Raw genomic sequence first — 144,179 nt, forward strand, 5'->3', positions numbered from 1 at the left:
AGTTACTTCTAGGTATTTTGTAATTATTACGATTTCCAATGCTTTTTCACCAATAATATTACCATTAATGGATCTGATCACCTACTTACACAACACTTTTCAGTTATCAACATCCAGGGTCAACTCCCAGACCCTACATTCATTGTCAACCCTCTACATGTCTTCTTGCAGTTCACAAAACTTCTGGCACTGCAACATTGACACTGACAATAACATCACCCATAAAAAGCCTCATGAAGCTTCCATTGTTAACCACTATGCCATTTACATAAATTATAAATGATAATGACCCTACAACCCTCCTTAGGGTACCCCAGAAATTACAACATATTTTTATATTGTCCCGTTGAGAACATGCTGAGTTCTATCTACAAACATGTCCTGAATTCAATCCCAAACAACCTGTTACAATAATCAGTAAACTCATATTTTGTTCACTAAACAAAGGTGTCAAACTGCATCAATGTCTTCTGGAAATCAAGGAACTCAGCATCAACTTTGAATTTGTTAGCTTCACAAAACCTATGTCTGTAGAATGCACATTGATTTTTATAGAGAAGAACTTAATTATCCAAAACAATCGAAGTGTAAGCGTAAAACGTGTTCTGTGACTCTAAAAATCACTGACATCAGCAATATAAGTCTATAATTATGAGCAGTCTTGATGATCTTTCTCGAAAATCGGAATGACATTAACTTTTTTTCAACTGCTTTATTGCCCCAGTAACTTTAAAAAAGATTGTCGTCAGAAAGGGAGGAAGCTCTGTTACATAATCTTTCTAGAATCTCACAAGTATCTCATCTGGTCCAGAGGTCTTTTTATTATTGGAGAATTTAGTCAATTTTTTATTCCACAATAATTATCTCAATATCTGCCATTTCAACAGACCAAATTTATTGTATCACCCTTCTTTCTATCATCATCTTCAATTTCGGTGCCAGTATTGTCACTGAGCAACTGAACAGATGATTTCGATCTACTTACTGCCTTTACATAATACCAATGTTCATAGGATTCTTGGTCAGACGAGTTAGGAAAATTTTAATTTCAAATTCACTACACTTGTTTTAGATTTGACCAGCTTGATTCTGTTAGTAAGGGTTTTATTTTGTTTTAATGTGTAATGAACCCCTCTTTGCTTTTGTAGCAACTTTCTAACATAGCTACTGAATTGCAATTGGTTTTTCCCATCCCTTGCAATCCCAACTGCAGTTACATAATTTTCTGAGTGCATATTAAAGTCCCTGTCTGAATTTCTGAGTTTGCAGAATTCATTACTGAGATAATACTGACCAAATTGTAAATCTTACATCTGTAAAGCATAGGAAAATATAAATTGGATATGTTGAAAACATAATTACTATATTTGATGCAAACTGAGACACAAAATTTAAATACAGTCATTCACAAATAAATGTAACATTCAGTGCAACTTTAGAGTAATAAAATACAGTTATTGAACAATAATGAACTGAGCTGTGACAACAGTTGTATTACATGTTAAAAACTATTGTGATGGGTGCTATAAATGGTTTTTATTTCCACTTTTCTTGGCTATTTCATAATGTCAGATAATTGTAGTAAATTATTTGCATTCTATAACATTTAAACTGGACATTGTAAAGATAACAAGCGGATAAGATATGTTAAAAACATAATAGTTATAGATGCTCCACAGCTGTCATGACAAAAGACAATACGTGTCAAAGTAAAACAACTATTGTCCAGATATCTCTGTTGTGAAATGAAATCAACATTTCATTTATCATCTCTAATGAAGAACTGACCTGATCTCTTGTTTCTCCTACATTTGTCTAGTACTTAATGATATTCTCTTTTGGTCATTTGCTGATATAACAGAGGAAGGGCCCACATATTACTTAAAATATACACGAGTAAAATAAATCAGTAACAATATTCAAATAATATTGTTTAAAAAACTTTAAAAAAGTCTAAACCATTACTTGCAGCATTGGAGCTACCAACATATTACTCAATGAAACATAGACTTCTCTGCAAGAACACAACAAAAAATGGCCAACAAGTAGTAGTTTTTTTCTGGGTCAGCTATAAACGTACCAGTTGGTAAATGAATAATATATATATATGACGTCCACAAAAAATGCCTCAATATGCGAGTCCTATGATATGGACATACATGAACTGAAACCATATATGAATTCCATGAGAAATATGTGAATATGTGAGTACTAGAACATGGATGTAAATGAATTCCTGAATACATGGCAAAGCAAAAACTGATAAATAAAGACAGATAATTAGGAGTATGGTAGCTTTGCACAAATAACAGAAATTTGCAATACTCAAAAAAAAAGTATATCAACTGTAATTATCTGCTTAGGAGGAATAAGTAAACTCTCAAATTAAATCAGTTACCATAATCCTTTCCACCTATGTACCACAGAAAACATTGAAATTGTTGTGTTGCCATACTTCATAATTCATATCAAATATTATGATCTACTTACGCAGTAATTTGTTCATCATTCTTAAGGATTCTTTCCGATCAATGACCAATACAAACTTCCTGAAATCCCAATGCCTTAAGGGCCAGATGACAGGCTGGTAAGAACTGTTCAGTTTCATCTAGCTTTACCTGAAATATATACTAACTATGCTTTTGATATGTTAAACTCATTATCACCACATTTGCTATTCCAGTGACTAAAATTTCAGAATACAAAGACAACAGTGGTAACAAGTGACTAGATTTTACATTTAAAAGGAGAGACTTCAGTAACTTTAAAAACAAGCTACACAATCACCTACAAATATTTCTTAAACTAAAATCTAACTGAAATAAGATGAACAGTTGGAAATGTCATTGCCTGAGGGTATGACAGTTAACTACATCTTCCATAGATGTTCACAATGACAATTTTGATACAGCCAAGTAATCTACAAATTGCACACAAGCTATGAGAATAATCCACTTTGTGTGATGCACAATTACTTCATAGGTTGATTGGAGACATGACCTCCATCCATGGGCCATTTTTTTTTTTTATTCCCATGGCTACTCTTACGACTTGTGGAGCTGCCAAAAAGCATCAGACTACATAATTCAGTTTCAAACAATGAACTGGCTTTTTGCAGATTTAAATTCACATTTCTACACAGTTAGAAAACTGATGTTATCTACCACCTAATCCCTCCAATGTCACTGCTTTATTAAAATTCATACAAATTAGAAATTCCATTTAGAAAAGTTCTGACTAAATGCATATTATTCAGAAGAGCTCACAAAACTTGAAAATTAATCAGTATAAATTATAGTACGGATGTTGTGCTATCATATGTGATAAAGTTTGTACCATGAATTATTTTGGATACAGAACAATTTGCTTGCCAATAAAAACTTGTGCTACAACTTTTGGTACATACAGCATTGACCATTCAGCAAAAATTGTGATCTAAATCAGAAGAGTTGCAATAAGATCTCCAATAGTTTCATTATTCAAAGCTGTTGTCTTTTGTACTATTACACATTATTTGCATTTCCTGAAACATACACTGACACAGTGGAGGAGAAATTAACTTTCTCTTACAGTAATGGGACTCAAATATGGTGTTACATAAATGAAAATTAAAAATTACTAAATGACTTGACTGATATCATGTAATTCACTTAATGTCTGCAAGAAAATCAGAGACCAATTGGATAGCTGAGACTGACTTGTAGCTGTAAGCATTTTTTGAAGCATTAACATATTTTATGACAGTATTCACCAGAATATGTTGACTACTGTTGGCAACATTTATGAGAAAAGCCATGAGAGCAGAAGACACTAATATTCAATGATGCAAACAAAGTGCATAAAACATAAAAGCAATATAAATTTACATTTGAAATGTGAATAGCCTCATTTATCAAATAATTTGCACTGTTATTCAAACTGTATAATTTTTGTCATTTACTCATTCTAGTCACCCGTTACAGCATTCATTCGTAGAAGCCCCCTGATTACATTTCTCAAGTCCTGGCAATAATATTCCAGACGCAATAAAAATACTGACCGAAAAACTGATTAGAATACTTTTGTTTTCTTACAAAAATCAGACTAACATTCCCAAATGTGACATTTGGCAATTTATTAATCACGTTATAACTGTGATCTTGATAAACTGAGAAGTCACATGCAGCCAATTTCTTGACCCCCCCCCCCCCCCAACTCTCTCTCTCTCTGTCTGTCAGTGTGTGTGTGTGTGTGTGTGTGAGAGAGAGAGAGAGAGAGAGAGAGAGAGAGAGAGAGATTTTATACTTTCCACTAATGGTTTTCAGGTAATCTAAACAGTTAGTGTTTATAAATCTGGTCCCAAATATGACTCTGCAGATAGTATCAAGCTTCCAACTTTCTATAGAGGGTAAAGATCCTATCCACTGTTCTGACTGTCTACGTCAGAATGAATGCAAATATCGGGTACAGTGTTCTCGTAACATGTTAAAACATAATAAGCTGTGAGCCAAAATTTCAACAGTAATTGTTTTATAACAGTGCTTTACAAATAGCTTCAGTGTATCCTCACTCAGGGTCATTTGCAGACAATGAAGGCTAGAATAAAGTTTTCTTTTAGAACACTGACATTGTTTACAAATTGCCACAGCTGTCAATAAATATCCAATTGCAATGTAGAACAAACAAGAAGAATATCTGTCCAACAGTTATCATGATAGGATTCATGAAATAATTTGTTTTATAGTTGACTCAAAAGCAGTCTCAAACATATTTTTGGCACAACATACTCTTCCATGTTACTGCCTATGGAATGAATCACTAATTACCCACTCCTTCTTCTAATAAACATTAGAGAGAGAGTAAAGGCAAATTCACCTGAATATTATCATCGGCATATTAATATTTTAAAGCTGCAAACTGATGACCTGACCATTCCCATTAATCTGAACATGACAATATCACTTATTTACACAAACATTAATTCATTTTTACTCTTCTGTTATTTGTTTTAATAATATCTCAAATGAAAATATTATGGAACAGCTTATGAACAAGAATCCAGTTACAATACCCTCACCATTTACTTTCTGTTTGGCCATTATATTTGGAAGCACTTTCTTCTGAAATATGCGGTATATGAAAGATTTTGAAAATATTATACATTATCTTTGGTTCTATTCTAATGCAAGCATAAACTCTTTTAGCTCATTAACATCTGTCCTTTCCGTAGCAGCATTGTTCAGAATTCATAAATATGGCACATTATGTCACAACAACCACAAGTCACTAGGGTGCCCTGCCTATGAGTCATGTAAAGAGCATACACAGTCTCATAGCCCAGCACGCTTCTCCGTAACCCAGCAAACTTCTCTCTATGATCAAAGGCAGTTTATTAAAATCTGGATTTTAAAATCTTAATACAAATGGCAGTAACAGTAACCAGTTCTTCTTGCCGTAACACTCTCTTTATTTCTTTACAACATGAATTTCATTGATCTGGACATGATATAATGTGAGGGAAACCAACCAGAGAAATCCATCGTGACAAAGGTCATCACAGGATGAGAAAAGTACCCTCTTCAGTGTGGTTACAAGTTCTAGTTACATTTCAACAGCATTACTGTTTCATGAAGGTGGTTCTCATTGTGATTTTGATTGCATACTACATTAAATGTCGTGCATCACTATGAAAATAATTTAACAAAGTAATGCTAATTGCTGAAATTACAATTTCTAAAACTGTGCAAACCACACTGTTGTACAGTCTGTCTTCAGCCCGTCCACTGTTCCAGTCTTATGAAGAGATAACTTATGAACACCTGAAGCCAAGTGTGTGATCACCAGCCAAAAACATTCCCCCATGTGTGGGCGACACACCTGTAAAATTTAATACAGGCATGATATACATTCAGGACACAGATCAAGAACTTTCATTTTTACTCCTTCAACAATTTTTACAATAAAAATATAGCAGTTGGCCGCTTTATAAGGAAGATAATTATTACTCTAAGAAGACTCCAAGACCACATTACACTAAATGTTGTTCAGACAAAGTAAATTGATTTATCAAACTTTCAGACTAATAACTGCCCCCCCCCCCCCCCCTGTTTTTAGAGGAACAACATTTCCAACAAAATCAGTTTTTGACAGACTTTTGTAAATGGCAAGTGCAAAGTTAAGGGGCATAAAACCTACAAAAATGCAAATACATTCTACATCATAACAACATAATGAAACCACTTTAAATGATGTAATTCTTCAAAAAGAAACTTCTCACAGCTATGTCTGTTAGCAAAACACTCTCAGAATGAGGCAGGGCAGCAACTCAATAATATTTTTCTAATTCACATGTCAAATCAAAGACAGCCAATGGCCGGTAGGCTCCATCAAAATACTGGGAACCAATATGGGAATGACAAATGTGATAAGCACATATTTGAAGGCAAAGAAATGATGTCACAGTATTATATATAATAGTAATAATAATAGTATTATTATTATTAGTAGCAGTAGTAGTATTATCATCATTATTATTATTATTAGTAGTAGTAGTAGTAGTAACAACAACACAAGTAATAACAGATTAAAATTACGGGTTGAGATCCAAATGATATATGCAAAATACAAGTATAAGGGTGGAACATTAAAGGTACTACAACATACTTTTTCAAAATTTTAAACTAATTATAAACTGCAGTTACAAGTTCAACATTCATTGTCTCATGCTTCAGTTACACTGTACTTTCTGCACAAGATTGTTATTTTGAAAAGCACAAGCACACAATGCCATGCAAACCTTATTGACCATATTATCAGCTGTGCAATATATACAATGCATTTTTTGAAATGACAAAAGAGCCCATGAAACCACAATTAGAAACAATGACTACAGAAACCACGTAGATGAAAAACATTTGGACACAATGATTTTGAAATTAACATCAATTATAAGACATTGATAGTCAAAGGACAAATAGAACCATGCTACATTATTTCAATAACATATACAACAGATATAAAAAGTAAGATTCTAAATTACAAATCAGAGTTAGACTTCTATAATAACAAGCTTCTTACAAATAAAGCAAAGCACAAGAAATGAAACTATGACAACAACGTGAATAATTCAATATAGTCACAGTAACTATATTTCTGTTAAAATATTTGTAGCAATGATTACGTTAGTAGAAAAATGTTACATATTATGCATACAATGGTATTCACCGTAACATTTACACCCATTTAAATGTAGGTAAAATTTTCATAGCAATAATGATTTCCTCGCTTCACCTACATAGTGTGGCATCAATCTGCGAAATCCAGGGAAGCATTAATTTAAGTTTTCTCCTGTAGTTGACGTCTTTCGACACAGGATTGCGTTCTAAATAAACGGTGACCAATCGTCTGTTGCGCGTCAACACTTCAACGTTAGACCAATCATCAACTAGATTGTCATTCATCTACAAAAGAAAATCACACATATAAACAATGAATCATAGAAAAGAGAAATATCATTGTAACAATGGAAAATCATGAGTCAGAAAGCACATGCGGACAAAGGGGAGGGGGAAAAAATCTCAGATCTCCCAGTTAAAAATGCACTTTTTCCCTCATCAAAATACATTTCTTCCAAGGTGAAAATACACTTTTTCCGTGATAAGAGACAGTGTACTTTCCCTCAGAACTGTAAAAAATCAATTCTTATACACCACTGTAGAACTTCCCAGCACTTCAGTAAATGAAACACGGTAAGGGAGGAAAAAACAAAAAAAGAAGAAAGAAACATGTTTTGGAAAGATCTTTGATGTGCAGCGACACGTACGGTGCATATTTTCGTATTAGGAAATTATAAATTCAAATTCCACCGAACACAGCACTTGAGTTTCCGAAGCATTGAAACAGAGATTGCAATGCACTTTTGTAAGCCAATCATAGCTCATGTCACGTGATCTCACCAGCCGATGACAGCAGACATTCAGAGCATAGCACACATGATGTAGTCAGCCATTAGCAACATCACTGTTATGTTGAGTGAATACATATAGAGGAAAAATTAATGGTTTAAATTAATGTACATAGTGTAACTACATGAAAAGCTAAGGTTTCACATACAATATTGGTCTTTTTAGCGTGTGTTACACTTTGAGATACATCACACAAATGTGCCATTAAAATTTTAAACAATGACATTAATGTCTCTTATTTATGCATTCTTCTGTCGCTTCTTGATAGAACAATTCCATATTGAGGGTTGAATAACACTTAGGCGGTTTGTTGTTCTACTGATTTTTATTTGTATGAACTAGTTTTCGGCTTATTAGGCCATCTTCAGATAACTACTGGCTATTGTTTACAAGGAGCTTGTGTTCTTACGAACCAAACATTCTGGACTAAGATACAATGCACTTACATACAATCTTTAGTTGTGGTATTGTCTTTGGAATTGTCAAATGGGTCTTTTGACTTTTTGTTCTGTAAAACTGTTCTTTAACTTAATAAATCACATTTTATGTTTTGTCAGCACCATGTATGACAACGATTAGAATTATTTAGAATACACATTATTACAAAATTACAATTTTTTGGCATTTGTTGTGAACAGTTGCACTGGACACTAATTGTTGGGTGTACAACAGCGATGTTTTCTTTGGGGGTTACATTTTGTTATTAGAAAAATTGTGCATTAATATATACCAAAATATTACATTGTTACACTTGAGTTACAGTTAGGAATGTAAACAAATAAGGGATATTACATTAAATTGGGGTGTGAATTTGTTTGCTATTGGGACACTTTGTGGTTAGTAGCAGGTTTACTTTATTGTGTAAAGTTTAAGAGTGGTGATGTGCTCAGTTGCAATTGGTCATTTAGAACCAGCTGGGGATTTAGGGCTAAGTGTTTGTTAATTTCAAGTGCTTCTAGTCGGCTGAGTTTTCTGCCTTTGTTGTCTATATGTAGCACTTCTGTGTGTGTTAGATATTTGTGTCCTTCTTTGAGCACATGTTCAACAAAGGTGGAGCCTGATTTACGAGGTGCATTCAAGTTCTAAGGCCTCTGATTTTTTTTCTCCGGACTGGAAAGAGATAGAAACATGCGCATTGTTTTAAAATGAGCCGCGTTCATTGTCAATACGTCCCAGAGATGGCAGCACCATACGGCAGATGGAATTTTACCGCCAGCGGCGAGAATGAGAACTGTTTTAAATACTTAAAATGGCGACGTTTTCCTTACTTGAACAGCGTGCAATCATTCGTTTTCTGAATTTGCGTGGTGTGAAACCAATTGAAATTCATCGACAGTTGAAGGAGACATGTGGTGATGGAGTTATGGATGTGTCGAAAGTGCATTCGTGGGTGGGACAGTTTAATCAAGGCAGAACATCGTGTGACAACAAACCGAAACAACCTCGGGCTCGCACAAGCCGGTCTGACGACATGATCGAGAAAGTGGAGAAAACTGTTTTGGGGGATCGCCGAATGACTGTTGAACAGATCGCCTCCAGAGTTGGCATTTCTGTGGGTTCTGTGCACACAATCCTGCATGACGGCCTGAAAATGCGAAAAGTGTCATCCAGGTGGGTGCCATGAATGCTGACGGACGACCACACGGCTGCCCGTGTGGCATGTTGCCAAGCAATGTTGACGCGCAACGGCAGCATGAATGGGACTTTCTTTTCTTCGGTTGTGACAATGGATGAGACGTGGATGCCATTTTTCAATCCAGAAACAAAGCGCCAGTCAGCTCAATGGCAGCACACAGATTCACCGCCACCAAAAAAATTTCGGGTAACCGCCAGTGCTGAAAAAATGATGGTGTCCGTGTTCTGGGACAGCGAGGGCGTAATCCTTACCCATTGCGTTCCAAAGGGCACTACGGTATCAGGTGCATCCTACGAAAATGTTTTGAAGAACAAATTCCTTCCTGCACTGCAACAAAAACATCCGGGAAGGGCTGCGCGTCTGCTGTTTCACCAAGACAACGCACCCGCACATCGAGCTAACGTTACGCAACAGTTTCTTCGTGATAACAACTTTGAAGTGATTCCTCATGCTCCCTAATCACCTGACCTGGCTCCTAGTGACTTTTGGCTTTTTCCAACAATGAATGACACTCTCCGTGGCCACACATTCACCAGCCGTGCTGCTATTGCCTCAGTGATTTTCCAGTGGTCAAAACAGACTCCTAAAGAAGCCTTCGCCGCTGCCATGGAATCATGGTGTCAGCGTTGTGAAAAATGTGTACGTCTGCAGGGCGATTACGTCGAGAAGTAACGCCAGTTTCATCGATTTCGGGTGAGTAGTTAATTACAAAAAAAATTGGAGGCCTTAGAACTTGAATGCACCTCGTATTTAATCTCCAGCTGTGTTCATGTTGTCAGCCTTGTTGATATGGCCCGGCTCGTCAAAAGACCCATTTGACAATTCCAAAGACAATACCACAACTAAAGATCGTATGTAAGTGCATTGTATCTTAGTCCAGAATGTTTGGTTCATAAGAACACAAGCTCCTTGTAAACAATAGCCAGTAGTTATCTGAAGATGGCCTAATAAGCCGAAAACTAGTTCATACAAATAAAAATAAGTAGAACAACAAACCGCCTAAGTGTTATTCAACCTTCAACATTAATGTCTTGTCTTCTGGGCTTGAAAGTATTCTAAGTGGCTGGTACTCGAAGTGTTAAGTTTGAAGTGAGAGTCAAACTCTCTGATTTAAGAAATTTATTGCACATTCTCATACATGACGTAAGTCATCTTGTGTGAAATGAAATTTCCTTTGAAAATAATGCTTTTTGAAGAACCATTCGCAATATTTTCCTGTGACCCATATGTTCGTAACACATGTAGCATTAGGAGATCTTACACAAAGTCATAAAAGAAATAGGATATGACAGGATACTCCACGAGCATAGGAATTTTGTATACCATACTAAACTGCATAATTCAGCTTAAAGGGCACATTCAAATGTCCAGATTCACAGTGATGAAGGTCGAACCTGATATTAAGCTTTTAGTGTGCTTTTTGAGATGCAAAATTTTTTGGAGTATCAGTACTGTATTGTCTCACGTTTGGTTCTTAATATGGCATAATGCCACACGTGCCAGAAGATAAAAATGTGCACTTGAAATTCAGTTAAGAGTTGAAACTAGCCAATAGTGTGGAATGAAACACTTACGTTTCTCATAAACTGACTGCATCTGTGGAAAAGATTAATAAAAGCCACATTTATTTAGCAAACCGACACAAATAACTTCACTGTTGTGCAAGGCAATTAATGCTTGACTGCCAAAAATGTGGAAATAAAATAAAATCAGATAACTGAAACTAATAACATATTTTAGCCTTCCGTAATTACGGGAATGTATTTTAATTCACTTGATAGCTCCTGGCCACAGAAATCCGTTTTATTTTCATTTGGTGTGTGAACTGTAAACAAAGGGGAAGCAGCAAAATCACTAAAAGTAGACATGGGACACTACCCCTCTCCCCACTACAACCCAGACTGCTCTGTGCAGGCACCAATCTGGCAGCTTGGGCATGTCAGATAAATTTTTCTGGGTAGCATAACTGCATCTTGCTACCGAGAAGCAGGAGAAGGTACTGCTCACATGAAACTCAACTGCGCATGTGTATAAGCCCGCTGGCAACTGCTCAAAATGAACTTAATGTAAATAGTTGTGACATCACGCTCATCGGAAGCAGTTTGCTGTTAGGAAGTATTCAACTGTCTCCGCCCTAAACCCTTTGATATATTTTGCTTTTGGCAGGTGCGTGTGTGTGTGCACTGTGTTTTGTTGTTGTAAATGGCGCAATTCCTTTGCAACTTAAGTTTTATTTTGGTTTTATTCCCCCATTTATGTTTTATAGCTGAAGTATTATTCTGCAGTAGCGGGATACAGTAAAATTCTTTATTAGACTATCAGTTCTTACCAGCTAAAACTACAAAAATTTTACTGAAGACTAAAACAATGAAAAATTTCCGCAATTCCCAGTATTTTCCCAGATAAAAAATTACTGGGTTTTCCTGGATTTCCCGGTTGTCCTGGAGTGTATACACCCTGTCAGTGTAATCTACTGTATAATAAATAGTAAGACTAATAACAGGCTTCCCTTTAACAAACACTAAAATAATCACAAATGAAAGAAAGAATAGGTAGTAGTAGTAGGAGTAGTGGTAGTGCTAAGAGGAGGAGGAGGAGGAGGAGGAGGAGGAGGAGGGGGAGGGGGAGGGGGAGGGGGAGGAGGGGGAGGAGCCTCAAGAAATATGAGAAATGGAAGCAAAGTAACTTTTCATGGGAAGTGAGGTATTTTGTACACTAGGTTACTGAGCTTTCATCTCTCTGGAAATCATTCAACATAACAGAGATATAGAAATATGTTTCTATACCATTAAACAGTTTATCATTACAGCACAAAGGAAGGAACCAAAAAATAATGGGGAAAATGCTATACAGGAAAGATCAAACATAATCTGTTTCTGTCAAGTATTTAATCTAGATCTCTGGTTTCCACTTGAAAGTTGCAACATTGTTCACAGCTTAATATCACATGGGAATATCCTTCAAAACTTTTGTTCCTCATTATTACTTATTCAGTTATTAAAATATGTATAACAGCGTATCCTGATCAACAAACGGCAGAATTCAGTCCTCAAGATCCAAAAGAAATTGAATATATATCCAAGAACAGAGTTCTTACTAGTACAACCAAATGTGGGTCAAAGCATACAGTGCTTGCTTTGCTGCATTCTAATTTTCACACACCGACTATTTTATACTTTTACAAGCCTTTGTATACACAGTACGTTATTTGGGAAAGGTGCAGAAGGTGACAGATCCTGAGTAATATTACAGAACCAGTTTGGAGCTTACCATAAATTAACTCATCCATTTTATTCTTAATATATTATAATCGATCTCACAACAGAGGTCTTGCCATTCCTGGTCCCAGTCCCTGGCCTCCCCTGTGGGAGACAGAGGCTGGTGCCAACAGGCCAACAGAAGAGAGCATCCCCCTTTCTGGGACACCCATGCTATCATACACCAGAATGTTTTTATCAGATGCTAATGTGAAATGACAATATGCAGTTTGCTAAGGGAAATAATACTTGCTGTGAATGTCTTTTTGGCACTTGCATGTGCTTTCCTGCAGAAGGAAATGTGCGAAAGATCACACTGAAGTGGAAGGAAATTTTAGCACAGGCGGAGGTGACAAATGTACAGAACATAGGGTATCTATCCTTAATTGGTGACATGGAGTTCGCCAGTGAAGGAATTCCATCTACAATTATGTCTGCATATGGTTGTCCAGCCATGGGAACTGTGGGTGACACAGAACATGTGATAAGGATGCTGAACAATAATTTGATTGGCCGGAGAACAATTTGAGCGACCCATCTAGTGTATGGATACGCCCAGAGACATAGCTCTGGAGCACGCAAAGAGACTGCCTCAGAAGAACAGTTGCTGATGATATGGAAAGAAGACATTTCACATACACGCTGCTGGGACATATGGCCAACCAATCCCAGTACTCCTGCCTTCACGCTGCCAAGAGATGATGTCAGGCGACCTGCAGCATGTCTTCCACTGCGACACTAGCAGCCTGATCACCAACTGATAAAATGAATACAGTTCTCATCTATAAATCCACCTGCCAATTCCGTTTGTCTCATAGCAACCACAATTTTAACACCCTGGTACTGACCCTGATAATGTTGTAATTGCTAATAGGCAAATTATTATTTCCTCTTTCATGAGTAAGAATAATTTGTAAATTGTATTTGAGTAACTGTGGTCAAAAGGCATATTGTTATTAAAAATACATGTTTATGAACAAGTTGTTAACATTCTTGTGGCCAGCACTCTTAATCCTATAACATAATTTGCAAATACCACACTCAAATGCAGTTTAACACATTGTGATTCCTTTGATTTCATATGCAAATGCAGCACTCAAGTGAAATTTAATAATACAAAATTTTATGACTACAATATACATTAAAAAATGCACGAATTCAGGAAAAAAGACAGTAACAGAACATTTTGACAATGGATTTTCTTATAAAAATGTTTCCTAAAAAACAAAAACAAAATTAAAAATAAAGAGCCATAAGAAGTTGCTTTAGACCCGAAATACATACACAGAACTTAAACCATCAAATGGCACTCATTTGAAACCCTAGTCATGAGTGTTTAACCAATATAAGTTTTATTCTCCTGCAACGAGTGCCAAAGCAATGAAGTAGGGTCATTCTTTCTGAAGCATCCCGCATTAGCCTATGTTCACATACAAACAGTACACACACATAGCCAAATACTGCATATTCCAAACCAAATCCTAACGAGATGAAAGATAACAGGTAACAGATCAGTTTTGCATGCTTGATGTAAACAAGCACTGTTGGGTGCACACTTTCATAGAGAGCAGGCCTTTGTGAGGTGCACACTTTCCCTGATTTGTGACTGTTGTTTCTACCACTGAGAAAGGTGCCACATTTGTTGTATATAGCAAGGGAGACTCAGATTTAACATAATATTTTTAAGAAGAATTTGTGATGATGTATTTTAACCAAATCTATCCCTTCCCTCATCATGTACTGTCACATTAACAGCTATGCCCTCTTAGCGCTGATGTAATTTATACAAATTGAAGGATTATTAGGGTTTGACATAATGTCGCTAGTGAAGTCCCTAGTGATGGAGCAAGAGTTCAGTTAGAGCCAGTATGGAGACAAACACTGACAAAGATCTTTTCAAAAGAATCATCCCAGCATTCATCTTAATTGATTTAGAACAAACATCTACTGAACTTCACGGACTATGAGAGACACCTTAATTTTTAAGCATTTTTTTTTTTAAATAACATTTTCACCCACTTTCATTATTAGATTGCAAAGCCAGACTAATAAAATCTTCATTTATAAAACCAAACTCACCTTTAAAATTCCTGAAATCTTCACTTGAACTTCCTTCTTCTTTTTATTCCTCTTTGTCGTCATTGTTGTCCTCTTCCTGCTTAAGATGGTCTTCACTGCCATCGGGAGCATTACTTATGCAACCCCTCTTGCAAGATTTAACAACAATGTCTTCTCTCACTCTAGACCATAATTGTTATATCCACTGACACACTTGTTTGACTGTGGGTCATTTTAAATCTCCCTTCGGTGTGAATGTTGGGTTTCATTCATCATCCATTTGTTCCATTCCTCTCTCATATACACTGTATATGGTTTATCTATCAAGATATCAATCAATTGCAATTGTTAAATAAGTGTTCCAGAATAACAGCAGTCTCTGTACTTTCCTGTCCCAATTTCTCTTTCACAGAATATTGCAAATGATTACTAAACTGATAGGCACAAAAAGAGAACTCTTCTTCAATAAAGCACCTTTCCTTCTCTCCTACACTCAGTTAATCCATAATTTAATACCAGCCTTGTCCATCCAAACCTTGTCATGAACAACAACAACAACAACAACTGGCAGTATTTCAGAAGGTACTGGCATTGTTTTGTACTTGAAAATGATTACTGGATTAAGTTGGTTGGTTGGTTGATTCTGGGGGGAGAGGACCAAACAACGAGGTCATCAGTCCCATCGGATTAGGGAAGGATGGGGAAGGAAGTCGGCTGTGTCCTTTCAAAGGTATCTTCTCGGCATTTGCCTGAAGTGATTTAGGGAAATCATGGAAAATCTAAATCAGGATGGCCGGACAAATGTTTGAACAGTTGTACTCCTGAATGTGAGATCAGTGTGCTAACCACTGTGCCACCTCACTTGGTCTGGATTAAGTCTGGTACCATCAGCACAACATACAGGGACAACAGCTTAGTGTATTTTTTCATGTCCATTTGTTTTCATAGGTACAGTTGTAGCATCTTTCATGGTAAAAGTTCTGTTACTCAGTACATCATATGTCAGAGGAGTTTTGTCCATATTCGCTATTTGGCTTAGTTATACACTGGTTTTCTTTCGAAGATGAATAATAAAGCAATGGAAACATAATATTTTCTCTTCATACTTTCATTGCATTTTAGGAGGTATTTTTGTTTTGGTTCACATGCTAAGTCCATGATGCTTCATAGCCCTGTAGCACCAATCAACTCCCCCTTGGCGTCTGTTAATCTCCACTGTACAGCTAGCTTATGAGTATGTATTTGAATCATTTTAATACTAATTCCAATGCCATTTTGACAGTGTCCTTGTATCTCTTTCAATAGATCATCTTCCAGTTTTGGCTATTTTGCATTCAGTCCTCTATTTGCACATTTATTCTTCTACAATTTTTTCTGTTCTTCTTTACTAGGCCACCAAATGCAAATGATTTTTTTCTGTTGCTGGAGGGCTGAAATGCTGCTCTGTTTCCTTATTCTTCTGCATATGCTATATTACTTTCAATTTATAACCTGCACCACACGAATACCTTTTATTTTTTCCATTACAAAACTAATTACTAACAAAAATATTGTACTGTTACTGATAACAAAAATCACTTTCCATTCAAGTTCACTGGCACCAAAGACTGCAATGACTCATCATAGGCTAGGCAGTGTTCTGGGTTTTATGATGGAAGGGCAGGAGGGTGACAGTGTTAGCAGGTTTGTGAATCCCCACAACTCATGTTCATCATATTGGTACGCTGCTGCAGCCAGTTGAAATCAAAGTTGCAGACAGAGATAGGTTTACCACAGAATCGAATATATGACCATTTTTAGGACTGGCAGGAATTTTAAATCAAACACTGGACATTTTTATATTAATTTCAAGTACAAGATGCACCTGAATTTTGGAGCCAATGTTTTGAAGAAAAAAGTGCACCTTATAGTCCGTTAAATGTGGTGAAACCTAGTACGGATGGCTACATGATGATCTGAACTCTAATTTTTGTAAATGTGAATCCTGAGTGCTAACCACTGCACCACTTAGCTCTGTGTAATGTAATTTATAGGTGGTCCTATTGCAGATAATGCTGATTTCAAGAATACAATTTTATTGATACAATTTCCAGTGAAATTAACCTTATGATTTATTCTGTTGTAATAATGGTTACGGAATTTATGAAAACTTAACTTTAGAATTGTATCAATAATTAGTATCAATTTTTTGTCAGTACTTGTTTTCATAATATTTTGTTCTCTTGTAGTTGTCAGAAACATATTTTACAGTTAGTGAAACAATTTTCAGTAAAATTGTGTAAGGTTGTTATCATGCCTATGTATTTTCTAAAAATTCACCTTTCAATGCAAAATTGTATTTTGTATAACAAGTTCCCACCACTATCCAATTTTCCATATTATTGAGCAACAAAAGCCAGATACCTATCTGAGAACTTTTAAAAATGCAAGTACTTCTGATATGAACAAATCTTGACTTCTCCTCCTCCTCCTCCCAGCTATAATAAAATAACAGTTTTTGATCCACAATCTGAGGTCCAACACAAGTAATTTATATACACAGTCCCAGGAGGAATGGTGGGTATTCAGGATTACAACAAGAACAATCATTTGCATGAAAAAAGTCTAGTCGGCTCTGCAATGCGTCCTCTATGAGTAGTTCCTTCATCTCTGATACTGCGAAACAAATCCCTTCTATTGAACACGTCCTCATAGCTCATAAAGTATTGCATATTACAGCCCACATTTTCTAGACAATTTTTTCTAGTTTTGGTCCACATTACCTCCTCCCAAAATATGACACCAAAGAGCTTGCAGTAGAAGAGATTTATTTCACAGTATCAAAGCTGAAGAAGCGCTCGTAGTTCTTGAGGTATGCATTTTAGTGCCCATGTTTACTGGACTACTTAGCTTTGAATGACTGTTTCTGTTCTATTCCTAAAAATTGACAATTCCTCTTGGGGCACGCTGTATCTTATGTAAGACAAAAACTAAACTTGTAACTAAATCTCCCTGTAAGGAAAGAGAACCAACTTACCCAAAACTCTTCGAGCCTTTCCAAGTGCTCTGTATTGCTGATGCGTTGTATTTTGTTACTTCCTACATCTAAGGTTGAAAGTTGCTTGTTGTGCTCAAGACCCTCCATCACAGAGATACCATTCTCTGACAAATACAACTGATCCAAAGCTGTAAGTTCTTCCAAATTCTCAATTTTAGTAATACGATTACTCTAGAACATATATAAAAAGAAGAACACAAAGATCAGATTCCTGAAGAAGAAATAGTGTGACAATATTATTGACTCAATAAAATCTTTCACTTACAATATCTTTTGACACTTTGATTGAATTGTCTCATTTTGAGAAGACAGAAGGAGCAATATGTTTTACTTGCTAATAACTTTCTAAATCCAAGATCACAAAAGTACAGGGTGTACATAAAGTCCGGAAACACTTTCAATTATTTATTACACAAGAACTAAACATTGTACAGATGTCATACATATTGCATTTTGAAGAGAAACTCTGAAAGTTTTTTTTTTTTTTTTTTTTTTTTTTTTTTTACAAACATTTGATATGCGAACCATGAGTGACCCAGCAGACGTCAATACTGTAATCGAATTCTTGCGATACCCGTCCTAGCATGGCATCGTCGACTGCGGCAGTCGCTTCCCGTATTCTCTCCCGGAGCTCTGCTACATCATGAGGTAGAGGTGGTACATACACCAGATCTTTAATGTGTCCCCACAGAAAAAAATGTCACACGGAGTGAGATCTGGTGATCGGGGAGGCCATTTCGTGAAACAGCTCGCTCCACACGCGAACTCGCCATGTTTGCGACTAGTGCTGACTATCAGCAAATTACCAAACTAAGCGGTGTCGGTATACACGAAAAAACTTTAAGGGTCTCTCTTCAAAATGACACGTGTATGATATCAGTATAATGTTTGGTTCTTGTGCAACAAATAACTGAAAGTGTTCCTGGACTTTATGTACACCCTGTATTTCTTTATTTAAAACAACTGGTTCTGACAGACTTTGTTGTCATCTTCAGATCTGTAACAAAGTGCACATACAAGGAATATGTCTCATAACATGAGTTAAGATGTAGTGTTTGAGATAAAAGTTTTAGTTTGGTATGCAAATGGCCATGTCCATATATATACTACTCACAAGTGATTGTTACGTCACAAAAACATTACAACTTTTATCTTAAATATTACATCTTATCTCATTTTATGAGACATATTCCATGTAAATGCACTTTGTTACAGACTTGAAGATGATGGCAAAGTCTGTCGGTTGTTTTAAATAAATAAATATTTGTGCTATCTTCGCTTTAGAAAGTTTTTAATCTTTTGGCACATTAATGATATTTATGATGTACATTCACAAAGACAATTAATTGCAAGATAGATAAAATTTTGAGCAACATGTTTTTACAACTTTTTCAACTAAGATAAAGACATCAACAATGTTATTTTTTGGTTGGTGAGACAAAGTGAACAATATCAAAACAGAGGTGGACAAAAAACAATCGGGGCCCTGGGAAAGACAGCATAATCCCAGAATTAATAAAAGCTGGTGGAGAGGCTGTAATAAAGGAACCGCACACATTAATATCATGTATATGGGAAACGGAAACTATGTCAGATAATTGGAAAAATGAAATAATAATCCCCAGTTATAAGAAAGGGAATAAAACAGCATGTGAAAACTATAGCGTGTAACACTCCTAAGTACAGCCTGTAAGAACTTCACAAATATATTAAACGAAAGGATACAGAAGTGCGCAGAAGAGATGGTAGGGGACTATCAGTGAGGCTTTTGACCAGTCAGAGGAACAGCTGATCAAACATTTGTGGTATGACAAATGATGGAAAAGTTCTATGAATACGATGTAAATCTGCATTTCCTATTCGTCAACTTCAAACAAGCCTTTGTCAGCATAATCCAGCAAGAACTATATAGAGTACTGGAAGAAGTTGGTGTATGTGCTAAGCTAGTAAGACTCATCAGAATGACAATGATGTAGACAAGAACAAAAGTAAAGGTCTTTATCAGAACAAGTGAAAGATTTGACTTTAATAAAGGCATGAAGCAAGGTGATAGGAGTGTCACTCCACTGTCCTATTCAATACAGCCCTGCACAGTGTAGTACATAAAATCAACAAAAGAGGATCACATTTATGAAAACTATGTGCGTACACTCATGACCTTACTATTGTAGGAAGAAATATCAATACACTCCAAGAAACATATCAGGCAATGGAAACAGAAGCATTACAAATTGGCCTCAATGTAAATGAAAATAAAACAAAATGTATGGTAATGTCACAATCTGAGGCCAAAGAACCCCTAAAGATCTGAACATCAACAGTAAATACTTCAAAGGAGTGTCCTCTTTTAACTACTTGGGAGCCCCTATAGCAAATGATAACAGTATTGGAAAGGCCATAAGGGAAAGGATATAAACAGGAAACAGAGCTTACTTTGCAAATATGCAACTTTTCAGAAATAGCCTTGTTACAAGAAAAACAAAACCACAAATATATTATGCCCTAGTCCACCCAGTGATCACGTATAGGTGGTCAGAGGTATGGATGTTGACAGAACATGACAAAAATGCACTAGGAACCTTTGCGCGGAAAATACTATGCAAAATCTATGGTCCAATAAGGGAAGAAGAAGGCTGGAGAATATGCTACAACAGTGAATTACAGGTATTAAAACAAGACAGGGACATGGTAAAATTTGTGAAATCACAGTGAATATGATGGCTGGGACACATGAAGAGAATGGCAGAGAATAGAATTCCAAAAAAAATTATGAAAGGTGTGATCCATTCAGCTAGGCGAAAAGGAAGACCCAAGAGAAAATGGATTGACGACATAATAGTAGATATCACCAGTATGGGAGTCTGTGGGTGGAAAGTAGCAGCAAACAACTGAGGAATGTGGAGGAAAATCATTGAAGATGCCAAAGCTCAGCAAGGGCTGTAGAGCTCCCACAGAAGAAGAAGAAGATTCAGTTGAGAAAACTAACAAATTATAAAACAGAATGTCTGATAATACTTATATTCAGGATGTGACACATGACCTAGTCTTCGGAACTAATATTCTCCTATAGGAGAATGGGATAGGTGGGAGACAGTTTACTTCTCACTCAGCCCTGGCACAATGCATATCAATGTATTATCTCCAACGTACTCTCTCAGATGGCTCCCCTCCATTTTTGTCAACCCTCATCCTCACCACAGGTGCGTCTATCTCATCCTGTAGTCTCAGGGAGTTGTCCTTGTCTCTTAATCTCCTCCAACATACCTCGCTCTCTCCTCCTCAAGGCAGAAACTACTCCTTTCAAAAGCTAGGTTGGGTGGTTGGTTGGTTTGGGGAAGGAGACCAGACAGCGTGGTCATCGGTCTCATCGGGTTAGGGAAGGAAGTCGGCCATGCCCTTTCAGAGGAACCATCCCGGCATTTGCCTGGAGTGATTTAGGGAAATCACGGAAAACCTATATCAGGATGGCCGGACGCGGGATTGAACCGTCGTCCTCCCGAATGCGAGTCCAGTGTCTAACCACTGCGCCACCTCGCTCGGTCAAAAGCTAGGTAGTGTGTCAATTTTACTTTTATACATTTCTTTTGTGGTTCTACACTTTTCATCTCCCGAAGGCAAATTTTGGCCACAAAAAGTGAGTGTTGTAACTATTTTTTGGCTGTGGAGTAAAACAGTATTTAATTTGGAAACTTGTGGTAAGGTCCTATGGGACCAAACTGCTGAGGTATGGGTTCCTAAACCTACACACTACTTAATCTAACTTAAACTAACTTATTCTATGGACAACACACACACCCATGCCCAAGGGAGGACTCGAACCTCCGACGTGGGGAGCCGCACGGACCGTGACAGGATGCCTCAGACCATGCGGCTAACCCGCGTGGCAAAACAGTATTTAAATTGGTATTGTTATATCTTATGATGGGCTGAGTTGTGTACTACCTGGAAGTTTATGCCACTATCAAAGACAATATGTGTTATCATAATTTTTAGCACTTTTCTCAGGAGGATTTATAATTAGTGCAGTAGGACTGCTACAGATCAACTGTGTTGTGAGATAGAGTAAAATTTCATAATTCTGTCAACAGTTATGCAACATATCAGTTATCTTAAATCACACCTATCCTACAAATATACACATATTATCACAAAGCTTTCTTTTTCTTTGGAGAGGACGTGAAAAACTCTAGTTTAGCCTGGCCTTCAAATATACAGCTAATAATTCCATCTGTTATTGCTCTCCATTTAGGAAGATGCAGAGAACTATAAACTGCCCTGAAAAAAAAAAGTTACAAACTAAGGTACTTTTTTTTCTCTAGTTTTTAAACAACTTCATGGTACAGCTCACTTCTCCCCACATTTGAAAAAAAAGTAATAATTTTTTAGAGGGTGTAGCATTCAGTCCACACCATTCAATACACACAACTTAATCTGCTGGCTGAGAAGCAAGCAGACAAGAGTAAAAGTGTGTGTTGCCCCATGTACTCCAAAGTTAAGTGAGATTTTCTATATTCATTTTGTTTATGAGTAATCTAATATACATTACGGACTAGCAAGAAAAAAAAAGAAATCTTTACTGTGACAATACAATTTATTTTCAGTGTAACAAGTAATACCTAAGATTAAACTTTTTCATTTAGTTTGTGAAATACCTGTAGGCTAAGGATCTCTAGTTGCTTTAGTGACTCCAGGTTCTCAATTTTTGTAATTTTGTTCTTCCCAAGGTACAAATGTCGTAAGGTATCTAACCCCTCAAGGTTCTCTATTTTCTGAAACAACAGAATACAATAATATTACTGTGAATGAGCAACATATACTCAATGAACAATAACATTCAAAGCAACACAAGCAGATACAATACACACAAAAACTGTATTAGACATTGCAGAACCAAAATAATAATAATAGTAACAATAGTAGTAAATAAATAATAACATGAATAAAGGGGCAGTTCCCTTTATATTTACTCTTTGGATGGTATGTAAAGAAATCAACATACTTCACTCATGCCTAGTATTTCCTTTGCAATTTTGGTCACTGTTCTAGCCATACTGTCACATCTAAAGAATGAAACGTTTTTTAAATAAATGAAACCTATGGTGCCATCAGTTTTGTCTTTCTGAAAAATTAGGCACTACATTGAAGCAAAATATTTGTTTCTTCAGACTGAGGCCTACTGATAAACTGACAGTTATTTTATTAAAGTACATCCGCTAAACCTGTAAGAGATCCTATTTTGGAAATGTTCACTGTAAGGAATCATCAATAAGACAGTACAAAGTTAGTGAATTCTGGGTTTCTGCTACTAAAATCTGCTCGTTTGCCATATTTCCATGAGCTTAATACAAACATTCTCCCTGTAACTACAATCAATCATGCAGCAACTGTGACTTTTAAATTCTTCATTTACTAAACTTTTAGTATATTCACTAAAAAAGAAACACTTCCACCAATCACAGTAAAACAAATAACATTCCACACTTTCTATTACATATATATAAAGCATAGAAGAATTAATTTTAGGCACTACATAAGTCTTAACTCACCCGCAATTTATTATCTCCAAGTTCGAGAAGAACTAATTTCTTTAAGCAGTTAACATTTTCAATTTTTGCAATTTTATTAGAACTGAGAAACAATTTTTCAAGTTTCTGCAAGTTTTGTAAGCCTCCTATTTCACGTATCCTATTAAAGGACAAGTCCAAAATCCTGTGGAAAAAAAAGTAATAACAATTTACTGAAATTAAACCTTTTCAATCATGCTACTGTTTTCAAATGGTACAAAAAAGGTGACCTGGAGAGTGATGAGAACATTAAGTGACATCAAGTCCCGTAGAATGAGACATCACGCAGAACAAATTACACATACCTCAAATGTTGACCGTCTCAAATATAATACCTTCCAAAACATAAAAAAATACTTGTAAACAGTGGTAAGGCAAGGAACTTTAACTGGTAAATGGACAGGTGAACCAAAGCTCAACTTGTACATCAGCAGTATTTAAGTTCTATAAATAATTCTAAAACATTATTTTTATTATATGGTTGCAAAAATGGGCTAACTCTCTGTCCTGTGTAATTCTTGAAATTTTTTTAAACATATGAATCAGAACACTTACTCCAGATTGACAAGTGTATCCAAATTTTCAATGACTGTGATCTGGTTATCATACAGCTCAAGCTCTTTCAATGTAACTAAGGTATGTAAATTTTCAATTTTTTTAATTAGGTTCCATCGAAAATACAGTCGTTCTATCTTAGTAAGGGGCTCCAAGTTCTCAAGTTTTCTTATTCTCTGATGATTCAAGTCCAGTTCCTAAAATGACAAAAGTATGCAATGTTAGCTAATTTATGAATCACAACAAAGAAGAGAAAAAGATTGTCATGCGACTCTGCAGTTACCACATTACACACGAACAAACAATACAAAGGCTTTATTTTATAAGTATGCTAAACTGTATATAAATAAACATGGATTACGTTTCAATTCGAGATCCCAAACAAATGTAATACTGTGTACTGTTCCAAAATTAGACTGCAGTGATAAATAAGAAACTAATGCTCAAGTTTGGTTACATTAAAGCTGCTTCCACATCAGAATTCATATAAATGACTGGTATGAAGGAAAATGCATGTACTCTGAAGTGTGTGGAACTGTTCAGATGGGGAAACTACCAGGTAATATGCATGGCAGAGCTTACTAAAGTTGCCAAGGAAGTTTTGTTACCTACAATACATAATACGCAGTATATGAAGCAAGATAATGACATGATTATTAGAAAGATGCATCAGCAGACTAGCTGCTTACAATAACTAATCTTTATTCACAACAGACTGTTTTGGTATTTATCACCATTGTCAAGTATGTCTCGGCTGATGTGATGTCCACATTACATCATTAGTGAAATGTCTTATAACTGTCACTGTTTTAATAAGATGGTGATTTACATAAATATATTGAAAATAATATGTTAATTATGGTTTGACAGTTCAACTTTTATGGCACTGTGTGTGTGTGTGTGTGTGTGTGTGTGTGTGTGAGAGAGAGAGAGAGAGAGAGAGAGAGAGAGAGAGAGAGAGAGAGAATACAGTGTCGTAAGTGTTGAACTGTCAAATTACTGTCAAACCATAATTAACACATTATTTTCAATGTATTTACATAAATTACCATCTTATTCAAACAGTGACTGTTAGAAGACAGTTCACTAATGACATAATATGGAGGTCACATCAGCTTAGACATAACTGGCAATTGTGATAAATGCTGAAACAATTTGTTGTGAATAAAGATTAGTTATTATAAGCAGCTATTCTGGAACATCTTACTAATAATCATGTCATTATCTGACATATATTATGCAGCGAGCCCTAGAGAAGAAAAAAAATACAAAGCATGGTTAATTCATTTCCAAATTTAGTATTTCAACAAATATTTTTGTTCTACTATACAAAAAATTTAATACAATGTTCTGTGCAGTTAGAAAAAAAAATGTATCTTTTACTTCTAATAATCTCACATTTCAGCTTCATGGTGAACCCATTAACATTTCATTATTACTATTCAGTGCAGGTATCACAATATTGTAAAATTAACTGAACGGTCACACATATGTTCTAAGATTTTGGACCATAATATCTGGACACGTTGTATTTGGTAGAGTTTCATACCATACATTGGAACCTATGACACATTTATCTCTGGGCAGGAGCATGTAGAGGGACTGTGGCTCAGGTTTAGAAGAATAGTTAGACAAGCACTGGATACATAGGGACACTCCATGGTATACCGTCACTATTAAAGACACTTCTAAACAAATCTAGATAGAAAGACACTGTATGTGTTTGGCTATTACAAGAGGAATATGTAATTATACCTTTAACAACCACCACTGCAGAATCTTTTAGAAAGACCTCTCACAAAACCCAAAGAGATTCTCATTATATGTAAAGCCTGTCAGTGGCTCCAGTTCAGGCACTCAAGGATAATACAGGAATTGAAATTACAGGTAGAAAAGCAAGAGCACAATTGCTGAAATCTGCTTCTAAATGTTCCTTTACAGTGGGAAATACAGTTTAAATTTGTATCTCTGAAAATGTGAGTGATACAGATACAGTACTATCCATAATTACAACTGAAAGTCCACAAAGGACAGCAAACAACAAAATCTTGCTTATTGTGTATATACGTACAGTATGAAGAATACACGATTACATATGTAGGTAATTTGGACTTATAAAGGTGTGAGATTTAGCACACAGAGCTGCCACTTCTCACAGCAACTACAGCTCTAATCCATCTGAGCATCAATTCGAACTGACCTCAGATGACATAACATGAGTTTGTCATTCCATGATGCTTGAGCTATATGCCAGTGTTCACTAATTGTAGTGGTTGGGAGTGATGGCGTGCCCATCCCTCTGTAAGCCATGACCAGGTGTTTTCGATGACTGAGAGCTGTGGAGAATGTGCTGCCAGGAGAATAGCCACATCCTCCGTATCAAGGTAGATCAGGACAGTGCAGGCAATTTGTGAAGCAAGTTCTAAGTGTGGAATGATAAGAAAACATTTAACAGCATTCTATACAATGTATAGTAGAGGAAGAGTTCAGAGATGATGACTGCTTGTATAAGCGTGACCATGCATCATCTGTGAGGCAACTATTTGTGGACATTAACATTCCTGAAATGGACTGGCTTGTTCAGAGTCCTAATATAAACTTAAGCAACATCTTTGGGATATTTTTAGAATGTCACTTTTGCTCCAGACCCCAATGTGCAACATCACTTTCTTATCTGGTTTTGGCTCTTGAGGAAGAATGGGCTGCCATTCCTCCACCGACATTCAGAAATCCCACTGAAAGTGTTCCAAGCAAAGTGTCTGGGTACTTCTTATCGGATAATGTACACAATTAGTCCAAAACTGTTTCTCTCTGCTACTGTTCCATGTAATTCATAATCAGCTCTATATAATATACAGGGTGAGCATTAATAGAACCAACAAACTGTATTGACGGATTCCTGACTAGAAATGGAGAAAAAAGGTCCTGTGAACGTCTGTCCACAAACGCCTCACTGACACATTAGATAGCGCTGACAAATGATAGTTCCTCTGATCACATGCTATGTGTTTATTGTGTGTTGCAGGCTGTGTGACTGACACAGCATACTGTAAGCAGCAGAATGGTCCAGTACTCATGTAAGTAACATGTATTTGTGTACAGTCAAGCGGACGGAAATGGTTGAGAGGCAGCACGGCTGTACCAAAACAAGTACCCTCACAGACACCAACACCATCACACATTTCCACATCACACATTTCAAGCCCTTTTTGAGCATTTGCATCATCACAGATCTTTCAGACAGATGGACGTCAAGGAGGTGGTGGACTGTGCATACACCAGATCTGGAGGACTGAGTTCTGCCTCCAAACCTTTTCCATCTGCTTGACCGTACACAAACACCATCTCAGCTTGTTCCCAACAAGAATACTAGAGCATTCTGCTGCTTACAGTATGCTGTGTCAATCACACAGCCTGCAATGCATAAGGAAAACACGATACATGGTCAGAGGTACTTCCATTCATAGCATCATCTACCGTGACAACAATGCATTTCTAGATGTATGGTCATATGACTTTTCTTTCTTCATTTCCTGTCAGGAATTGCTCCCCACAGCAGTTTTATCAATGTTCACCCTGTAGTGTAAAAGGGAGGACAAATGAAATGAAAATTAAAATCATGATTTTGTAGATGCTGGTCTATTCAACAGCTAAGATCGCATGGTGAAAACTTCTCAGGCTACAAGTGAATGCCTTTAGGTGCTGTCACTACACACTGCTTTGAATCAGGTGATAAAGTGTTGTCCATGAGGAAACATCAGTTAAGAGTGACCGCTTTTGTAACAACTGTATCATGTGTTCACAGATTTTAGTTTCCCATGTTCTACATCTAAAACATGCTTTCCAATCAGGTTATTTTCATTCCAGGAAACAGTAAAAGATCAGAGAGGGAAAACTCTGTTGCCTATAATAATTTGTGACAAAATTTAATGTTATCAAGTTGTTTTATTCTGTAATGCAAAATCACCAAACATATGAAATACCATTTACAGTAACAAGCACTCTGGCCTATCTAAACTTCTGCATGAATAGTGGATGGTCAACCGAATAAAAACGAGTAATAGAGGTACCATGCTGGAGAACTCAGCCCCTCTACCTCCAGGAAAGGAATGAATTACTTCTGGAACCCCCACGGTATAGCAAAAGTTTCCAGTGGAGATGACATACTACAAAGGAGAAATGCTACCTATCAAATCGGGGCTTCTACAGTAAGCATCAGTAGCACCTGCCAAAGTTCACACTTTCTTCTCTTTAAGCCAATGGTGGATGGTGTCCTCTTTATAGTGTTTGGTTTTGTTTTTCTTTAGCGTGAAAAATAACAAATGGGGTCATATGCGCCCAGTCAAAACTATAGAATACGAAGACAGAGAGAAGTTAAAAAATGACTATACACCAGTCCCAATGGACATAATAGAAGACAGCAAAAAACATGCATGGAAAAAGGGCTAAAAAAAAAAAAAAAAAGACGCCGTACAGAAACAGAGGCCCAAAACTAAAAATTAGATGGTCTTTGTCATATTGCTTTTGCAGATAAAAAGTAAAACGCGGTCGAAGGCCCGCGCGTCATTTTTTAAAATGGCCGATAACTCAAGACGTCAAACCCAAGCAGCAGCGTGAATGGTTAAAAAATGGACAGTCTGTCAGGAAGCAGCCGACTGGTGTGGTCGAGCGGTTCTAGGGGCTTCAGTCTGGAACCGCGTGACTGCTACGGTCGCAGGTTCGAATCCTGCCTTGGGCATGGATGTGTATGATGTCCTTAGGTTAGTTAGGTTTAAGTAGTTCTAAGTTCTAGGGGACTGATGACCTCAGATGCTGAGTCCCATAGTGCTCAGAGCCATCTGAATTTTTGTCAGGAAGTGGCGGACAGTTAAAACTTGGCCACAATGTGTACAAAGTGGTGGAGTAGCGCCACTTATCAAATGACGATAGCTAAAAAGGCATTGCCCAATACACAGCCTACTTAAAATGACCTACTCCTGCAGGAGGGCTGGGGGTGGTTGTCCAAGCTGCTGAAAGAGGCTTCATAAGCCAGAGCTTATTCCTGCGAAGCGAGGTCCATTGGCAATGCCATAGGAACACCACCTCCTGTCCGATGGCAACACAGAGATCATCGGAGGGAATATAGGAACTCACAGGCTGAGATATGAGGACTGCAGCCCTGGCAGTGGCGTCAGCAGCCTCGTTTCCTGGCAGACCAACATGACCAGGAACCACAGAATCATCACAATGTCTCCACCAAGAATGAGCAAGTGACAGTTTTCCTGGACCTGCTACACTAAGGAATGGGCGGTGTACAGAGACTTTGAAGGGCGCTGAGTGAGTCTGAGCAGAGGACACAATTGAAAAGGCCATGTCTCCAGATGTACTCCGTGGCCTGATACAGGGCGAAGAGCTCAGCTGTAAATACTGTGCAGTTTCCCAGAAGCCAATATCGAAAGACATGGGTGCCAATGACAAAGGCACACCCAACCCCACAATCAGTCTGAGAGCTATCAGTGTATACAAAGGTACAATCACGAAGTCCCATGCGAAGGTTGTGAAACTGAAGGCGATAGACCGAGGCTGGAGTAGTGTCCTTAGGAAGTGAATTAAGGCCAAAGTTAACATGGGTCACTTCATGAAGCCAAGGCAGTGAAGGGTTCACACCCACCGGGATAGTTGCAGGTACTGTGAAGTTAAGCCGCAGTAGCAAGTGCCGAAAGCGGACTCCAGGAGGTAACAGAGAAGAAGGATACACCCCATACTGGCGATGGGCGGCCATGCATGGCAGACAAATGGCATGTATACCTTCTGAGGAGAAAGTAGCAGTGGTTGGACAGTGGTAGTTTATCAGCTTCAGCATACAGACTCTCAACCGGGCTAATGCAAAAGGCACCTGTGGCCAAATGGATGCCACAATGGTGGATAGCGTTGAGACGACGTAAGAGGGATGGACGTGCAGACACTTTAACAAAGCACCCATAGTTGTGGTTCGAACAGGCACAGGACCGGTACAAATGGAGGAGGGTGGTTCGATCAGCACCCCAGGAATTACCATCGAGGACATATAGGACACCGAGGAACCGAATACAGCAAGCTGCCAGGTAAGACACATGGGAGGACCAAGAGAGTTTCCTATTGAGCATGAGCCCCAGGTATTTTGCAGATTCAACAAACGGAAGGGCAACAGGCCCAAAGTGTAAAGATGGTGGGAGAAACCATTTGCACCACCACAAATTCATACAGACTGTTTTGTCAGAGGAAAAGCAAAAGCCATTGTCGATGCTCCAGGAGTAAAGACAATCAAGACATCGCTGAAAACATTGCTCAGTGAGATAGGTTCGTGGAGAACTGCAATAGATGGTGAAATTGTCAACAAAAAGGGAGCCTGAGCTGTCCGGTGGGAGACAGGCCATTATAGGGTTAATGGCAATAACAAAGATAATGATGTTCAGAACGGAACCCTGAGGCACACCGTTTTCCTGGATAAAGGTGTCCAACAAGGCAGAGCCCACAAGCACCTTGAAAACTTGGTCTTTTAAAAATGTCTGAAGGAAACAGGGCAGGTGCCCATGGAAGCCCCACGTGTAAAGAGTACGGAGGATACCAGTTCTCTAGCAGGTGTCGTAGGCCTTCCCCAAATCAAAAAACATGGCTACAGTCTGGGATTTACGCACAAAACCGTTCATGACATGGGTGGACAAAGTAACGAGATGGTCAACTGCAGAACGCCGCACTCGAAATCCACACTGTGCATTCGTCAATAAATTGCAAGACTCGAGCCACCGTACCAGCCGCGCATGAGTCATACGTTCCATCACCTTGCAGCTGGTAAGAGAGATGGGGCAGTAGCTAGAAGGAAGGTTTTTGTCCTTACTGGGCTTAGATATGGGTATGACTGTGGCTTCACGCCAGCACCTGGTAAATGTACCCTCTGCTCAGATGCGTTTGTACGTATTAAGCAGAAAGTGCTTGCCCGCAAGAAAAAGGTATTGCAACATCTGAATGTGAATGTGGACAGCGTCTGGCCCTGGAGCGGAGGATCGGGAAGAACTGAGAGCATGATCTAGCTCCCTCATAGTAAAGGCAGCACTGTAGCACTCACGATTTGGAGAAGAGAAGCGTATCACCTGAGTCTCCTCCACTCGTTTCCGATGGAGGAAGGCAGGGTGATAGTGGGAAGAGCTCGAAACTTCCACAAAATGGCGGCCCAAGGTGTTGGAGATAGCAATAGGGTCCACGATGACATCCTCAGTTACTGTCAGGCCGAATGGATCTTGGTCGCAGAGAGCTGTCGAAGTTTGGCCCACACGACAGAGAAAGGGGTGGAACTGTTAAAAGAACAAGTGGATGAAATCCAGCAAGCTCTTTTGCTATCCTGAAGAATGTGACAACACTTTGCGCGCATCTGTTTATAATGAATGCAGTTTTCCATTGTAGGATGGTAGTTAAAAACACGAATTGCATGGCGGCACGCCTCAGTCCACCAAGGGACTGGGACACGACATGGAAGTGCGGGGAATGGAATGTTCTGCAGCATTAAGGATAACATTTGTGAGATATTCCACCTGGTCATCATAACTGGTGAAATCTTGCTCTTCGAAGGTCACCAAGGAGGAGTAAAGCTGCCAGTCAGCCTTAGTAAGCTGCCATTTGGGCGTGCACGCAGATGGGGTAGAAGTCAGCAAACGGATAGCACACGGGAAATGGTCGCTCGTGTAGGTGTGAAAAAGAACGAACCACTCAAGACGAGAGGCAAACTGGGCAGTGCACAAGGATAGGTCCAAATGGGAATAGGTGTGCGAGGAATCGGAAAGGAAGTGGGTGTTCTGGTGTTAATGCAGAAAAGGATAAGTTGGTTAAGAAGGTCAGCCATGATGGCACCTATCTGACAGGTTCTGGGAGAACTCCAATGGGGATGATGTGCATTAAAGTCACCAAGTTGCAAAAATGGGGGACGTAGCTGCTCAATGAGCTGAAGGAAGTTTGCCCTGGTGACAGCGAATGACAGAGGGACATAAATGGTACAGAGGGAAAAAGTCAGGAGGGAAAAGGAAAGGCGAACTGCAACAACTTGAAGATTTGTAGTCAGGGAGATGAATTGACTATGAATGTCTTCCCATATGAGCAGCATGATGTCCCCATGAGATGGAATGCCGACCTCAGGGGGAAGTCAAAATGAATCAGTAAGAAACGTGAAAGCTCAAAGCGATCATGAAGGCGCAATTTCATTCCCCGAAGGCAGAGTACAAGGGGACACTGCGATGCTAAAAGCAGCCATAAATCCTTTTTGTGGGACCGAAGGCCATGAACATTCCATTGGAGAAGAGTCACGACGAGGAGGAGATGTTAGGATGTCACCTCGGCAGCTGCTGAGTGACAGCTGTGGAACAGTCACTACTACAGGGCACAGAAGCAGGAGGCTCCTACCCCATGGGGTCCATGGAAGCGTCAGCTTGCTTGTATGGTCAATCTGTGGAGTCCAACGCTGAAAAACAGTTGTTGGTGCGCAGCAGCGACATGGAGGCTGCCTGGGCTGAGGTATCATGTGGCGACACCATCCAAGAGGCTCTTTGAGTTGGCAAAGGAGAAGACCTTTTGCGTTTGGTGGACTTCTTCGAGCCTTTCTGGTTAGAGGAAGATTCGGGTGTTGTTTGGCTGGAGGAATAGAGGAAGTCTTCACAGGAGTACTCCTTCTGTCCTTTCAGACCTACCGGTTGTGTGGCTGGTGGCTTCACCTCTTCAGGCGAGAGTTTGACGGCTTGTTGTACAGCTGAACAGGGGGATGGCAATGCTACCTTGACACTGGGCGATTTCACAACCTCAGAGCTGAATTGGAGGTCGCATGTCTGCATGGCCATGTCCTTCATGGAGCGGGGGTTAACAAGAACAGAACTGTAGGTACCAGATGGGAGAACGCCTGATTTGCGACTAGACAATAAATTGTGAGCGACTGGGTAAGGCACTTTTTCCTTTACCCAGATCTCTTTGAACAGACCGCTTATCGAGATACATGGGACAACCCGAGATGAGGTGGCTGTGGTCGCCATTGTAGTTGATACAGTGGGGAGAAGGAGGTGGACAATCACCCTCATGCATGTCCCTACCACAGGTGACCCATTTGGCTGGGTGTTGACAAGACGTTGTAGTGTGGTTGAAACAATGACACTGGTAGCAGCGCATCGGGTTCGGAATGTAAAGTTGGACTGTGATAATTTCATAGCCTGCTTTGATCTTCGACGGAAGCAACACTCTATCAAAGGTGAGAAAAGAGTGCGGGTGGGCACTAAGGAGGAACGTACCTTTTTCATTAAACAGTGGACGGCAATGACACCCTGATTAGAGAGGCAAGATTGGATTTTGGCCTTGGTTAGACCGATGAGCAGCTTGGCGTAAATTATGCCACGGGAAGAATTCAAAGTTCTATTGGCCTTGACACCAACAGAATACCCATGAAGAAGCGAGGCAGCAAGCAATTGTTGTGCTTGAGAATCAGAAGTGGTCTCCAAAAGCAAAGTGACATTCCGGAAATGAGAGCAGGATTTCACAGGGCCGGCAACTGCATCAATGCCTTTCTGAATAGTAAACGGATTTATTGTGGCGAAGGACTGACCGTCTTCAGTATGTGAGACCACGAGGAACCATGGTGCAGTGGGAAGAGTCTTTGAATCATTAGTCTGATTACGTTTTGTAGACGTTGAGTGGGAAGATGATTGACTTATCGCAAGGAAATCCCCATGATTGCTAGCGCCTCCGATGGCGTGCTCCTTCCAACTGGGGGCCCCCTTCACAAGGGGGCGCACCCACCTTAGGTGATTGTTCACACCTCAGGTCACACTTCCCGAACAGCTGACAGAGGGATCAATCGCCAATTTGGGAAGGTTACAGCTCAGGCAATCACCCCTCCCTGGGCCTGGCCTGTACCAGGGTATGTGCGAACCCTACCTTTCGACATGGGTCTGGGAATTATGCATTACCCCGTCACCCGTTACACATCAAACGCGAGGGTCGTCCTTCAGGAGCACACAGGGAGGAAGAAGAAAAAGAGGAACCTCAAATGCCGAAGCAGAGGAATGAGAGGAGAAGGGAAATAAAGAAAGGAAAAGGGAGTGAAAAACAAAGGTGAGACTGTTCTTACATCAGCGACAGAATGCAGAACATTCTCAATAACACCCCAGACATGTTCCCCCAAGGGAGGGGAAAAAGAATAGCAAGAGGACAGACATGCAGCATGGAAGGGAAAAAATGCTGCAAAGGCTGGGGCCCCATGGTTGCCAAGCATGAACCCGCCAAAGAGTGGCGAGCCCCCTGGGGGGTCTTTTTAGTGTGTTAGTTTTAACACACAAGCTGACATTTCTCATACTATAAAACTTCAGATGCTATAACTACATATGGACCACTGGGGAAGAGATCACAACAAGACACCTGCACGACATCACACATATTAGACGAGTACTGACAGCAACAAAGTATAAAATGTAAATTTTTACCTGTTACACAAAGCAGCAAGAATCCTAACCACGTCACTCATATCTCAGCTTACCCATACTGTTTACTTACTGTTTCCATAACCCAGGGGTCCAAATTCATCTCAACTTCACAGATCTATTTCTCTCTACCGAGAGACAATCTCCACTCCTTCCAAATCAACAATGTAACTGTTGACCAGATGTGGCCTGAATTTAAAGAAATAGTATAACCAGCAACTGAGAGATTTATACCAAATAAATTAACAAAATACAGAGCTGAGCCCTCTTGGTACACAAAACAGGTCAGAACAGTGTTGCAGAAACAACAAAAAAAGCATGCTAAATTTAAACAAATGCAGAATCTACATAAAGATTGGCAATCTTTTACAGAAGCTCAAAATTTAGCACAGACTTCAATGCGAGATGTTTATAATAGTTGCCACAGCGAAACTTTGTCTCAAAACCGGGCATAAAATCCAAAGATGTTCTTGTTGTATGTAACGTATGCTCCTTTCTGGGGGACACCACCTTGATGAAGCACTGTTGGTGCGAGTGGAGAGGCTTGTGTATCCACCTGAAACTGAGGGCTATGCCAAAGGTAGAGGACCTACTGCCAGAGAGGCCTTAGCTGATGTATCAGACTACGAATGTCCCACAACATCCTGTCTTCTTTACCCACTCCTAGTCCTTACCCAACTCCCTTTCCCAACCCAAGGTGTGATGCGATCCGTGCCGAGGGGTGCATGGCACATAGGAAGATGTGTCGCAAACAGAGCCTCAGGGATACCGAGTGACCTCCCAGAGAAAGTAGCCTTACACCGCATGGGGTTTTCGTGGTGTGGACTATGTAGATACCCAAATCTCGTGGGACCAAGATGGACATGACAAAAGAAAATAAATTAAAGCAAACTGAGGGGCAAATTGAGACCTCAGCCACCCAAACATCAGGGTCAGGACCGATGGAAAGCACTCCCACAACTGAATCAGGGTCGAGACCTGAGCAAGAAGTGGGAACTGTAACTGAGAAGTTGGACCAGATTAAGATGAAAGCCTTGTCTGGGGCCCAGAGGAGGGAACTCCTCAGGGAACAGAGACAAAAGGAAGGTAAAGAATGGCTTCCCAAACCAAGTGGAAGGAATTAAAAGGGCTTGAGCCCAAGACCCCCAAGAAAAAAAATGTCTCACGTTGAAGGGGATACACAGACCCCCACAACATCGAAGACAGGTAGCGAGAGGATAAGGGAGGATTCCCAGACTCCCTCCTCCGTGGATAAGTGAGACCAGAAAAAGCCAAGGCAAGAAATAGGGAAACCGACCTGTAGTACTGCAGTCTCAGTTTTTAAGATGGCAGTTATCCAGAAAGGCTATCCACTGGTAGCAATCGCCACGCAGCAGGAGGAACTCGTACAGATTGCCCTCTTTGGAAAGATTGGGGGAAGGGGGGGGGGGGCACTGGTCCAGGACCCAACTTTAGGAGGGTCTATCTAGATCGTGGTGCCCTCATTTTTGTTTGTTTGTGAGGGGGTGCACATGGTGCCCATGATTTCCCCATGGGAGGATGCGAAGCTGCTGGTGAAGGTGGCAGCAGAGCTTCTTAAGACCGCAAAGGTATCAATATGGGTACCAAAGATCCTTAAGGATGTCTCTCCAAAGACTCTGTTTGAGAAAATAGGGGTCCAGAACCCAAAAGTCTCAACAGAGGAGAGTAATCAACCAGAAGGCTGTACTGGAGGACGAACCCTGGCGGTGGAGGTCAGAGAGAAGTCCCTGAAGGCAATGCGAGAGCAAGACCTGAAATTGTTTTTAGGGTTCTCGCAAGTCACTGTCAGGGTAACCAAACACCTCAAAGGCAATGATGGCACCAAGATAGAGACTCAAGGTGCTGCAGATTAATCTGCAGCACAGTAAAGGGGCCGTTGCTGTGCTGAGCCGCTGCCCGGGCAGACAGGAAGTGGATGTGGCCCTGATACAAGAACCCTACTTATATACATCTATATAAGAAATGGAATTTCTTTCATGGCAATGATGGATTTCTGCTCCAGGGACCTAGCGACCATCAGGATGCAGCAACATGAGGAAGGTATCACGAGGGAAATTTTTTTGGCCTCGGCATACCTTCCTTACGAAGACAGCTCTCCATCTCCTTTGGAGGTGCGGAGACTGACAGAAGCTTGCTATCGGCTAGGCAACCAACTGTTGGTTGGATGTGACGCAATGCCTACAATCTAGTGTGGGGCATCAAGGACACCAACAATACCTTCTTGAATTTCTCTTGTCTAACAACCTGGAGGTCCTGAATAGGGGCAATGAACTTACATTCAGGAATAGCAGAAGGAAAGAGGTAACTGACATAACCTTTGGTTCCATGATAACGGGCAGCTATGTCAAACAATGACGTGGCGTTAGAACCATCCACATTGGACCACATGTACATTAAATTCAAGATTGAAATGGGAATCAGACAGACCATGGCCTATAGGAATCCCAGGAAAACAGACTGGGAGACATTATAGGAGGGACCTGGACTTAAGTTTATCGGAAATTAAAACCTTGATAAGGAATCCAATAGAGTATGAGGAAGTAGGAAAGGCTGTTAACTCTGCCATAGTGACCTCATACCAGGACAAATGCACAATCACCAAGAAGTGCACACATAGGAGTGTGTCTTGGTGGAAACAATAACTTGGAAACACAAAGAAAACAGGTACAAAGACTGTTTAACCTTGCGAGACGTAAAGGACAATGGGCAAAATATCGGAGGCCCTGGTCAACTACAATCTTGCAATTAGACAAGCAAAGGAGGCATCCTGGAAGGCATTCTGTGAGAAAGTGGAGAGCACAACTGCTCAAGCCAGACTTCACAGAATCCTCACTAGAGTACCAACTAATTCAGTAGGTACACTGAGGAAGGAGGACGGGGAATATACAAAGACAGCACAAGAGATGCTGGAACTGCTCCTCAAAACTCACTTTCCTCAATACTCACTTTCCTCAATATGCTTTGGCTGATAACACAGACCAGAATGTGATCCCAGAGAGACAATGGTTCTCAGGCACTTGAAGAGAGGACTGGGAATCGGGCAAGGAGTGTGTTGACTTCAATAAAATCCAATGGGTGGTGGGAACATTCCAACTGTTCAAGTCACCTGGCCCAGACGGAATCTTTCCAGCTCTCCTGCAACAAGGAGGAGAGAATCTCATAAGAGTCATATGCAGGTTATCCAGTTAGCCTAGCAGTAGGAATCATTCCCAATGCCTGGAGGGCAGTGAAGGTTGTCTTCATTCCAAAGTCAGGGAGAATTGATCATACAAAGGTCAAAGATATGAGACCAATCAGTCTCTCCTCCTTCATTCTTAAAACATTGGAAAAACAGGTTAATGTATATTGGGGAGAGGACACTAATTAGGGCCCCTCTACATTCAAACCAACATGCATATCAATCAGGTAAATCATGTGAGACAGCTCTCCATCAATGCATTGGGAGGATGGAGAAAGCACTTCACTTTTAAGAAATGGACCTCTGCATCATCCCGGACATCAAGGGGGGGGGGGGGGGGGGGTTGTGCTTCAGTAACCCAACCTTCGATTCCATGGTATGGGCAGCACAGGTGCATGACCTATGAACCTAGTGGAAGGAAGGTAGAGGCTACCATGATAAATGAAAAGATGGCAATTAACACCACTAGAGGCTGTCCATAATGAGGAGTTCTGTCCCCTTTATTGTGGAATCTAATGGTGAACAAACTCATTGAGGAACTAAATTTCAGACAATGCTTTTGCCAAGGATACGCAGATGACCTTGTCATAGTAAAACTTGGGAAATTTACTGACACAGTTAGATATATGGCACAAGATGCACTGGACATTGTGCACAACTGGTGCACTGAAACAGGATCTAAGGGTTAATCCTAAGTAGACTGTTGTGGTGCCATTCACAAAGAGGCATATACAACACTCAAATTGGAATCTAAAGCTCTTTGATGAAACTCTACCTGTGAACGGGATAGTGAAATATCTAGGGGTAACCGTAGGTGAGAAATTAACATGAGCCTCTCACATTAAGAGCATCTGCTCCAAGGCGAAAGGTACTCTAGTGAGTACCAGAAGGGCTTGTGGCAAAAACTGGGACCTAAACCCCAGAGGTATGCACTGGATATATACCACGGTGGTTAGACCTAGGATTTCCTATGGGGCCATAGTGTAATGGAAGAAGGTAGAACAGCAGATTGCAGCTAAGGAGCTTGCTAAGGTGCAGAGACTGGCCGGCTTAGCCATAACAGGCGGAATTAGCAGCACACCAACTGCTGGGATGGAAGCCATGCTGGACATGCCTTCACTACACCTACCAGTCAAGATGGAGGCAGCAGCTGGTTCATACAGACTTAAAACTGGTAAAAACTGGATCGCATTGAGATATCCAGAATCACACGCTAAGATAGTGAGTGAGGTAAATATATGAACGGCTGGGAAAATACTGGCTGACTATATAATAACTCCCAACTGCTTCAACAAGCCTTACAATATAATAATTGGAAGCAGGCAGCAGTGGTAAAAAACAGTTTGACACCCTACGGAGGACAGAGTTTGGTTCACCGATGGGTCGAAATCAGACCAAGGTGCTGGGCCAGGGGTGTACGGGGTTCAGCCAAGACTGGAGGGCATCATCTCTCCAGGAAAACTGGCCTCAGTATTCCAAGCTGAAATTACTGCAATCAGGGCGTGTGTGATGGAGAATATGTGTAGGTGGTACAAGGATCGTAGCATCTAAATCTATTCAGACAGCCAGGCAGCCCTGAAATCACTGGCAGCTCCTGAAACAAGATCTAAGATTGCTGCAGAACGCCACAGGGGTCTGGTGGAGCTAGGGGAAAGCAATAGGGTAAACCTAGTGTGGGTCCCTGGCCACTCTGGGATCTGTGGCAATGAAAAAGCCGACAGATTGACAATCATCAAGGCTATGATCAAACTAGAACTATGGAACTGGCTTACGAAACGGCACGTAAAATACTGGACCAAGGTCTATAAACAAAAACTTGGTAAGGTAATGATGCCTAAGCCATGTTTTAAAAGAAGCTCTGTAATCCTGGGATAGAACAGGAAAGAGGTTAAACTCATGACTGGACTGATGGCCGGCCATGGGAATTTCAAAAAACACCTACTTTCAAGGGATATAACAGAAGAAGACCCCTAAATGTAAGATCTGTGATGAGAGTGAAGAAACTGCATCACACCTAATCTTCGAATGCATGGCATTGGAGAGCCAGAGATACATTATTTTCAGGACAACTAGACCTGAAGAAATTGTGTCTAACAAAAAACTGATAAAGGAACTCCTTGCACTATTTAAGGGTATTGGTTGGCTTACTAGATATACAGGGAGCGATACCGCACAATAAACTCTGTTTCGGTGCGCGCAGTGGTGAGTTAGACCAAAGCTGTTTTAGTTTCCCTGTCAAAATCAATCAATCAATCAATCAACATATACTAACAGCAAGACACAATTGATGCCTTCCCTGTGTGATAGGAATGGAAATATTATTGAAGACAGTGCTGGTAAGGCAGAGTTACTAAACATAACCTTCCAAAATTCCTTCACCAAAGAAGACGAAGTAAACAGTCCACAACTCAAATCAGGAACAGCTGCCAACAAGAGTAACCAAGACTAACTTTGCAGTAGATGTCCTCAAAGTAGTGAGGCACCTTAAATCACTTAACAAAAGCAAATCATCCAGTCCAGATCATATACAATTTAGGTTCTTTAAGCTGATGCAATAGCTCCACGCTTAACAACTACATACAATTGCTTGCTCAATGAAAGAATCATACCCAAACACTGGAAAGTTGCACATGTTACACCAATATTCAGGAAAAGGAGTAATCCACTAAACTCCACGTCCATATCATTAACATTGATATGTAGCAGGATTTTGGAACATACAGGGTGTCCCGTTCAAACCCCCCTGATTTCAAAGACCCAGGAAAAAAAAAAAAAAAACCACAGTAGATACGACAATGAAAAATGCACAACATTGTACAGCATCTCAAAGAATTTATTTATTCATCATCAATACACCTCTACATGTGAACCATTTGTAGCATGAAGATATTGAGTCTATATTCAATTTCTTGCCAAGTTCTTTGTAACATTTCCTCTGTTATTGTTGCAATAGCATTAGTGATACGATGTTGCAACATAGGAATATCATCCACTTTGATCGCATACACATGGTCCTTCATGAATCCCCACATGAAGAAATCAAGCGGCATAATGTCGGGTGTACATGGTGGCCAGGCATTGGGTCCTCCACGTGGGATCCAATGATTGGGAAGTTTCCTATCCAGGAACTTGTGAACAGCCGTTGACCAATGCGGCGCAGCTTCATTTTGTTGAAAAATGATGTTGGGTTGCAAGTCTTGTATCTGAGGGTACACAAACTGTTCCAACATATCCAGATACACTGACCCATTCATTGTTTGTTTCACAAAGAAGAATGGTCCAACAATCCTGTCGTGCATTAGCCCGCACAAGATGTTTAGTTTAGGGCTATCACGAACATGTTCAATGACAACGTGCGGATTTTGCGGACCCCAAATTCATACATAATGTCTATTAAGCCTTCCTGATAGATGAAAGGTTGCCTCATATGAGAATAAACATCTTTCCAGGAAGCTGGCATACATATTAATACGCTGCAGCATATCCGCAGCAAATTTTTGTCGGCATGGTTTGTCGTTCAGCATCAGAAGTTGCAGAATTTGCACTTTGTAAGCACATGTATGAAGACACTGGTGAACTACATGATGCAATGTTGATTGAGGTACATCAAGTTGCCTAGATGCTTGACGAACTGACTTATGTGGGCTTCTGAGGAGCATTTGTCTGATATCCTCCACTGTCTCTTTTGAAACTCTGTAATGTGCACCGTCAGAATGTTTCAGAACACTTCCTGTTGCCAGAAACTTCCTATACCATTCCTTAATTGTTTTCACATCAAGTGGATCACATTCATACTCATAACAATAATTTCTTTAAACAGTAATCAACGATTTTGTTTCTGCAAACTACATTACTGCCTGCGCACGTTGCTGTGGAGTTGCCATTTTCACTTCATGCGATCATGCTGCACTCTGGCAACGATACTTGGCACTTCTGATGTGGGAATATAAATTCTTTGAGATGATATACAATGTGGTCCATTTGTCACTGTCGTATCTACTGTGGTTTTTCTCTCCTGGGTCCTTGAAATCAGGGAGGTTTGAGTGGGACACCCTGTATATTGTGTCTGAACATTATGAATTACCTCAAAGAGATTGGTCTATTGACACATAGTCAACATGAATTTAGCAAATGTTGTTATTGTGAAACACAACTAGCACTTTACTCACACAAACTACTAAGTGCTATCGACAAAGGACTTCACATTGATTCCATATTTCTAGACTTCCAGGCACTTTTGACACCATACCTCACAAGCGGCTTGTAATCAAATTGCATGCTTATGGAATATCGTCTCAGTTGTGCAACTGAATTCATGATTTCCTGTCAGAGAGGTCACAGTTCACAGTAACTGACGGAAAGTCATCAAGTAAAACAAGAGTGATTAGTGGTGTTCCCCAAGGTACTGTTATAGGCCCTCTGTTGTTCTTTATCTATATAAACAATTTAGGAGACGATCTGAGCAGCCTTCTTAGGCTGTTTGCAGATGATGCTGTCATTTACCATCTAGTACAGTCATCAGAAGATCAAATTTAATTGCAAAATGATTTAAATAAAATATTTGTATGGTGAGAAAATTGGCAATTGGCTCTAAATAATGTAAAGTGTGAGGCCATTCACACGAGTGCTAAAAAGAACCTGTTTAACTTCAGTTATATGTTAAATCCAAATCTAAAAGCCATAAATTCGACTAAACACCTAGGAATTACAATTACAAACAACTTAAATTGGAAAGAATACAGAAAATGATATGGGAAGACAAAACAAGGACTGTGTTTTATTGGCAGAACACTTAGAAGATGCAATGGATCTACTAAAGAGACTGCCTACACTATGCTTGTCTGTCCTCGTTTGGAGTACTGCTGCATGGTGTGTGATCCTTACTAGACAGGATTAACAGAGTACACTGAGAAAGTTCAAAGAAGAGCAGCACATTTTGTATTATCAAGAAATAGGGGAGAGACTGTCACGGACATCATACGCGATTTGGGATTGAAATCATTAAAACAAAGGTGTCTTTCCTTGCAGCGGGATCTTCTCACAAAATTTTAATCACCAACTTTCTTCTCCCAATGCAAAACGTTTTTGTTGACACTGACCTAAATAGGGAGAAAAGATCATCATAACAAAGTAAGGGAAACCAGAGCTTGCACTGGAACAATAGAGAATTAATGTGAAGGTGGTCTGATGAACCCTCTGCCTGGCGCTTAAGTGTGATTTGCAGAGTAGCCATGTACATGTAGATATCCATGTTTAACCCTCATCAATACCTCATCCAATTACTCATATCCACCACTGAACCCACAATATTTAAGGCAATGAGTGGGAAGTCCTCTGATGCAACATGCTTCTTGAGTGCTTAATGAATTCCACCTGTCAATGGATGAAGCTCAACGGAGATTCACCCTGGGTGGCACCCGAGGCTGCTGCACCATTTATCGTGGCTGCCAGCCAAAACTGTCCCCCTAATCAACCCAGCTAATACTGTTCTTAGTTCACATGTTGAGACACTGGTCAGGCTGGGCCTGGCTAAAGTGGTCACCTACCATTGTGGTTGTCTCCCAGTCATCACTTGCATGTTACTGAAACATCTGATTCTCAGTTAAGAAGATGCTAAAATAAATTTAACCCACAAGTGGTTAGCAAACATCAGTGATAATTGGGAATGGTTGTTGCCTATCCTATCTACATGCTATGGCAGAGGATACTGAAATAGAAGACTGACATACACAACACACACTGAGGGTGCTATAGAACACATGGACATACAACACTATGAAGCTGCCGACCCCACTGCCGGAGGTGTTCTGAGGGACTGATCAAATGTTTGACCTTAGCTACAAAGAACTTCCAAAAACATTGCCCCATTCCTATTGATACTTTAACTGGATAGTCAAAAACTGATGTTATGATACCTTAATCAGCAATGTCTGAGATGGATATATGATATATCTAGAATGCTGATTGGTGGGCTCCTCGGCGAAAGACAAGATACCATAACAAATTCCTCCACAACTTGAATAATGTGGCACAAACCTGATCCTTTTCAGCTACATGAGCTAATTCTAAGGGTGGGGTTTCGCATACCAGCATAAGGAGTGATTAAGATTGACCACAGTAAAGAACACACTACCAGTGGCCTGAACCTGCAGGGGCTGTTTCTGCATGTTAATGAATACCTTTTCTTCCACATCCCTGAGGTTCTCCATGATGAGATTTATGGAACATAATCTGTGAAACAAAAAATAAATGTATGAACACTGGGTGGTTTTGGGAAACCACATGCAATTTAAATCAGTGTGGTCAGACTAGCATCTGAATAGCCTTCTTCCTCAATGAAAGTCCAACGTCATGCCACTCTGACACCTTAATCAGTGAAACACAGAAATCAACTAGCAAGTCAAATGAAAGCGGAAGTGTAGGAGAATAAATATGCAGTGTAAAATACATTGTGCTGCTCATAATCTCATTAAATTTCGATAGCAGCTGTCATGATGGATGACAAGAAAGGGAGTCATAAGTGGAGTGTATCTGTTGGTAGCATAGTTGGCTGTATCAAAAATTTAACTGTTTTCTCCACTCAAGGTTTCTTTCTGATTTAGTAGGAAATCTGTTACAGTGTGAGGACGAACACACATCTTAGAGCTGTTATTAGCCTTTAAACTTATAATTACAATGTTAATGCAGTGTTTGTTACTAATATTAACCACTATGTCTAATGCCCTCCTCTCTACCAGCAACAATTTTATTAAGTACCCATATGACTACTGTACTCATTATCATGGGGCATATTCTCTACCAGCCAGCAAACAATGCCTTCCTGCTACAGCCACCTGTTAACCAAAAATTTATTTTGTATGAGCCATTGTGCAGACACAAAAACACCCATCTACAAAGAAAAAAAAAACAGTGGAATTATTTCATACAACTTTTGTGATATATTTCACACCTCTGCCTGCAATACAACAAAGCATGTTCTAACAACAAATACAGTGTCCTGCGTATATTTAAACACTATTACCTTATTTCTTTGCTGAATGAAACTTTTTTCCTAAATAGGCTGTTACGTTATTTGAAACTGACAATTACTTCAGATAACTGGGCAATATGTACACCATGGTCATTTCCAAGTTTACTTGAGTGTACCGCCCTGCACAATATTTAAACAGGTTGCATTTAATTTCAGGAGAGTCTGACGTAGTATATCCCTTGCCAAAATGAAGCCCAAGAGGTCATCACATACTTCTCACAACATACAGTGCATACTGGAACTACAATATTTCGGTAAAGCAAGAACCTATACTGGAAAATAGTTACAGTCAACAAATTCACAATGGCTCAGTACCTGACAACTGAGAAAGTACTCCAGGGCAGCCAACACATATTCCACAGATCTACATGATAGGAAATTCAATTTATGTTCTTCAAGTATGATAATGCTACTTGCTAACTTAAAGAAAATGTGGGCTATCTATGCAGATTTGCAACTGGGATGTGTGTAGGGCACCTGCTGTTCATGTTGAATATTACTAGCTTCACGAATGTTCATTTTGAAAAAATTTATACAAATAACTACTCAGGGTCTGACAAAAGATTAACCATCTAGCTAAGGTTGCAGAGCCATGTGAAGTTGCCAACTTCATGATAACTAAAAACATATTAAACTTTGTAAACTTAATAAGTCACATCACATGTAACCCAGCTCTTACAAATATCTCACTTTCAGGTTTGGTGTGCTCTGAACAGATCTCTGCATGGTGCTGCCATCTCACTGATTTTTCTTAAACTAATGACAGATGAAAACCACTTCAGCTGTATTACTACACATTTGTTGTGTAATGACTGGTTTCATTTCTTTTAACACCTCAGGTTGCCAAGTTGTGCAATCTGAAGATATGTAAAGAAACAAAACCGGTTGTAACACAATAAATTTGTAATAACACAGCTGAGGTGGTTTTCATTAACATTAATGTCAGTTGTGGGCTCAATATGATCAACATTATCTATTAAATTAGTTTGGCATTCTCAAAGAACAATCCTCACTTGCTTGAAACCGCTTCACTGACCTGTGGTGCTGCTTTCTCAGTGGGCTAGCAGTGCATTTTCTGATAAATACATTGAAGTTTTTGACCGATACTTAGATCGAGCAGCTTCTGAAGGAACCATATGTAGGTTCTGGCTCCAAAAAGGACTTTCTGACAATGAATACAGTGATTTTGCATCTGAATCAGACTCAAGCACAAAAACAGCATTATATTAATATTATCATTCCATTATTTTGTATAATTTTGCTTGAGAAATCTGCAATATAAGTTAGACTTCCACTGTGTCTTCAGATGAAATTCCACCACTAACCGTAGATAATATTTTCTAATAATCATGGTAGCACTTCAAATGTAGTTCCATCTTTAGAACCAACATGCAAGAGAAGACATTCTACATTATATGATCAATCATCACTGCTTTAATTCAAAGAAGAAAGTGAATCTGTGATAGAAGTGGATTACAGCAGCAATGCTTTCAATATTTTTTCTATTTTTTTCTGCATCAATAATAAAACATGATAAGGCAGACACAAACAAATATTTGAAATCAACTGCAGATAAAATGATAAGATCAAAAAACATGAAACCCACAGGGTTGTGGAGCACATGAACTTGAGTAGAAATTCATGATATGTATTTGTTCTTTGCTGTCACAATCTACATGTCCCTAGCAAGAAAAACAGACTGTGAGATTACCTCAAAAAGGAACATACAATTTCACTGGACAGATATTACAGTTGAGCAAGTGTAGACAAGAATAATCAACTCATATCATACTACCTTTTCAAGAGCAGGGAAATAAAATGGTGGAAGATGGTTATCTTTCCACATTTTTACGACGACAGCCATGAATGCTTTCATCTTGTATCACAAAACAAGGAACAACTACCACAACAAATGCTGGCATCAGGCAAATTTTCTTCTGCAATTAGATGATGAGCTTGCAAAGAAAGAGAGTATACATCAATGTACTGCTATACAGTGTGTAACATTTTGCTGATAGCTCCTTCCACAGGAAATAAGATGCACCCAACAAGCATGCAAAGTTTGTGCAAAAACTGTCTGCAGAAAGTCTTCAAGAAAAGAAACAGTATGGTGATGCCCTGACTGTAAAGTTCTTCTAAGATGCCAGTGATTTAAATTGTATCACAGTTCAATGTAATTATAGGAACCCACGCATATTTTTTTTTCTTTTTCACTAAACACGTATTGAAATTTAAATAAAATTTACAAGCTTAATTTGTAGTAAATATACTTTATTTTGTAACTAGATTAATGAACAACCTTTAGCTGTATCAGCCGCTATCTAGTCAGCCATACTTTAAAGCGCACACCACGTGTTATGCCACCATGTTACCTACAGCTGCCAATGCAGCATGGGGACACTGCCACAAATACTTACACTGCTGCCAATGATATGCAAAGCATTCCCCTTCTAAAGCCCCAGTGGTTGTTCTACTGAAGTTCAAACATCGACATACACAGCCCCATTTGGTGTGTGTGTCTTTTCATAAAATTTACTGACTTTCATAGCAGTCAGGGTTCAATATCTATGGAATAGTCATTGTACTGGTAACTGTCTGAAATGTAAATCTTTTATACCTGTATATATTTCAACATTGAAAGCTAATGTTAACAACTGACACTGCAACTACAGTAAACAAAGATACATATTACTTTTACTATATGGTATTAGATGTAGAATAAAATAAAATCTGAATTCTCTGTCCATGAACTGCACCTGTTCCTCGATCCTGCATCCACTAAAGAACCACGAAGGAACTGGTGGATACGTATTTTAGAGATGCTAAAAAAAACTGAATTTTGTGACGTGCATGTACCAAAGGGACTGCGACTCAAAGTGTTAAAAATACAATGGGATGTACGGTTCCATCAAAATTGGAATGCAAGTGACGATTTGGCTTCCCAACATTTCATACTCCTTTTTCTTCCTCAGGGAAGTGTCACAACCAGGCTTCTCTTGTTTGCTATATTGAAATTTGCTTCCTTTATCAGAACACAGAAGAGTTTACAAAGATTCACCTCACCAACATTTTTAATGCAGTTGAAACTGCAACAAAATGTGCAGTTTAAATTGCACGGGAATGCTGAAGCAACATGCTGGTAAACTAGCAACTGAGGGTAAGACATCTCAATAGTTTAAATATAAAAAAACTCATTCTCAGTTAAAAGAAACCATCACCATTTCTGTTTCACAAGTTATCTATGGTTAACCATTTGGCACAATACTTTCCTCTTTGCATGCTATCATTTGCCATAACCTATCATTTACAAAATAAGAGGAATGTTATGAATCTTTCATTTTTGTTTTATCGTTTGCATGAGCAAGCAGAACTGGGTGTACTATGCATAATTCATTTTCTGGGGCCAGGAGATAGATATAAATGTCCTTCCAAGTTTAAAGGCCAAGTCAATCTGTTAGCTAACTTTTATAACGTATGACTCAACATGCACCAAATGCAAACTCACAGCAACACCTGTTTTTCATTGGAAACTATTCAAATTTAGTGCAATGAGTTACTTAATCTCAAAATATCACAAAATGACCATTAATGAAATGGTGCAGTTCATCATGAAACTAAAGAATGAAAATACAAGATATAAGAGAACCATTTTTTTACCAAATAGTTTCTTTCAAATCATTTGAAAAAGTCTGCAGAGCAGCCAGTGGATGCATGACATATTGGTTTGTCTTGTGGATTAACCACTGTTCTTTGAGAAACCCTACACTGCAGGCTGTGACATCAGACTGAAACAGGACTCCTAACTGGCCAGTGCAGGTAGCATTTAATGAATCCTAGAAGGGACACAGTACAGAGGCTATCATGGTAAAAATGCTAAGCTCCCAATTAGGAGCTGCAACATGAGCCAGCAAGTACACTTAGAGCAGATCTTACTCCACATGAGATGAGTTTAAGGCTTGCTTTTTCCTCTTACGTAACATAGAGTCCACTACTAACCATTAATATTCTGTAGCGTGATATAAAATGAAGGAACAACAAATATTTACATGTCACAGTTGTTTAGTAATTAATAACCTAATAATAACAGTTAGCCTACACTAAGAATATTAATATATTGTTTGGCAAACTCCTGTCATACCTCTGTCTCTGGATCAATAATAAGTATTTCTCCATATTTGTCTTCTTCGCCTTCAACTGAAGAAAGAGAAGAGAAATTAAAATACTAACAAAAGGAGATAATGACTTTAAAAAAATATTATTTTGAAGAGGTGATGGTTTACTACTCGTAACAATTGCTGAAACATCATGGTTGCACACAGCTGTATCAATCAATTTATTACATGGCCAGTTTCAGTCATTAACAGACCGACTCCAGATGTTTACATACAATGAAAGACCAAAATAAGGCATAGTGAGTCATTACAAAAAATAACTGTAAATATAGTAGTCAACATTTATAACATATTGAGATCTTACATTATGGAACTGTAATCATGTGTGAGACAACTCATAATCGCAATCAACCAGTACGGCACAGGCCAACAACTCCATTTAACTATAAATCCGGAGCTATACAGTATCTAGTAATTCTGTCACACAATGTTTTACAATATTGAAGTATGTCAAGGATATTACACTGATAGGAAGATATGCAGAACCAATGAGCCCACTATAATGTAAATTGCAGGCACTACTCAACCTGTGGCATCTCAATATCATTGACTTAATGGCAAAATAAAGTGGAGAAGTTGGATAGGTTTTGGTTTCTATTCTGCAACCTGTTTGGATTAAGGATCTACATATACCCCACTGATACCACAAAATATTCTTTTCAGTTGTGGAAGTTATTAAGGCATCCAAAACTGCATCATCTATAGTGGTGACACTGCATGAAACCCTATTACACTTCTTCACTGTGTTGTCACCTTCCAGGCTGTTTGAATAATGCATGTTCTAAGCAATGTTTGAATAATGTATAACAATTGGTATTTTAGTCCAATAAGGCTTGAAGTCTGGTGATTATGTTTCTCATTGTTCAATAACATACAGTTTTCAAAAGATGCTTACTGAGTGGGTTTAATGATAAATGCTGCAGGTACACTGCTACTGCAGCTGCTATAGGATGTACATAGTGTAGGTGACTCTCATACTGAAAACATATGTTCTCACCATATGCTCAAAATACACAATAGCAATATTAACAGATTGAATGTACCTTACACTTTAAATCAGTATGTTGTTCTTGCCCTAAGGACAGGGTTCATCCTTTTTATGCTTGAGATTGTTTACTGGTAAGGATGAATGTATAGATACTGCCATACTGTTTGTGCTACATGAGTCTGACAGTGTATTAATTCTGTAGATATTAACAGTTCCAGATTAACTGTAATGTATTCACGTATTTTGACACTCTTCTGACAAATGATCAGGGTGGTAAGTATTATATTCAAATATTTTAGGTTAGGTTAGTGGTGTTTAACGTCCCGTCGACAACGAGGTCATTAGAGATGGAGCACAAGCTCGGGTTAGGGAAGGATGGGGAAGGAAATCAGCCGTGCCCTTTCAAAGGAACCATCCCGGCATTTGCCTGAAACGATTTAGGGAAATCACGGAAAACCTAAATCAGGATGGCCGGAGACGGGATTGAACCGTCGTCCTCCCGAATGCGAGTCCAGTGTGCTAACCACTTCAAATATTTTATGTTTTTATGTTATACTTTCTGTCATGTTCCATACCCCCAAGAATCATCTCACTTTTGGGTCTATGGAATGAAAACTGAATATAATCTACTCTAAATCTGATACTTGACCTTATTACATGCTAATGTCAACACAAAAGACCTTTTAACTGATGAATAATAGAATGATTATAAAGTCTGTAGACTCATATGTTGAATTCATTTTCAATAGATGGCTATTCAAATTTTGTTCTCCTCAAATGTTGAACTTTTATTTTAGGTAAAATAAGATCAATTTTTAGCTAGGATTGATTGTATCTAATATATATGAAGTAAGAAAAATACCATGATGGCCTGTAAGTTGTCTACTTAAGGTTGTTAGTTGGTTGTCAAGATGGTGTGTTCAATATTCCTGAACGTTTTATTGTATACAGCATTGTAGTCTACTTTGCATATGTCATATACAAAATATTTTTAAGATTTTAGAAACATGGGATGTTCAGAAATTATACTGAAGTAATAATGTCTTCTTGTTTCCATTTACGCCTTTTATGTACGTTTATGATGATGTAAGATACCACAACATTTTGTAAGAGGTTTACAAAAGAAGTCAGTTTACACTACATACTTTTATTCTTTAATTTTACTTGGCACAAAAAGAAGTAAAAGTGACTAGCATTGTTGCTCGGCAGACAATGTGTCACTAATTCTGAAAGACTTTCCTTTTAAAATGTGTTAGCACATTTCCTTTGAAAAGTCTTAAGTGTAACAGTTCAGTGCATAAAAATGGTCATTGTCTTAGTTTTAAGCATTAAGAACATTAGTGAAGGAAGCAAATCATGATCAAACACATCTCAAGTACGGTGTGACCATCATACTATGAATATGCTTACCAGCTCCCGAGTACACTCACGCACTTACATTTGCTCCTGAGAATACAGATCGAAATAATGTGCTGTGACAAATGAAAATCATGTCAGACTGGTACTGAAACCTGGATTACCTGTTTTTTTGAGAGCACAGGCCTTTAGCCACTACGTTACCTCAGCATGCCTCCTAGACTGAGTAAAACTTCCACTGACACTAATTGTAGCATGTCATTTCTGAAATGGGTGTGACAGACTGCAACTGTCATCTTCTCTGCAGAATGATTACTGGACCCCCGTACAATGTCAAGTTAGGAAGCACGGACATATTCTTCCTGCAGGTCTCTGCTGCTCAGAACCTGGACCCACCAGTGGACCAAGAAGACCTCATGGTCATCTTTACTCAGTGAATGCCCTCGTGGGTAAGGTGGCAGTTTATCAATTTCCTTTCAAAGTCAGCAGAAGAGTCAGTAGATATATTTTCAGCCTTGGATGAATTCTGGATAGGAGGTGACAGAAATAATGTACAATATTTAAGTGTCCAAAACAGCCCTCCCCGATGCAATGCTGTGAGCGAATGGGGAAAGGAGACAGACTTGCTATTTGGCAAAATAGTCACCAGCAGCATGGCGACAGGGGCAGAGAGATATGGCAATGTGCAATATGAATTATGCACACAGACTGTGGGTAATGCAGGAACTGTTTAACAGGGAACCCAAACTATAGTGAGGAGGGGTACAATCCCACAGACAGTCTTATATAAATGTTTCCCCTTACACAGGGAAACTCATGTGAGGTCTCCTACAGCTCCCCGTGAAGACCTTACAAATCAACAGGACCAGAGATTTTATCTCCCAGTAGAGAATTACAAGGTGTGACCAAATCCCATTAGAAGATTTTCTGTCTGCAGACAGCAATGTACATGAAAATGTACACTGCCACTCTTACGTAAATTTGCAGTGTCACAGTGAAAATGTAGCTGTCATTGACACTGGGGTGGTCGTTAGCATGGTGTCAGAACATTTTATGACACTGTTTATAATTAAACAAGTATCTTCTTTTCCTGGTCACAACAGTAAAGTTGGAGAAGCTTGGGGGAGGGGTATGGTTCCAAGATTGTGACACGATAGACCCTATTACACACCATAATAGATGATGTAACAAGGAATCAGCTGTCACTTGCAATTCCAGGGTTGATTGCATCTGCGTTATCAGGTTGGGACTGGTTTTGGTGTCCACCAGTGCTGTCATCAGTTGTAAATGGCAGTGCCTGTTTGTGTGCTCAATCAGAGGCCACAGGAGTCACTTTCACTGCAACATTATCCATACCATGCAATTAGCTGATAGTTTTACCCGAAAGGCCGCGTCCCCTCTTCAAAAGGAACCAACTGCCAGCAGTGAGACATTCCCTCACTCAAAAGAAAATACCAAAGTTCCACCTGCATTATGGAAATCCACATAATATTAATATGAAAACCAGCAATTACACTTACCTATCTTTTGCTCAACATAGACACTGGAACTGAAAAGAGTCTACACCGTTATCAGTAACCTAAAGTAATTCCTACATTAAGTAACCTCCTTTAACTAAGAAAAGACAGTTCACTAATATCCACTAACCTGTGGAGTATTATTGTTGTCAGACGCAAGCTTCTTCGGAAGCACGAAACAGCAACAATGCCCAGGTTAAGTCATTTAGTATGTATGGCACTGTTTAGCTTAGTGTTTCCTTTCCTTAGATTTTGTTTTGTGTTGTGTTTAATACTAAGTGATATCAGTACTAGCTCAGTGAGTATCTAGAACAGTGACCTTTTGTTAAGTAAATTTGACTTACTGGAGTACTCAAGTTCAGAGATGAGAGGCTGTAGGCATGACATTGGAGAAAAATGAACTTCTCCACCTCTTGTTCAATATGTGATATGCAGCCCAAGGATGGTAAATTCCCTTGTCCTGCCATTACTCACTTGATGTGGTCATCATCTTATGAGTACCAGTAGCACAACAGTCTTTCCTCTTTAAAGAACTTTGGTGCTGAGTCCTAGATGCTTCACTACGTGTGAGCATGGCAATCTTTCTCACGAGGGATGCCACGATGTTGGGATCACAGATTTACTTCAAACTCTGTACACCTTTAGTAGGCCATTAAAACAACAGAATGTGCAAGTAGTAAGGTGCACTACTCTGGCAATTCCCAGAAAATCACAAAAGAAGTTTTACACATCCATTATGTAACTGATGTATCTGTGCGTCGGTGCTGGACATTAGAGTTCATGGTGGTCAAGTGGTTAGTGTTTGATTTATGTAAGAAGAACATGTATGAGGCGACAGTTCAACTCCCGCACAAACTTAACTTTTAATCTTTTTTTTTTTATCACTGGTCATACTATTTAATTTATATGACATCTGAGAAAACGTGTATTTTCATGAAGTTTTTGTGAATTTCATGTTACTATTTTTAATTAAATTTAATTATAACTATTGACAAGGAAATGAAGAAACACACAGGGTTTTCCTGAAAATGTATGCCTCTTGTGATTTGCAAAATCCATTGTACATGCAATCTGGTAAGGTACTCGGAACTACTTTGCACCTCAGCACTTCGAGCTGCAGACACAGAGGCAGGCCCCATTTGTCAGTTAACCTCTGTAGTGGTGAGACATTGCTAACATAGCAAGAACAAATAGCCTAGGTGCAAATTTTTTGCATATCACAGAATTTACACTTTTACTACAAAAATGAAGGTTTGAACGGGAGTTGAAGCGTTGCCTCATACACGTTTGTCTTCCAAAGCTCAAAAGCTAACCACTTGACCACCATGAACTGTAACATCCAGCACCTGCACACAAACACATCAGTTACATAATAGACATGCAAAACTTCTCTTGCAATTTTCTCGGAATTGCCAGAGTAGTACCCCTTACTACTCCCACATTACGTTGTTTTAATGGCCTACTAAAGGAGTACAAAGTTTGAAGTAAGTCTGTGATCCCAAAGTCGTGGCCTCCCCTTGTCAGTAACAGTAACAATTAATTTAGGAAACACAGCCTCGGCTGCTGGCCTGACTGATCAGGAAGAAATTATAGCCATTAATGGATGTCCATTCCTATTATGCAGTGATGTGAACTTGCAAGCCATCTGTCATTGACACAACAGAAATAATGTATTACCTGGTAACTTTAAAAACAGGATTGGTGGTCAATGAATCTATTCATGTAGTATTCTAATCAGATGTCATTGATGTGTTAGTGTGTATAAGGTGTACGAGTATTATGAATATTTGTTTTTGTGTGGGGGGCACTTCTATTGGAGCTGGTTAATTTCGTTTCGTGTGGGTGACCAAGTAGTTCAGATATGGCATCATGGTAGTAGACATTAAGTCTCTGTGCCTACCTTTAGAAGACTGGACATGCTCATATTTGTGCATATCGTGTTTAAGTGATTATATTGTGTGAATGAATGCAGGAATTTGTTTATAATTTTACTTTACATTAGAAATGGCTTCATGGTCTCCAATAATCTAATGACATTTTCAGAACCAATAAAGACTTAAAATACCAATAGATGTGGTTTGATTTTGAAAAGAGTTGTATTCAATACACTAGATCACTAACAGCCTGGGATAGCAAATTATGTATGAAATGGGTGTAGGGATCAATAACCTACCTGTAGATGGAGTGTAGTAACAATCTTAAGTTTGTAGCATCAGCTGTTTGTGGTATTAATGTAAGAAATACATACTTTTACTGCTGTTACCAGTCATTGCCTTGGTCAACAGTCTTCACTAGGTAGTGGCCACTGTACCCGGTTGCACTGTCGATACTTGACAGAGATTTTGAGCTTATACTTGGAGAGCTTGGACTATTTGGATAGTTGGAGCTTTAGGGCGCAAAACTGCTAAGGTCATAAGCACCCATATCATAATGTAAGAAAAAATGTATTAAATAAAAACCTGGGGTAAAAAAGACAAAAACCTAATCAAGCAACTTCAAAAGAGGAGCAGCTAAGGACATGGGACTCCCTAGGGAAAATTTCTCAAAACATCATTGATATGGAGGAGGTCCCCACAGGGGGATCAAATTTGCTTTGCCATGCCGCTGCGGAGAATGAAAAGATGTGATTGATGGAATGCTTGATATCCACTAAAACATCTGCCAAAGTAAACGACAAACTTAGACATAAACAGTTAAAAGATGGGCACCGGATCAGAAAACTGTGCACCATGAGGGGTTGAGGGCAGTACCACTTAATAAATGGCGGTGACTAAAGTGACAGTGTCCTATACGCAGCTGGGCTAAAGTGACCAACTCCCAGTGTAAGGGCCAAGAGGAAGTCGACTCTGCTATTGGAAGAGGTTTAATGGCTCAGACTTTGTTCCCCTGGAAACAAGACCACTGTGCACTCAAGTGATACTACATGCCGATAAACAGTGACATGAAGAACATCAGAGGGAACAGAATGACTAGCAGGCCAAGGGAGGAGAGCTGCAGCCTTTGCAGCAGCATCAACAGTCATATTCCCCAGCACGCTGACGTGACCAACAACCCACAAGAAAACCACGTTGGCTCCCCAACAGTAAGTGAGTGGAGGCATTCTTGAATTGGATCCATTGTACTAAAGGGTGGACTAAGATCAGTGCGCAAAGGCTCTGAAAGAGCACTGAGAAAATCTGAGCAGATGACACAATTTGGAAGCCCGTGTCGTTGGTTGTACTGGGTGGCTTGATAAAGGGCTTGAAGATCCATGGTAAAAATCGAGCACTGTTCAAGATATTGAAAAGTATCGTCGTACAAAGGCACAACCAACACCATAGCTGATCTTGGAACTGTTGGTATAGACGAAGACCCTGCCCCAGGCAATGTGAAAAGTGCAAGTAAGTCACTGTGGTACACCAGGCCAGGAGTAGTGTCCTTAGGAAGCAAATGGAGTCCAAAATGAAATGTACCTTGGCACGAAGCAAACAAAAGCAGACTCTGGGAGGCTACAGAGAAGACATGTGCAGTCCATACTAGCGGTCAAGGGAATCGTTAAAAAAAAAAAAAAAAAAAAAAAAAAAAAAAAAAAAAAAAAAAAAAAAAAAAAAAAAAAGAGAGAGAGAGCATAGGATGGGTGATTGGGCAAAAAAAAGACAGTTGGCTCGTGTAACGACTGAGGAGAACATCCTGCCAGTAGGACAATGGTAAGTCAGCATCCTCAGCATAAAGACTCTCATAATGGGACTAGTATAGAATATGCCAGTGGCCAAACATGTGCAGATAAATATATGATACATCCATAATCAAGTTTCGAATGAACAAGGGACCGGTATAAACAGAGGATGGTCCCATGGGTTACCGCTTAAAACATATAGAACATTCAGAGAACGAGTACAATTAGCTTCCAGGTAAGAGTCATGGGAAGACCAACAGAGTTTCCTATCAAACACGAGTCACAAGAATTTTGCTGCGTCAACGAATGGAAGAAGGAATGGGCCAAGACGTAGGAACAGGGGAAGAAACTCCTGGCACTGCCATCAGTTCATATAGACAGTCTTTTCAGTGAAAATGCGGACGCCATTGATACTCCATGAGTAAATATGATCAAGACATCACTGAAAACGCCACTCAAATAGATAGGTTCGTTGAGAGCTGCAATAGATCACAAAGTCATCAACAAAAAGAGAGCCTGAGATACCTGGCAAGAGAGAATCCCTAACAGGGTTAATGGCTGTGGCAAATAAGACAACGTTGAGTACAGAACCCTGAGGCACCCCAATCTCTTGAATAAAAGTGACCAAGAGAGCAGAGCCCATACATACCTTAACTACACAGTCTTTTAAAAAATTCCTGAATAAAAAGGAGGAAGCGACCCTAAAAGCCCCACTCGTACATAATATGGAGGATATCCATCCTCCAGCAGGTGTCATACACCTTCTCCAAATCAAAAACCATGGCCACAGTCCGCAAAAAATTGTTCATAGTATGAGCTGGCAAGGTGAGGAGATGATCAACTGCACAATGCCTATGGAATCGACATTGGACGTAAGTGAGGAGATTACGAAACTCAAGCCACCACATCACCCGACCATTAATCATACGTTCCATCATCTACATCTATATACATACTCCGCAATCCACCATACGGTGCGTGGCAGAGGGTACCTCTTATGACAACTAGCATATTCTCTTCCTGTTCCACTCCCAAACAGAACGAGGGAAAAATGAGTGCCTATATGCCTCTGTACGAGCCCTAATCTCTCTCTTATCTTATCTTTGTGGTCTTTCCGCGAAATATAAGTTGGCGGCAGTAAAATTGTATTGCAGTCAGCCTCAAATGCTGGTTCTCTAAATTTCCTCAGTAGCGATTCATGAAAAGATCACCCCCTTTTCTCTAGAGTCTCCCACCCGAGTTCCTGAAGCATTTCCGTAATACTCGCGTGATGATCAAAACTACCAGTAACAAATCTAGCAGCCCGCCTCTGAATTGTTTCTACGACCTCCCTCAATCCGACCTGAAAGGGATCCTAAACGCTCGAGCAATACTCAAGAATAAGCCGTATTAGTGTTTTATAAGCGGTCTCCTTTACAGATGAACCACACCTTCCGAAAATTCTACCAATGAACCGAAGACGACTATCCACCATCCCCACAACTCCCATTACATGTTTCTCCCACTTCATATCGCTCTGCAATGTTACGCCCAAATATTTAATTGAAGTGACTGTGTCAAGCGCTACACTACTAATGGAGTATTCAAACATTATGGGATTCTTTTTCCTATTCATCTGCATTAATTTACTTTTATCTATATTTAGAGTTAGCTGTCATTCTTTACACCAGTCACAAATCCTGTCCAAGTCATCTTGTATCCTCCGACAGTCACTCAACGACGACACCTTCCCGTACACCACAGCATCATCAGCAAACAGCCGCACATTGCTATCCAACCTATCCAAAAAATCATTTATGTAGATAGAAAACAACAGCAGACCTACCACACTTCCCTGGGGTACTCCAAATGATACCCTCACCTCCGATGAACACTCACCATCAAGGATAACGTACTGGGTTCCCTCACCTCCGATGAACACTCACCATCAAGGATAACGTACTGGATTCTATTACTTAAGAAGTCTTCGAGCCACTCACATATTTGGGAACCAATCCCATATGCTCGTACCTTAGTTAGGAGTCTGCAGTGGGGCACCGAGTTAAATGCTTTCCGGAAGTCAAGGAATATGGCATCCGTCTGATGCCCTTCATCCATGATTCGCAAGATATCATGTGAAAAAAGGGCGAGTTGCGTTTCACAGGAGCAATGCTTTCTAAAGCCGTGCTGATGCATGGACAGCAACTTCTCTGTCTCATGGAAATTCATTATATTCGAACTGAGAATATGTTCGAGAATCCTGCAACAAACCGATGTTAAGGATATTGGTCTGTAATTTTGAGGATCCGTCCTTCTACCTTTCTTACATACAGGCATCACCTGCGCTTTTTCCAGTCGCTCGGGACTTTACATTGGGCAAGAGAATCGTGATAAATGCAAGCTAAGTAAGGATCCAATGCAGCAGAGTACTCTCTGTAAAACCGATTTGGAATCCCATCGGGACCTGGCGATTTATTTATTTTCAACCCATTCAGCTGCTTCACAACCCCAGGGATATCTATCACTACGTCCTCCATACGGAAATCTGTACAAGACTCAAACGGCGGTATGTTTGTACGATCCTCCTGCGTGAAAAATTTCTCAAATGCTAAATTTAATATTTCAGCTTTCGTTTTGCTGTCTTCCGTTGCCAGGCCAGACTGATCAGTGAGTGACTGGACGGAAGCCTTCAACCCGCTTACCGATTTTACGTAAGACCAGAATTTCCTTGGATTTTCAGCAAGATCTTTTACTAAGTTATGACGGTGGTAGTGGTTTGATGCTTCGCGTATCGCTCTTTTTACAGCAGCACGAATCTCTACTAACTTTTGCCTGTCCTCATTCTCCCGATCTTTCTTGTACCGCAAGTGCAACTGCCTTTGCTTCCTGAGCATTCTCCGAATTGCGCTGTTAAACCACTGTGGGTCTTTTGCGTCCCTAACCCACTTTTTCGGCACATACTTGTCCAATGCGTGATTTACAATGTGTTTAAAATTTGCCCATAATTCTATCACGTCCATCGTACTGGAAGTAAATGAAGTCAGTTCATTTACTAAGTGGGAAGCTAACAATTGCTTATCTGCTCTTTCTAGTAAGAATATTCTCCTAGCCTTCTTGACCGACTTTTTAACTTTCGTAACCATAGTCGTAATGACAACATCATGATCACTAATCCCTGTCTCATCACTGACACCGTCGATGAGGTCTGGTCTGTTCGTGGCTACCAGATCTAAAATATTTCCATTACACGTTGGCTGTCGACTTAGCTGCTCAAGACAGTTTTCGGATAATGTGTTCAAAAGTAATTCACACGACGGCTTGTCTGTACCACCTGTAATAAATCGAGAGACATCCCAGTCTATACTAGGTAGGTTGAAGTCACCTCCGACTAATATAGCATGATCCGGGTACTTCTGCGATGCAGAATGTAGACTCCCTTTGAATGATTATAGAACTGTCACGGTGGAACCTGGTGGCCGGTAATAACACCCCACAATTAACTTTATTTCCCCTAGCCCTGTTAGACGTGTCCAGATAACTTCGCGATCACACTCTACTTCGACCTCAGTAGACACAATATTTTTGTCAACTGCAATGAAGACACCACCTCCTATGGTGTCTAATCTGTCTTTCCGATACACGTTCCAACCCTAAATATTTCAGAACTTCCTATCTCAGGGTTCAACCAGGTCTCAACCCCAAGAATAACTTGCACGCCACACGCTTCCTGGAGGGCAGTAAATTCAGGAACTTTATTCTGAACACTCATGTTGCAGACGCTACTGGTGTGGGAAATTGGTTAGTAGCTGGAAGTAAAATGTTTGTCCTTACCAAGCGTTAGGTATGTGAATGACAATGGCCTAACACACTAGTGACTGGGAAATGTGCCATCTGCCCAAATGTGGTTACATGTAAGGAGGAGAAAGCATAGCCCATCAGGAGATAAGTGTTGCAACGTCAGAACTTGAATGCCCTCCGGTCCTGGAGTGGATGACTGGGACAAAGAGAGTGCATGTCTAAGCTCCCTCATAGTAAAAGCAGTATTGTGACATTCACTATTCTGGGAGTAGAAAGATACCATCCTTGCCTCAGCCACCCATTTTAGAGGAAAGAAGGCAGGTGGTAGTGGATGGAACTTGAAATGGGTAGTTCCATTACTAACGGAATGACCCTCAGTGATTGTTTTTGCACTGCAAGTGTAGAAAAGACCAAGACTCATGATAAAAGAAAAAATTTAATATTGTATTTTCTACACAAGCAAAGGAACACAGTTTATTTAATTTAATAGTTTAAGTTTCATTCACATAATGAGACTTACATAAAAAACACTCTGGTAACAGAATGACATAATTCAGATGTGCATATAGTTCTCATTTATAATGCAACAATAATGCAGCTCGGCCATTTGTTATTAAAGTTCACAAAAATTATAATGTGAAGAGGAATAAATGGGAAACAAAATGGCATAGACGTTAAACACATTTAACTAATATTTTACTGACAAAATAAAAAAAAATCGCTGGTAACAGAATGACACTTAATAGTAATGGAATGACACTTTCACTTGAACATTACCAGTTTTGTTCTACACTGTTGATCACATAGGGAAAATGGTACTTATTCCTCTGATCTATAGTAGGTGCAGCTAGTTTCTCTATAATTTAGCCTTTTTCTACCCAACATTTATCTTCCTTTGAGTGAAATGTAAATATCTTTCCATTTGCACTCGTTCTTTCTAAGAAATGAAATTTTGTAACCATCTTCAACAGAAATCACCTGCCCCACAAAAAGTCTGATCTGTTTCTTCCAGCATAGGAAACCAAAGCAAAATCCCCTTTATGCAAGCCTGTATGATTGACCAGGTCCTGGAAATTTTCTTTGGCTTAGGATCGCTTTTTGCAATTGTGCACAAACCTCTGGGGAGATAGTGAGTAATGCTGGTACTCAAAAGTATACGGAGCGATAGGTGTAACAGCATGGATGGTTTTGGTCTATGCAATTTTTGCAAAGTCCTCGGTCTATGCAATTTTTATAAAGTCCAGAGCCCCAGATAGTATGTGTTTCCCAGATTTGCAGATATTCCACACTGCACACTTTACAGTTTCACCAATCCCATCCACAACACCTTTGCACAGTGAAGTGGCAAAGAAGTCCCATGAAATATCTATTCCATAGTGTTCTCTGAAAAATGTCAAGTTGGCAAACAGGAAACACTGCTTAAATTGATTGGCTGCACCAACACTCATGAATGTGACAGATTCTATCTCTGGGTTCATAGATATAATGTGCTCTACAATCTTACTTAGAAAAGCATGCACTGCATATTTATTATGATCAAGTTCATCACTAATAACAGCACAAGAATATCCATCATTTTGTGAGTCCCAAATATATGCCACAAACATTTGGCTCTCTGGACTACATTCTGCAGTTGAACAGTATAATTTTCTGCAAAATCTACTTGCAGAAGATGTTCTTGTTTGCAGAATTCTTTTGGTTTTCAAAAAATTTTGACTGATGTCCTTTAACAAATGTATGTTGTAAGAATTACAGTAGCAAGTTTGAAAAAGCATCAAGACTCTGATCAACACTACCATGAAACTCTTTCAGAGTGATTCGTTGGTTCACTATTTGCCTTTGGGTCCATTTGCTCAGCTTCTTCACTAAGTTCTCATCCAAAGAATATTTATCCTTCAAAGATACATTTGCACACTTTCTACATTTGGAAATCATGCGAACTTCTTTTCACTTGTGGAACAACCTCATTTATAGCTTTCAAAAGTAGCTTTACGTTCTTGTGAAAGTGGCAGAGACAAACATTGTGCAGTGTATCCTGAAAGGTGCATACAAACTTTGATCTCAATGCACAGAACTTGGACAATTTTATTGGTATGTCTGGGAATTGCTCTTGATATATAGCATGTGCTTCTTTCAAGGTCACAATCATGTACCTCTTCAGGAGTTTGGTTTTTCCACTTTCCTTATCCTTCATTATCACATCATCTTTCGTTCCAGGAGTTTTCCATGAAATTTCATCTCAAACTTGAAAAGTAGCAACAGCTTCTTCTGTATCTGGATTTAGGCACTGAATCTGATTTTTCACCTGTTGTTCGTTTACTAAAACTCCATGAGCAGCGGCTAATTCCAAGACAACTTTCTTGTCCTTTCTTGGACTTCTAGGTAAACAAGTTTCCACACGTTTAACTGCTTTCCTTAATGTAGCTGGAGGTTTATATGGACTCTTGGTGTAGACGACGCAAGCATCATCACTATTGCCTTCACTACTGCCTCTAACTTTGTTTCTGAATTTTCTTTGATGAAGTTTCTCTTTTTCTCTTTGCTCCTTAAGTTGAGCAGCATTTAAAACTTTGCCATTTCAGTCTTTTCCTTTTCCTGTCCTTTCTCTTAATCTCATCACTTAACCCTTTCTCCTTGAGTCATGTCCAGTATTCTCTCATTTTCTCAGGTGATGAGAGAGGCATGATAACAACTGTAAAAATGAAATATCTTGTTTTAGAATTACTATGGAAACAGTGTAATTGCTAAAAATAACCCAATATCTATTTTAAATAAAAAATTCTGTTCCATATAGTGATCTTCTAACAACACAATACATAAAAATGTCTCATTATTTAAGCATAATACATAGTGACCTTCCAAGATAATCAACATTCTGTTGCAATACATAGTCAGTCAGTTCCTTCTTTTTCTATGTGCAATATTGAGGTTTTCTTATAATTTGGTACTGCCATTGCTCCCCAGAGAAACCGTAGGTTATTGAAGAAGAAATATGGTTTATCAAAATAACTAACTCCATTCTACATGTAATATGCAGCCATTTAGTCATTTCATTGTAATCTTTACCAAAGAAGCTTGTTAAATCCCCTTTCAGCAGTTACTCTTCAGATTCACTGAATATAAGTTTCTTCTCTCTGAAAAGTACATTCTCAGTTTGTGGGACTTCCCCCTCCCCCCCAAACTTTTACTAACAGTATAGCCAAAATACACAATTGCAGTATAGCCAAAATACAAATGTATTTGACTTACAACACCTAAGGAATGTCAGGCAAATTCAGTTATAAACTATTGTCATTCCTTTACTCCATTTATGTCATTCCGTTACCATTACAAAATGTTGTTTATAATGAATATTTTTTTTCTCTGCTGTGAGACTTTTATCTATCTCACAAATCTGTATTTGCATGCGTATTTACAGGACTCTATAAAGCTGCATTGACCATGAAAAACAAATTTCAGGCTTTCTTTGGTAACAGAATGACATGAGATAACAATAAAAAATTAATCAGCCTGGGGACTTCATTAATTAAATAAAATCAATATCAGCTATCAAAATGGGCTGGCTTAAGATACTTGTCAACTTTTTCAGATATTTTCTGCTAATAAATTACTTTACAGTGCACCACTGTAGTAATTTTTAAAACAAATTTCTTACAAGCTCTAGAGACTTAAATTTAGACAAGTTATAAAGTCATTTGTTCAGTTCCAGCAGTTTTTAACATGAAAATGAGGCTTCAAATTGAAAAATTTTGTGTTTCAGCTAACAGAACTGATAATCAGATTTATAATAAGAATATTTTTTAATTTTTAAGGTCTGTCTCTATGTTTTCACGCAACAGCCCAAATGTCTGCAAAATATTGGCCCAAGGTGTGGAGATACCAAGAGGATCTACAATGACATTGTAGATGTGTGGTTAGACCAGTAATCGGGGAATGAACGGTGGTTCCTGAAAGCCAACGGAGATCAATCCAAACACCAGAAGATGAAGTAAAATTGCACACATCAAAAAAAGTTTTGCTTCACCTCAGTTCCGAGGGATCCAGAACCTGTAAAGAAAATTGGAATAGAGATCAACATAAATATCATTTCTGCCCTTTTTACTGCTCATGAAAACTATACATTGATGTTGTACTACCAAACAACGAGACCTTCACAGGTGGTTGTCCAGATTGCTGTCACACTGGTTCCTCTAATACCAAGTAGCACATCCTCTTGAATTGATGCATGCCTGTATTCGTCGTGGCATACTATCCACAAGTTCATCAAGGCACTGTTGGTCCAGATTGTCCCACTCCTCAATGGCGTAGATCCCTCAGAGTGGTTGGTGGGTCCTGTCATCCATAAACAGCCCTTTCCAATCTATCCAAGGCATGTCTGATAGGGTTCATGTTTGGAGAACATGCTGGTCACTCTAGCTGAGCGATGTCGTTATCCAGAAGGAAGTCATTCACAAGATATGCACAATGGGGGTGCGAATTGTTGTCGATGAAAACGAATGCCTCGCCAATATGCTGCTGATATGGTTGCACTATCGGTCGGAGGATGGCATTCATGTATTGTACAGCTGTTACAGTGCCTTCCATGACCACCAGCAGTGTATATCGGCCCCACACAATGCTACCCCAAAACATCAGGGAACCTTCACCTTGCTGCACTCACTGGACAGTGTGTCTAAGGCATTCAGCCTGACCGGGTTGTCTCCAAACACGCCTCCGACGATTGTCTGGTTGAAGGCTTATATGACACTCATCGGTGAAGAGAACTTGATGCCAATCCTAAGTGGTCCATTCTGCATGATGTTGGGCCCATCTGTACCGCACTGCATGGTGTCGTGGTTGCAAAGATGGAACTCGCCATGGACGTCAGCTGTGCATCAAGCAACCTATTGCGCACAGTTTGAGTTGTAATGCAACGTCCTGTGGCTGCATGAAAAGCATTATTCAACATGGTGGCATTGCTGTCAGGGTTCCTCCGGGCCACAATCCGTAGGTAGCTGCCATCCACCGTAGTAGTAGCCCTTTGGTGGCCTGAGCGTGGCATGTCATCGACAGTTCCTGTCTCTCTGCACCTCCTCCATGTCTGAATAACATTGCTTTGGTTCACCCCGAGACACCTGGACACTCCCCTTGCTGAGAGCCCTTCCTGGCACAAAGTAACAATGCGGAGACAATCGAACCATGATATTGAACCGTCAAGGCATGGTTGAACTATAGACAACGCAAGCCATGTACCTCCTTCCTGGTGGAATGACTGGAACTGATCTGAATAGTCAAAGGGACTGTGTCTGTGATACAATATCCACAGTCAATGTCTATCTTCAGGAGTTCTGGGAATTGGGATGATGCAAAACTTTTTTGATGTGTGTGTTGAAAGAGCTCTGGAAAGGAAGCCAACTAGCTTTTTTGCTGTCCCTGAAAATGCAGCAACACTGTGCACATAACTTTACAATGGATACAGTTCACCATCGTGGGTTGGAATTTTAAAAATGCGGAGAACTTGTCTCTGCAAGCAGATTGTGTCATGGCATGCCTCAGTCGACCATGGGAGGGGGCACGTTGCGGCGAGGAAGAGGTGCGAATTATGGAACATTCTGTGGCAGTAAGGATAGCGTTTGTATGGTATTCGACCTGATCAATTCAGGGGAAATGGTGTTCATCGAAAGGGGCTAGTAAGGAGTAGAGCTGCCAGTCAGCTATGGAAAGCTGCCAGTTGGTGGGATGCACAGATGGGATAGGCATTACCAAACAAATGACACAGACAAAATGGTCATTCGAGTGTGTGTCGGAGAGATGATGAGCAAGCTGACCAGTACAGGTCAAAAATTTAAAATGGACTGATGTGAAGTGTGGGAGGTGAAAGTAATCCTGAAGGAGTAATTTTGTTTCCTAGTGGCAGGAAACAATTGGACAGTATGATCACAAGAGGAGCTGTAATTCAACCATATTGCATCTGATGTCACGGACGTTCCATTGGAGAATAACCATATCCAATGATACACAGGAAATAGGCCAAATAAGGTGGCAGTCACTGCGGTGGCTACTGAGTGCCAGAATTCGAACGTACACAATAACCAGGTTCAGAGGCTGTAGGATCCTGGTCCATTAGTTCGACAGAGGTGTCGGTATTCACCTCCAATTGGCCAGCAGACTGGTTGTTGCGTCCCAGTGAAACAGAGGTTGGCTGGGTGAGGGTATTGTATGGTGACACCGTTGAAGAACAACACTAAGGTGGAGAAGGAGAAGATTCACAAGGAGAAGATTGTTTGCCTTTGTCTGACTGCTTAGAACCTTGGAGTTTGTCAGGTGCAGAGCTAGATGTTGGCTGCCTACAAGTGTGCAGAAAGTCCTTTTTGGATTTCCTTGCTTCTGCTTGCGAGGCAGGCAATTTTAATGGAGCAGGGGAAGGTTTGTTGGTATGGTGTGCACTCATACCAGGTGAAGATTAGGGTGTGATCTTGGAGCTGGACAATTTAACAACTTTGACACTAAACTGGAACTCACAAGTCTGCATAGTCATGTCTTTCGTAGGTCGGGGTGTAGTGAGAACTACACTATAATAGCCAGAGGGTGGTGTACAATGTTTGCGGCTAGTCAACATTTTCCGAGCAATGTAAGTAGGAACAGGTGTCTCACTAAAGTAGATTGGACATTATGGGTGGAAGCAGCATGATCACCCTTGGAATTGATATACTGAATGTAAGGACGTGGACACACAACCTCATGAGCGTTCCTGCCACAGGTTATGCATTTGGCTGCATTTTCACGGGTGTGGTTGTAGTGCTGACATAGCAACACGTGGGATTCGAGATATATGGTCTGACAGTAATAACTCCACAGTCAGCCTTAATTTTTTATGGACATACCACATGGTCAAAAGTGACGAACAGAGTGCATGTCGGCACTTATTCTTTGTCCACCCTTTTCCTGAAGCACTGAACTAGTCACTCCCCGATCTGTGAGATAGGCAGTTACTTCAGCCTCGATCAAGCCATCAGGTGGCCGAGTGGACCTCTACTTTAACAGGAGCTGTGTTGCATTAAGCAGTTTCTGTGCTTGAAAAGCACTATCTGCCTCCAAAAGCAAGGTTCCATTATACAACCAAGAGCAGGACTTCACAGGACTGGCAATGGTATCTGCACCCATCTGAATAACAAATGGATTAAGTGTTGTGAAATTGTGACCGTCTTCGTGCACTTGGCACCACAAGGTACTGGTGGCTTTCGGGCACACCTCGCTGTTCTTGACTTTTTAATTGTTATAACGTCAATGATAATTTGAATAGTTATTGAGTAATGAGTGGTGTTATCGTTACGCAAATAACGCTATGGATTCCATGAAAGCGGACACAATTAAGAGTCAAGGGCCTAACTAAGGAGGAGGCCTATGTACAGTTGCAATGGATTTACAAAAGTGATTTCTCTTGCTTTATTATGGCACAGTGGAATGTACTATTTATGGCATCTCTCAAATTACAACTTTTGCATTCATGTTGGTGATAATCAAACAGATCACATGTTTCTCTGGCATGAGGCCTTGTGTGGTAGGGATTGGAATGAAATTGCTTCCTGTGTGCACAAAGTCTTACATCAAAAATTACTTGTAAAAAGAAACTGATAACGTGGAGTGACACTCCTGTGGGCAGAACAAAAATAAGGTGGTGATATTTCTGTGGGTTTATCTAACAGCAAAAGGTTACTCTAAGGAAACAGAACGTAAGTTCTTATTGAAAGGACACTGTTTTATGAATCATGATTTTGCTCGCACTGAAAAATGAAAGAGGCTAACTGTGTGTGTGAAGTTCCAACAGATTTAGTTGGTCTCATCATTTAAGCTACACACAGACCACCATTCACATTGACTATTATGCAAGAAACAGATTTTTGTGATTTAAAGTCAGCTGCTGACAAATATAAGAATTTCATCAACATGCATATTCCGAAAGCACTGTGAAACAGACTGACTGCTGAATAGCTATGGGTACTACAAGTTCAGTTAACTCTTAATGCAACTGACAAGTTCAAGTAACATTACACCTTGAAAAGGGTCGTGACGCCTCCTGATCTTCAACAGGTGTAGCTGAAAACACCACACTGTGAATCTAGGTTGTCTGAAGGAAAGAGAAGGGATTTTGCTAAAATGATTTCATTTGTGAAAGAGGAGAACAAGTGGTTTCACAAGAACCTTACGAAATGAGTGAAAATGGGCATGATGGCTCTTGTATCATTGTTTATGTTAAAGCCATTGTATACAGAACATTTCATTTTCTTCCAATTTTGTATTGTTTTGTTCTTAACCCTAATAATGTTGAACAAAAACCCATCTATGAAAAGAAAACTGTACAGTTTTTTGTTTGTGTACTGACCCCTACTTTTATACCGCTATTGTGTAAGTGCTATGCGCATTTTGTTGATTATCTCTAAATCAGTTTTTTGGCACTTCACACATTATTTGCTTATGTGCCTCGTGTATCAATGACTTTCCAGACATTATAAGATATTTAGAAAATGTTGCTTTGCTGATGACAACAACATCATAATCATCAATCAAACAGATGAACTCCTGTTAGAGAGAGCAAATGAAATCCTCAAGAACTTTTATGATTAGGCAATATTCCATAAATTAAGATTTAACACAAAGAAAATAAACAGTATGCACTTCAGCATAAACAGGGAAAACAATTCTGTCACTTTAATCACAGATGATAAATCTATCGATTGTGTAACATAAGCTTTTTGGGATGGTTATTGATTGTTCAGATGGAATGAATACATAAAGATAAGGGAAAAAAGGAATGTCATCAGCACATTTTGATCTTACGGTTTTATCATTAATTTGTAATAGCCAATGCTACAGGGATTCTTTTCTGCGGATTGAAGGAACAAAACATGGACACAATTTTGAAACTGCAAAAAAGGGCCATAAGAATAAAAATGAGAAGTGCCAGTCAGACTCATTCTAAACAGCTATTTAGAAAACTAGGTATCCTTAATGCATCATGGGAGTACCTGTAACAATCTGTTGTGCATACCAGGAAAAACATTACTAGTGCACCACTAATAGTTCTATACACTATCATGGTACAAGAGCCAGTTTGCACAAACAAACAAAAAATTCAAAACAGTGTTTTCTATCAGTGAATAAAATTATACGCATAAAAAATTCAAAACAGCATTTTCTATCAGTGAATAAAATTGTGTAATAAACTCCCAGAGGAAATGGAAAAGATCACTAAAATATATCTGTTTAAAAAGGCAGCTTCGTAAGTAATACAGAATCGTGCTACAAAATTAAAGATTACTCTGCGGATCAGACTAATGGTTAATAATGAAAGGGGATAATTACAACAACCTGTCACATTGCAATACCTGATCATGATGTTAAACCTTTACAAGAAAATCATGAGCCAAGATCTGAAGTGCATGAGGAAACACCCCTGCTCCCATGATGAGTGGCATATTGAACTTGGGAGAATGACAAGACATTATAATTCTCCCAGGTTCAATATGTCACTCGTCATGAGGGCAGGGTCTGTTTCTTCAATTTTTCAGATGGACTGACATGAATGGGGAATAATTGAAGGCCTGGTGTCACCTTCCTGAACAGACTGGTTTAGTGTAAGAGGCACAGTAGCATCTTCATAGTCCAGGAGTCACCAGTAGGTGTCCTTAGTGTGTGCAGTGATGAAGATCAAAAGTATGTTTAATGCTATAAAGTTATCTGAAACAAATTTTAAATAAATCAAAGAATGTTTGAGACTTTTCAGTGGTAAGCCCCCTCACTTTGTACGCTCATTTCAGAGTTACTAAGTTTACAGAATAATAATGACTAAGAAAGGAAGAATGTGAAAACCTGTGTAGAAGGATGTGAATTTTTATTAAAGTGTGATTAGTGAAAACAACATCGTGATATAAGCTTGGGACCATGATATATTGGAATTCTGATTGAGTGTAATAATTGGAATTGGTGGTAGCTGAAAACGGCCCCAAGAAGCCATTGTCACACAGCAGGAAGAAGGCACAAGCAAACAAATGTGAATCATCATGCCAGGAGTTACAGGTGTGCTCTTGGGAAGTTTGGAAGGCTGGTGTAAGAATACCAGCAGGGAGAAAAATAAAAATACTGTATAGCTGTCAAGGACACCCTCTACAGATGGAACAGGCCAACTCAGTGAAGCACAGAGAGGAAAAATAGTTCACCATAAAATCACGTATTGTCAGAGTTAGTAAGTAGGGGAAATTAATTCACATCGCATACTGAGAGTGTCTTCAATAGAGTAGTTGAATTAGGCCATTATATTACAAGAAGCATTAATATATCTAACTTAGATTGTCTAACATCAACCCTGCAGGCCAGAAACATTAGCAGTGGGGTAGATGAGTGCTGTTCAGAGAGAATGCACCGGATGTTGGAAGAGGTGAGACCTGACTCAAATGGCAGCTTCAACTCTGTGGCATGATAAGCTTTATTAACAATGCCTAATTAAGGACAGCTATGTAGGCAGTGATTTTGACTGGTGCTGATGCAGTATACTTTGATTGCGATAATGTACACAGACCTAGATGATGACAGATAGTGAGGAAAATGTATGCCGTACAATACGCCATCACTCCAACACATGTTGGTAAGTGGAACAATGTGGACTATCTAGTTGTTTCCACCTGTGTTGTGACTACGGTGTAGCTAATGACCTCTGGCTCACGACAGCGAATTTAGATGATTTTGTGCCTGGGAGAATATTATATTGTGTAACTGGTTAACCTCTGTTGATGCTAGTCAATTGTCAGGATGAGTATTACTGCAAAGGGCATTTGATTCTAAAGCATTATGTCAGGGAGAAAAACACTAAATAAATTACTTTTTCTCTCTTATCAACATGTGGGCAGGGTGGGTTCTTCCTTGGCTCGGGTATGAGGTAGAATGAAACAGTATTTTTTACATAAGATAACTTTTATTGAAAGATTCGTACAATGGTTTCCTTACTGGATTGTTCTGGCTGGGAGAGCGGCAGCTGTGTCGTTTGCAAAGCCTTCTGCTTGCGTGAGCGGAAGCGTCTGATTACACGTGGCGGTGTGTATCTCGTGTCGCTGTTTCACCCAGTTAACTGGAGACGAGCATTGTGAGGTGGCCCGTTTAATTATCGAGAACGAAGTCGTGAATCGGATGGTGATACCTTGGATGTGGCGTCGCAGTGTTTCTCTTCTCTATGTGGCCGCGTGTGTTGTGCGTCAGCCAGCGGAGCGGCGCGGCGAGGAAAGGCCAGTGTCCTGGACTCGAACAACTGACACCAGCTTGCCAGTCTTTGGCTGTCAGATCTTCATCACCAGCTCACAAGTGACTGCTGATGTGAGGCCATCTCCTTCCCGTCCTCACGAGTCACCCGGGTACGTAAAAATCAGCCTTAAATACCTTCTAACTTATGTTAGCGAGGCTGCTGCTTGCTATTCCATTACAGCGGCAGACTTGGTGCTTCTGTGTACGATGTAGTCTCTTCCTGCATGACGGTCTTCAGCACCGACTGAACTGTACTGGAACTGAAAACTACTGTCGGGCCCACTGCGCCTCGCATATTTATTTACTTCAGTTCACTGGAGGTGAACGACTTCACGGTCATTGCCTATTCTGTCACGTTGAAAAAGCTTATCAAAAAATCTTCTCAACGTCGGTCATTGGCTCTTGGGACGTAGGCGAGGGCCTTTGATCACATGTGACAATTGAGAAACACGTGAGCTGGTCATTGCCTCTTCTGTCACTTTGAAAAGCTTCTCGAAGAATCTTCTTAACGTCGGTCATTGGCTCTTGGAATGTAGGCGAGGGCCTTTGATCACATGTGACAATTGAGAAACATGTGAGCTGGTCAGGCGATGCCCTGACGGCTGAATCGACAGCTTCCGCTTATGTGGGGAGGGCGATGGCTTCTACTGAACGTGCTGACTTGCAAGTGCCAGCCGTTGCCACTGCTGCTCTGCCCGCTGTTTGCCAGTGTGTAACTCTTCTAAACTAACTAAGTTTTTCATTGTAATTTCTACTTCACTTCACTTCACATTGATTCCACTAATTTATTTACCTATCTTAAGTACCACTCAACAATTGCTTATTGCCAGCAGATCCACAACTATTCTGGCATTGTGGTTTTAAGTCCCTTGTGGCACAAAGCATAAACTATAGGCCAAACAATAAAGCAGTGTTGTTGTGGCTTAGAAACGTAAATTCATTCTCGGTGGTAGTGCCATGTTGACTGGCAGTAGATGTGGTGGTGCGAGCTCCATGAATTCTGCTAAATGCACTTGCAACTTTGCATAATTGCTCTAACAAAGCATACAAACAACTGTACTAGAAGAGAGGGCAGGCAAGGTTAACAGGTCAAGTACATGCAGATGAGCTTCGAGGATACAGTACCAACAGGTAGGTCTGTGTTACAACTAAGTTAAGCTCCCACTTCCTCGTACAGGCAGTGGGTTCCACAGTATGTTGTTGATTAGTGTTTGGCATTTATTTTCTCTCTACATAAATCAATGTACCTTGTTCTGATTAGCACCACAAGGGGCTACCTCCCATTAAGTTTTAACACAGAGGATATAACATATTCCACTGAATGGAGAAGTGCAGCTGTTAAAGACACTGACCTTATATCCGGGAGGATGTAGTTTGCTCTTTCCTGCCACCCTGATTTAGGCTTTCCTAAATTATTTCAGGCAACTGCGGGGATGGATACTTCATCAAGTCCCATCCTCAAAAAGAAACTTATGTACGGTACTGTATTCTGTGTGTGTGTGTGTGTGTGTGTGTGTGTGTGTGTGTATTTTGAGCTATTTAGTTTCATTGATAATTACTATATCATAGTGAAATGATGCTTTGATGAGTAAATAAATTATCTTCATGAACCCGTGAAAAATACAAAATAACTCAGGAACATTCTCCCACCATTACTACTCATTAGGATGAGCCCGCAAGACAAAAAAGTGTCTTCTATCCCTCGCCACAACACATTTAACTGACCTCAAATACCCCCTCAATAGTATTCGTACATGCACAGTCTCATAATTTTAAACTATACTATGCAATTAACTACAAGGTGGTTGTAAGCCCTCCATCCCAATCCTTCAATGTGAAGTAAATCCACCTGACATGTTCCTACACCGTCTCTCAAACACAGAGCCCTACATCATGCCCCCCCCCCCAAATAGGACCACTACATTTAATTAATTACCCACCCACCCACCCACACACACACACACACACACACACACACACACACACACACACACACCAACAAAATGAAAACTAATCAACCAGAGTACACTCAGTTTTGAGCATAGCACGCTCCACCAAATACTCTCGATAAATCTCACATATAACATCACTAATATGCTTAAAATGAACTTCGATTTCTCAAACTAAGTATCATGCCCGATGGACCTCATAACACAAAAACTGATTCATATTTACAGCAACTGCAAGAACACTTTAGTATCAAATGACATTCAGTTATTTTGTTTGCTAACACGAAGATGATGAATTTTTCCATAGTAACTCTGCAAAATAGGTAAGAGGAAAAATGGAACTCAGCTCCACAACATTTATTTGTTGCTTTAATTGACAATGGGCAACTGACAATGATAACCAAAACATAATGATACATATTCTTAGAAGGGACATCAAAGGTGAAATTATTGATATAGAAGTCACCAGAGAATAGGATTTTTAAAAAAAGGTATTATCATAAACTGTGCAAAGACTTTAACCTCAAGTTAATGTTCACAACTTCTAAAAAATTCGCAAGAGAACAGAAAACATGGAGTGCCAAATCCACATTTAGGGGAATTTCAGATTGACTATATGACCGCCTCATTTCACAATATCGAGAGAATTAAATAAAATTCTCCCACAGAACAGGAAATTACCACCAAAACATAAACCCTTAAGAATAGATACAGAACAGCTGAATGCTAAGAAAAAGATTTTCAAGAAAAACTTTATATATTATAATCATAAGGTTCCAATGAAATTCAATGGGTTAATTGAACCAAACTACTCGAATGACCCACTTTTCTTACTTTACAAGGACTTCCAGGAAACATGAAAACTGAAGGATGGCCTTAAATAATCACGAAAACTGTAGGATGCTGTCAAGATACTTTCAGAAACTTTTATACTGTGAAGAACTGCAGGAAAAATTCCCAAAACTTTTCCACAACATAAAACTGAAGACTCCCAACAGTCAAATTTTGGAGGAAATTCAACAAATTATTGAAGAACTAAAAACCAACAAAGCTCTAGGAAATTACAACATTGTAGCAGAAATGTGGAAAAATGCAGATGACTGAACTGTTAAGTGGCTACAAAAGGGAATTGGAAACATCTGAGAGACTTACCAGGAGATTTGAAAACAGTGCATATTCATACATTAAACAAAAAGTGGGCCAAAACAGAGGCCAAGAAAAATATTCACTACTAGTCCTCAGCTCTGACCAGTTAATAGCTGCTGTGACATCACATCTGGTGCATATTTTCACAGTTTCGTTTTTATTTGGTAAAGCCAATCAATGAGCAATGAGAAAACCTCGTTGTAGTGACAGATTGGTTGCAAGTTGTCAAAGCCAACAAAAGTGAAAGCTAAAAATTTGGTGGTTGTGGCAAACTGATCTGTAGCTTACCCTGTTTGAAAAACTCACCACTGATATCACGTTATAAATGCCATGTTGTTTACAAAGTTTGCTGCATGTTTCCCACATCACTTGTCAGAGCTGAAAAGCTGATGACTAGTATTGAATATAACTCTTTAACCCAAAATATATGTAGACAATTACTGAGGAATGGATGTCACTCCTCCTGGTGATGTATAAAACTATCTTTGCAAAATAGGTTAGACAATCCAATGGCAGAACAATTAGGGAATACTATGGGAAGGTTTTGGAGAGGAAGATTGTGTGTCAAACAAGTATTCCACCTAAAACTCTTAATCAGGTGTAAGAAACTTCAAGCACCAATCAGGTGCAAGAACTTCTTTACGTACATCCTTCCTTGATTTTAAAGATGCCTACGATTCCATCAATATATACATACACTATTTCTAGAAGAATTTGGAGACAACAATAAAACATGGCAACCATTAAGCAAACTTTGACTAGTAAAATTTGTAATGGAAATATCAAAACATTTCAAAATTAAAATAGGTATGAGGGATGGATTGTCTCCATTATTATTCATGTGTGTTTTAAAGAAAGTAGTTTGATAACGGATAAGAAGAAGCGGGAATAAATAACGTTGAAAATCGGGATAAAGAGAGAGAACCTTGAAATTGACTTGTTTTGCTACTGATTTAGCAATCACAGCAGGAAGTTGTGGAAAAAGCTGGATTACAAATTTCATTTGAAAAACTGTATACATGACCAACATTAAAGACTATGCACTGGGATCAAGATATGGAAAAATTAAGAAACTTTCACTATTTAAATACTTCAGAGAAATAATTCAGCCAAATGAACTGGGCAAAGCAGCTAACTCAAACACAGCCAAAAAAAAAAAAAGGAATTGGCGTTTCACATCAAAAATAAGATGTACCATAAAAATATTAATACATTAATGCAAACTGAAGCATCACAATGTGGCGAGTAACCCAGAGAAGTGGGTGCCTTCATGCCTCTGAATGCCTCTCCATTAACACAGCCAAACAGTTTAATAATTTGGAGAAGTATCAAATAACAATTTGAAAACTTTGGGGTACAAAGTACGAACATGGGATTTTAAAATTAAGAATTAACAAGGAAGTGTACGAAAAAACTGAAAATTGATACAATGAGAAAGTGAAGGGCTGCATTTTATAACCAATTAAAAAGAATGGATAACAAGGGATTGACAATAAAACAAATTTCATAGGTTATGGAAGTTAAGAAAGATCTACAACAGTTGGGAAAAACAGTCAAATACATAGAAAACATACAATAATCCGAGAATTAAAACACAAAAGAGAGATGGGAACGTTTTCAAAATATAGAAGAGAGCAACAAAGATAAAGAATGCAGACGTACTGGAAAAGAATATGATGCAGCCTAAATACAACAGCAACAACAATGGGATAACTGGTAAAGCCACAATATTTAACACCTGACGACGAGGATATACTTCCAAAAACATACTGAGGGTAAATTTTACATTGCGGAATACATGATTTCGGGATAGGCCTATGATGTTATAACAAAATTTTCTCAATCGTGCTGACAAATAAAACTGTCAAGAATCTGTATCTCAGCAGCTGCTCTATGATGCCCCTCTTCCATTACGAGCCAACCAACACCTCGAGTATCTAACCGCAAACCAAATTTTGTAACTACGCAGCACATTCAGAGCCAAATCGCAGCTTTGTATTAAAACTGATATTAGTATACCAACAAGGCGCCAACACAAACAGAGAACCTGAAACCAAAAGTTACAGATTCCCGGAAATAGTGAAGAGGAAATGTAGTTGTTACTAAAAATCGAAAGGATAGTAGCTGCGCAACAAAGTGATAAATATTGCCGACAGGAACTTGGGTGAATTAGATGACTGGACTTCTTATCCGTTAAACAACTGATAGTCTCAGATCAAATGAAATCAGAGATTTAAAAGAAATAGCAGTAAGTTACAAGAAGCTTCGTTACTTTTTGGTTTACAATCATTTATAACATTTTAGAATATCTGACCTGCTGTCACATTCTCTTCTGGATCTCCAGTTGAAAGCACACTCTCTGATCCAGTAAGTGTTTTATCTCCATCATTTTCTGTCACGTCTTGCGAGTTACCTAACATAAAAATTACAATCGCTCGTTCAACTTGTTTCTGTTTGTGAATCCATCCACTTCACATTCCACTTTCTTTATCAATACTCACCCGTATTACTCATTCTTCAGTACAAATTAAACGACTTGTAGCCTCCAGTACCAGGAGCGGCAGGTAGGCCTCAAACACAGTAAACGAAAACTTGATTCGCTACTTTGTTTACAAATGCTTGTGCTATCATCCAACGATTATTACAGCAGTTAACTGACGACATGTAAACAGATAAAACCATACATGAAACTTCTGTGAGTTTCAGTTCAAGAAGCCAAAGATCACTACTGCATGAAGTCTATTAATGACCGAAGCAAACTTCATAATGGACATTCTTGATCAATTTTATGTGATAATTGCTGACATGAGAAACAATATTTATTCGCTACCGAAAATCCTACACACAAAAACCCCTAAGAGGATGAAACTTCCTGGCAGATTAAAACTGTGTGCAGGACCAAGGCTCGAACTCCGGACCTTTGCCTTTCGCGGGCAAATGCTCTACCATCTGAGCTACCCAAGGAAAACTCACGATCCAGAATCTTTTTCACTTTGAGACACCTTGTTTCTTTCGTGGAAGAACACTCAATGCTAAAGATCCAAGTCTTCATGGGACGTCTGGAATTTGTCACAAAAACAAAGCAAAGTAATAACGTAATGTTTAATAAGAAACAAAAGGACAAAAAAAATCATCAAAAGGCCAATTCACACTGGCCGTCACATCACGTCCCGACATATTCCGTCAAAACATTCTGCAATGCATTTCAAATGGTGGTATCCTCACTGGTAGACCCGCCACGTCACATCACGTCACGGCACCATCTAAGTTTCTCGGGGAGAAAATTTTGGAAGCTAACTTCATATGCCCCGACGATCCGTGATCCCCAAGCTCATTTTCTCCCAACACAGAGCCATGTACACATCTCCATATTTCACTTCATCGTAATTAATGTCTTTCATATCAGTTATTTGTCTTTCGTTATTTTTGTTGTTGGTTATAAATTTTTCGTTTCATTATTTCTTTTGATAAAATTTATAATTTTATTATGAATGACAAAAGATTAATTGCAGAAGCGAAGCAGCAGTCGCAACTGTATGACACGAGCCTACTAACTTACTTGCCCCCTGCTACATTTATAAAGTGAGTTTTAATTCATACCAGTAATGTATTTCATACTTTATAACAACAGGATTGTAATATGGCTGCAACTTGAAGTGAACTGTGGGCAGAATCAGTTTACTTAGTAAGTAGAATTTATTTGTGTGTTGTCAGGAATCTGTAATGTTTCATAAAGAAATAGACTGAAACCTTCAGACACTGCCACAATGTCAAAATGCTTTTTTTGTGAAGCATACATCAAGTAATGTATTAGAGTTATTTTGTGTCAAACTTTTTTATTGTTAAGAAGCTCTCTGAATTGTGTATGAAACAGTTTTATAAGCATGTGTGATCAGTATTTATGTGGTTTCACTAGCTAAACCCAGTACAGATAAGGCGTTTGAACCATTAAGCTTGAGTGAACGCAACTGTGTATAAAGTGCACCTACCACAAATAACATTGTCTTGCACTGTTCCATTGTCGTTTCGCAATTGTAAACCCATATCTACTCCTTCATTACTGGCTCAGTTAACACAGTAATTAGCTTGGTGTCATACATCCACATAAGCCACAATAATATAAAATAAACAGCATACTACGTGACCCGAGCAAGAAAAGCAGTATAATCCCACAGTGAGGCAGTTGTCTACGAAATAATTAGTGATCACACAAGCAGTTGGGATCTGACGTAACTGCGCTGTTTATTGCTTCGACTGTACCATACCTGTGGGATAACACTTGTATGTGCCAACAGAGTGATATAATGAACGTTTATTTTAATATTACTTAATTAAACAGTACTGTAACTCATATAATGTAATTTTATTGTGTCGTTGTTGAATCAAACTGAGATTAAACTGTGATATTGCTCATACTGTTTACCTTGGTAACATAAAGACAGCTATTCTTTATATGTGTGTGAAGTATGCCGCATGTTTGTTCCTGTTACGAAAAATAGCACAAATACTCGTGGGTTAAAAGCCAAATCCAAGACAAAAAGAAAACTTATAACTCTTGAAGGGAAAAGTGTTGAGGGAAATACAACTTCTACACAAAAATTTGCACTGGACAGGGAACTAAACTTTTTTAAAAAAAATTCACGGGATGTGATGGTAGCTCATAAAACTGTGTATCTTTTATTAACTTTGGGTGCAATTTATGTAAAAATGAAAAACCTGGTGCTTCAACTTTCTAAAAATCTATAAAATGCAATGTTGTGACAGTGCCACGACATTTACAGTGCCGCCACGACAGTACGCGCAAACGGCGATAGAGGCGCTCCGCAACTCGGCTGAGCGCGGGAGCGCCACCTAGCTACGAACGGCGCCGGCCGCACGTCACGGCACGGCAGTCGAATAAGAGATACTGAGTTGTTATCATGTAACCAGCTATTGTTTCTAAGTGAGTGTGTTTGAATATCCACGCAGTTATTGGTGATTAAAGGTTATAACACTTTTTGGCGACGAGGTCGGATATTTTCACTGCGTTGTGGATTTGTGTGTTCATTACGGGGCAGACATGGAACAGCTTATGCAAGCGCTCATTGAACAATAAACACAGCTGACGGCTGCTAATCAGGCGTTGTCGACGTCGCTTACTCATCGTCTGTCTTCCTCTTCTCCGCCTCCATTCCCTCCTTACGACGAGGCCGCTGAAGAATGGGAGGATTATGAGAAGCGTTTGCGGCAACACTTCTTGGCTTTCGGCGTTGTCGACGCTCCTATGTGTAAGTCGTTATTTCTATCTTGGATTTCCCCACGGATCTATCAGCTGCTATCTCAGTTAGCCCCTCTGCGGGAACCTGCCTCTCTGTCCTTCCAAGAAATGTGTGACTTATTGTCTAACTATTACCGAAAAAACACCCACGTCGTTGCCGCCCGCGTGGCGTTCTACCGGTGTCGTAAACAGCCCTATCAATCTTATCGGGCTTGGGCGGCGGAATTACACGGTCTGAGTAGGAAATGTCAGTTTACTTGAAAAAAGAGACAGCATTGGTCGTATATTTTTACTATTGCAGAATCGATTTTCTGTCACTGAGTGACCATCTTCAGTGCTATATTGTATAACTTAAATTGGGATGCACTGTTGACACTATGCATTGCGGCGATCACATAGACCTCAGTCTATGTGATCGCCGTAATGCATAGTGTCAACAGTGCATCCCAATTTAAGTTATACAATATAGCACTGAAGATGGTCACTCAGTGACAGAAAATCGATTCTGCAATAGTAAAAATATACGACCAATGCTGTCTCTTTTTTCAAGTATACCTGTTATCTGGTCGTTGTGCACAAGACAACATGGAGTCGCCAATCAAATGTCAGTTTGTCACGGACACTCATCATGAGTCTTATACTGATTCAATGGTTAGGGATGCTATTCTACGGCTTGCTCCTGATAAAGATGTTCGGCAACGTGCCCTACAACTGCCAAACCCGTCGTTGTCGGAAGTTCTAAGCATCGCTCAATCCTTTGAAGTGTCTCACGCTGCTGGCGCGCAAATAGAAGCGTGGTGTGATGTAGGCGCTGTACAGTCAACTTTCGATACGGACAATTTGCCTGTTTCACAGGAGAACGATGATGTGGCGGCGGTTTACTCGCGTAAACAACGTCGCGTTGGGCCGCCACGCTCGCAGCGAAAACAGCAACCACAGAAGCAGGTTCGTTCCGCACTTCCTTGTTGTCCACGTTGTTTCGTACAGCATGACAGGGCCGCGTGTCCAAAACGTTGGGCCACGTGTAATTCCTGTAGGAAAAAAGGCCACATTGCTTCTGTGTGTCAGTCCCCAAAAGTTCCTGTCGACGAGGACGAGGCATCGGACATGGATGTTAACTGTGTGCTTTCTCAAACAAATAAGTTGTTTGTTACTGTTCGTGTTCTGGATAAAGACATTCGCGTGTAAGTGGACACTGGCTCTGCAGTAACTCTCATTAATTTTCGCACGTATTTGGAGTTGGGCTCCCCTCCCTTGTCTCCAGTTGCGCGAAATCTGAGAACTTATAATAAACAGAAAATTCCTATCATTGGCCCGTTTGATGCTTCCACTGCCTACAAGTCTGTTGTCAGGCCCCTCACGTTTTATGTGGTGGATCATGTGGGCAGTGAAAACCTGTTCGGTTGTGATGCTTTCCAGTTGTTCGGGTTCTCCATTGATGATGATGTGCACCTCATATCTGAGGATATTCCGTATCAACAGCTGGATGGATTGTGTTCTGAATTTTCGTCCGTGTTCTCTGCTGGTCTGGGTCGTGCCAAGGATTTTGAAGCCCACATTACTCTTAAACCTACAGCTCACCCTAAGTTTTTCCGGGCACGCCCTATTCCGGTGGCGTTGCGTGCACTTGTCAAGGCTGAGATAGACAGGTTAACAGCTTCAGGGATTCTCCTTCCTGTTACCTCCAGCGAATGGGCATCGCCCATCGTGGTGGTTTCTAAACCAAACGGGAGTCTGCGATTGTGTGGTGATTTTAAAGCCACTGTCAACGCTCAGAGCCTCATTGACGCTTATCCTCTTCCCCATCCTGAGGAGTTATTTACCAAGCTCGCTGGGGGCCAGTTCTTTTCCAAACTTGACTTATCAGGGGCGTACCATCAGTTGCTATTAGATGCTTCTTCCAAGGAATTTCTCGTCATCAACACTCCTTGTGGGTTGTATCAGTACCAGCGGTTACCATTTACCGTCGCTAGCACGCCGACCATTTTTCAGCGGTTTTTGGAACAGCTCACGGCTTCCGTTCCCGGCTGCATAAACTATCTGGATGACAGTGTTGTCACGGGGGCCTCCACTGAGGAGCACCTTCGCAATTTGCGTTCCCTGTTTCGGGTTTTGCATTCGGCTGGGTTGAGGTGCAATATGGACAAGTCACAGTCCTTCCAACCCTCCATTGTGTATCTTGGTTTCCACTTGTCCCGTGAGGGTATACGTCGTCTACGTCAGCATGTTGCGGCCATTAACGCTCTACCCCGGCCGTCTACGGTCAAAGAACTTCAGGCGTTTCTAGGCAAGATTGCTTATTATCACAAATTCATTCCATCCGCGGCGGCGGTAGCTCATCCTCTGCATCAGCTGTTACGCAAAAACGTCCCTTTCTGTTGGTCCGACGAGTGTGAGCAGGCTTTTGTCCGCCTGAAGGCTCATTTGCAGTCGGCGCCTTCTCTTGCCACATTCCGTCCGGGTCAGCACTTGGTTCTGGCGACTGACGCGTCACATTATGGCCTAGGGGCTGTTCTCGCCCATCGGTATGAGGACGGGTCGGAACGACCTATCGCCTATGCTTCCAAGACCCTCAACGATGTGCAACGGCGTTACTCTCAAATCGAAAAGGAGGCGCTCGCTATCATTTATGCTCAAAACAGCCTTTTTTTTGTATGCTTCTAAGTTTCACCTCATCACCGACCACAAACCGCTGGTCTCTCTGTTCAGCCCATCGGCGTCGCTTCCGGATAAGGCAGCTCACCGCCTGCAACGTTGGGCCTTATACTTGTCTCGTTTTCACTATGAGATTCACTATCGCCCCACGGCCCAGCACGCCAACGCTGACGCATTTTCGCGATTGCCGATGGGCCCCGACCCTGTTTTCGATCGTGATGAACTACTCTGTTTCCACATTGATGAGGAAGAACGTCGTGCGGTTGAGGGTTTTCCACTTACAGGTTCGCAGGTCGCGTTGGCTACTGCGCGGGACCCGGTCCTGCGTCAGGTGATCGGTTTTGTTCAACGGGGTTGGCCGGACAGGACCAAGGGCCAGGCATCGGATCCCCTTAGCAACTACCATGCCTTGCGCCTTCGTCTGTCTGTTGGTGATGGTGTTGTTCTTCTGGCCACGGATGGCGCATCTCCACACGTCGTGGTGCCAGCCTCTCTTCGCAAAGATGTTCTCAAACTGTTGCATGAAGGCCATTGGGGTATTTCTCGGACTAAGTCCCTGGCCCGCAGGCACATTTATTGGCCCGGTATTGATTCGGACATCGCCCACATGGTTGCTGCGTGTGGTCAGTGTGCTCAACAACTAGCTGCACCTCGTACAATGCCTTCTCCGTGGCCTGATCCGGCGCAGCCATGGGAACGGGTGCACGCTGACTTTGCCGGCCCCTTCCTCGGTACTTATTGGCTACTGTTGATTGACGCCTTCTCGAAGTTTCCGTTTGTTGTTCGATGTCCGTCGCCCACCACTGCGGCGACGATGCTGGCTTTGTCCAAAATCTTTGAGCTAGAAGGTCTTCCATCCACGATCGTCACGGACAATGGCCCTCAGTTCTCTTCGCAGGCCTTCCGTGATTTTTGTACTGGAACAAGGGATTCATCATGTTACAGCACCGCCCTTCCATCCGCAATCGAATGGGGAGGTTGAGCGCCTTGTCTGCACTTTCAAAAGCCAGATGAAAAAATTCCTTAGTGATTTTTCCACAGATGACGCTCTGCTGCAATTTCTGAGTTCTTATCGCTTCACGCCTCTGGGTGATCGCAGCCCTGCTGAACTCTTGCATGGCCGCCAACCACGCACTCTACTGCACCTGCTTCACCCTGTCAGGCCTTGTGCTGTGTCCCCTAGTGCGGGAAAATACTCGGTGGGCGCCGACGTGTGGGCACGAGGGTATGGATCTCGCCCTAAATGGATTCCAGGGGTGGTCAAGGCTCTTCGCGGCCGCCGGCTTTGTGAAATACGTACGGACGACGGCATGGTTGTTCGCCATTACGACCAGATGCGCCCACGAGTGGTGGCCACGCCGGTGCCACCGCTATTTCCTTCGCCTCCACCAGCCCGAGACGCCAGTCCTGTCGCTGCTGCCGATCTACCGTACGTGTTGCTGCAGCCGACGTCGCTACTGCTTCCGAGTACGCCGGAACCGGCCCCAGTCGCGACGCCGCCTTCTCCGGGACCCATCTCGCTGGAGCACACCCCCAGGTCCACGACACCTACGGATGCTACTCCGGAGTTTTCACCCATCATCTCGTCCAGGAGGCACGTTCCACGCACGAGCTTCCGTTCTGGACATTTTCGACCATACTCTCGTGTCTCTCCGCGGGATCTTCTCGGGGCCTCACAAGAGGCCATGGATGTCTCCACACTGTCCATGTCTCCAAGGAAGTGAGTGTTTTTTTTTTTTTTCCAAGGGGGGAAAAGTGTTGTGACAGTGCCACGACATTTACAGTGCCGCCACGACAGTACGCGCAAACGGCGATAGAGGCGCTCCGCAACTCGGCTGAGCGCGGGAGCGCCACCTAGCTACGAACGGCGCCAGCCGCACGTCACGGCACGGCAGTCGAATAAGAGATACTGAGTAGTTATCATGTAACCAGCTATTGTTTCTAAGTGAGTGTGTTTGAATATCCACGCAATTATTGGTGATTAAAGGTTATAACATGCAAATTCCTCTTCCTTGAACTCCTTGTATAGTGTGTGAAATTCCCCTTCTGTCCATGTAATAACATTTTTTGGACCCATACTTTTTTTAGGGTTGTTTTACAGTTCTGCCTTCCTTCTCTAATATACAAGCTATCCCTGCAAGCTGCAGACCATTTGAGACCAGTGTCATTTTCGTGTAAATGCGGACTCCAGCATCTATGTATATACGCTACCATGTTGTGTATGTGCACTTCATGTGTAAAAACAGTTGAAAACCATTCCCGGAAAAAGACGGCTAAGGGCAGCCATGCAAGTAAAGCTCATATGACTGGAATTGAATTGTAATGCTGTGGCATGATGGACAATGTGAATACACTCTGACGTGACAGTGCCATATACGGGATGGCTCTGCGAGGGTCAGTATGAATTGGCCTGTGACAGGAATGAGCACAGGGAAAATGGTTAACTTCCGATGATAGACAGTCATGAAATTTTTTCCCTAAGCAACCTCACCATCTTGAGAAACCTTCATGATGATGTGACCCGACATGACTTGACAGCCTATGTGAATGCCGCCGTTTGAAACGTTTTGTGGAACTGATTGACATAAAGTGACAACTAGTGTAAACTGTCCTTGGTTTTAACTACATATTATGGCGGAACCTGTAACAGAATTGTATACAGTGAACATAGTCTTGATGGTAGGCCTATCTGCTCAAAAATACATGACAGTGCAAGAAATATTTGTAGTGCAGTGAAAACCAGTATATGCAAATAAATTTAAGTTGTGCTAACCACCACCTGGGGAATCGTGTCACATAGTTGAAAGAACATGTGGGACACTGATGGATATGAAAGTCATTGATGTCCAACCCAAACACAACCTAGGAATCGCTGCAGATTCCGGAAAAACGCTGTTCATTGTCATTTCAGCAACCCACCACAGTGTAGAATGTACTGCTTGTCAGGCATTCCTTACTTCCTTTTTCAATAAGTCTATTTTACTAGTCTCTCTAATCCCCAATTCTTATTTTTTGTAGAAAGTTATTTCTTGGTAGAAAATAATCTTGTGAGTTTCATGCATATTTTTTCCTTGTAAATCTAAGTTAAATTTATTTCTTACTCCATGATCAATAGAGATGTTTATGCAGTTAATATTAAGCTTGTTTTTTGATGTTTAAAACTGATTGATAAATGTAATCACATAGTGTAGCTAAAATATCAAGTCCTTTGAACATTTCTTCACAATGAGTTAAATTACTATTCTTTGTTCTATTCTTATAGCTGTTTTCTACAGTTTGAAAACAGTGGTCACATTTTGTAAATTTGTTTCCCAGAATATATTTCCATTCATTGTGCATATGAATAGCACATAACTAAAAGACACTGGTTATTACAGACTGATGACAACACTGCTTCAGCAGTATATAGACAAAAAGTTATATTTGATAAAAACTACGTTTCTTTGCAATCGCAAATAATGTTTTAATATAAAATAAGAGTTTTACAAATTTTACTGGTACAAACAGTTCAAGGAGATGTTCAAAAATCTTTTGTGAAAGAAATATATTTTTAACAAAAGTCTCAGAATTCAATTCAATTCATTAACTTTTTGTAATACAATAATGGAATTTAGCAACAGTTTGAACTGCAGTCTGAGTAAGTATAAAATATACTGAGATACATCAAAGGAAGTACTTTAGTTTTGGTACTCCATCAGGTATTTGTTTGCTGCACCAAGTAGATGACTTGCTTTCTTAGTGCTCCTTGATGTCCTCTACCTTCTGCATGAAAAACTGATGCAACACTGCTACCGTCGACGTGCTCGTCAGACAGTCTACAAAACTATCGAGAACATTGAAATGACAACTTCTGCTGCTGACAAGAAGACTAACAAGCTGAAGAACATTTCTGCCAGTGAACTCGTCGAAGGACCCTGTGTGTTTCGTGGTTGCAGACTCAACTTTAGTATTGACCTGAATGATACCTTTTCACATGGCAATGGATGGCTAACAGTAGTCATCGTAAGAGGTGGATCTGGTGTTCCTGCAGTTGGTGGCCTGGCAACTAAGTAAAAAATCCAGGCATCTCACACGTTTATATATAAGCAAACTTCCAGATTTTCTTTAGTGTAAGACTGCATGTGCCATACAAATATGATTCGAAATTCTAGATTGAAGTATTTTTCTGTATGCATCAGTTTCATATAATCTGTCATTGATTGTGAAAGGTATGTTTGTAACATACAATTTCGTTTATTTTAGAACATTGGTAAGTTGCACATGAAATTCGTACTATATCATCGATTGTAAACTAAATACTGATTTTTAGAAATTTTTGGCAATATCATCCCCATTTAAAATCAATCATTTCCTAATTTGTGTCTTTGGGTGATAGTAGATATAATTTGAGAATTTTTGGATGCACATGAGTGTTGTGACCAACATATTTCTGAATAAACTAAGTGCTTAATTCATGCATTCTGTAAAGTTTGGCAGCAGTATCTTTTCAGAAAGCAGAAAGAAAGCAGGTGTTGACATGTGAAAATTACTGAACTATCAGTTTAATAAGTCATGGCTGGAAAATACTAACACGAATTCTTTACAGACGAATGGAAAAACTGGTAGGTGCCGACCTCATGGAATATCAGTTTGGATTCCGTAGAAATGTTGGAAAACGTGGGGCAATACTGACCCTATGACTTATCTTAGAAATTAGATTAAGGAAAGGCAAACCTACATTTCTAGCATTTGTAAACTTAGAGAAAGCTTTTGACAATGTTGACTGGAATACTTTCTTTCAAATTCTGAAGGCGGCAGGGGTAACAAACAGGGAGCGAAAGGCTATTTACAATTTGTACAGAAACCAGATGGCAGTTATAAGAGTCGAGGGGTATGAAAGGGAAGCAGTGGTTGGGCAGGAAATGAGACAAGTTTGTGGCCTATCCACAATGTTATTCAATCTGTATGTTGAGCATGCAGTAAAGGAAACAAAAGAAAAATTCGGAGTAGGTATCAAAATCCATGGAGAAGAAATGAAAACTTTGCAGTTTGCCAATGACATAATTCTGTCAGAGACAACAAAGTACATGGAAGAGGATCTGAATGGAATGGACAGTTTCTTCAAAGGAGGATGTAAGAGGAACATTAACAAAAGCAAAATGAGGATAATGGAATGTAGTCGAATTATATCAGGTGATGCTGAGGGAATTAGATTAGCAAATGATACACTTAATGTAGTAGACGAGTTTTACTATTTGGGGAGCAAAATAACTGATGATTGTTGATGTAGAGAGGATATAAAATGTAGACTAGCAATGGCAAGGAAGAGAAATTTGTTAACATTGAGTATAGATTTAAGTGTCAGGAAATTTTAACTGGAAGTATTTGTATGGAGTGCAGTCATTTATGGAGGTGAAACGTGGACAATAAATAGTTTGGACAAGAAGAGAATAGAAGCTTTCGAAATGTGGTTCTACAGAAGAATGCTGAAGATTAGATCATGGAACTAATGTGGAGGTACTGAAAAGAACTGGGGAGAAAAGGAATTTGTTGCATAACTTGACTAGAAGAAGGGATCGGTTGGTAGGACATGTTCTGAGGCATCAAGGGATCACAGGTTTAGTAATGGAGGGCAGCGTAGAGGATAAAAATCGTAGAGGAAGACCAAAAGATGAATACACTAAGCAGATTCAGAAGCATGTAGGTTGCAATAATTACTTGGAGATGAAGAAGCTTGCACTGGCTAGAATAGCCTCTGGAAACAATCTCTTCAGAAAATCGTTTCTCCTTATTGAAATTTAGGTATGTATGACAATAGTGCAATATTACTAGTTTTTCTGGTCATTGACCAGTTTCCTCTATATCCCATTACTTTTTATGATTAGTAGGTAACCTTAAGTCTTGTGAATTCAGTAATTGTATTATAATAGTGTATTTTGCACTTTTTTTCTTCAAAATCAGTGTTTATTGTCAGTATTTGTCATACATAATGCATAGTTCCACATTCTTAGACGACTTTATTACCAAGCATGACCTTCACAGAACTTTGAAAAACATAGTTACCTTTATGAAATTTGTTAATTTTATACCATGCTTTTCTCTCGTCTTTTTCACAAACAACTTTCTTGCATGTCATAGCATCATTTCCTAAAGGGAATTTGCAATCCTTATTGCATTAGGCCCATATTACACACTAAAAGGTTTTTAATGGAGATCTTAGAAGCACTTTAAGTAAGACAGCTTTCTTTAAAGATCTTTCGAAAAAGTTAGAGCATCCTTGTAATATCACATTGTCAATTGACAATTTTTGTCAATGTTATTGATAGTGTGAGGGCGCTTCAATATATATTGAAGATTTGACAAACTAGTATTGTCAATAAATACTGATTGTGCGCAGGCTCCTTAACAGTTCGCCATTGTATACTGGACACTAGGTTAATCAAGGAATATTATTCTAACCTCTTTGATTACAGTACAAGTTCTGTAATGACTCAAAGGTATATCTCCTGTGTAGCTACCACCACTGAATAATTTCAGAATATGAGGAGTATGAGATTCTCCCTAAAGCAAAACAAGCAGTTTACAAAAACAGTAACAAGCGATTAGAATCATTCTAGTAATCCCCTGATTCTTTAAAGAGTCGAATTCCTGTGTATAATACAGCTTCAAACTGCTAATTATTTTACAAATAAGTAAATGAGTTAAATATTTTACGTCAAGGATGTAAGTGAAAAGAAGTTAGAAAATACTTGACATTATCTACATCTACATCTACATGACTACTCTGAAATTCACATTTAAGTGCTTGGCAGAGGGTTCATTGAACCACAATCATACTATCTCTCTACCATTCCACTCTCGAACAGCATGCGGGAAAAACGAACACCTAAACCTTTCTGTTCGAGCTCTGATTTCTCTTACTTTATTTTGATTATCATTCCTACCTATGTAGGTTGGGCTCAACAAAGTATTTTCGCAGTAGGAAGAGAAAGTTGGTGACTGTAATTTCGGAAATAGATCTCGCCGTGACGAAAAACGTCTTTGCTTTAATGACTTCCATCCCAACTCGCGTATCATATCTGCCACATCTCTCCTATTACGTGATAATACAAATCGAGCTGCCCTTTTTTGCACCCTTTCGATGTCCTCCGTCAATCCCACCTGGTAAGGATCCCACACCGCGCAGCAATATTCTAGCAGAGGACGAACGAGTGTAGTGTAAGCTGTCTCTTTAGTGGACTTGTTGCATCTTCTAAGTGTCCTGCCAATGAAACGCAACCTTTGGCTCGCCTTCCCCACAATATTATCTATGTGGTCTTTCCAACTGAAGTAGTTCGTAATTTTAACACCCATATACTTAGTTGAATTGACAGCCTTGAGAATTGTACTATTTATCGAGTAATCGAATTCCAACGGATTTCTTTTGGAACTCATGTGGGTCACCTCAGACTTTTCGTTATTTAGCGTCAACTGCCACCTGCCACACCATACAGCAATCTTTTCTAAATCACTTTGCAACTGATACTGGTCCTCGGATGACCTTACTAGACGGTAAATTACAGCATCATCTGCAAACAACTTAAGAGAACTGCTCAGATTGTCACCCAGGTCATTTATATAGATCAGGAACAGCAGAGGTTCCAGGATGCTTCCCTGGGGAACACCTGATATCACTTCAATTTTACTCGATGATTTGCTGTCTATTACTACGAACTGCGACCTTCGTGGCAGGAAATCACGAATCCAGTCACACAACTGAGACGATACCCCATAGGCCCGCAGCTTGATTAGAAGTCGCTTGTGAGGAACGGTGTCAAAAGCTATCCGGAAATCCAGAAATACGGAATCAACATTATGTTTAAAATTTGTTAGAAGTCATTAAGTGTTTTCATTACCAAACATTATATGAGTGTGGTCTGTGTAACTTGTTCTCAATTTTAAACAAAAGCTAGCTTTTCACACATTTCAATGTTTATTACATCATATCTCTCAAATTATATGTCCTGCAATAATATAATTTTGTAGGTACATTCCGTGATATATGTAGACCAGCTGAAAAATGGTCCTGTTGGAGCACAAAAAGGTGAATATGCTCCTTTTAAAATGACTCGAAAGTAGGGAACAGTTGCCACATACATTATTCTACCTTTCTCACTACAAATTTCGGCTTGCAAACATATTCGTACTCTTTTAAGACAGATCATTCTCAATCCTTTTATCTAGTCTCTCTTTGCAGTGAAGCCTTCCTATTCAGCATCTCCCTCTCACTATCTCTCTCCTACTGCAAGTATATACGTTTCTTCCCCACTATCTCCTTTTTCTCCCATTTGCACATTCACCAGTGTGTCGCTCCCACAGTGCCTATCTTCATCCTTTTCTCTTGCTCTAACTTACCACTGCTTCCTTCTCTGTCACTTTCACTCTCTCAGTGTCCCACTGGCACAGCCTTTGTCCTATTCTTTTTCTCTTCCACAGCCACTATCCATTTCTTTCTCACTTACACTTAGTTGTCTTTCTCTTCACTCACCATTGTCTCCTCTCCACGCATTTACTTGGGGATAGTTTGCTCATGGTTTTGAAGACGTGGGTATAGATGATGGGGGAAAGTGGGCTAATTTTTTCGTGCTAAATTTCGCCAGTATCCTCGTCTCTCTTTCATTTTCACTGTCTACTCACTCTTTTTCTCCCACTGCTGCTATCTCAACCCATCTCTATTTTTCTTTTACTGCCACTGACTCTCACTGACCATCACTATTTCTTCTCTCCTTGGCTCACACTGTTATTGTCTTCCTACAACTCTTTTTCTCTTCCACTTTTTCTTTCCCACCAGCAGTGTCTCCTCACTCCCTTTCTATCCCACAGGCACTGTCTGCTCTCTCTTCCACTGCCACTATCTCTCTGATACATTCTTTCAGCACAAAAAAGTGTGAATATGTTAATATGATGATGAAGGGCATAACATGGACTGAGTTAGTTGGGTCCCCACTTTTCCGTCCGTCTTTTAAAATAGAGCATATTCGCCTTTTTTGTGCTCCAATGGGAGTATTTTTCAGCTTGTTCCCTTATTTTCCTTGTTACAGCAGGGTATGTTGCTTATATAAAACTAATTCTGTAGATCAGCAAAGTTTTGATAGTTTATTTATACACTTCAACATATTTACATACTTTGACATATACATAAAATTAATAAGTATGCATAATATGATGGTAGCAAAAAATCGTGCCCCATCCAATGCAAATTCACTTTACACTACATAAAAATGCTCAACACTTTTAGGCTACACCTGCAGTATATCGAAAAATGTGGTGTTTGATTCATGAGGACAGAGAATTTCATACCACGAAATAATTTTTTGTAAGGAGCTTACACCACCAGGTGGCAACATCATATAAGTGGCAGGGCAAGACAGCATGTATGGGCGTGAAGTGCCCATCATATAGAGACAGTGTGTCATAAAGCTTTATTGATAAATGAGAGCTGACTAAAAACATAGTTTGGTGACATTAGGACCCTTGTGATGACTGCAGAACCGTTGCTACATGTTCACTACATCAGTTAAGACTAAATTTACGCCACCTCAGACCAGATATTATGTTCATATTATGTACTGTAAAATCCTTAAAATCAAATTATTCCAGTGTTTATGGTAACACATCCACAATGGTAATTATTGAGTGCTCATGTGAGTTGAGTTCTGTCTTATTTGTGTAACCAGTCCCTTATCAGTCTAACATTTCCAGACTGGCTAAAATATGTTAAAATTAGGCCTCTTTACGAGAAGGGGGATAAAGAAATAGCATCAAACTATCGACCAATTCCACTTTTTCAGGATTTTTCAAGCATATTCTTAAGCATCTGGCTGCAAATAATATATTGTCCAAATCAGATTTTGGGTTATTTATGGATTCTGATATAGAGTAGGCTATTTACATGTACAGTGAGAATGTACTTTATTCATTAGATAGCAAGTTAGGGGAAACTAGCACTTTCTGTGACGTGTCGAGCACCTTTGACTGTGTGAATCACAACATTCTCTTAAGTAAATTAGAAAATCATGGTTTCGAAGGCATTGCTGCAAAATGGTTCGAGTCTTACCTAACTAACAGGAAAAAATAGTGTCGTTGCAAAATACCTGTGGATTAAGCCATCAGACTTCATCTTTTTGGGAATTAATTACATATGGTGTTCCTCTAGGTTCCATCTTTGGTCCATTTCTTTTTCTACTGTACATTAATGACCTCTCATCTGTTATATTGCTAGATGATAAGTTTGTTTGTTTGTAGATGATACAAACATTGCAATAAATAGCAAATCAAGTACACATTTGTAAATGGCTGCTAATTAAATTTTCATTGAAGTTAATAAATGGTTTAAGGCCAATTCATGGTCATTAAACTTTCAAAAGACCCACTATATGTAGTTCAGAGTCTGTAAGAGATTTCCTTCCAGCATGTGTATAACATGTGAAGACATGCAGATTATTAGAAGAGACTGATGGTGTTAAATTTCTTGGATAACAAGCTGACAATAAATTCAGCTGGGAAGGGCGTACCACAGAATTCCTGAAGCACCTAAAAAGTCTGTATTTGCAATGTGAATGATGTCAGATGTAGAAGATAAAAATATTAAAAGAACTTGTATACTTTGCGTACTTTCACTCTATTGTGTCATATGGGATCATATTCTGGAGTAACTCGTCAAACCGAGCAAAAGTTTTTAGCATGGAAAAGAGTGTAATAAGAATCATTTGTGGTGTAAATTCAGGAATGCAATATAGAAACCTGTTCAAGAAACTGGATATTCTAACCACTGTTTCTAAGTGTATTTATTCCTTAATACTGCGGTAGCTGCGCCATTTTTTGTACCATTAGTAGTCAATGTGAACTGTCTGCATCTAGATAAACATAGATGTATTAGTAAAAATCAACACAGTAATTGTGAATATATGATTGACTACATTTAAATATAAATGGCAGCTTGGAATTGCACTTCTGTAACAGGAAGATAAGACAACAGCTGCAACAAATCTCTTCCCCTAGTGCAGCTGTCTAAGTTGTTAGTAGCATGAATTACTAAAGAACTGATATCTCTAACAGTCAACAAGGAATAAAATATAACCATGGGCCATCAGCAGGTGTGTCTTGTACATTTGTTAACATCACATAAATTGTTACATATGTTTGCATTTCTTTTTGGTCTTGCTGAAAGTGCTTATCATTTCTGCTTGTTCTCAACAGATAAGTAAGATTCTCAGCCACCTGTGTAATAGCTCTCTGGAACAGGGCATTTTCCCTGATAGGCTGAAATATGCTATTGTTATACCTTTGCATAAAAAGGGGGATAGATCTGATGTCAACAATTACCGTCCAATCTCCCTTCTAACAGCTTTATCCAAAATTTTTGAGAAAGTAATGTATTCAAGAGTAGCTTCACATATCTGTAAAAATGAAGTACTAACAAAATGTCAGTTTGGTTTCCAGAAAGGTTTTTCAACAGAAAATGCCATATATGCTTTCACCAGTCAAATTTTGAATGATCTGAATAACCGAACACCACCCATTGGGATTTTTTGTGATCTCTCAAAGGCTTTTGATTGTGTAAATCATGAAATTCTGCTAGACAAGCTCAAGTATTGTGGCATGAGTGGGGCAGTGCACAAATGGTTTAATTCGTACCTAACTGGAAGAGTGCAGAAAGTAGAAATAAGTAGTTCTCGTAACATGCAAAGATCAGCACATTCCTCAAACTGGGGAACTATCAAGAATGGGGTTCCACAAGGGTCAGTCTTGGGTCCTTTGTTGTTCTTATTATATATTAATGACTTGCCATTCTATATTCATGAAGAGGCAAAGTTAGTTCTCTTTGCTGATGATACAAGTATAGTAATCACACCTGACAAACAAGAATTAACTGATGAAATTGTCAATACTGTCTTTCAGAAAATTACTAAGTGGTTCCTTGTAAACGGACTCTCACTGAATTTTGATAAGACACAGTACATACAGTTCCGTACAGTGAATGGTATGACGCCATTAATAAATATAGACCTTAATCAGAAGCATATAGCTAAGGTAGAATATTGCAAATTTTTAGGTGTGTCCATTGATGAGAGATTAAATTGGAAGAAACACATTGATGATCTGCTGAAACGTTTGAGTTCAGCTACTTATGCAATAAGGGTCATTGCAAATTTTGGTGATAAACATCTTAGTAAATTAGCTTACTACGCCTATTTTCACTCATTGCTTTCATATGGCATCATATTTTGGGGTAATTCATCACTGAGGAATAAAGTATTTATTGCACAAAAGCGTGTAATCAGAATAATAGCTGGAGTCCACCCAAGATCATCCTGCAGACATTTATTTAAGGATCTAGGGATATTCACAGTAGCTTCTCAGTATATATACTCGCTTATGAAATTTGTTATTAACAACCAAACCCAATTCAAAAGTAATAGCAGTGTGCATAACTACAATACTAGGAGAAAGGATGATCTTCACTATTCAAGATTAAATCTAACTTTGGCACAGAGAGGGGTGAATTATACTGGCACTAAAGTCTTTGGTCACTTACCAAATAGTATCAAAAGTCTGACAGATAACCAACAAGTATTTAAGAAGAAATTAAAAGAATTTCTGAATGACAACTCCTTCTACTCCATAGAGGAATTTTTAGATATAAATTAAGAAAAAAAAACAAAAAAATATAAAAAAATAAAAAAAAATTAAAAAATAAAAATAAATAAAGAAAAACAAAAAACACAATAAAATAAAGTTGTTATATTAACTTAAGTATGTTGTTAAATTAACCTAATTATGTCATGTATTGGAAAATTCGACTCGTTCCACATCATTACGAAATATCGTATTCATGATCCATGGAACTAGTATTAATCTAATCTAATCTAATCTAATCTAATCTAATTTCTTCATCAACACTGCCATCATGGTGGAGCTCAGATATGAGGACAACAATTTTACCATTCTTAGGAATAAGTGATATATGAGTACAAGATTTTCTGATGACAAACATATTTGAATTCTCTGGATGCTTACTTGACTTTATAAATTCAAGTCACACTTCCGTTCTGCAACAATTTATAAACAGAACAATTAACTAGGCTGTACCTAACAATAACTTATAGAAAGTAACTCTGTAGTAATAAGACACCCTAGACAATAAACTATGTGGCTATAGTGGCTTCCACTTTACTGTATATCCTAAATGCAATAATGCACATATCACCACTGCTGCTCTAATCCAAATAAAACAAAGGAATAACATAGTATTGCTGATTGCAGGAAGGTACGTGGGCCATGTGATCCGAGGGTCCAAAAAGATTAAAGGCAACGGAAAAAATACACTCTTGCACACCGTCAGTCTGCATGTGACAACTGCAGGTTAAATGAAATTTGTTCCAAATAATATGTCTCTATTTACAACCAATAGCTCATCACATAGTATCAATTCTAGGAATAAGAGCAATCTACATAAAGATTTAAAATTACTTACCCATGTCTAAAAAGGGGCCCAATATTGAGGAACACAAATTTTCAATTAATCGCCAGCAACCATTAAAAAGTTGGTTTGAGATAAAGCACAGTTTAAACAGAGTTTGAAAGATTTATTGCAAGGCAATTCCTTCTGCTCTTTGGATGAATATCCTAATAAGGACTGTTAGAACAGCTTAAGGGGACATTGTATATTAAATTCGTTGAAATTTTCTGTTTTCTACTCCATAATGTACTTTGGACTTTCCTGTACATTTTGGTATACAATTCATTAAAATCAGACAATCGTGAGACCTTCAAATAATGTTTTGATTGTTGATGTGTGACTGTCAAATGTCGCGGCTAGGCATATACTGCCACAATTCAGCAGTCATATCTTGGGAACTACACAGTCTAGAAGGCTGTGAATTGCTTTGTTTTGAGCCTACTGCTACGTCTCAGAAGTTGACATTACGAATAGACAAATCAGTCCTTTGTTTCTGATACTACTTTTCGTTGAAAGTAGTGTGATTAAATATTTAATGCGACACATTGTACTACTGTGCATTGTATTTACTTTATCATGTATCAAATTGACAAAACCCATATCATTGTGAAAAGATTTATGGTGAATAAAGATTCTTGATTCTTGAGACATTAGCATTGTTGTGGATGGATCCTGGCAAAAGCATGGGTTTAGTTCTAAAAATGGTTTTACATCTGCAATAAGTATTGACACTGGAAACGTTTTGGATTTTGAAGTTCTCAGTAAGTACTGCCAAGGTTGTACAGTGAACCAGAAGAACAGATTACTTCATAAGCAGCAGCGTATAAAAAATTATGATGGCAGAAGTGGAGGAATGGAGGTAAAAGGAGCAGTTAACATTTTCCAGCGTTCGCAGAAGGATGGAGGTGTCAGATATGTGAATTACTTAGGTGATGGAGACAGCAAGGCTTTCATTGCAGTACAAAACAATAAGCCATATGATGTTCCTCTACAAAAATTTGCATGTGTAGGACATGTCAAGAATAGGATGGGAACACGTCTGTGTAACCTAAAAACCAAGCTGGGTAACACAAAACTGTTTGTTGGCAAGACAATAAAATGTGCTAGAAGACTAATGGACTAAGTAATTGACAAATTGCAGGAATATTATGGGAAGGCCATTAGAGATAACTCTGACAATTTAGAGAAGATGAAAAGAACTGTGTGGAGCACTTTCTTTCATTCAATATCAACCGATGAAAAGCCATGTCATACTTTGTGTCTACCTCCCCTAAACACTTGGTGTAAATATAGGCAAGCTGAATTTTCTGGCACCCTGCATGAATTTACACATAACATTCTCTTCCTTTGGCAGTAATGGAAGCAATCGAACCTTTTTACATAGATTTGGCAAATCCTGAGCTAATAAAGAAGTGTTTACATAGGAAGACCAAGAATGTGAATAAGTCCTTCAATAATGTTGGGTGGTGATGTGTGCCTAAAATCTATTTGTTGGCCTTATGACCCTAAAGTTAGCAGTGTCTGATGCTGTAATAACTTTTAATGGTGGGAACTATGAAAGACTTAAAGTTCTGGAGAAGTTAGGGGTACGTTTTGGACAGAACACAGCTAAAGGACTGTAGGAAATGGATGAGCTTTGTGTATGTGAAGCAGAGCAAATAACAAAAGAAACAAGAAAGGAAAGGAGGAGGTAAGCACTGGGCTGTTGTGACACTGAAGAAGACACAGAGTATGAGCCAGGGCAATTCTAGTGTATAAAACACACAGAAATATAACTATAAGAATTTGTAATAAAAAGTTTTAAACCTCAATACATCTTAACTACATTTTTTGCAATAAATGACCCATTTTCTAAGAAAGTATGGATAGTAGAGACGAAATTTTCACAGAATGCCAAGTGTGAGATTCAACACATATGGAACTAGAATAATTAAAATATCCTGAGTTGTTTTATTTTCATGTTCATTTATTTACAAAGTTCTGTCAAAAAAAATGAGTGTTTGAAAAAAAGATAACATGCACCACAATACAGTTTTAGTAATAATTCTAGTTCAGTGTATCTAGAAAGTTGCATTCAATAATTGTGAAAAATTGTAAATTGGTATCTCAAAAAGTTTCCAAGATAATTTAACATTGGTTTCATAGGACACACAATGTCCCCTCAAGTAAAAATGTCTGTTAGATTTCAGTTTTGTCAGCACTTGGTCACAACAGTCAAGTAGTGTGTATGATAGATAAAAGTGCATAATCAAGTTTCTTTTTGAGAGTGTATTAATTCTGTATATATTAACAGTTGTACTTCACTATACTGTATTCACATATTTTGTAAATCTCCTGACAATTAATTAGGGGAGTCAGTGTAATATTCAAATGTTCTACATTTTTTATGTTATACTTTCTGTCATGTTCCACACCCATGAGAATCACCTCATTTTTGGGTCTGTCGAACGAAAACTGAATCTAATCTAACAAATGGTGCTTTTAATAGCTGTCTAGGGCCCAGCCTGGACCATACATGAAAGAACCAACCGATTTGCTCAATGTGCCTGAGTTGGGGGAAGTGTCTAATGTTTAAATTTTGACCCTATACTCTAGCTATACAAATGATTGATGGGCCAAGGACTATCCAAAACACTTGACCTATTACATCTGTGTTCAGAAGCTGAGATATGACTGCCTGAAAAACCACATTTTTACTCTCAGCTTTTAGGAATGTATTAGTACTGTGCACTCTTGTGCATGAACTGATAATGCCTGGAAAATGTGTTGCAAAAAGAGTTAGTAGTATAAAGTAATAAATTAAAATTTCATGTCTGATGCTGAAAGGTTATTGCATGAACAGCGAAAATATAGTAAGTGCTAAACTTTTTTCCTTTCATCATTTTGTAGTCAGTACAAGTGATAAAAAGTTTTGTAGAGGTTTGACATAATATGCAGAGAAAGCTTGAAGTCACTAATTGATCTCATTTTCAAATACTGGATGAATATAGTCAGGGCACTTCCCTGTAGTGAGCTATGCTGCCTCAAGACATATACACAGTTCCTAACAATTATACTTGACTTATTGTGTTAACCCTTAAGTATAAGATTACACTTCTTAATGAAGAGATTACAACAGCATTTTGAATTTTTAAAACACTCAATAATTATATGAAATACTGAAAATAAAAATTTTCGTTGCTCTTGGAAGCATTTATATAGGCAACATGGAACTGCCACTGGTTGCCAAGAAGCACGTTAGCCATATAGTAATATAAATAGGCAAGTAGCTGCAACGATCAGATGCATCCAAAGTAGCTTCATTGTTGATGATGCTTAAAAAATTAAATTGGTTAAGTGGTCAATATTTGCCAGAGAAAATGGACACAGGTACACAGAACTGCAGTTAACACAGTAAATGCGAAAACTACGAGGCGTGTTTTTTAAGTAAGTACCGTTTTGAAATTTAAAAAAGACGTACTAAGATATCTCAATAATTTTATTTTTACATGAAAGCCTGTACTTTAATCTAATTTTCTACATAATTTCCGTCAATATTGAGGCACTTGTCATAATGTTGTACCCGTTATTGAATACCCTCCACATAGAAGTCTGCCACCTGACTTGTTAAACACTGTATCACCACTGTTTTGACTTTGTCATCGTCTTGAAGACGCTGACCGCCCAGGTGTTTCTTAAAGTGCAGGAACAAATGGCAGTCACTGAGTGCAAGATCGGGGCTGTACGGATGATTATCTAGAGTTTCCCGTCGAAAAGATGTGATGCGATCTTTGGTCTGATTCGCCACATGCGGACGGGCATTGTCTTGCAGCAAAACGATGCCTAGCCTTAACTTCCATGGACTGTTGCTTTGCTTCTGGTGTGATGTAGACCACATATGTTTCATCGCCCATAACAGTTTGGCTTAAGAAATCATCACCATCGTTGTGGTACCGCTCAAGGAAAGTCAATGGACTGTCTAAACGTTTGGTTTTGTGCACATCCGTCAACATTTTCGGTAACCAACTTGCGGACAGTTTTCGGTAATTCAAGTGCTCGGTCACAATGCCATACAAAACACTACGAGAAACATTAGGAAAGTCATCCCGCAAGGAGGAAATCGTAAAGCGTCGGTTTTCTCTGACCTTATTGTCCACTTCATGCACCAAACTTTCATTAACGACCGAAGGACGCCCACTCCGTTGTTCACCATGCACATTTTTGTGACCATCTTTATATGCTCTCACCCACTTTCTTACAATTCCATCATTCGTAATGTTTTCTCACGATGAATATCGATCGCTTTTAGGCCTTTAGCACTAAGAATTCTTATAACAGCCTGTACTTCACAGTTGGCGGGACTCACGATTATCGGAGGCATCTTAAACACTCAGTACACAACGTAAATTAGGAAGAATCAGACTGTAATGGCATCAGAGCGTAGACTAAAGTACAGACTTTCATGTAAAAATAAAATTATTGAGATATCTTAGACGTCTTTTTTTAATTTCAAAACGGTACTTACTTAAAAAACACGCTTCATATATATCTACACCATGCTTTACATCTTCAATCAGGGTAATGCATTACGGCAGACTGTCATCATCAGATCAAAAACTTAAAGACTCAGTACATCGTGTTATGTCAAACAGTGCATGACCATATAGAGCACATCCATGGTTTGAGAACAATACTTTGCATCCAAATAATATGTTGCAAGGGAGCGCCACATCACTTTGCAGTTTCTGTACACACTATTTGGAGAACTTTAATCAATTTTAAAAGTAATTGCCATGAGGCAGTATATGGAGTGAAATGCAGGAGAAGTGAAATAAACTACCTAGTAGCGACATTAGGTTCAAGGTGGCGGCTAGTGGGAGGAGGTTAACTTCACAAGTCAAGGTGACATGTGATATCATCACGAAACATACACACTGTATCAAAGACAACAGAGGGCATGCATCGACTTTTGTGATTGTCTGAGACACTAAACTGCAGTAGCCATTCTTTCACACGAATTAAAGGAGCAGATCATTATATAGTCAACTGGCATATTCACTGCAATTTTAGAAGCTATTGTTGTCTTTATTTTCTTTGGAAGTGTGAACCTGCCAACTTTCGGAAAAGAATGACATCGCAAAACGATGTGTAAGTAGTGAAATTGTGGCTTTGGAAGCAACATTATCGTGGATCAGTCAGTCTGCCTGCAGTAGTGACACAGAGCAGAACATGTATGAGTACACATCAACCTCTCACTGGTGTGTGTGTCTTGGCTGTTTATTTATGCTGATTTAGCCAAGCGTGTTTGAGGTGTTGTGAATAATGAATACGATGGCACATTCATATAGATGATAATGTTAAAGTTTAGTTTCAATAATGATTATTCTTGACCGAAGGCTTGCATGACAGAATGATTCCTGAGAGATGAGGTCAAAATAGATTCATGAGAAATGGTGGGGATAGGATACATTTATTCACTGTATCTAGCACTGTCTATGTGAAGCTTATAAAAGAGACAGGAACGACTTCTACAGTGATCCAAGGACAGTTATCAAATCTGCTATGATGATGGGAACATTGGCATGGTCACAGACGATCATGTAGGAATAGGGAATATATACAATATGCATCCTCAAGCTTCTGTGTGAGCTCCTGGCATAACTAGTGATGGGCACCCCTCTCCCTTATGGGAATGTGCTAGAACATGTAGCTGAAAAATGAGCGAGCTTTGACAAATACCCAATTCTTAATGGGGTGAGCCAACTGTGGCTTGAACTCAGGAAGCATGTTCCATCCTATTTGTATATAGGAGTCCGCCTGCTTAGTTGGTTGGTGCAGTGCTCACCTCCCATGCAAGTAGGCCGAGGTTCGATTCCTGGCCAGGTTGGAGATTTTCTCCACTCGGGGACTGGGTGTTGTGTTGTCCTCATCATCATTTCATCCTCATCACCAGTGCGCAAGTCACCCAATGTGGTGTCGACTGAAATATGACTTGCACTTGGTGGCTGAACTTCCCCGGATAGGACCTCCCAGCCAACAATGCGTTCACTTCCATTTCTTTTTGTATATCGGAGGGTGCTGGTAATCGTAATTTATTATGGGCAGCCATGCACGTGTCCTAGGTTCGGGTATGAGGGAAACATACACTTGGCCTGCATACAGCGATGACTGGTACAACTTCTGTGGGATGACTCCCGTCTGACGCAACATGTGACAGCGCTATCAATGACGTATGTGGAGGCACTGTAATAGGTGAAACTGCAGATGCGCGACAGCAGAAACGATCAGTGATGATCACAAACATCAATGGTGTGAATCTCCACTTCCTGGCTCACCAGCGGCAACCACTGAACCAATTTTGCACACTGCAGCTGCAGATCGCCCCTGGACAATTGGCAGTGATGGCTGATGCATCGCATGTGGGTGCAGCAGCATGGCAATAGGCAATGGACGTGACGACCAGCCTGCGGATGTGGAGATGAGACAACGAAAGCAACATGTGCCAAGGAGGAGGTAGAATAAAAGATTACTTTCTGCTGATGACAGCATCAGTCATGAGGGGATGACAGAATACAACGATGATCCCAATCCATGTCTGTGTGACACTACAGACAATGAGTCAAAGATGCATAAGCTAAAGAGATGACGATCTGGATGTCCCAACTGGCAGCCAGACTGCAGAAATGGAAATGACAGACACCCCAAACGAGAGTAATACCGTTGCATACCATCCTCTTTAGGCAGGGACTGGAAGCATGCTGCAGCTTGGGCAATAGAGATGGAAAAACAGCAAGGCAATGAAGTTATGGAAGAGGCATCCAGAGTCCCTCCAGACAATACACTGGAGGGGACTGATATGTGATGAGATACTTGAGTTTGAGATGGGTCGACTAGGGGAATCAGCACAGGAATGCCATCCAGTTCCTAGTCGACACCCCCCCCCCCCCCCCTGTGATGGTGTCATATGCCAACTGACAGGTGTACAACAGACAACAGTTTACCAAATTGGGACAATCAATATAAATGTTATATGGACACTGCTTATGATTCAAATGTTGAAGTACACGTGAAACACAGTGAATGTGGACATTTCATTCCTGCAAGTAGTGTGTTTCACTTCTCCACTGGAGTTTTATGGTTAAGGCACACATTACTCAGTTAATGATGAGGGTGGCTGCAGTTCGGCTATTCTCACCTCAGAAGGAATATGAGTGGCGGAATTGATGCCCCCCTTCAGCTTGAGAAATAGCTGTCACTATCGATGGTATTCACTTCATAAACGTATATGCCCTGTCTGGTTCCATGAAAAGATGGGAGACGGTAGACTTTTACACTGGATGTGTAGCACCATTGTTCGCCAGACGATATGGCGATTGTGTATTGGAAGGTGACTTCAGTTGTTTCGTCACCAGGCAGGACCAAGTACTGACTGACATTCCATGTGAGGAACAGCATACTTCGGTCACTGAGATGGCACTTTTCGACACCTGGGAACTGTGACATGATGAGAATTCAGGATTGATAGGGTGTACATGACTGGCGATGCTGGACATTGAAATCTGACCCACGGCATTCGAAGACCATTTCGCGTATGTCTGTACAGTATCCTTTATGCTGCGGACGATACAGCACAACAGATGTCAGTGAAAATTAAATATCATGCTACTGCATCATGAAGAACTCCGATGTTCCAAAGCAGAGAGCTGGGAAACCTGTGAGTGCGCCAATAGGCATGCACCTTTGTACTATGATGGTGGATCCAATGTGTGAAACCAGTGCCACAATGGACTTTAATGCATTGCAGACAAGAGAAGTTGCTATGGAACAGCATGACAGTTGACTTTTATTTTACAGCCCTTAGAGAGTTGATGGTTCACACCCTTCACCGGAACGGCAGGCGAGCATGTATAGAATTCGAGCCTAGTTTTTGCAATTAACGAGACGACGAATGGAAGTGGTCATGGTGAGGGCGAGGATGGCTGACTCGCCTTCATTACTGAACCCCCTCAATGCATCATGTTGTTTGAGAATGCCATCACTGTTGCAGGACTTTGATCAAGGAAGTAGAAACTCAAGTCAGCTGCCATTGTGTAACACAGCATGACATTGCATGAATGTTCAAAGACCACTTCCATCAGTTCTTATGGCAGTGAAATAGTGGACTATAAGGTAGTGCACAAAGTACCCTCCGAATGGCCAGATCGAGTCTAGCCGCTGGAGGCAGAACCTTTCCTCACAGCGATCAAGCAGGATGAACTAACGGAGGCCATAGCTCAGGGCGCATCAAACAAATTGACGAGGCAGGATGGTTTATCGATGGACTTTATTGTACATTTGCTTTCCTTATGGGCTGCACACGAATTTCGATGTACAATGAACTTCTGTCGCCAATGGTCGAGACACCTGGTGGGAGTGACAATGGCAAGCTTGACCTTTCAATGTCACACTTACGCCAGTTATGTCTTGTTATTAGTGTGGACAGCAATGAAGTATGCACAACAATGTGGGATGGTTGTGTGAAGCATACTCAACCCCTGCAAGTCGCTCTGCTTGGATTTTGGTTGATGGTTGTGACATGGGGATGAAGTTCCTCTCAAGTTTGAGTCAACCGTTAAATGCTAATATATAACGTTCCATACAGATATACAGCAAATGTTGGCAGAGAATTGCCAGTGCATCTTGAAGATGATGTAGAATTTGGTACATTTACAATGTTTATGGGAGTTAGACATGGTACACAAGTCACTTACGAAAATGTGTACTTGGCACCAAGATTCACGCAACCAGCTCACATTCTATCTTCAATACCTTCAATGTGCACACTGGTGGTGGGACTGCAAGTGATGTGTGGCACCTATGCGAGTGTGGGCCATCTCTTCAAAATCCAACTCTCATGCTGCTTCCAGGTGAGGGTAGCCTTGGACTGTTGAATATGTATGGAAACACATAGGATTTATATGTCTACATGATGTCCTGTCTGCAGCATGTGCAATGTCACAGTCTCACTGGACTGCTGGCCAAAACACGGGTGCCCACATCAATAGTGCCAACAATTACTGAAGAGCCAAAGAAACTGGTACACCTGCCTAACATCGTGCAGGGCCAACACGAGCACGCAGAAGTGCTGCAACATGATGTTGCATGGACTTGACTAATGTCTAAAGCAGTGCTGGAGGGAATCGCCACCAAGAATCCTGCAGGATTATCCATAAATCCGCAAGAGTACAAGGGGGTCGATATCTCTTCTGAAGAGCATGTTGCAAGGCATCCCAGATATACTCAATAATGTTCATGTCTGGGGAGTTCGGTGGCCAGCGAAAGTGTTTGAACTCAGAAGAGTGTTCCTGGAGTCACTCTGTAGTAATTATGGACATGTGGGGTGTCACATTGTCCTGCTGGAATTCCCCAAGTCCGTCGGAATGCACAACGGACATGAATGGATGCAGGTGATCAGACAGGACGCTTACATATGTGTCAACCATCAGAGTCATATCTAGGTGTATCAGGGGTCCCATATCACGCCAACTGCACATGTCCCACACCATTACAGTGCCTCCACCAGCTTGAACAGTCCCATGCTGACACGCAGGGTCCATGGATTCATGAGGTTGTCTCCATACCCATACATGTCCATCCACTCGATATAATTTGAAAAGAGAATCTTCTGACAAGCCAACATGTTTCCAGTCATCAATAGTCCAATGTCAGTGTTGACTGTCCCAGGTGAGGCATAAAGGTTTGTGTTGTACAGTCATGAAGGGCACACGAGTGGGCCTTTGGCTCCGAAAACCCATGATGTTTCATTGAATGGTTCACACATGGACGCTTGTTGATGGCCCAGCACTGAAATCTGCAACAATTTGCCGAGGGGTTGCACTCCTGTCACGCTGAACAATTCACTTCAGTCATTATTTGTCCCATTCTTACAGGATATTTTTCCAGCCGTAGTGATATCAGAGATTTGATGTTTTACTGGATTCCTGATATTCACGATACACTTTTGAAATGGTCGTACAGGAAATTCCCACTTCATCACTACCTCAGAGATGCTGTGTCCCATCCCTCACGCACCGATTATAACACCATGTTCAAACTCACTTATCTTGATAAGCTTCCATGGTAGCAGCAGTAACCGATGTAACAACTTCCCAAACACTTGTTGTTTTATATAGACGTTGCCGACTGCAGCGCCGTGTTCTGCCTGTTTACATATCTCTGTATTTCAAAACGTATGATTATACCAGTTTCTTTGGCGCTTCAGTGAATATCCCCAGTGATGTCTCACTACAAGACGTTCTATTTTGACCTAAGCTATGTTATGTTGGGCTTCCCAATGACTAGACCACATACATCGAGTGATATGTACTGCATTCTGCAGCAATTCCACCCAAGGAATGTAGTGGATGGCAAATACCCAGATATAAATTGGGGACAGAAATGGTATATATTACGAAACATTTATCTCCCAACAATGGTTGAATTGTGGTGGCCCATAGTAGTTTATTCCCCATTATGTCTCAGTTATGGTGGTCCATAGTGGTTAACTGAAAATTCGCCAGTAAACAACGGTTAATACTGAATTCCCCATTATGTCTCAGCTGCATTATGGTCGACACTGATGAACATCACTTAGTCTGAAGTGAGGCAGTAAAGGAGCTCCATCTGGCCTGGCAGATATTGGATTTCTTGTTATGTACCGTCTCCACAAATGTCCTTTGCCATATTGCCTTACCCAGTGCTCCACACTCTCACTTCAAGGGGGGGGGGGGGCGAGAGGGGGAGGTGAACTTCACCAACGATAGCAGCAGCGGAGTAGATGAGAGTCTCTGACCAGCGCAATAGTGGCTGCAAGTGGAATATCTTGAGGAAAAGAGTGGGCTCTGAGCTGTACGGCCATACAGTTGCCACTAGAAATAATGAAGTACATTTTACACGTAATATTATTTGTTGGCTTTGTCCTTTCCTGGAGTAAAATCTGCACGTTAGATGTTTGGTTAAATTAAAAAGCAAGAGCATTAATTCAATAACAGAAAAAATTGTGCAGTAGATAGCACATACAGGGTCTAGATCCTTTTCTGAGAAATAATGGGCATGATTACATAATACATAACTGTAATCCAATTCTGTGACAGGGTGGTTCCACTATTTTTCTTTTTAATTTAATTAAGAAGAATGCGTCAATGTTGTTAGTGGGTGATAATGTGGTTTGTCTTATCTGGAGATGTAACAGGATTTCTCTCGGTCGGAAATTCCACAAGCCAGCACCAACAAAAACAAACATCCAGTTTCTTGTCAATAAGTTCCAAAGAATTGGAAATGTTGCCGATGAGTTACAGTCTGGAAGACCTCCTCTACAACAAGAATCTATTCAGCGAATCAGAGATGCACTCGAAAGAAAGCCAGATGCATCAACTCGTCATCTGAGCGACGTGCATGACGTGCCAAAATCAACGGTTTTGAAACTTTTACACTTAACACTAGAGAGATCAGCGTACCACATTCAGGAGCTCCACAAATTAGATAACAAAGATTATGCAGCTCGCTAAGCTGCGTTTTATGATTTGATATAAGATGTTTACTAAAGAGGCAACGTTCGACATATGTGGAAAAGTATCAAAAGGAAGTGGAACATAAGAAGTAACAAGCCACCTCACGCTACCACTGAATGGCAAAGAGGCACATCAAAAGTGAGTATATAGCTTGCATTCACAAAGACTACAGTTTATGGACATTTCATTGTCGCAGAAGAGACTGTTAAAAGAAAAATTTACCTTGATATGCCGGAGGAGTTCCTGGAACCACACTACAGCAAGACGATATTGCTGGTATTGTTATCTTCGAGCAGGATGGAGCATCCTACCATTTTACTCTCATAAGAATTGAGTACTAGTACCTAAATCACAGATTCGTCAACAGATGAACAGACAGAGATTCGGCAAGATTGTGTTCATCGTGTTCACCTGATTTAATTTCCTGGGATTTCTTCACTTGTGGGTACATAAAGTCAAGGATGCGCAAAACATCAGTAAGAGATCTACAGGATCTAAGAGCTCCTATCCAGGATGCAGCGTCGGCTGTTTCACAAGATATGCTTCAGAATGTGTTCTAATATTACTTCAAAGATGGAAGTAGTGCTCCGAAATGGACGGAGCTGGAGACATTGGTATCGGTATTTTGTAAGTTAGCGTTGGTGCCTTGACTTGTGGTATTTGGAATTACCTTGCTGCTTCACGAGAGGCTGCAGGTTCAGTATGCACCAGTTTTAAGATGGTGTGCAAATGGGGTATGGGATAGCTTTGGAAGTACTTGGCCACAGAAACAGCTGGCAGCAGCAAGAATGTCAACACAACCCAGGCACAGTGACGATTGGCAACTTGTGAAGCTGGCGGTATTTTTTTCGGTTTGGCCACATATAAATTCTTTGGCTCTTTCGTGGCATTTCCATTTCTGGCATGGAACATTCCCATGCAGAGGATTCAGGTTCTGACACTGCCATGAAAACAGTTCACCGACGTGTACCTGCTGTGAGATTGGTGTGGCAGTCATCATCGTCATATAGCAGGAACTAATGGTGAGCTTTCGTGTGTTGGGTTGCGTCTTAATGGGGCTTGTTTTTGCACCAAAGTGAGTGAGCTTACTACTTGCATGGGTAAATCTTGACAGTGATCGTGTGAGACTGGCTGCTCCATGATTTACGTGTCCATGACCATTCATTCTGTGTTTGATGTTTAGAAATCAGGTGCCACCTATTGTGGTAAAATATATTGAGTTTATGTGTTTCCTTTATTTAAGATTCTAAAAGGGAGTACCAACAATAAATTGTGCGCTCATGTGATTCAATTTAGTGTGTTAATATTGCACTCCTGCGAGTGATCTTACCTCAAATTTCACTTTACTTTGAACTGGCTGAGGTGGCTATTGAATGTGATAAAGTTTTTTGTTTTTCGTGGATATGAGTCGTCACTGAGATTGAATTAATTTAGCGACACAAGTTGAGAGTAAATTCCCCAGGTGTGGTTACCTTGGTATTAGCTGGTACTCGGTTTAAATGTGTGCGACTAGGCCAAAGGGTCCGCCTAGTCAAACGAGTTATTGTAACACTGATATGATAAATTGATTTAAGCTGTGGATTTGTGGAGAAGGTGAAACTCTGGTACCTTCGCATAAATTATCTATAATTGTTTTAGAAAGTTATGGCGTGTGTGGTAATATTGCTTTTTTCTGTTTTAGAATCTAAAACTTACTTGTTTCATCATACCTGTCTCATTCTGGTGGGAAGGCCTGTTGAGGCCTGTGGTGAATGTAAACAACTTTTGTACCAGCTTCTGAACGAAGGGATGAGTATTTACATTCATACATCTGCTATTGGCCTGCTGTTTTAGTATTATAATTAAACTGCGGACTCTTTTTATTGGAGTCTTGCCAGTTACTAGTTTTGAATTAACTGAACGCTAAAGCACAGAAATCCTTTTAAGGGAAATTATTTTGATGTTTAAAGTGTTTCATTTACTTGTTGGTGAGTTTATATTATACAATAATTACCTCAAGAATTTTTAAATCAATGATTAAGTGTGCTTAGGTTACCAGTGTGTGTCTTAAGTAATGTTACCGATATGAAATAAAGTGTGAAATTTTATGTTGCTTGGTGTAGGCTTAGCAGCTTACCACTTCTGGATCCCAATACCCTTACCATTGCAATGGCAGCATGATGCTTGGTTTTCAGTATAAGAACATTTACACTTGCTGGCAGTGTGCAAATGGTGTTCTCAGTGGCTGTTGTTCTGTTTGTTTTGGCAGAGAAAATGGCCATGCGAGCAAGAGGTGCGGTGGAGCTGACTCATTTACGGAAAACTGTCCACAATATGAGTTAAATATTCGTAACGAATCAGAGGAGGGCAACGTCACTGAGTTATGTCAGCAGTTGCTGGCTGAATCAAGTCGTCTGGTAAATATCACTGCGGAGACAGCATGGTATGGAGCCGCCTGCTCCGCTTACAGGACGTTGCTCTCCTGATGAGAAGGAAAATGTTAATCTATTAGTTGGCACCTCTCCACTCGCACACCAATGTTTCACCTACAAGCGCTCGGAGATCTTGTCGCAATTAGAGTCTGAGATGTGTGTGTCTGCCTAATGTGGATTCCAAGTTCTTGTCGGAAACTCAGGCATTGGAAGAGGAAGTTCTATTATTGCCCAGACGAATTTCTTTTCTCGTTTCACCGCAGAGAACGAAGCAATTAGTACTGATTATGAAGAATATTTCAATATGCTCGAGGGCCCAAGACGGGCCACGGGGAAAGAATTTAATAAACTACCGCATCCATTGATCTTGATTGTTCAGAATATTTGGAGGTTATTTATTGAATATATAAAGCAAATTTTGGAACTACTGTGGTGAACTGTTAGATTGCAAAAAAACATGCCGATGTGTTGCAGATTCTGCATGGCATTCTGTTCCAAATTATTTATCCATTAGAGAGCCGTCGATTAAGTTTGCCAAAGTTTTGCGAGGCGTTAGGTCACTAGGTGAGCTCTGGAGGAACATTCTTTTAGATAATCTAGTGTCTCTTAGACCAGCATTTTTCAGGGTGCAAATGGTAAATGAACCTTTAGTGGATAATATCGATAGTGAACATAAGCAATGATGGAGGAGTCGCGGCTGAGGAATTGCCGGGCGCTGGTGAGGAACATTAGTCGCTTTTCGCCGACGAATGGCTGTTGCAAGGTGTTTGCTGTTAATAAAGTGCGTCTGCTGTTTGTGCCACTTTCTGTTCGCAACCAGTTTGTGCATCCTCTGAATCTGGCAGCAATGCCTCTTTACTTGATTACCGCTCGTATTGTAGCTATCAGATGATTTATTATATGTAGTAAGGCAGGCTCGTTTTAATTTAAGAACTAGAGATTTTACATCGCCTTCAAAATTTCTTGTAGCCAAAGGGCTTACAATTAAGGTATTGTTGATTTGAGATTTTTGCGTGCTACTCACTGTGAGTGGTGTTATGCTGGGAAAAGTTTTCCTTTTAATTCCAGGACGAAGAGAGATAAGGATTCAGAGATACAGATTCTTTAGTAATGTTGAGGTTGCTAATGTATTTAGTATCCTGGCTAGCGATCCTGAATTCAAAGTCGTTCATTTAGCTGAACCTGAGGCCGCACAGTTATTACAGCTGCTTGCTGAATTTCGTGAGGTATAACACTAGGTGTTACCAACAAGATTCAATATCAAATTTGCCTGATTAGATTCTGGATCAGTAGAATCCACACCGATTTTCGCCACCAAAGATGAAGAAGTTACGTAAAATCGTACATGAGCTGATGGAAGATGGCGTTAATAAACCTTCTGTTTCGCCCTTACGTGGCTCCTATGTTTTTGTTGGCGAAATCGAATAATATAGGGTATAGACCAGTCATCGATTACCGTGCTTTAAATCAGGAGGTATTGTAATCTATTCCGCTTCCTGACCTACATAACTGCTTTAAATAAGAAAGTACTGTAAACTGTTCCGCTTCCTGACCTATGTAACTGTTTTATGTGGTTTACAGGGGTGCGCATTTTCACCTTACTGGGTCTTAACCAAATCTATTCGTATTACCAGATACACCTCACCGAAGATTCCAAGCCTTTAACAGCGTTTTGCACTGACTGCAACCATTTTGAATTTCCTTTTAGAATTTGGGTTGGGGACCTTAAGCTCAAGTCTACGATTACTTACATCAGACGACATGGGCATTTAAATAGCAATCTTTGCTGATCATTCAGAACTTCTTAGCCAAGTATTGGGGTATGTGATGGAAGCAGGCTTCACTGTTAACCCGTCTAAAGTAAATTTGGTCCATAGGAAGATCTCATTTTTGGACCATATAGTATCACCTGGGGAAGCGGGGGGAGGGTTAGGGATTATTAATACATCAGGGCTGTACTATAAGATCCCACTGCTCAGGTCAAGAAGTGCGCTGCTCAGTCCACAGGCGTGGTGAACTGTTTTGGAAAATTTATCTCCAGCTTTGGCCGCGCTTAATCAACTGCGTCCGAAAAATGACAAATTCTAATGGGGAGATTCCCAACAAGGAGCCTTTGATGCCTTAAAACATGCATTGATCAAAGCTCCAGTACTGGATATTCCAGATTTCAATTTGCTGTTTGTTGTGCAGACAGGCGCTTCAAATTCTAGCGTTGTTACCTAGAGCATAATAAATTTAAATTAGAAACTGATAATTGGGCGTTGAGCTGGTTCCTTGCTAGGGCCCTCGAGACGAGAAGAATTATGCAATGGGCGGTTTGAATATCTGCCTTCCAGTTTGAAGTAGTACATTTACGGGTGAGCGCAAAATCAGGTCGTGGATGTGCTTAGTCACATGATTCAGGAGAACATGCCGGAATCTGTAGAAGAAGCAGAGGCACTGGAATTGGTGGTACCCATAGTAGTTCTCTCTGAGATTCGTTCACAGTCTGTTGATCCTAAGGAGAGACCACAACAAGATAATGTTCTGTGTGAAATTTGGGTAAAGCTGAAGGTGGGTAATTGGATGGAAGGCAATTCCTTGGAGAAGGGAGTGCTGTGGTAGAATACTCGTTATGACAGGAATTTTTCATCGTTCATTGTGCAGGGGGTACTTGGGGTTTTGTAAAACCGGGATGAAGATTAAAGAAGGTCTGACCTGGAAGAGTATGAACTCAGTTATTAAGAAATTAGTAGGTCAATGTCAGGAATGTGAGACTGCTAATGTATCACTAACACCAGAAGATGTTTTGCAAACCACCATGGGACATCAGCCCAAGGATAAAATTTTTATTGGTTATTTAGAACCCGTCATGCATCCCAAAAATGGTAATAGACACATTTTAGTGGTGGTCAGTGCTTTCACAAGGTATGTGCATTTGGTGCCCAGTAAAGGAATGACAACTGCGGTTAGTATCCAGCGATAACTGTTATTTGTGCCAGTTTCGGACCTCCTAGGGCCTTGGTAAGTGACCACACGCCTGCATTCACGCCATGTGAGTTTTAAAAAATTTGTTTTAATAATGGCAGTTCTCAGGTGATTAATACTCTGTATTACCCTCTACTGCCTTTTTCAGTGGCTATTAACAGAAATTTTGACTATACCTTAATAATTTAGAATTCTCGTTTGCAGTAACGTTGGCCAGTTCAGTGAACTAGCTTAGTCTTGCCTTTAATACCGGCTGCCATGAGGCACATAAGACAACGCCTGCCAAACTAAATAATTCGCTGTTGAGTAATCTGTGATCGTTGAATGATCTATTACCTAAGCGTATTGACGCTGAGGACATCAGGGCTAAATAGATGGTAGCGAAAGCTAACATTTCTCTTGCACATCAGTGAGAGACTCATAGGTACCTTCAGGTAAGATGCACAGTTTTCAGTGACGGTGGGAGATATTGTTTATGTGAATAATATCTGGGGCACGGGGATCACAGGGAAAATGTTGTCCTGATTCCTCAGGGCGTATAAGGTTATTAAGATTTTGCGTCTTGTCAGTTTCTTGCTCCAAGACCTTGAAACGCCTAAGAAAATAAGGTCTCATTGGAATCAGCTAAAATTTGGTAGTGCCAAAGCAGAAGCTGTTATCTAATGAATTAAGGAAACTGCGGTTCCCTTCCAACTTGCGTTTTATTGGGGGGGGGGGGGGTGGACTGATTTGTTCGTATCGATATACTGTGGTAGGCTAGGCTCATTGCCTTCACTTTTGGTGTCTGGAGTTCCCTTCGAGCATCGCGAGGCAGTGTGATTTCAGCGTACGCCTGTTTTAAGGTGGTGCACAAACGTGGTACGGGAGGTGAGCTATCATTGGTTTTGGTTTTGTTTTGCATTAGGGTGCAAAAAGCAACTGAAGTCATACGCCCCCAAGTCAGAACTATAGAACACGAAGCCAGAGAGCAGTTAAAAAACGATTATACGTCAGTCTCAACTGACATAATAGAAGACAGCTAAAAACAGGCACGTGGAAAAGGGCTAAAAAAGACACCGTACAGAAACGGAGGTCCCAAACTAAGAAATTAAATGGCCTTCGCCATATTGCTTTGGCGGGTAAAAATTAAAACGCGGTAGACAGCCCGCGCGTCATTTGCTAAAACGGCCGATAGCACAGACGGCAAATCCAGGTGGGAACGTAAACGGTTAAAAAATGGGCATTACATCAGCAAATGGCGGACAGTTAAAGCTTGGGTGCAATGTGCACAAAGCGGTGAAGTAGCGACACTTATCAAATTAAGGCGGCTAAAAAGGCAGTGCCCGATATGCAGCATAGTTAAAATGACCTCCTCCGGCGGGAGGGCCGAGAGAAGGTCGTCCAAGCCGTTGGGAGAGGCTAAATAAGCCGGAGCTTATTCCCGTGAAGAGAGGGCCATTGGCGATATCAAAGGGACACCACCTCCTGACAGATGGCAACACAGAGATCATCGGAGGGAATATAGGAAACCATGGGCTGAGGTACGAGGACTGCAGCCTTGGGAGCAGCGTCGCAGCCTCGTTTCCTGGCAGAACAACATGACCAGGAACCCACAGAAACATCACACTGGCTCCACCAAGAGTGAGCAAGTGACAGTTTTCCTGGACCCGCTGCACTAAGGGATGGGCGGTGTACAGCGCACATACACTTTGAAGGGCGCTGAGTGAGTCTGAGCAGATGACACAATCGGAAAGGCTGTGTCGCCATATCGTGGCCTGATACAGGGCGAAGAGCTCGGCTATAAATACCTAGCAGTGTGCCGGAAGCCGACCTCGAAAGACACGGGTGCCAATGACGAAGGCACACCCGACCCCATGGTCAGTCCGAGAGCCATCAGTGTATACAAAGGTACTATCGCGAAGTTCCATGCGAAGGTCAAACTGAAGGCGATAGACCGAGGCTGGAGTAGTGTCTTTAAGAAGCGAATGCCAAGGTTAACATGGGCCACTTTACGAAGGATTCGCAGGTAGTGTGAAGTTAAAACGCAGTAGCAAGTGGCGAAAGCGGAATCCAGGAGGTAATAGAGGAGAGGGACGCGTCCCTTACTGGTTCAAAACGGCTCTGAGCACTATGGGACTTAACTTCTGAGGTCATCAGTTCTCTAGAACTTAGAACTAACTAACCTAAGGAAATCACACACATCCATGCCCGAGGCAGGATTCGAACCTGCGACCGTAGCGGTCGCGCGGTTGTAGCGCCTAGAACCCCCTTACTGGTGATCAAAGGAATCATCAAAGAAGGAGGCATAGGATGGGTGGCCTCGTATGGCAGATAAACGGCATGCATACCTGCTGAGGAGAAAGTCACGGCAGTGGGACAGTGGTAGTTCAGCAGCTTCAGCATACAGACTGACAACCGGGCTAGTGTAAAAGGCGCCTGTGGCCAAACAGATGCCACAATGGTGGATACTATTGAGACGGTGTAAGATGGACGGGCGTGCAGAGTACATTGACCACAGAGTTTCCTGGCAGCGGCGAGCACGTCAGCATAGCCAACAAGCAGTGACTGTTGCCATCTTGGAAAGACGGCTGGTTTTTCAGTTTGGAGCTGGCTATGTGATAGGTAGCACAGGTAAATCCTGTGGTTCTTTAGTTGTGTTCCCACTGCTGGTCTGGAACATTTCCTTGCAGACAAACCAGGTTCTGATCCTGCCACAAAAACAGTTCACCGAGGTGTATCCGCTGTGAGACGGTTGTGGCAGCCATCATCATCATCATACAACAGAAGTTACTGATCAGCTTCCATCTGCTAAGTTACATCTTAAGGGGCTCTGTTGTATCAAAGCAAATGACCATACCACTACATCTTGATAGTGCTCGGGCGAGATCAGTTGTCCCATCATTTAAGCATCCACGACAGTTGGTTCTGTATTTAGTGTATTTTATCACAAAAGTTGACAACTGATTCCTATCTGGTGTCAACGTTTGTGATAAAATATGTTAAATTTATGTGTTTCTTTTATTTAAGACTAGATTAGTGCCCGACGTTGTCTGGATATGTATTTATTCCAATTCCTTTAAAAATGGCTCTGAGCACTATGGGACTTAACATCTATGGTCATCAGTCACCTAGAACTTAGAACTACTTAAACCTATCTAACCTAAGGACAGCACACAACAACCCAATTCCATTAGTCCATCTTTTCTTTCCCCTTCTCCCTGGCTGTCTCCTCCCAGCCCTCTCTCTCTCTGTCCATATGCTACTCCCCCTCTGTCTATCTAGTCCTCCCCATTTTCTCTGTCCCTTTTCTCCTCCTCCCCCTGTGTCTATCTCCTCCTCATGTTCCCTCTATCTCCTCCTTGCCCCCTCTATCTCCTCCTACCCCTGTGTCAATCTCCTCCTCATGTTCCCTCTATCTCCTCCTGGCCCCCTCTATCTCCTCCTTCCCCTCTCTCTGTCCATCTCCTCTTCCCCCTCTCAGTCTCCATCTCCTCCATCTGTCCATTTCCTCATCCCCATCTCTCTGCCGATCCCCTCCTCGTTCCTCTTTCAGTCTGTCTCCTCCTTCACCTACTAAGTAAATCTCCTCCTCATACTTTCTATCTCCTCCTCTCCCCTTTCTCCCCCCTTTCTCTGTCCATCTCCTTCTTTTCTGTCCCTCTTCCCTTTCTCTGTCCATTTCCTCCTCCTCCCCCATATCTGTGTCCATCTTCTCCTACCCTCTCTCTGCCCCCATTCTCTTAAAACGTTACAATCTCTAACCAAATAGGAAGTTGCTGGCTCTTAACTCCACAGTATTTCTTTCCAGGTAGTAAGCAATACACTATGTGATCAAAAGTATCCGGATACAAGGCTGAAAATGACGTATAAGTTCGTGGCGCCCTCCATCGGTAATGCTTTAATTCAGTATGGTGTTGGCCCACCCTTAGCCTTGTTGACAGCTTTCACTCTCGCAGGCATTCGTTCAATCAGGTGATGGAAGGCTTCTTGGGGAGTAGCAACCCATTCTTCACGAGTGGTGCACTGAGGAGAGGTATCGCTGTCGGTCGGTGAGGCCCGGCACGAAGTCGAAGTTCCAAAACATCCCAATTGTGTTCTATAGGATTCAGGTCAGGAATCTGTGGAGGCCAGTCCATTACAGGGATCTTATTGTCGTGTAACCACTCCGCCACAGGCCGTGCATTATGAACAGGTGCTCGATCGTGTTGAAAGATGCAATCGCCATCCCCGAATTGCTCTTCAACAGTGGGAAGCAAGAAAGTGCTTAAAACATCGGTGTAGGCCTGTGCTGTGATAGTGGCACGCAAAACAACAAGGGGTGCAAGCCCTCTCCATGAAAAACACGACCACACCATAACACCACCGCCTTCGAATTTTACTGTTGACACTACACACGCAGTCAGATTGATTACGTTCACCAGGCATTCGCCATACTCACACCCTGCCATCGGATCGGCTCATTTGTACCGTGATTAGTCACTAAACACAAAGTTTTTGCACTGTTCAATGGTCCAATGTTTACGCTCCTTACACCAAGCGAGGCGTCGTTTGGCATTTACTGGTGTGATGCGTGGCTTATGAGCAGCTGCTCGACCATGAAATCCAAGTTTTCTCACCTCCTGCTTAACTGTCATAGTACTTGCAGTGGATCCTGATGCAGTTTGAAATTCTTGTGTGATGGTCTGGATAGATGTCTACCTATTACACATTACAACCCTCTCCATATGTCGGCGGTCTCTGTCAGTGCTGTAGGTGTCCCTTTACGTTTCCACCTCACTATCACATCGGAAACAGTGGACCTATGGATGTTTGGGAGTGTGGGAATCTCGCGTACAGACGTATGACACAAGTGACACCCAATCGCCTGACCACGTTCGAAGTCCGTGGGTTCCGCGGAGCGCCCCATTCTGCTCTCTTGCGATGTCTAATGACTACTGAGGTCGCTGATATGGAGTACCTGGCAGTAGATGGCAGCACAATGCACCTCATATGAAAAAGTATGTTTTTGGGAGTGTCTGGATACCCTTGATCAAGTTCGGCTAAGTTGAATCCACGGCTTTAGTAGGCTTTTTTTTTTTTTTAAATCCGAGGATTTGCCCACATTCACATGACACATATATTTAACATATGTCACCTGCATCTCTAGAGAAATTCGCATTGCAGCTTCGTTTTCACGCATCTCAGTGTTTATGATGTCAGATCTCGTGAATTATGTGTCGTAGAATTATTAAATTTTGTCTGTACAAGCAGCGTCATATATGGATACTGTCAGCGAAACGTGTTGCGAATTGATTTGGTGACAAAGAAGTATTAATTTTAAACGTCATGCAAAATGCGGCAGTTTTTCACGCACATCAGTGTTTATGACGTCGTATCTTCTGAACTATGTGTCTTACAATGATAAAATTTCTTAGGTACATTCACCGGCATGTGTATATACTGTCTGCGAAATGTGTTGTGGGAGTTACTACCAACATTTAAATGCCATGCATAGTGCGGCAGTTTTTCATACAGCTCAGACTTTTTTCCTTTCATCATTTTGTGGGGTTTGTCACTGAGATATAGTTTCATAAAGATTTGAAATTACGTCTTAAGTTTGTTGCGTAAAGCTAAGTGATCTCATTCTCATGTACTGGACGAATAAAGTCTGGGAATTCGCGAATCTTGGGCTACACTTCTTTTTCACTCCGACCCCTATCCCTTTGATAGGTAACGGTTGTTGCCCCCACAGCTTTTCTTTCCAGACAGTAAGTGATCTGTGTACCAAGTTTGGTTGAAATCGGTCCAGTGATTTAGGAGGAAATGTGGAACATACATACAAACATAAATACGTATACACAGGCACTGATGTTAACAAAAGTCATGGGATTGTGGTATGCACATATACAGATGGCAGTAGTATCGGTACAGCAAGATGTAAAAGGGCACTACATTGGCGAAGTTGCCATTTGTATTCAGATGATTCATGTGAAAATATTTCCGACATGGTTGTAGATGCATGACGGGAATCAGCAAATTTGAACGCGGATTGGAAGTTGGTGCTAGAAGCATGGGGCATTCCATTTAGGAAATCGTTAGGGAATTCAGTATTCTGAGATACACAGAGTCAGGAGTGTGCCGAGGATGCCAAATTTCAGGTGTTACTCCTCGCCAAGGACATGTCCGAAAGAACAGATACCATCTTCATATATATACAGTTAAGGCTCACCGGCCATTTGACCATCTTCTGTGCGGATGCACACACATTGCCCGAACTCTTACGGGAATCGGTAAAGCCGCGAGTAATGAGTGTAAAGGGCAAGGGCACTGCGAACATAGTGCGGGACAATAAGTTGGGAATGTGGGTCTCACGGGAGGCGTGCCAGAGATAAATGCTTGCAGTCGCACTATCGTCTGTGTCCTCGGTGGCTCAGATGGATAGAGCGTCTGCCATTTAAGCAGGAGATCCCGGGTTCGAGTCCCCGTTGACGTATATCAACGCCTGTATCCAGCTGAGGGTATTCATTTCATTGTATTGATTTAATTGTAATTTCAGCTGGTGGTATGGTTCGAGTGTAGTGCAGATCCCACGAAGCCATGGACCCATGATGTCGGCACTGCACAAGCTGGTGATGGTTCCATAATGGCATGGGCTGTGTTTGCATTGAATGGACTGGGTCCGATCACTGACTGCAAACGGTTATGTTCGGCTACATGGAGTCCACTTGCAGTGATTCATTGACTTCATTTTTCAAAACAAATGTGGATTTTTTATGAATGACAATGCGTCGTGGTATCGGGCACAATTGTTTGTGATCGTTTGAAGAACATTCTGGACAATTCGAGAGAATGATTTGGCCACCCAGATCGCCCGATATGAATTCCATCGAACATTTAATGGACGAAATCGAGAGATCAGTTCGAGTACAAAATCTTGCAGCGGCAACACTTCTGAATTATGGACGACTGTAGAGGCAGCATGGCTCAGTATTTCTGCAGGGGACTTCCAACGACGCCGAACAAAAGGAGGTTCGATACGATATGCGAAGGTAGCCCATGACTTTTGTTACGTCAGTTTATATGCGTAATATATGTATATCTAAATGGTGTACGACGCTCAGGGACGTAGCGATTCATGTAATACTATGTAAATGGATTTTCTGAGTCATTAAAATCGAGGTACATGAACGTACACGCGCTTCTCATTCGTATCCTGTGACCCGAATGTACTCGTTGTTCAAAGATGCATTTTTTGTTGAAGTTAGTATTGTTAGCATTGTGGCGTTCAGCGAGCTTGTGATCTAAGCAACTGCCAGAGAAAAATTTAAAAGTAAATGATGCAGCATTTTATCCGCAGACTGTTCCAATGTCGAAAGTACGTGCAGCTCAGTGAGATTGGGATTTATTTTTCCAGCTCATCATTATTTTCATTCACAGTTATTCGTATGCCTATTAATTATTCATTTTTAATTGAAATATTTTGTAAACATAACATAGGAAATTATTTTATATTTCGTAGATGCATGTTCCAAAGACGGTATTCTTCAAATGAGGTTGGTTTTTGTAGCAAGGAAAAATTAAATTAAAGATGCTGTAATATGACGCAATGAGTGATAAACATTTGTGATCGTGTCTCATGTTGCGTAGTGCCTTTAAATATATGTACAATTACTATTTTTAGCAATTAATCATTCGTTTCTTCAGTCTGGAACCGCACGACCGCTAAGGTCGCAGGTTCGAATCCTGCCTCGGGCTTGGATGTGTGTGGTGTCCTTAGGTTAGTTAGGTTTAAGTAGTTCTAAGTTCTAGGGGACTGATGACCTCAGATGTTAAGTCCCATAGTGCTCAGAGCCATTTGAACCAATCATTCGCTTACACAGAGACGACAACACCACTTCGTCAGGCAACTATAGTGCCGCAACTTTGGACTCTGGGGGCGGGAGCAATCTGAACGCACAACAGTCGACGCGAAGTGTTCCAAATGGTGTCGACGTTTAATGATCACTACCTAGGGATAGGTGGAAAACTTAACGGGCGCTTGATATAGCTAGTCTATTGAGGGCTTGTAATATACCAGTTTATGTAAGTTACCGATTATTATAAGAGCTGTACGTATGCGGAGTAGGTACCGCCCACAGTATTGGCACTTGAGCGAAAAAGTTTGACGACTAATCATATGACTGTTTCAGAATATTTTTAGCAATGAATGGCATTATCTAATAACGCAATTCATTGAAACTGGGTGTGATGATGTTACTGTTGCGCCAAGCAGTTATTTATCACGTCTCATCTCCGTCATCCTGTAGCACGGCGCGCACCGAGGCAGACTGAAAAAAATGCTAGGTTAAATGACAGCTCCTACAGCTACGAAGTTAGGATGACAACGGATCGTGAAGCAGCAGAGGTTCTTTGGGATTAAACCTTTCCGTTTACACTCAATTAAAACATCTTTAAGAAAAACTGGCAAGTCACCAACTGATGGGCAAGGAAACCACACTAATCTACCTGATAGGCCCACTGAACAGGCTCGTGAAGCAAAAAAAAAAATGGCTCAAATGGCTCTGAGCACTATGGGACTTAACATCTGTGGTCATCAGTCCCCTAGAACTTATAACTACTTAAACCTGACTAACCTAAGGACATCACACACATCCATGCCCGAGGCAGGATTCGAACCTGCGACCGTAGCGGTCACGCGGTTCCAGACTGAAGCGCCTAGAACCGCACGGCCACACCGGCCGGCCGTGAAGCACTAATGCAGTTTTTGTGGCTTAACAGGAAGAAAAGCACATTGCATCGTAAAAGACTCCAAAAAAGCGTTTCTTCCCATCGACTAAAATGTCAAGAACGTCTTTCAATTTTTTGACCAAGTATGCAGTTATTTGCGTTTCTTATTACACATTTAGACACATTTTTGTTTCAAAGTTTAACATCGCTTTCGGTTTCCATATAACCGAAACGTGGTGTTGGTGTGATGAATATAAAGCTAAAATAACTGATCTCAACAAGCAAATCTGCAATGCGTAAAGAGAAGGAGATAGGAAAATGCTGCAGGATAATCATAGAAAGCTGGAAGATGAAAACATATTGCAGCACAAGAAAACTGAATGGGTCTACATAAAGAAAAAGAACTGTCAAAAAGGAGGGAAAGCAGTTACCAACTACTCAGGCCATTGCAGATTTCAGTAAAAACCTCCCTGCACCAAATTTAACTTCAAGTGAGGTGTAAGACAGCTTTCTTTCTACATTTTCAATGCCCATATTCTATCAACTGGCTCATCATTTATGACCATATCGCGGCAAAGAAAGGATCAAATTATATTGCGTCAATGCTTCATAATTTTTTCAACAATTATCTGAACCGAGAAGTTCAAACGCTTCATTGTCTTCGGCGACTCATGTAGGGGACAAAACAAAAACCACACCATCACTCGGCTCTTGCAATACGTCACTGTTGAATTAATGTGATGTGAGAAGGTGACTCTACATATATGAGTGCGAGCCATTCTTTTAAGGAGATAAAAATATTGCATTGATCCTCAAGTGTGCAAAGCCTGAGACTACTAATAGTTGGAGATAAGTGACCGCAGGGGCTAGAGTCAAGCCTAGTCCGTTTAATGTTGTCCGTGTGAACAGAGCCTATTTAAAAACCGGAGTAATTTTTTTTCTTCTAAGTCATACAAGAAAAATGTTTCTTTTGCTGTTAGGCCGGCGAAGCAGTTAATATCCCTTCAAGTAAAATAAAGAACCATGGAACATAGAGACGGACCATTCTTCGTAGCATAGATAAAGGAGCAACGGAAGAATCAGACGAGTCAACAATGTGTTCCAGATCTTCATGAAAGTGAGCCCAGGTGTCTATTCTTCTGCCCAGAGGCAGGTAGGTACAAGGCTTTGAAGATTCTGGTCCGTGAAGACGAGGGTTCCAGGGAATACTATGGCCAGTTTCTTGCTGCCAAATAGCTCGGACTGCTATCTGAACGAGGTATCTCCGATGGTGAACGTTATTTTTAAAGTTATTGTCATTTTGTTACATACGTTTCCTGAATTTGGTTTATTTTCTGAAATTTTACTATAACAGGCCAAAATTTTACAGACTTAAATAATACTCACTGTCAACACAAGATCATATAGTCTCAAACAGTGATATAAGAAGTTCCAGCTTCTTTATTGCAAAAGTGCAAGGGGAAAATCAACTGGGTTCAGTCATTATTTATACCGTTCATTAATTATTGCTGTAAAATAAAAACTTAATGTTTTTATAATTTCGGAGATAAAGAAAAAAGAATTCAATGTAAGTTTAAAAATATTGTTGGACAATAAGGTACAAACATAACACAGTTTAAGCATTTGAAAATTTATTTTGCTTCTACCGCAAAATTTCAGTTTTTGGACTCTGTCTTTCTATACCCTTCAACTTCACCTGCTGTTTGACATGGATCCCTTCTTGCTGTTCCACAATGTAGCGGTCATCTGCTGCTGCAGTTGACCGTGGCAGCCACCTGCTCTTCGGGAAACAGCGCCTGTGGTTCAGAACGCTCCCCATGCAGATGAAACAAAGCAATAGGCAATACCTAACTCCTGGGTTACAATCGTTACACTTCGTCCTTCTTCCAGATGCCCGGTGATTATTCCCTGTGTGAAATCACCCAAATGTTGTCTCCAGGAAATGTAATGAAGAGCACCACCGCGGTTCACTGCAGCCACTCGCTGATTGACACACATTGTCTTTTCGCGTTCTTTCAGCTGAGTCATGTCTTCGGGCGAGCCCCATTTAGCGCTGTTTCACGCCATGTGACGTTCGTTCAGCTTTGTATGGACTTTTGACAACATACTCCCGCACTTCTAACCATTTTACTGAGTTGTTAGTGTGTTATCTTAATTAATCCATCTCGTCCTTAAGAATTTGAAAAAAATGGCTCTGAGCACTATGGGACTTACATCTATGGTCATCAGTCCCCTAGAACTTAGAACTACTTAAACCTAACTAACCTAAGGACATCACACAACACCTAGTCATCACGAGGTAGAGAAAATCCCAAGAATTTGCAGAGCAGGGGTTTACTTAGTTGAGATTGTTTGAAAGTAGCGGTGTTTTTGTATTGCTTTTCTTCACTAATAATAAAAGTGGTTATTTTACTGTTTATTAAAGCTCAATGAATTAATACCAGATGCAGACTTATCAGCTAACTGAGAATGTAACTACTGTTGGTTTTTATGTCTGGAGGTGCACACCATTGAGAAGTAATTAAATGATTTCAGTATTACTAAATGACTGCAGTATTACAGAGGAAGTGTAAATGATATGTTGTTTGGTGTTACAACACTGTTAGTGTACATACTCATCTTGAAGTTACTGTATGACTGTTGCTTTTGCTTGTACAAGACACACTGTAGTAATTCTCAGTGAGTCTATGAAGTTTAACTTTCTTTGTAGCCTCACATTCTTAACTTCGCAAGTAAATACATTGCGTTAGTAGGCTGTTACATTCATGCTGAGAGATAGCTTTAAAGCCCACATAAATTTTAATTGAAATGGTATTGTATTTAACACAGAAAACAGTAATTCAGTATTTTCACGTTTTGAGACACTGTAGTAGCTTTCCAATTCAGAGCTAATGCTTGTTTACACAAGGTTTATGCTACTTTTCAGAATTAAAATTAACAACTATAAGCAGATTCTGGCACAGTCAAACTTTTCAAATAAAAGACTTTTACAATATTTTTAGCGTCATTTAACTTTCAGGTGGATGGTTTAATCGTAAGTACTGGTTTCTGTCTCGGCTCTCTCTGCACTTCCAGAAACTGTACTAAAGAAGGATAAGAAGGTTGGAAGTGATGGTGTTGATTAACAGCCAATCGACAGTGTATCATTGTGTCTTAGGATGCTGATACCTATTGGTTACCTAGGTCACAGTCTACGCACACAGTAACCCTTTCAAGAGTTAACTAGCTAGCTGGTGTGAACAACAAAGAGCTCTCATACATTTATTCTTTTCTTGACCTGAAGTAATTAATTGCATTACTTTTCTTTTATTTAACAATGTAGTTTCTTTACACCGCTTTGTAAAGGCGACCGTTTATTTAAATTGATGAGAGTGATTAATTAACTTACTCAAGACCACAGTACTAACTAAACAACTGAGATTTAGAGAAAAAAGAAAAGCGAGGTGGGTCGTTAGATTTGGCTGTTGGTTTATAGAAGAGTTGGGATAGGGCGGTTAGAGCATGACGAATTTATGTTCAATAGAAACCGGCGTGTTATACTGGACGGCGAATGTTCGGCTACAACAAATGTAACGATTGATGTGCCTTGAGCAATATTCTCACTGTACAATACAGATTTTTCAGATGCATTCTAAAGTACTGCCAGATTTCAAATATTTTATAAGGCGGTTACTAATGACCAATAAATATTTTTTTAAACTTCATGGTACATGAGCTGTGTGTCATGAACTTCACACGCTGTTCGCTATTCATCTCGCTAGTTACAGGAAATCATCGTCGCTAGATTGTAATAAGGAAATAAAGAACGACTTAGGTGTTTTCTTTGGCGTACTGAATGAATGTCAACTCTCTTTATATACTGGTGAACACATGGCAGTGCTCTTAAGGAAGACCGAGCGAGGTGGCGCAGTGGTTAGACACTGGACTCGCATTCGGGAGGACGACGGTTCAATCCCGCGTCCGGCCATCCTGATTTAGGTTTTCCGTGATTTCTCTCAATCGCTCCAGGCAAATGCCGGGATGGTTCCTTTCAAAGGGCACGGCCGACTTCCTTCCCCGTCCTTCCCTAATCCGATGAGACCGATGACCTCGCTGTTTGGTCTCCTTCCCCAAAACCAACCAACCAACCAACCTTCTTAAGGAAGAAGAATCGCACTATCGTATTCGAGTTTAAGATTAGTGGTTATTTTAATGAACCTGTTAAAATATCCTGCTTTAATAAAATGAGGCGACGTGGACTTGCACGAATACTAGAAATCATTAGTGGGCAAGGCGAATATAGACGCAACTTTGTGGGCAGCTTTTTGGAAAGGAGCTGCTTACCAGTCGTGGAAACCGAATACAATAATCTAGAGATACCTACAGTACCTTTGTCAGCGTTTGGAGTTTGTGTCAAATAGAGATAATAGTAAAGCTGCATGCCCACGGGAAAAATAACGGCTGTAGTTTCCCCTTGCTTTCAACCGTTCGCAGTACCAGCACAGCGAGGCTGTTTTGGTTAGTGTTACAAGGCCAGATCAGTCAATCATCCAGACTGTTGCCTTTGCAACTACTGAAAAGGCTGCTGCCCCTCTTCAGGAACCACGCGTTTGTCTGCCCTCTCAACAGATACCCCTCCGTTGTGGTTGCACCTACGGTACGGCTATCTGTATCGCTGAGGCACGCAAGTCTCCCCACCAACGGCAAGGTCCATGGTTCATGGGGGGGGGGGGGGGGGGGGAGTGAAACATGGACGATAAATAGTTTAGACAAGAAGAGAATAGAAGCTTTCGAAATGTGGTGCTACAGAAGAATGCTGAAGATTAGATGGGTAGATCACATAACTAATGAGGAGGTGTTGAATAGGATTGGGGAGAAGAGAAGTTTGTGGCACAACTTGACTAGAAGAAGGGATCGGTTGGTAGGACATGTTCTGAGGCATCAAGGGATCACCAATTTAGTATTGGAGGGCAGCGTAGAGGGTAAAAATCGTAGAGGGAGACCAAGAGATGAATACACCAAGCAGATTAAGAAGGATGTAGGTTGCAGTAGCTACTGGGAGATGAAGAAGCTTGCACAGGATGGAGTAGCATGGAGAGCTGCATCAAACCAGTCTCAGGACTGAAGACCACAACAACAACAACAAGAGATAATAGAAAATGCCTAACGAAATCGGAGATGCAGTGCTAGAACCATAAAGGGTCAGTACAGCTTATGGAACTGAAATGACCGGTATGTGGAGAAGACTATACAACATACCTACTGCATTCATCACATATTCTGGGTGGGGGTCGTGAAAATAATGTAAGCTAGACGATGGCACGTTTGGGAAAAGAACAGCCATTTTCCTTCGCTTTATATGTGTATGGAATAAACAGACAAAGTTGCTAATGCCTCTATCATGCACTGCATAGTGACGGAAAAACTTTTGTGTGGACCTAACTGCACTCAGTGAATTTCTCGACATGCAGCAAAACAATGCGACATAGTGAATGATCACTTTGAAAATTAGAAACACAAATTATTTTAGTTTCCCGTGTTAGTGAACGCAGCACTTCGCACTACATAGTCATACGGACTAAAATTAGAAATCACAATATTCCAAAGACGCCTAAAGTCACTGGAATTTTAAACACATTTTCTTAAAATTAGTGTGAGTAGAATACTTTTATATGGTATTGAATGTATGATACATTCACCAAAATTTCTTTCTGACTGTATGTACATTTATGCCATGAATATATTAAAAAAAAAAAACGGCGAAATAGTTTGTAAACTCAATGTATTCAACTTGTTGGTGTCTCTTAAAAGTGCATCCGTCTCATTAACGGGTACCAATATAAATAAATGATAATTAAATGGACACCCTAGCTGCAAGCAGGCGTTGATTTACTTCATTGGGGACATGTTGAAAATGTGTGCCCCGACCGGGACTCGAACCCGGGATCTCCTGCTTACATGGCAGACGCTCTATCCATCTTTTTTTTTATAAAAACATTTATTAAAAAAACAATGTTACACTCCAAATACATACTAAGTTATGCATACATGAAGTTATTTAAACAAAACGGTTTGATCATTTCAGTTACGCTGACGTTACGGATAGACAACAGAGGATTGTGTTACTGACTAATTACCAGAAAGAATTAATTTAAACATCAAGAACAAAATTTTTAAAGACAGTCAAACTTCAACCTGAAGAAGTAAAATCTGCACTTTGAATTACATGAGGTGCAATCTTTACAGAAGCATAATTTCTTTATGATGGATATCAGCAAGTTGATGGGATAATTTTAATATAAAACAATTTGATAATCATATTAGACAATTTCTGAAATACTTGAGAATGGCGGAAAGGAGATATATAATAAAGTTGACTAGCCTTCCAACTACACTTTCTGGACATTAATTGAATCTTAAGTATCTGAAGTGATCAGATCTATATAATCAGTTTTTCACTGGATCAGATCTATATAATCAGTCTTTCACTGAGAAACTGACTTAACACATCGCAGTGCAAAAATGAACAGGGCAATGTGCCAGCCATTGAATATTACATTTATCAGATAGAATCTTATGGTTTTAAACAATCGATAAGGACATTTCTAAAAAACTGTCTATTTCCAAATTTCTAGTATAAGCCAATAATGCACCTTTAATGTTTTGTGTTTTGAAACTATTTAGACACACAATCTCAATGTCACATAAGTTCTGTATATTAGCTTATAAGTTGCAAAAACTACTCTCTGAAGTAGAAAAAGTACACATCATAAATATACTGTAATCTTAAATAGTATCCTTAAGGTAACTACAATACATCACTGTCAAGGCAGTCTATTTTTTTATATTAACCAATGCCTATTCTTTCAAATACAATTTTTAACATATTACCGAACTTTTTCTTGTGATTCGAATAGCTTCTAATTTTGTGAAACTCACACAGCATGTGTACCTTGAACTCTATAATGCTATCAGATCCTAATTTGTTAAGGACGTAGTTAACAAAATTTCCCAGCAACCAGTACACAGCGCTATTTTTTGCTTCTGGGAAATAGCGTGCGTCAGGCCTGTGTATCAATGACAGCGATATATACTCAGGGGATGGTCTTGTAATCAGAGCTATTTGCTCTCGGACCCACTTCCAACTATTCATGTGACCACTGCAAGTATATCTGTGAATTACTGTCAACTAGATGGCATTGTTGACATAAATTTGTTTCACAGAGTCCGATTGCGTGCAGTCTTTCATTGGTGCTAACTATGTTGTTAACTATCTTGTACCATGCCGTTTTTATGTTAGACGTGAGCACATTAGAACTAATGTTTTTCCAAATCTCAGTCCACTCAATGTTTGGAAACTGTCGTTCTATTTTGTTTCTTCCTTCGCTTTTCTTTCATTCCCGCATTATGGCTCTCGATGTTAAGTGTCGTGACTGCCTGAGCTCGACACTGACATAACTAAACTCAACATAGAAAATCCTCACGTGCTGTAAGCGACTGTTGGTATTCTGCACGTCAATCGGGGGAAGCAGGCTTGGAGGTTTAATGATCTGGAAAAGTTGGCTGGTTATGCTTTCTCGCGAGTCTCTTATTAAATTAACTTGCCTTTTGATAAAAAGAGCAGTTAATCCTAGTCCACCATTTTTAGGATCTAAAATGGCTACTTTAGCAGGTACTCTGAACACTTCACCTCTCCACAAAAAGTTGGTGATTTTGGACATTATTCTCCTCGCTATCACTCTCGGTATTGGAAACAGCTGGGCAGTATAATAAGCCTTAGCAAGGATGCATGAGTTGATATACTGTGTTCTTTGAACTTGGTTCATATATCGAGTTAAATTCTCTGCAATGGCTCCTTGCACTTTATCTGCTGCAACTTTCCAATTTAAAGCCGTCATTTTCATAGGACATGCTGTCAGGGTGATCCCAAGTGTTTTATGTTGTCGGACTATTTTTGCCCACTCGACATTGAAATTATCAAAACCTCTGAGATTTAACATCTTACTTTTTTTTTTCGTTTGCATTGGCTCCAGATGCTCTACAGTACGAATCAATCACCGTTGCTAGCGTGGTTACCTCGTCATTATTCCTTATAATGACCCCTATATCGCCAGCATAGGCTCTTATAACTGTTTTATTTCCTGATAATGTTAAGCCTTTTAATCTAGCATGGACATGTCGGAGGAAAGGTTCCAGCGAAATGGCGAAGAGCGACATGGACAGAGGACTTCCTTGAGGAACACCTCGTTGTATTTGCATCGGCCTGGATTGTTGACAATTCACCGCTATTTTAGCATTTATTCCAGTTGCTATGTTCTTAATCAGCTGTATGACCCTATCGTTGAAACCTATTTTCTTCAATGTCTGTAGAAGATATTCATGATTTACTACATCGAACGCTTTATAAAAATCTAAAAACAATAAAGCACACTTTATGTTTGTTACAGAAGTTATTGTAATGATATCCATGAATTCCGCTAGATTTTGAAAAATGGTTCTGCCTTGCGCACAGTTCTGATGTTGACTAATAATTTTATCTGTAAGGCATGAAATTCTCTTGTTTATTATTCTAGCTATTAATTTATAATCAGAATTCAGCAGTGAAATTGGACGAAAATTATTTAAATCTTTGTTTCCATTATTTTTTGGCACCAGAACAATTTTACTCTCCTTAAACTCAGCCGGAATCATTTTAACCTGAATAACCTCATTTACAATGTCCGTGATTTTTGCACCTACTATTGGCCAGCAACGGATGTAAAACTCTGCTGGCAGACCATCCGGTCCTGGGGATTTTTTTGGTGGTGAGGCGCACAGAGTCTCATACACGTCTTCTTCAGTGACAACCTCGAGAAAATTTTCGTTGTCATCTTCTGTCAGCTGTGGGGCTAGGATGTCAAGGAATTCTTCCAAGGAAGCATCTCTACTTTGATGTACAGAATATAGCTCGCAATAATAGCGATAAATCTCGTCCATGATATCCTGCTGGGTTCTGAGAATTGTACCGTGTTTTGTTCGAATTTCATCAATAAAAGTCCTTCTCCCGTTTTTCGTGTGCTTCACTAAATGATATAGGGAAGTAGTTTCATCTTCTGACACCGAATTTGCCTTCGATTTTATTTTCAACCCTTCCATTTGACTTCTCTTGATATTAAGTAACTTGGCTTTGACTTTTTTGATGTCTGCTATCCGAAGTGAGGAACCCGCTGAGACTTGATCATATAGATCTCTCAAAACGGAATAGTAATACTCTATAGTGCATTTCATTTCCCTTGCGCTCTGGGCACTGTATTGAATAAGAACTTTCCTCAACTTTGGCTTTGCCATTTTAACCCACCAGTCAATAGCAGTGGCATATCTACTACGGGCTCGCAGGCATATTGCCCATGTTTCTTTAATCAGATCTTCTAAATCATGATTTACTAACAAGGAAGTGTTCAAATTCCACTGATTCTTGAATCGGCGAACCGGCTGTCTTGTTAGATTTATGCCAGCTAAGACACTTGAATGGTCTGAAACGTACGTCCGGCATAAAAAACTCCCCGATTACAAAGTAACGTGCAGCGGACAGTAGAAGGAGCAGAGTGGTGGAGGGCGCGTCGTTAAGTAGCTGCCTACGTGCCGTTTTCAGTGTACGCCATGGCGTGGTCTGGTGAACATCGTGCCTTCGTAGTGGAAGATTTTATTCAAAATGGCGAATCGCCTATTAATACTCAACGAGCTTTTCGCGTTCGCTTTGCGCTCGGACGACGGGACCCTGTTCCCGATAAGAAAACAATTTATTCTTGGGTTGCTAACTTTCGTGAGACAGGTTCCGCATTAAAAAGGAAACCACCTGGACGACCACGGACTGCAACAGGCCCCGGAAATGTTGATGCAGTTAGAGCTTCAGTTCAACAATCTCCTCGACGATCCGCTAAAAAGCATGCGGCAGCATTACGGATTTCTGATCGAAGTGTGAGAAGAATCTTGCATCGAGATCTTAAAATGCATCCTTACAAAATTGTAACTACGCAGGAACTGAGTGAACGAGACAGTGGTGTCCGTGTAAGTTTGTGCCAAGACCTTCTTCGGAACATTCGTCCCAACGATATTGTGATTTTTTCTGATGAAGCACACTTTCACCTTGCCGGAACAGTGAACAGCCAAAATTGCAGGTACTGGTGTGAACACAATCCCCAAGAACTTCATCAACGACCACTTCATAGCCCTAAAGTAACAGTATGGTGTGCTGTTTACAATTCCGGAGTGATCGGTCCTTACTTTTTCGAAGAAAATGACAGGAATTTAACCGTCAACAGTGAACGCTATTGTGCCATGCTCCGCGACTTTCTCCAACCGCAACTAAGGGAGCTTTTTGGTGAAATAGAGAACGTGTGGTTCCAGCAAAATGGTGCTACAGCCCACACAGCGCGGCAGTCACTGGCATTGGTGAAGGAAATGTTTCCTGGACATGTGATCTCGTTGCGTGGAGACATTGGCTGGCCCCCACGATCGCCGGACTTAACGCCCTGTGATTTCTTTCTTTGGGGCTATTTAAAAGCAAAAGTTTATGAACAACGTCCACAATCTTTACGAGCCCTGAAAGAAGCAATTACACAAGAGGTTGAAGCTATTCCACCTGAAATGACTCAAAGAGTAATGAATAACTTCAGGGAAAGACTCAATCAGTGTGTCGACAGTGCAGGAAGCCATTTAAGGGATGTTTTATTTAAAAAGTAAGACCATAAGAGTATTTTCTAAAATGGCATAATATGTACTTTTATTTAGTATAAATAAAATTGTTCTACCTTATTTGGTTTTGTTTTTATTAGCTTTCCTTAAAGGGGAGGTTTTTCTGCCGGACCTTGTACTTTTGTCACGGAAGTTTCAAGATTTTTAGAAATATATAGTCTATCAATCCTGCTGCGTGATATTGCCGTGACATAAGTGAACTCAACACTGGAGGGGTATTTGATTTCCCATACATCCTTTAATTCTAAACCAGTAACTAGTTGTTTTAGTTCACTTGAGAAATTAAAATTAGGTAACTGATCTTTTCGATTTAAAACACAATTAAAATCACCTCCAAGTAATAACTGTCTTGGCGATTTCCTTAACAAATACACTCCTGGAAATTGAAATAAGAACACCGTGAATTCATTGTCCCAGGAAGGGGAAACTTTATTGACACATTCTTGGGGTCAGATACATCACATGATCACACTGACAGAACCACAGGCACATAGACACAGGCAACAGAGCATGCACAATGTCGGCACTAGTACAGTGTATATCCACCTTTCGCAGCAATGCAGGCTGCTATTCTCCCATGGAGACGATCGTAGAGATGCTGGATGTAGTCCTGTGGAACGGCTTGCCATGCCATTTCCACCTGCCGCCTCAGTTGGACCAGCGTTCGTGCTGGACGTGCAGACCGCGTGAGACGACGCTTCATCCAGTCCCAAACATGCTCAATGGGGGACAGATCCGGAGATCTTGCTGGCCAGGGTAGTTGACTTACACCTTCTAGAGCACGTTGGGTGGCACGGGATACATGCGGACGTGCATTGTCCTGTTGGAACAGCAAGTTCCCTTGCCGGTCTAGGAATGGTAGAACGATGGGTTCGATGACGGTTTGGATGTACCGTGCACTATTCAGTGTCCCCTTGACGATCACCAGTGGTTTACGGCCAGTGTAGGAGATCGCTACCCACACCATGATGCCGGGTGTTGGCCCTGTGTGCCTCGGTCGTATGCAGTCCTGATTGTGGCGCTCACCTGCACGGCGCCAAACACGCATACGACCATCATTGGCACCAAGGCAGAAGCGACTCTCATCGCTGAAGACGACACGTCTCCATTCGTCCCTCCATTCACGCCTGTCGCGACACCACTGGAGGCGGGCTGCACGATGTTGGGGCGTGAGCGGAAGACGGCCTAACGGTGTGCGGGACCGTAGCCCAGCTTCATGGAGACGGTTGCGAATGGTCCTCGCCGATACCCCAGGAGCAACAGTGTCCCTAATTTGCTGGGAAGTGGCGGTGCGGTCCCCTACGGCACTGCGTAGGATCCTACGGTCTTGGCGTGCATCCGTGCGTCGCTGCGGTCCGGTCCCAGGTCGACGGGCACGTGCACCTTCCGCCGACCACTGGCGACAACATCGATGTACTGTGGAGACCTCACGCCCCACGTGTTGAGCAATTCGGCGGTACGTCCACCCGGCCTCCCGCATGCCCACTATACGCCCTCGCTCAAAGTCCGTCAACTGCACATACGGTTCACGTCCACGCTGTCGCGGCATGCCACCAGTGTTAAAGACTGCGATGGAGCTCCGTATGCCACGGCAAACTGGCTGTCACTGACGGCGGCGGTGCACAAATGCTGCGCAGCTAGCGCCATTCGACGGCCAACACCGCGGTTCCTGGTGTGTCCGCTGTGCCGTGCGTGTGATCATTGCTTGTACAGCCCTCTCGCAGTGTCCGGAGCAAGTATGGTGGGTCTGACACACCGGTGTCAATGTGTTGAAACGTGCCCTGTCAGATGAGAACTTCCTGAAGGGGCGTACAAGTTGACGATAGTCACATCATAGATATTTAGTCCTATTCCTCTTCCGGATTCCAGTCGTTCCACCTCGCTTACTGTAATCCCTTCCCTCACCAAAATAGCTGTTCCAACACTTGTTTCGGGAGACACATTTATGTAACTGACAAAACCGGGAATTACCAAATCCGAAATTAGAACTTCTTGTAACAGGGCAATATCAGTCGCGGATTCGTACAAAAATTCCTTAAGGGCCGATAATTTCAGACCGGTCGTGATTTTATTTATGTTTATAGTGGTGACAGAATAAGATTGCGTCATTGTGCTGTCACTATGTAGTTGTTTCGATGAACTAATATAGTTTCATGTGGTTCAGGGTTCAGTTAAGCTGTAACAGTTTTCTCGGAAGGCTGAACATGGAATAACACTTCAATCAGTTTATTAGTTACTGTCCCGTTTTTTTCTGCTTCTGATGTTTTCTCTTGTAACGCAAGCAGACTGATTTCCTGGTAAACTTTCTGATTTTTCCTCCAGTGATTCGTGTACGACCGTTTCGGACTGAACATTCTTTGGGCTTGGGTCACCCCTACCGGATTTTCCCTTCCCTTGGTTACGAGCTACATTCTCATTTGGTTGCGTTGGTATTTTACTTAGCGGCTTAGCTGGAGCAGCAGCAGACGCTTTCGCAATTTCGGTTGCCGGCGCCTGCCCTGAGGTGTTGACCGTGATTTCAGTTTGGCCACCACTTCCTCGTTCTTTATTAATTTCACTCACTTTCTGATCGATTGAAACAAGTGGAGACTGCAGTTTTGCAACCTCTCCCTGAATTTGTTTATTAACAGATAGATTCTGATCTTTGCAATCGGCTACTGCACCTGTTGTTTCTTGCAAATTAATGCTGCTTACACCCCCTTTATTTTCTGGTACCGTATGTGTATTATCTTTCTGTTCATTAGTTTCCATTCGCATTTTGCCTTCAGATTCCTCTACCTCCTCATCGCACTGTTTTTGCTTGCGAAGTGAGGGAGTAGGACAAGACAGCTCGTCCTCTGAACAACTATCAGTTATCTCCAGAGGTCGTTTTTTCGGTTGCGTTTCAGTTTCACGAGTAGTGGCAACAGGGTTTCCTTTTGTTGTTAACGGGGGAAATTGACTGTTATCGTGAAGGGAGACATCAGCTTGGCCCGCTGCGTTAACATCCTCAACCAGTTGTTCCGGGCTATTCTTTGGTAACAGATCATTTAAGGTAAGCTTCTGACGCTGTATCAAATTACTTTTAAGAACAGTTCGCCGCGGACATTCCTGTCTGAAGTGGCCGGTTTCGTTACATATATGACATGTAGCTTCCTGACCTGTATAAACAATTTGTGCCTTATACCCACAAATAGTTATGTGAGACGGAATATTCATCTTAACGTCCATCTCTACACAGCGGACCCCGTTAAAACACTGCAGTTTAAAACGAGGCGACCATCTTTCATTTGCAGGTGATTTAACGTCTCCGTAGTGTGAAAGAGCTTCCTTAATCTTATCATTTTCAATTTCAATGGGAAGATTCAAGACACGAACGGTTTTGTAATGAATGTCCGCTCTATAGATGGAAACCTTACTTTTATAACCATTTCTGTGCACAAAATCTACTTCATAGCCCCACTTTCGTAACACTTTATCAACAGTCGAAGCACTGATTAACTTGACAAAAACACAGTATTTTTCCTGATCCAGTTGCCAGTTATGAACGGTTTCAGAATTTAGAACAATTACCTGTGTAATCCAGTCATCTATTTCCAGGGATGTCGGCTGAACAGGACGGGATTCCTTGTCAAAAGCAAATACCAGAGTATTCTTCCTGAGGTTTGTAGCCATGGTTAATCCGGCGAAGCAATTTCGGTTAAACAACCGAAATTCCAAGTAGCAGCAGCAAGACCAGAAAGAGCGATCAGATCACAAGGAACAGGAACGAACACGGAGATTAACGGACGGACGGCACTCGGCGGAGCACAAGTACAGCGATGTAAACACTGAAGTGCAGCGCAACAGTTAACAGCGGCCACTCGCGAGCGCGGCTGAAACGGAACTGATCTGAGCTACCGCAGGCACATAGGATAATGCGTCTGCAGGGACTTATCCCTTGCACGCTCCCCGTGAGATCCACTTTCCCAACATGTCCACACCACTACATTCGTATGCCTATTAGGCGCACTACGAATGTAGTGGTGTGGACATGTTGGGAATGTGGATCTCACGGGGAGCGTGCAAGGGATAAGTCCCTGCAGACGCACTATCCTCTATGCCTGCGGTGGCTCAGATGGATAGAGCGTCTGCCATGTAAGCAGGAGATCCCGGGTTCGAGTCCCGGTCGGGGCACACATTTTCAACATGTCCCCAATGTAGTAGATCAACGCCTGCTTACAGCTAGGGTGTCCATTTAATTATCCTTTCATTTCTAGCAAAGCTGCATGGTCATCCACGGTAACTGTTGTTTCGGGAACAGATACTACCGTCATATACAGTTACAATATAAATAAGCTTAGGCCAATCTCATCTTCAGGGGAGCAGCACTACGTAGACAGCAGCCTTTTTTCTTTTAATTTGCACAAATCTTTTATTTTTACGAAGTAGGATTCGTGCTTTGATTAAAACTGAGTTCTTAGTTGGGAATGGATTGTATTAGACGATATGGCCAAAATACTGAGCACCATGTCAGACAACACAGGAAAATACGCTTTAACGAAAAACAGTGTTTAAGGAATTCCTTCATTGCGATATTCCATAGGGGTTAATAAATGGACTCATGAGCTACATTTCGAGACACCTTAAAAAATCGTTTAGCAGATGAAATGTTATTTGACTGTTAACACGCTCTACCGAAAGCACAGACGTACTACAGTCTGAATGTAAACACAGATAGATGTTCGTTTGGTTCCTGTTAGAATCTTTACTTACCGCTGCAGTGCCATTTTGTATAGCCTGTGCATAAGAAACACAGTGAGCATTAAAGTTCGCAGACCTTTGTTCCATATACAACAATTTTTTTCCAGAAATAGCGTCTGCCAAAGGTTTTTTAAACCAGAGATAGCATTCGACGCATTGACGAACGCATAACAGTTGAACAACTGGGAATGTATTCGCTGAATAAATCTTTTTTTTAAAAAAGGGGCATGGCCAAACGGAGCAGTCAACAGTACAGAAAGTCCAGCTGACTTACGAACGACATACAAGAAAGAAATCTATAATAGTTTTTCCTGTCGTTTTTCATCTTTGTTCTTCTTGTATTTCAGCTGCAATTGGGCTCTCTTGCTCTGTTTCTCCAAAGCTGTTACCCATCCTTAAGCTTGCATCCGCTGATCACAGTCATCAAGAACCAGAGCATTGCTACATCGCAAATAGTAACAGACAAGAATAAATACTGTTTCTATCAAAGATTGATTAGATCAAGGACTGAGTTCTATTCCTTTCATAACTTCTTAATTCGAATATATTGCTAAAATCATTAAAGACAAGAAAATTCAGCTGTAGCATTTATTACGGAATATATATTTTACATGAATATTGGCTACAGCAATTGGAGGATGTTTCCAGTTCCGGCATTCGCCTTACAACCAAGGAAAACCTCCAGAAAACCTTGGTCGGAACTGACAGTTTGTAGTTGACACATTCCCAGGAGACATGAAGCTATGGATGCAGATGCGCAGAGTCGCCGCCATCGTCGCCATGATCACCAACGCTGTGCGAAGCTCATTAGCAGCAGATTTGCAGCTCTGTAGACTCCTTGATGTGTACACTCCCAGATGTATAAACTGAGCAGGCATGTAGACATGCAGACATGTGTGGCCTAAGCATGTACGTGTGGACTAAGCAAGCAGTGTGGCTAAGCAAGTGCATGTAGACCAGGCATGTGTGGAGTAAGCAGGCATGTGGGAACTAAGCAGACATATGTGAATTAAGCAGACGTGTGGATTAAGCAAGTGTGTGTGGACTAAGCAGGCATATGTAAACTGTGTGTGCATGTGTAAACTAAGCAGGCATATGTGAACTAAGTAGACATATGTGGACTAAGCACATATCTGTGTACTAAGCAGGCATATGTGGACTAAGCAGGCATCTGTAGACTAAGCAGGCATGTGTGGACTCAGCAGGCATGTGTGGACTAAGCAGGTGTTTGAGAACTAAGCAGGCATGTGTGGACTAAGCAGGTGTGTGTGGACTAAGCAGGCATGTGTGAACTATGCAGGCATATATGAACTAAGGGGACATGTGTGGACTAAGCAGGCATGTGTGAACTAAGCAGACATGCGAGGACTAATCACATATTTGTGGACTAAGCAGGCATGTGTAGACTAATCAGGTATATGTGGACTAAGCAAGCATGTGTGGACTAAGCAAGCATGTGTGGACTAAGCAAGCATGTGTGGACTAAGCAGGTGTGTGTGGACTAAGCAGGCAAGAGTGAACTATGTAGGCATGTGTGAACTATGGAGGTCTATGTGAAATATGCAAGCATATATGAAGTAAGTGAGCATGTGTGGACTAAGCAGGTATGTGTGTAGTACGTGAGCATGTGTGGACTAAGTAAGCATGTGTGAACTAAGCAGGCATATGTAAACCAAGCAGGCATGTGTGAACTTAACAGACATGTGAGGACTAAGCACATATTTGTGAACTAAGCAAGCATGTGTAGACTAAGCAGGCATATGTGGACAAAACAAGTATGTGTGGACTAAGCAGGCATGTATGGACTAAGCAGGCATGTGTAGACTAAGCAAGCATGTGTAGACAAAGCAAGCATGTGTGGACTAAGCACATATATGTGGACTAAGCAAGTATGTGTGGACTAAGCAGGCATGTGTGGATTAAGCAGGTGTGTGTGGACTAAGCAGGCATGTGTGTACTATGCAGGCATATATGAACTAAGAGGACATGTGTGGACTAAGCAGGTGTGTGTGGACTAAGCAGACATGTGTGGACTAAGCAGTCATGTGTGAACTAAGCACACATTTGTGAACTAAGCAGGCATATGTAAACTAAGCAGGCATGTGTGAACTAAACAGACATGTGAGGACTACACACATATTTGTGGACTAAGCAGGCATGTGTAGACTAAGCAGGCATGTGTGAACTAAGCAGGCACATGTAAACTAAGCAGGCATGTGTGAACTAAGCAGATATGCGAGGACTAAGCACATATTTGTGGACTAAGCAAGCATGTGTAGACTAAGCAGGCATGTGTGACCTAAGCAGGCATGTGTGAACTAAGCAGGAATATGTAAACTAAGCAGGTGTGTGTGAACTAAGCAGATATGTGTGGTCTAAGCCATATTTGTGGACTAAGCAGGCATGTGTAGACTAATCAGGTATATGTGGACTAAGCAAGCATGTGTGGACTAAGCAAGAACGTGTGGACTAAGCAAGAATGTGTGACCTAAGCAGGCATGTGTGACCTAAGCAGGCATGTGTGGACTAAGCAGGCATGTGTGGACTATGCAGGCATGTGTGAACTCTGCACACATGTGTGAACTATGCAGGCATGTGTGAACTATGCAGGCATGTGTGAACTAAGCAGACATACATAAACTAAGTATGCATGTGTGAACTAAACAGACATGTGTGGACTTAGCACATATTTGTGGTCTAAGCAGGCATATGTAGACTAAGCAGGCATGTGTAGACTAAGCAAACGTGTGGACTAAACACGTATGTGTGGACTAAGCAGGCATGTATGGACTAAGCAGGCATGTGTAGACTAAGCAAGCATGTGTAGACTAAGGAAGTATGTGTGGACTAAGCAATTATATGTGGACTAAGCAAGTATATGTGGACTAAGCAAGTGTGTGTGGACTAAGCAGGCATGTGTGGACTAAGCAGGTGTGTGTGGACTAAGGAGGCATGTGTGGACTAAGCAGGCATGTGTGAACTATGCAGGCATGTGTGAACTATGCAGGAATGTGTGAACTATGCAGGCATGTGTGAACTAAGCAGACATACATAAACTAAGTATGCATGTGTGAACTAAACAGACATGTGTGGACTTAGCACATATTTGTGGTCTAAGCAGGCATATGTGAACTAAGCAGGCATGTGTGGTCTAAGCAGGCATGTGTGAACTAAGCACACATGTGTGAACTAAGCAGGCATATGTAACCTCAGCAGGCATGTGTGAACTAAACAGACATGTGAGGACTACGCACATATTTGTGGACTAAGCAGGCATGCGTAGACTAAGCAGGCATGTGTGAACTAAGCAGGCACATGTAAACTAAGCAGGCATGTGTGAACTAAGCAGGCATGCGAGGACTAAGCACATATTTGTGGACTAAGCAAGCATGTGTAGACTAAGCAGGCATGTGTGACTTAAGCAGGCATGTGTGAACTAAGCAGGCATATGTAAACTAAGCAGGTGTGTGTGAAATAAGCAGATATGTGTGGACTAAGCCATATTTGTGGACTAAGCAAGAATGTGTGACCTAAGCAGGCATGTGTGACCTAAGCAGGCATGTGTGGACTAAGCAGGCATGTGTGAACTATGCAGGCATGTGTGACCTAAGCAGGCATGTGTGGACTAAGCAGGCATGTGTGAACTATGCAGGCATGTGTGAACTATGCAGGAATGTGTGAACTATGCAGGCATGTGTGAACTAAGCAGACATACATAAACTAAGTATGCATGTGTGAACTAAACAGACATGTGTGGACTTAGCACATATTTGTGGTCTAAGCAGGCATATGTGAACTAAGCAGGCATCTGTAGACTAAACAGGCATGTGTAGACTAAGCAAACATGTGTGGACTAAACATGTATGTGTGGACTAAGCAGGCATGTATGGACTAAGCAGGCATGTGTAGACTAAACAAGCATGTGTAGACTAAGGAAGCATGTGTGGACTAAGCAAGTATATGTGGACTAAGCAAGTATGTGTGGACTAAGCAAGTGTGTGTGGACTAAGCAGGCATGTGTGGACTAAGCAGGTGTGTGTGGACTAAGCAGGCATGTGTGAACTATGCAGGCATATATGAACTAAGGGGACATGTGGGGACTAAGCAGGCATGTGTGGACTAAGCAGGCATGTGTGGACTAAGCAGGCATGTGTGAACTAAGCACACATGTGTGAACTAAGCAGGCATATGTAACCTGAGCAGGCATGTGTGAACTAAACAGACATGTGAGGACTACGCACATATTTGTGGACTAAGCAGGCATGTGTAGACTAAGCAGGCATGTGTGAGCTAAGCAGACATGCGAGGACTAAGCACATATTTGTTGATTAAGCAAGCATGTGTAGACTAAGCAGGCATGTGTGACCTAAGCAGGCATGTGTGAACTAAGCAGGCATATGTAAACTAAGCAGGTGTGTGTGAACTAAGCAGATATGTGTGGACTAAGCACATATTTGTGGACTAAGTAGGCATATGTAGACTAATCAGGTATATGTGGACTAAGCAAGCATGTGTGGACTAAGCAAGAATTTGTGGACTAGGCAAGTATGTGTGGACTAGGCAAGCATGGGTGGACTAAGCTGGCATGTGTGAACTATGCAGGCATGTGGGAACTATGCAGGCATGTGTGAACTATGCAGGCATGTATGAACTATGCAGGCATGTATGAACTATGCAGGCATGTGTGAACTATGCAGGTATGTATGTAAAAGCAGTCATATGTGGACTAAGCAGGCATTTGTGGACTAAGAGGCATGTGTAGACTAAGAGGCATGTGTGGACGCAGCAGGTGTGTGTATACTTCAGGTGCGTAGACTCACCAACCTCACTCACTGACTTCTCTCGTTGCCGGACTGGTCAGAATTCTGTGCCTGTTACGTTCTTTATATAGCCTCTGTGCTCTGTTGAGATGTCATTTCCTCGGTAACCAATCAAATTATTGTTGCTCAGCCAACCTTAAAATAACAATGGACAATACGATTCGCATGAAATCATGCTATAATTTCCTATTTTCTTACACTCCATCTCAACAGGTCTAATAACGGCGGTGTAAAGTGCTTTTTTCAATTATTAAGTTGCAAATACACAGCGATAACAGACAGGTGTTCGTAAATGTTGGTATCTTCTTATGTCAATACTACGAGAGCCGTTAAGCTACGTTTTCTTAGCTGCGGGAATTTTCCGCACCGTGCTGTATAAAACGCCTGCGGGACCGCGTTCTCCATTTGCACAATGCAACGAAAACAACACCGTTTTCCTAGAATGTGAACAACTTCATTATTACTGACTCAACTGGTCAGAAAGCTGCAGACGTTATCGACATATCTTTCTAAAGGAAACTTTAAAATTATATTGTTGTACGACACATAGTTTAAGAGATATGGCGTGATAAATATTGGGTAACTCGAAAATTCAACTTGTCTTGAAAGCTTAAATATACCTCTATTTCAATAACACGAAATTTTCATCGAATTAAAAAAAGGTGGCTGAAGGTAGTGTTCGTATCAATCTATTGTGTACTAATCGCAAATAATAAAAATCATTATTTTCGTTTTTTACGTTCTGACGCGCGCCGTCCCGCGCCTAGGAAAACGGGCAGTAAACTTCCGCATCTAGGAAACGGTCGCTTTAGGTGTGAGCTTTGATTTATTTTATATGATGATCATTTCTCCGTAAGTTGGCGCCAATAAAATATTTTCGCAATAGGAGGAGAAAGCTGGTGATTGAAATTTCACGAGAAGGTCCTGTCGCAACGAAAAACGCCTTTGTTTTGATGACTGCTACCCCAACTCACGTGTCATTTCCGTGACGCCATCTCCCGTATTTTGCGAAAATATAAATGGAGATGCACTTCTTTCAACTGTTTCTTTATCCTCCGTCACTTCCATCTAATGCGGAGCCAACACCGCACAGCAATATTCCAAAAGAGGACAGACAAGCGTGGTGTAAGCAGTCTCTTTAGTAGACATTAAGAGTTCTGCAAGTTATCCGTTGTTATAATCCCTAAGTACATAGTTGAATTTACAGCTTTAGATTTTGTGTGATTAATCGTGTACCTGAAATAAAGGGCAAAAGTTGTTAGTGAAAAACCTCCACCCGTTTATTTCAAATTTTTACACGATAGTACAATAAATGTTCAGACAGAAATATGTTACATATTTTAATACATATGATACATAACAGTGTATGCAGTACTTAGAGGGGAAACGTTGTTAGCAAGTCTTGAAAAGTTCTTGACCAATTTATTTTAAATTTTTACTCGAACTACTAATATACATTCGGACAAATGTTACCCGTATATTTTTAAGTACGCGTAATATATAAATGCATATTTGATATGTAAAGGGGAAATGCTGTTAGAAAAGATCTCCAAAAATTCTTGACAGTTTTATTTCATGTGGTTAGGCAATAGTCTACTACCATTCAGACAGACATATGCTGTGTATTTTTTTAAACAACGGTATACAGATTTTCTGTTAAAAGTAACTGCGAAAAAGAAAATGCTGTGCTGTGAAAATGTGTAGTTTCGTTTTCTTTCTCGTAATCACTTTTAACTAAGATATCAGGCATTTAAGCCATCAGACAACAGCTTCTTCCAGATATAGTCTTTATTCTTATTTATAACTTTAAACAACAATCATTTACACTGCAGCGCACTGTTTTGTGTTTTTCATCGCAAACAGTTTTATGAGAAAAGAGGAATCTAGTATTTAACACTTATCGACTTATGATTAGAATACTACTATGGAGTCTGAATCATTCGAAACTGTGCAATCCGTTCCGTTCACAGTTTAAAACTACGATAAATACTACAGATTGAATCTACTATCCTCAAATATCCAACAGCTGGAGTAATCTCTCCTGTACGCCTCATATTAATGATTCCAACCGATTTACCAATTCATTTTAAGCCTTCATTTTACAATCGTGATTTCGTTTGCAATAACAATAAACAAGGCTGAAGGCCAGAGAGAAAGGAGGAGATGGGTAGAGAGGGGAGAGGGAGAAAATGGACAGAGAGAGAGAGCGAACGAGGTGAGAGACAGAGAGAGGAACGAGGAGGAGATGCAGAGAGAGGAGGAGATGGGCAATTAGAGGGTGTATGAGAAAATGGGTAACGAGGAGGGGAGGAGGGGGAAGGGGGGAAGAGCAGGAGATGGACAACGAGAGGGAGGGAAGAAGGAG

General features: G+C 40.5%; 1 protein-coding gene and 1 non-coding gene across 2 annotated transcripts; one reads left to right on the forward strand and one right to left on the reverse strand.

Annotated features, from left to right (window-relative positions):
* Positions 1-1,412: 1,412 nt before the first annotated feature.
* Positions 1,413-77,268, reverse strand: LOC126235850 (protein phosphatase 1 regulatory subunit 7). Its single transcript, XM_049944716.1, has 9 exons — positions 77,078-77,268; positions 76,891-76,989; positions 48,884-48,939; positions 24,051-24,247; positions 23,478-23,640; positions 22,584-22,700; positions 17,911-18,102; positions 7,274-7,439; positions 1,413-5,856 (listed from the first exon to the last, which is right to left on the reverse strand). Exons 1-9 carry the CDS (start codon positions 77,088-77,090, stop codon positions 5,789-5,791), a joined length of 1,071 nt encoding a protein of 356 aa, XP_049800673.1. The 5' UTR covers positions 77,091-77,268; the 3' UTR covers positions 1,413-5,788.
* Positions 77,269-136,352: 59,084 nt separating this feature from the next.
* Positions 136,353-136,427, forward strand: Trnat-ugu (transfer RNA threonine (anticodon UGU)). The gene has a single exon. It is a non-coding gene; the product is annotated as a tRNA-Thr (tRNA).
* The last annotated feature ends 7,752 nt before the right edge of the window (positions 136,428-144,179 follow it).

This window comes from Schistocerca nitens, chromosome 2, assembly GCF_023898315.1.
Source record: "Schistocerca nitens isolate TAMUIC-IGC-003100 chromosome 2, iqSchNite1.1, whole genome shotgun sequence".
Classification (NCBI taxonomy): domain Eukaryota; kingdom Metazoa; phylum Arthropoda; class Insecta; order Orthoptera; family Acrididae; genus Schistocerca; species Schistocerca nitens.

What these genes read in the sequence shown, in the direction of transcription:
- LOC126235850 (XM_049944716.1), bottom strand. An exon ending in TTGGAGATAATAAATTGCGG is followed by an intron (nt 22,701 to 23,477) that starts GTGAGTTAAGAC and finishes CTGTTGTTTCAG; the next exon opens with AAAATAGAGAACCTTGAGGG. An exon ending in AAAGGCTCGAAGAGTTTTGG is followed by an intron (nt 7,440 to 17,910) that starts GTAAGTTGGTTC and finishes TTTCTTTTGTAG; the next exon opens with ATGAATGACAATCTAGTTGA.